The sequence below is a fragment of the Hoplias malabaricus genome, chromosome 1, assembly GCF_029633855.1.
Source record: "Hoplias malabaricus isolate fHopMal1 chromosome 1, fHopMal1.hap1, whole genome shotgun sequence".
NCBI lineage: Eukaryota > Metazoa > Chordata > Actinopteri > Characiformes > Erythrinidae > Hoplias > Hoplias malabaricus.
In genome coordinates this window covers 6,163,735-6,294,308 of record NC_089800.1, presented here as the reverse complement: position 1 = coordinate 6,294,308, position 130,574 = coordinate 6,163,735, and the positions used below count along the sequence as shown (strand labels likewise).

The 130,574-nt window shown below is 42.8% G+C and overlaps 3 protein-coding genes and 1 long non-coding RNA gene across 7 annotated transcripts; all 4 read left to right on the top strand.

The window, feature by feature from the left end:
* The first annotated feature begins 5,524 nt into the window (after positions 1-5,524).
* mtmr11 (myotubularin related protein 11) lies at positions 5,525-40,206 on the top strand. 2 transcript variants are annotated; one of them, XM_066645015.1, is made up of 18 exons: positions 5,525-6,308; positions 14,729-14,814; positions 19,277-19,346; positions 26,755-26,891; positions 28,502-28,571; positions 28,924-29,063; positions 29,423-29,507; positions 31,019-31,166; positions 31,892-31,979; positions 32,107-32,195; positions 32,367-32,491; positions 33,494-33,572; positions 34,822-34,892; positions 37,106-37,278; positions 37,443-37,613; positions 38,278-38,499; positions 39,029-39,319; positions 39,594-40,206. In XM_066645015.1, the coding sequence occupies exons 3-18, from the start codon at positions 19,286-19,288 to the stop codon at positions 40,038-40,040; spliced, it is 2,397 nt and encodes a 798-aa protein (XP_066501112.1). In that variant the 5' UTR covers positions 5,525-6,308; positions 14,729-14,814; positions 19,277-19,285; the 3' UTR covers positions 40,041-40,206. The 2 variants fall into 2 exon arrangements, with proteins under 2 accessions (XP_066501112.1, XP_066501111.1); XM_066645014.1 differs by lacking the exon at positions 14,729-14,814 and having other exon boundaries at positions 5,526-6,308.
* A 14,047-nt stretch (positions 40,207-54,253) lies between these two features.
* sv2a (synaptic vesicle glycoprotein 2A) lies at positions 54,254-106,594 on the top strand. 2 transcript variants are annotated; one of them, XM_066645007.1, is made up of 13 exons: positions 54,254-54,417; positions 73,836-74,566; positions 87,520-87,700; positions 87,951-88,102; positions 88,448-88,581; positions 89,354-89,443; positions 91,411-91,521; positions 92,310-92,398; positions 93,130-93,294; positions 94,978-95,111; positions 96,424-96,627; positions 98,734-98,893; positions 101,759-106,594. In XM_066645007.1, the coding sequence occupies exons 2-13, from the start codon at positions 73,969-73,971 to the stop codon at positions 101,940-101,942; spliced, it is 2,202 nt and encodes a 733-aa protein (XP_066501104.1). In that variant the 5' UTR covers positions 54,254-54,417; positions 73,836-73,968; the 3' UTR covers positions 101,943-106,594. The 2 variants fall into 2 exon arrangements, with proteins under 2 accessions (XP_066501104.1, XP_066501105.1); XM_066645008.1 differs by lacking the exon at positions 54,254-54,417 and adding an exon at positions 72,397-72,420.
* Positions 106,595-107,336: 742 nt separating this feature from the next.
* bola1 (bolA family member 1) lies at positions 107,337-109,640 on the top strand. Of its 2 annotated transcripts, none has more exons than XM_066683545.1 (2): positions 107,337-107,423; positions 108,628-109,639. In XM_066683545.1, exon 2 carries the CDS (start codon positions 108,646-108,648, stop codon positions 109,081-109,083), a length of 438 nt encoding a protein of 145 aa, XP_066539642.1. In that variant the 5' UTR covers positions 107,337-107,423; positions 108,628-108,645; the 3' UTR covers positions 109,084-109,639. The 2 variants fall into 2 exon arrangements, with proteins under 2 accessions (XP_066539642.1, XP_066539645.1); XM_066683548.1 differs by having other exon boundaries at positions 107,362-107,418; positions 108,628-109,640.
* A 4,993-nt stretch (positions 109,641-114,633) lies between these two features.
* On the top strand, positions 114,634-117,423 carry LOC136708771 (uncharacterized). Its single transcript, XR_010804381.1, has 3 exons — positions 114,634-114,768; positions 115,678-115,741; positions 116,425-117,423. It is a non-coding gene; the product is annotated as an uncharacterized lncRNA (long non-coding RNA).
* Positions 117,424-130,574: the final 13,151 nt, after the last annotated feature.

The window sequence follows — 130,574 nt, the reverse complement described above, 5'->3', positions numbered from 1 at the left end:
GGCTAAGCTGTGTAGATTACATTTAGCGCTTCTAAATTTGTAAACAGTGCAGCCGACATGTACATGCTAGCACCAAGGCTAATACCTGAAATGGTTAGCTCACAAAATGGCAATAAATCAAGTGAAGGCGTATTTCTGTTCATTAAAACATTTTTACAACTTTATCTTTCTGTCTGAAATCAGAGAAAACGTTCCAAAATGTACACTTCTTGCACAATTAGAGTCCAAATACTGACACAAATATCTGTACCTATTTATACACCACATACAATTAGCCTTTTAGCATTTGTTACAGTTGGGTTACTGTTATTTTTCTCTCTAGCACTATATTGTCAGTTTTGGAACCAAACTGCACAGTGTGTCCAAATGGGTCACCAAAAATGTAAAATAACCTGGAATCAAATCTGATTATCTTAACTTAACTCCTTTTATATTTAGGAACATGTTTTATGGTTTTTCATGCCTGTTTTGCTAGATACTAGGGTTGTTGTGGTTTTTTTTTTTTTTTTTTTTTTCCCTGAAAGTTAGGCACGCCAGGGGAAAAAAATATTCTATAAGAGCAATCACATCCTCTACAGGGAAGACACTTAAATATGGCTTATTTCTATTCACTGTAAATGTTTTAGTTTATATATTAGCGCAAAGTTAGTGTCACTGTCACACAACTTCATGGTCCTGGGGTTTATAGATACAAACCCTTTACAAAAATACACATTGGTAGGTGGAATGGCTGTGCAAAAATGTCCATGGGGGGGGTGTGTGTGTGTGTTTGGTGCCTCGTCCCATGTATGCTCCCGCCCAGTGCCACCCATCACCACCCTGAACTGGATAAACGGTTACAGAAAATTAATATCATTCATTCATTGTCTGTAACCCTTATCCAGTTCAGGGTCGCGGTGGGTCCGGTGCCTACTCGGAATCACCGGGCACAAGGCAGGAACACACCAGTCCTTCGCAGGGAGACACACACTCATACATTCACTTACACACACACACACACCCCCTACGGACACTTTTGAGTCGTCAATCCACCTACCAACATGTGTTTTTAGACTGTGTGAGGAAACCGGAGCACCCGGAGGAAACCCACGCGAACACAGGGAGAACACACTAACAATTCCCTGGAGCTGTGTGACTTCCACACTAACTGCTGCACCACTGTTCCGCCATATCTTTTACACCATAATTTTACATTTTGCAAATCAACAGAAATTGTTCATTAAAGGAGATCCCTGCAGAGGAAGACTTCGTGTGTGATTGGCCCAAATTTTTCTATAAGCATAGGTCCCCCTGAAATATGCAAGATTTGTTCGAGTACTCTGCAAAAACGTAGAGGCAGAATGTACCTTTCCTGATAAAGTTGATCTTCATGTAATTTACAGATGTGTCCAGTGGATGGCGCCATTGTATAATTTGTCTTTAGATTCTCACTGCATGCATTAATCCCGTTCAGATCATCAAACCCCATGGCTTTAACCCCCAAAAACCGGAAAAGAGGATTTGCATTTTGCATTTTATTTCTATTTTTTGACTGGAGACTTTTCTATAGCTTAGACATATTAAAGTGTAACACACATTGATGGGTCCTTTTTTTTTGAGCTTGCATAGGCCTTAACATCTCCTGAGATGTCGGGTTTTTACCGTTACCGTTACGTACGTAGTGTGAAGGGCGTACTGTTCTCCTGCAAAAGTGTTGCAGCTTAAAGCCACAAGCAAGAAATCGTCAGAGAACTGACAGCTAACTTCCGAACAAGGTTTTTCTTTTCTCAAAATGGAACTGTAACTTACATTCAGCTCATTCGTCTAGGTAAAGAATTAAGGCTTTCTGAGACACATCGGACTTAAACAAGACTGCAAGCATTTTTTTGTATTAAAGATTATGGTTGTACAAATATGTTCGAGTTATTTTTGTAAAACGAAACCAGTTTTACATTGTTTTTAAAAGGATGAGAATGTATCATTTGGGGGACATTAAAGCGAGTGGTTGTATTCGTAGTAGTCAGTATTCTTTAAGGTGGACACACTTGTGAACACACTACTTTCTTCCTTAACGGCCTGACGAAGTGCTATGATTTGTGGATCTATATAAAAATTCAGAGGTTTCCATTTGGAAGGTTTAGTTCTAAATCGAGGATGTTCTTTCGTAGTTGTTGAGCAGACTGGCCTCTCCCTGATTTCCATTTCATTATTTTTTTGGCTTCTATTTTTTGACCTTAAAAGGCTTCTCCTGAAAGAGAAATATTTTGAGTACACTTTTTAAAGATTTAAAAGTCGGCGGTGACGACGCCACCTATCTGAGGCGGTGGGCTTCATTTTGTTATTACGTGATGAAGTTACTATTTTTATATTGTACGTTTTCATGGGTGTGACAGGACTGCAGTCATCAGCATTGCCCAGTTTGCATGAGACTGACACAGTTGCATGTACAGTACACAGCAGATGCAACACATTCAAACCAAATTTGTGCGATACTTCTGGTTAATTGGGCAAGTTTGTGTTTGTTTTTAATTTTTTATTTAATTTGTTTTTTTTTTCCTTTCAAGAAGCAAGCCCAGGCTGTGTGTGCAATCTAGACAGAAAGAACGTCTGTATGTTAGGGGTTTTTGTTTTGTTTTTCTTCCCCTTTTCTTTTTTGCACCGTTTGAATAAAATTCTCATTGTATTTAAACACAACCAGGCTGTCTTTCTTGTTTTTTTTGACACATCTGGTTATAATTTGAACATGACATTTTTAAACTATTTCTCTAACTCGCATCAACATCACTGAACTTCACTGAAGCACTCTTCTTCCAAATTCTAGACCCTCGTTCACTCTTATCTACAACGCTCAGGACCCCCAGAGAGCAGGTGGGATTTGGGTGTTGGATCACTCTCAGCGCTGCAGTGACACTGACGTGGTGGTGGTGTGTTAGTGTGTGTTGTGCTGGTGTAGAGTGGATCAGACACGGCAGTGCTGCTGGAGTTTTTAAAACCCCTCAGTGTCTGGACTGAGAACAGTCCACCGACCAAAAACATCCAACCGACAGCGCCCTGCGTTCACTGATGAAGGACTAGAGGACGAGCGACACACACTGTGTAGCGACAGATGAGCTACTGTCTCTGACTTTACATCTACAAGGTGGACCAACGAGGGAGGAGTGTCTCACAGAGTGGACACAGGGTTTAAAAACTCCAGCAGCACTGCTGTGTCTGATCCACTCGACAGTTTCATTTGAGTCTTGCAAATTATCCACCACCTAAATAATAACACCTTTCACCCTGTTCCTCAAAGTATGCAGAGCAATAGGTGGATTAGAGTCTGTACTTGTAGAACCCGACTCTGGTCAGTGGAAGTCAGCTAGAACACGTTGTGTGTCTGATGCCCACCCACAAGTTTGCCTAAGTTTAAAAACAAAATAAAACATGTTATTCTGGATTAGGGCAAAAGTTTTGTAAACTACAGGTACTTTAGAATCGCCCGCCTCCTCGTTTGAGTCTCTCAAACCTGTGTTTAAATGAGGGTGCAAAATCTGGTTAAAACGAGCAGAACAGACACAACGAGCGAGGAGAAAAAAGAAAAAACAAAAAGAACCAAGTGAAAATGGCTAAAAACCAGGGCTTCTGTTGTGTGCTCGGGTCGGAGTGAGAAGTGACTTATTATTATTTTAAGGAACAGGCGCTGAAACCAACCGTTCTGAACAGAGCTGTTTAGACGGTGGTGTTCGGTCCTTGTGGTATTTTGACGAAAACTGGTTTCATTAAGGTCTTGGGTTTCATTATTATCAAGAGTTGTTCATAGTGTATGACTGATAAGACAAACCCTGCTGAGTGTGAAATCACCCACAAAATCAGTAATGAAGAACATTTTCAGATTCGCTGCCGTTCATATTTTAATAAGGCTCTGTGAATATTCAGTTTGAAATATATTTCTCTGGGTCACCACACTCTGCTATAATAAATTCACAGTGAGAGTCTGATGAATTAGTCATACAGGCTCTGCTTGGCTTTAGGATCAGTTTTCATGTCTTTTTATTTATTTATTTATTTTTTGGCTAAGCAGGTATCCGTTTCAGCTCCGTGCGGTCACAGACCAGTCAGATCAGCTCATATCGGGACAGAGCTCTGAAAGATGCAGCACTGATAAAGTCATTATGTTAGTGGCTACTTCGTGAAAAGGCTTGAATTGTAATCGGAGGTTTTTTTTCTTTTAAACCTGAAGCAGAGGTAAGTATGAACTATTTAGATTTACTCAGCTACTTGTACGTAAAGGGGAATTGCTCACATTTTTTGTTTGTTTGTTTTTATTTTCTGAATAATTAAATTATTGTGGTGTAAACCAAAATAATATAGAATTGCTTCTAGCTGTTTTCTAGTTGTTTTATTGCTGGGAGTCCTGAGAACACACTTGGCCTCACTCTATGGTTGGGTCGGATGGCCACCTCTTCTTCCCCATCACACAAGCACACTGCTAGTATCTGGGCAGTCAATGTTCTCCTTTGATGTGTTGAGCTTTCCATTTGTGTTGCTTTTGAGGCAGTTCGAAAAGAAGTGGTGGCTGACTCCATACGTTTCAAAGTAAGTTTGTGCTTGCCTTCACTCTCCATGTGTAACATTGGTGGTATTATGTTATTGCCGAGTCCTAGCTACCAGTTTGTAACTGGCGTGTAACTGGTGATTCACTGTGGTTTTGGAAGATAACTGTTTTTTTGTTTTTTTTTTGAGGGGGGGGGGTCGCTGCCGTTGTATGCTTAGCTGAACCTACGTGTGATTTTAGATCCTTTACACCTTTATTTGCTACACAAAACATGGTAATTTCTTTTTTAATTCATCCGAGAACTTACATTTCCGTTTCGGCATAGCTGCTCGAGATGAGGGTGGGTACATGAGCTTTGCCTGAGGTAAACAAGGACTACTGACGTGCAGACTGACCAATTAAATGTTTACAGAGAAGGTTATCGACCAATAACGGTAGCTCTACAGTCAGACCGTCCAATCAGAAGATTTTAGGCTAATTCACCACGCCCCCTTTTCACTCAAGCGAACCAATCGGAGTAGGGGAGGGCGGGACTAGTTTGTGAACGAAACTTCTCGAAGTTCTATGTAAGCTCCAGAAAAACAAAAACCCGTTTGTGAAATTCCGCCCGGACATTTTTTTAAGTCTAAAAAAGAGGCCATGTCCGGGTAAAAGAGAACGTCTGGTCACCCTATCACAGTGAACCATTTCTCTATAAAACATCCTGAATGATTTTGTTAATGTCTCAGCCACTGAATTATATGGAAATTATGCCTTTATTAAATATTGGGGGAAACCCTATTAGATGTATAATATAAACTGAAGAAAACTAGTTCTAACTAATCATCAGTTGGAATGTTCAGTTGTTACTGAATAAAGGAAACAGAGTAAAAAAAGAACAACATAAATGATTGTGGTGCTTTCAGGATATTTACTTAAATTGAGTAAAGCAGAAAAAATAACCAACTTCTAAGACTAAACTTTGAGCTCTCGTTTGTTTGAAAGCTGAAGGCTGAGCATTCTGGCGGGAACCTGTAATAAAATAACGGTTATGGCGCGTGATGTGATGATATTCCTTGTTGTGGAAGCTCAGAGAAGCTTTCAAATTTCAGGTAAAGTGTTTTTTTCTGCTTCGTCTGCCCACTTGTGTTGAGTGTGGGCGTTCAGGGGTTGATTGTAAGATACGGGTTCAGTCAGTAGCATGGAACAAAATAGACTTTGAACTGCGTGGGGCTCATAAAGTGCGGGCGGGAAAGCATTTTTGTGCCGTTCCTCTCACATTCACAATGTTACTGTGCCTTTAAGAAACGGTCACCCAGTCTCTCTCTCTCTCTGTCTCCCTTTTTGTTGCCGTGTAACACTCCAGTGTCATTTTCACTATGGCGAAGGCGTAAACAAATAGAAACGCCTCGAATATTTAATTCCACACTCACACACCGACTCCGTGTGGCTCACACGAGGCGAGTTTACCTCAGTATTTTCTGCGGAGAGTGAGAACCTCCGGTTTAAAAGGTGTTTTTCTCCAGCGACATGCCCGTGCTTCTCTACGGCGCTGAGGAGCTCCACATTGGGCTGAAAAAGAAGTGGAGCCTGGGCTTGTCCTCGACCAACCCTTAAAACGACAGCCTTTTCCCTCAGAAAACAGACAGATATGGGACTGAAAGTGCTTTGGAGCTCGCGACCGTGACACACTTCTCACCTCCGTACGTTTTAACCCGGGTTTTTGTAGCTGAATTACCCCCGAAATACCCCCACTTTCAAGATGCTGACAGGGTCGAAGACGACCTTTAAAGTGAGGCAGATGCCAGATATAAAGGTAAGGTACCGTTATGTTGAGACTAGATTTTAGCCTTTATTTGTAAAAACAGAAGAGCTTGTTTAATTTTGTAAGTTATAGGCAAAATGTAGCAGAAAAACTAACAACTGGTGGAAAAATGAGGGGTTTTAGAGCTCCCCGTAGTGTTTTATTGGCTTTTAATTTGGTGAGTCAGTTGTTTATGGGAAGTCCTGGAACATTAAATAATGCTCAAGGTTTTTTTACTCATTTTTCTCATAGTCGTTTTATCTAGGTTTTATTACAATGGCAGGTTGTTTATTCGTGCACTAACCTAAAGCCCAAAGTAAAAGTTAACTGTGTGTGTTGTGCTGGTGTGAGTGGATCAGACACAGCAGTGCTGCTGGAGTTTTTTAAAACACTGTGTGTAGTATCTGTCCACTCTATAAAACACATCTAACTTTGGGGAAACCCTTATTTAGATGTAAAATCAGAGACAGTAAGTATTCTTCTTGTTCTTCATCAGTGGATTTATCAGTTATTCATATTCCAGCACTGACAGAGTGGTTGATCCACTCCACTGCAGCACTGAGAAAGATCCACCACCCAAATCATACCAGCCTTTTGAAGGTTCAGACCACTGAATAACAGGGTGAAAGTGCTCTAATAACATATGCAGAGCATGAGATGAACCATAGGCTAAATATAGAACTTCAGATTGCACCTGTATGGTCAGAGGAGCTCAGAAAATGGACAGTGAGTTTAAAAACAAGGAGGTTTTCAGCAGGTACTTTGTCTCTAGGAGACATTCATCAGGTCATCGCTTTATCACTTTATGTACCCCAGATTTGGAAAGTCCTATTTATTTTCTTTGAATTTCCCATGCTTGGTTTAAGTCAATTACCTTCTGTTCTGTATGAAATGACCTCAGAAATATCAGTGCAGGCCTTACCTTGTATCACAGTAGAATAGTGTGGTGGTGATGATGATGCTGAGTAGGGGGTGGCCGATATGGCCCTAAAATAATATCATGATATTTCAGGGTATTTTGGCGATAATGATATTCTTGACGATGTGAACAAAACACTAAAAAATACTTTTATTTATTTCCAGAATACAAAAAATAACAGGTAGTGTCGCAGTCTCACAGCTTCAGGGACCTGAAAGTTTTGGGTTCCATTCCCGCTCTGGGTGCCTGTCTGTGAGGAGTGTGGTGTGTTCTCCCCGTGTCTGCGTGGGTTTCCTCCGGGTGACTGTCTGTGAGGAGTGTGGTGTGTTCTCCCTGTGTCTGCGTGGGTTTCCTCCGGGTGACTGTCTGTGAGGAGTGTGGTGTGTTCTCCCCGTGTCTGCGTGGGTTTCCTCCGGGTGACTGTGAGGAGTGTGGTGTGTTCTCCCTGTGTCTGCGTGGGTTTCCTCCGGGTGACTGTCTGTGAGGAGTGTGGTGTGTTCTTCCCGTGTCTACGTGGGTTTCCTCCGGGTGACTGTCTGTGAGGAGTGTGGTGTGTTCTCCCTGTGTCTACGTGGGTTTCCTCCGGGTGACTGTCTGTGAGGAGTGTGGTGTGTTCTCCCTGTGTCTGCGTGGGTTTCCTCTGGGTGACTGTCTGTGAGGAATTGGTGTGTTCTCCCTGTGTCTACGTGGGTTTCCTCCGGGTGACTGTCTGTGAGGAGTGTGGTGTGTTCTCCCTGTGTCTGCGTGGGTTTCCTCTGGGTGACTGTCTGTGAGGAATTGGTGTGTTCTCCCTGTGTCTACGTGGGTTTCCTCTGGGTGACTGTCTGTGAGGAGTGTGGTGTGTTCTCCCTGTGTCTGCGTGGGTTTCCTCCGGGTGACTGTCTGTGAGGAGTGTGGTGTGTTCTCCCTGTGTCTGTGTGGGTTTCCTCTGGGTGCTCCGGTTTCCTCCCACAGTCCAAAAACACACGTTGGTAGGTGGATTGGCGACTCAAAAGTGTCCGTAGGGGTGTGTGTGTGTGTTGCCCTGTGAAGGACTGGCGCCCCCTCCAGTGTGTATTCCTGCCTTGCGCCCAATGATTCCAGGTAGGCTCTGATAATGAATGAATGAATGAATGAAAAAAAATATATATATACACACACCATATTAAGTTTAACTGTATGACGTAAACAAGTCAGATTATCACGATATTGATTTTTTTTTTATCATTTGAAAACATTTAGCGATATTATTCTGCACGATACGATATGGCACAATATGATGATGATGATGAGGAGGTCAGTGTGTTAGGACAGTTAACTTTACCAACAACTGTGCTCTCAAACCACACTTACGTTATTCTGTACGTAATGTTTACCGACACCTTTCTAACCTAGACGTCAGGCCTAGTGGAGAATTCTTCCTATTGTCAGTTCATTTAAAATGTATTTTTCACTTCTCCTTTTTTGACTGTCAGGTGATTTATTCAGCGCAGCCCTTTTTTTTTCCATTTCTCACAATAGTAATTAGGCGTCTCCACCCCATGTTTAGGTCGCTGCTGCTAAAAGTGCACTTTACGGAGAAGCCGTAGGCCTGTAATTTGTGTTGTGAATGTCTCAACAGGTCACGTAGAGCAGGAATCACCAGCAGCTGAGTTCTTGCTCACAGCTCATTCACGTATTCATTCACCATGTGTCAAAAAGTCTGTGGACATTCCTTCTAAAAGCTTAATAAAGCTACGTCAGCCCAGATGTTCAAACCTGTATTATTTCTGTAGAAAGCATGACGTGAAATGGGTTGCTGTGGAGCAGCTGCACATGAGCTGAAATTGAATATGCCTCTGCCAAGCATCGATTAAAGTGGGGAAAAATGGGCTTAGATGTGTACATCTGATCACTATTAGTCTGCTTTTTGTCCCTATGGGTTTTATTATAAACATCGGACCAGAATTTTAACAGCGGTTGCAATATTTCCTTCTGTTGCTGGAGCCTTTGTTTGCTCCTGAACTTTTCTCTGTGTCTGGTTATTTTAAGCTGCCGCGGGGGCTAAGCACACCCTCCCGCCCTGCTCACGTGCACACCAGCAATGATGGCCTCAACATCTGGCTGTTGCCATGGTAACTGCAGAGGAGGAGCACACAGTAAAGTGTTGACTTTACCACTGCTATGAATATATATAAAAGCTGGAATCCGCAGAAACATAACCTCTGTTTGTACGCAGCCTTGAACAAGAGAGTACCATCACCCAGGCACATGTTTGGGTTGAGGTACGTTCTGTTTTTTCATATGTTTCATGGTTTGGACCGAAGTTATACATAAAGAAAAGGCGACATTAGCGAGATTGTGATCTGCCCATTTTAACCACTTGTCCATTTTTAGAACGAGGTTTCATTTCAGTCTTAAAGGGCACATATCCTACCACTTTTCCACAAGTGCACACAGGTCTGTGGTTTTAAAGGAACACTAGGTAGTGTTGTTACCTAAAAGCATAGTCATTCGCCACAGAGCCTATTGTCATTGCTACTTCTGGCTCAGCGCTGGAGACAATGCACTATGTAAGTTTTGAAGGAGGGTGGGAAACCACCCCCTCGCCTCTTTCCCCCTCGTTTCAGGACAGTGCTTTAAAAATGAACTGCACTGTGCAACAGTAGAGTGATCCCAGGAGCAAAAGTACTAAATGTTCCTTTAATGCTAAATCTGTGACATGCTTTGATCAAAATACCACAAGGATCAAACCCCACAGAACGACCAGTTTCAGTGCCTGTTCCTTTAAATGATAATGAGCCGCTTGCTGTTCACCCCGATCCCAAGCACACAGCAGTGAGGTGCAAGTAGCAGAAGCTCTGGGTTCTAGCCCTTTTTCGCTCAGTTCTCTTACTTCCTCGTTCTTGTTTTGCCTGTGTTTACTCAGTGCTCTAGTTTCTCCGTGTTCATTGTGTCTGTTTTGCTCTGTTTAAACTTGTCTTGGTGCTCTGACATAAGCACTTGTCCAGTGCTGTGATTGGACAGACTCAGAGAAGGGGTCGGGGCAATTCTCAAAATAAGAACGACTTGTTTTATCCCATGTTTTCTGACATAGGCAGCCCACCATAAAACTGACTGGGCTGCTTTATTTCAGTCTGTGTATTGGTGGGCTCCAAGTCCCCAAATGAATGTGCTAATACGCTGAATGATTGAGCTTTTCCTAATAATCGAACATTAATATTGGCTGATAAATATATCAGGTGGCTATCCTATATATTGATCGTGCTCTACTTATTACTCAAACTGTGCCACTTCTTCTTTCATTCCAGTTTAAGGCTTCTTTCATTCTCCAGCCCTGCAATGTGCAAATAGTCCCTGGCGGTGTGTAGGCTCTTATCCAGAGATGCCCTTCAGCACAATGCTTTCTCTTGGGGCAGAAATGTCAGACTTGTGGTGCAGCTTGTTTCCATGTGTCTGGAGATCAAGACTGATTAAAAAATAAATAAATAAAATAAAGACTGGGCTGGTGTAAATAAGAGACAGACGCCCTCCCGCTCCATCTGGCGCCAAACCTCAGAGCCCAGTCCCTGAGAACCTTCCTCTGGTGACACATCAACACAAATCTGGTCTTCACCAACAGTTTGCTTTCTTCACCGGCTTTGGGCAGAGCTTAAAGAGACATTTTTGTGATTCTTCCTCACATTTGTTCTTCTTAGGTCACATCTGTGATGATATATCTCATAGAAACCGATTTAATGTCCTGATTTGTTATGTATGTTCAGAGTAAACACAAGGATATTTTCCAGACTTAGAGCAACATTGGGTACTATTTTTTTTAACCTTAAAAGTACAGCTTTAAATCACTGTGATGCCTCACTGACTTGTCATTTGTAGAATGGTGCTGTTGTTGTGTTGATGCCACTCTGGGCTCAGCACTGCAGAAACTGCACCTTGTAACTTTTGGCGATTTTCCACCACATGGGTCCGGCTCTACACGACTCAACTCGACATGGCTCGGCCACGGTTAAAGCTTGTCGCTCTTCCACTGGCAGGGCTCCTCCATGAAATGGAGCCAATGATGTTGCAGAACCTCGTCTCTAACAGGAATTGCTGGCTTTGAAAACCACTGGCTTTGTTTTTTGGACTTAACCCCAGCTCCGCACTTGATTTGAATGAGCTCTGCATTTCCTGGTGATTGACATGGCTCTGGCCAGTCAGCGCTCTGCAGGGTTTATATGTCACTATTTAGTACCTACTTGGCACGGTTGGAACCTGGAGTGAGCTGGGACTGAAAACACACCCGGTTCCAGGGACCAGGTGCAAGATTTGGCCAGTGGAAAACTTAAAGAGTCGAGTAAAGTCGTGTAGGTTCCATGCAGTGGAAAAGTGCCATTTGAGGTGAGTTGGAAACCACCCCCCTGATATCAGGACGGTGCTGTAAAAATGAATTACACTCTGCAGCTCTAGGGGGAGCCCAGGAGCAAAATACCCAATTTTACCTAGTGTTGCTTTAAGCATTGAGCATCTATTGAACTTTCCCTTATGTTTCCAGTTAGTACAGATTTGCATGAGTTTCAGAGAGGAACTTTAAATTGAGTGAACAAAGTAAGAAAGTAAGAGTTCTGGAGGAAGATCTGAAACAGAAGCGTCACACTGAAGACCTAAAGTATGATGCAATTTGACACACCTCTCCAACCGCTTGTTAAAGGCTTATGTTACTGTTTATGGGTTTTATGGGCTTTGACTTCTCCCTCGTATCTCACAGAGCACAGCAGGTAAGAGTAAGACAAACAACAGAGTTAGCGCACTAAGCTTTATTTGTTTGTTCATTTTAACGCAGTTCAATTCAGGGGAGATGTCTTAGCTAGTGCCAAGCCAGAGTATGAGGACGTGTTCAGCTACGTTCACATCGCAAGCCTCATTCATTAATCCCGTTTTATTTATCTTTGCCCAGATCAAATCTGGTTGTCGTGACGGTTCACATTTATAAATGCAAGTGACCTGAATCTGTCTTAAATGTGAACAACAAATCGGTCTCTGAAACAGCACGCATGCGCATATTGAGATATGTTTATACACATCGCCTCCGTCAACAACAACAAAAACATCATATTTTTGAGATCACAAAATCAGAAGATGTTTCCTCACCATGTGCTGCTTTTCATCTTGTTTGGTTGCACACTCGAAAGTGGCCTAATGTGTTTACGATGCCTAAGTGTCTCCAAACATTGAAAACCATGAACCAAAATGAGGATATTGCTATATTCCTGCTCCATTTGTGGGTAATATTGCCATATTTTTGCTGTTTGGGATCATTTAAGGTGGGATGTCTCCAAACTCCAAACTCAGGAGATGGCTAACTGTGTTCCCGACAGTGCTACAAAACTAAATTGTAACTCGAGTTGCAAATGAGTTGCGGTCGGAATTCAAACAGTGATTAAAAACTTAGTTAAATGTAAAAACATAAAAAACAACAGTTGTTATACTCTTCAAACACACAGTTCCCCCTTAAAAGACTTAGAACCACATTTCCCCACAATCCTAGAAGTTCCCTTTAAGGAGAGAATGTGAAAAAAATGGGGTCCGCGGAATCTCAAATTACACCAGAGACCCTTTGTAGTGCACATTGTAGGTCATAAAAGGTTGTGTTGTATGCCCACAAATCTGACATGCATCTGATCTACAACCGCATATGAATTTGACTCAAATTTGAGTTGGCAAAACTGGATAGGATATGTCCATACAGCCCTGAAAAGTGAGATTGCGTCACGTTATGGTAAAACAAATCAGATTTGAGTCCGTTTGACTGCAGCCTTAGTTTGTTGTTTCCAAACCATGACAAACCTTATCACCGCATAACAGACACCTGACATGGTCCGAAAAATGGACTCCACAGCCTTGATATTGGTGTGACTATTTCAGGCTTTACAGGGTGACTCGCAGCAGCAGGAGGACACTACATTTTAACAGACATTTCAATAATACAATAGGGGTGGGCGGTATGGCTCTAAAATAATATCACGATATTTCAGGGTTGTTTGACCGATATATTCTTGGCGATATGAACAAAACATTGAAAAATACTTCTATTAATTTTAAGAACACACTACTGCAACAAAATTAATGCTATATTAATGTGAATCATATTAAATTATTCATTCATTCATTCATTATCTGTAACCCTTATCCAGTTCAGGGTCGCGGTGGGTCCAGAGCCTACCTGGAATCATTGGGTGCAAGGCGGGAACACACCCTGGAGGGGGCGCCAGTCTTTCAAAGGGCAACACACACACTCACCCATTTACTCACACACTCACACCTACGGACACGTTTGAGTTGCCAATCCACCTACCAATGTGTGGTTTTGGACTGTGGGAGGAAACCGGAGCACCCGGAGGAAACCCACGCAGACACAGGGAGAACACACCACACTCCTCACTGGAGCGGGAATCGAACCCACAACCTCCAGGACCCCGGAGCTGTGTGACTGCGACACTACCTGCTGCGCCACCGTATTTAATGTATATAAATAGAATTAAATGATTTTATTCATTAAAATATTTATTTTACTAAAAATGTACATTTTTAAATATAAAGAAGTGACAAAAGAAATCTGTAAACATTCGCTTATTTTATAAACAACAGTAATTTAAAGATTCTGATTTTGTATAAAATAATGTAGCATAAAAATCTAGCATGCAGCCAAAGTGCAGGAAATATAATGTGTGTGTGTGTGTGTGTATAAACAGCAAAAGGAAACAATTATACAAAAAGTAACCTTAAAGTTTCACAATAAAGAACAAACACAGAATAGTTTCTGTGCTGAGTTGTTATGCAAACAAGTCAGAATATCACAATCATCACGATATCGCGAACGATACGATATGGTACAGCCCTATACCACATCATTTAATTTTAACAAACCAGTCTTTTATTGTGCAGCTTTAATGACCTGGTTCTTGTCTAACCCTCTCAGATTAAGGATTACACACGGATGGATATGACTTATGTTGCTTTTAATCAATGGCAAATGAAATGGCAGGTTCGCTATGCCTCTGTAAAATCACAGAACATGCCTTTTGGGCTGTGTTGGAGACAAAGGAGGGGCATAATCAAAGGCTTCACCGCATTGGCTTTTCCCTCCAGGTTTCTGAGAATCAAACACAATGGAGCGTTGTGCCGTGATCAAAGCCTTATGTATTCTTTGTTGTGGAGTCTGTATGAAAGTCTCTTTGCATTCTCTTGACTCTTGAGCCTGGTCCCAGGGAGATTTTGGCTAATAATTAAATTTAATATTCCTCTTAAACTCTGGTTAACACCAAATGTCTTTGTCAGTCAATCAGGACATGGTGAGTGACTGAAGTTACTTCTTTAATTCCGGATTGGAGATACAACGCTAATGTGAAACTGTGCCCACGTCATCTCACACTTAGAGGTGATTTTGTTTTGACATTGTACCCTCTCAGAAAAAGTCACTGTGCTGGTGCCCTCAAGGATATATTTAATTTATAGTTGTACCACAGTCTGTATTAATGATTTCAGAACTTAAATTATGTCCTTTTATTTTACACAGAGATCCCCTCTCTTTCTGGAGAAGAGAATGTAATGAAGCTTTAGGGAACACAACTGGACTCTAACACCACTGCTGTACCTTGAAAGGTACATTTACACTGTTTGTGCCTTTGGTGACAGTAATGTACCTCGACTGTACCTTATTTCTGAGAGTTTAGGACAAAGGGGCTATCTATAAACACGTCATAACCAGTATTTGTTCAATATTTATTCAATACAGTGTTTATCTAATCACCACTGCCAGGCTTTTTAGAGAATACTATAGGCATTGCTCTCCTTGAGTGGGGTAGGACGGTCCTTTATTTCCCATCATAAATCATTCATTCATTGTCTGTAACCCTTATCCAGTTCAGGGTCGCGGTGGGTCCAGAGCCCACCTGGAATCATTGGGCGCAAGGCGGGAATACACCCTGGAGGGGGCGCCAGTCCTTCACAGGGCAACACACACTCACACCTACGGACACTTTTGAGTCGCCAATCCACCTACCAACGTGGGTTTTTGGACTGTGGGAGGAAACTGGAGCACCCGGAGGAAACCCACGCAGACACGGGGAGAACACACCAGACTTCTCACAGACAGTCACCCGGAGGAAACCCACGCAGACACAGGGAGAACACACCACACTCCTCACAGACAGTCACCCGGAGGAAACCCACGCAGACACAGGGAGAACACGTCACACTCCTCACAGACAGTCACCCGGAGGAAACCAACGCAGACACAGGGAGAACACACCACACTCCTCACAGACAGTCACCCGGAGCGGGAATCAATCCCACAACCTCCAGGAGCTGTATGACTGCGACAGTACCTGCTGCCCCACCATGCCGCATGATCATCATCGTGCCAATGCTGATCATAAATCAGTTTGATGCAAATAACGGGGCATCTGTTGTTTGATTTAACATAATTGGGAATGAGTAGGGTTGTCAGTGAATAATAATAAAATATAATAATTAAATGCACAGTGTGCTGCCATTAATCGTGAGTATTCAAGTTCTCCATATTTAAGGCTCAAGCGTTCAATAGAGTATTTAAATGAATAAAGTATCACTGTTAGGTAAACACCACATCTCTTGTACTTCATTATCATACCTCAGTGTGGTTTTGATGATTTTTGAATTCGAATCTCTTAATTTGCCGAAAATAACTTTCAGGGCGAGCTTTAGCTCCAGTTTCAAAAACGTTTTCAGAGATAAATAGAGGGATTAAGCAAGGTACAGAACAAAACAAGAACTCAACAGTAGCAACACCGCGTTTACATCGCTCAATAAAGCTGCTGATATGGATCTGTAAAACTGTGCATTAAGGGAAGGAAGTTGTCAGCACCTGCAGTCAGTGTGTTGAGATTTTCAGTGACGTTGCCATTAGAGACGGCTGGAAAATATGCTTTAAAATGTAATTGATGTTGTTTATTTTTTTTAAAACCCTTCTAAGCTTCCTAAAGTAAATCATTTTCAGACTCTTTAAAGAGACGCACAAAACAAGTGCCGTTTCTTTGGCAGGAAGCTTTTCAGACAGTCCATTTTTAGCTACACCTCGCTGCCCTGCTCATTTTCCTAAATCACCGCACGCTCACTGAGGAAATTGTACGAGCGAGTGACAGAGCACCTTTCACTTGGAATCGACTCCTTAAAACAATAGACTCTACATGCTCTGCTGGGTCCTTATTTACCTCACTTAGCTGGAGATTGATGCCTAACACAGAAGTGCATTGTGCCTTTTGGCAACAGTCAATAAAGTTAACGGCGTGAGCTTTATGTGCTGCCGGCCTGCTGTGTTCCCACCGCTCCTCCTGCTGCTGCCCTGAGCCTCTCTTGTTTTGGTCGGGGTGGGGGTGGGGGTTGGTGAGGGCGGAGGGGCGTGTGGGGGTTTGGTGGTATGTGCCTTGAGGTAAACTGACTGCATTCTCTGGCCACAGAAGCAGGGAAGCCATGAGCAATGGAAACAGAAATGATTGTTGGCTGTCTCTTAGCTAAGAAGCTAGGAGAGAGTGAGGGATAAAGGGGAAGGGGGAGGGAGGCGAAAGGAGATGCCCCCACTCTGACCATGTGACTGAACTGGTGAAGAAATGAAACCTCAGCAGAAACTGTGACCTCAAATTATTGCTTGGTTCCTGGGGAAGTGTAATCAACTTTCTATTTTTTGGAGAAGCATCGAACAGTGCTTTCTTAATAAAAAGGCATTCTAAAAGGCTCTTGTTTGGTTTTAGACCGTCTTTGTTGGTAGAGAATGCAAACTGGAAGATTCGTCATGCAGTCAGTGCAGTCATCATTGTATAACGTTGTCATTACAGACAGTTATTGATTATAACATAGTACCAAATCTAAAGGAAACAAATCAGAACAGTGCAGTCGAAACATTTGCATATTTGCATAAAGCATTTGCATTTGCAAAGATTGCTATAAATTTTATTTATTTATTTTTTTTTTTACTGTTAGCTGACAATAATAAGCGACAATAGACATTCAACTGCGACCGGACTGTAGCCAGACAACACATCAGCATCTTCCTGCGCTCTAGTGTGCTACTTTTTATAGGTCAGTGTTACCAGTAAGGTTGGGTACTGAAGTAAGGGTTCAGACTGAATTATGTCAGTACTATGGAGTATTCATTCATGTCAAATCAATCACTGCCAAATTTCGGTTCGATTCAATGACGAGTCAAACGGGGAGAACACACCAAACTAGAGAGGTTTAGAAGCAATGTTATTACAGTAGGAGTAAAGTCTTGAAAGTAACGTGATTGGGAACTGGAATAAAAATCAAGATAATGTTACCACAGGCCAGCTACACTGTATCATATTAATTGATTCGTATAAAGTTTTAACCCCACCCAAAATCCAAGATGGCTACCTCCTTTATACTCTATAGCAGCACTCATGGAATAAGGCCTACTTGGTTAAACTGACAAACGTTACTCAGCCCTTGGATATCATGCAGCTCTATTCAGCCGTTAGTGTACCATTGCTCTTTTTATAACCATATGGCTTTCAGTTTTATTGAGTGAGCTTCAAAGATAGCATTATTTGCAGCCTTCCCCTTTTTTGGGAACAATGCGTGTTGGAAGAAGATGGAAGTTTCGTTAAAGGCTTTTGCAAATAAAGCAATAAAGAAGTCCTCTGAAGAACAAAACCGTGTGATTTCGTGCCGGTCCTGGGTGCTGCCTGCCCTGCCAGGGTGTTGTTAAATCCAATCCAAGGGTCAAGAACAGTCCTTGTCAACACCCACCCCATCCTCTGTGGCTGCTTATATGTTGTAAAAATGTTTATTGTTTTTCAGTTAATGATGATGTTGTTTACTGTTGTTCTTATGTAGGAGATTATCGCAGTCAAACTAACAAAACTCAAATGTGAATTAATTCATTCATTTTCTGTAAATCCCTTATTTTGTTCAGTGCCGCTGTGAGAATGGAGCCTACCCAGAGTCATGGGGCGGAGTGCGGGAATACACCCTGGAGGGGGAGCCAGTCCTTCGCAGGGCGACCCACACTCACACCTATGGACACTTTGAGTCGCCAATCCACTGACCAACGTGTGTTTTTGGATCGGTGGAGGAAACCCACACAGACACGGGAAGAACACGAAACACTCCTCACAGACAGTCACCTGGAGGAAACCCACGCAGACACAGGGAGAACACACCACACTCCTCACTGACAGTCATCCGGAGGAAACCCATGCAAACACAGGGAGAACACACCACACTCCTCACAGACAGTCACCCGGAGGAAACCCACGCAGACACAGGGAGAACATACCACAGTGCTCACAGACAGTCACCCGGAGGAAACCCACGCAAACACAGGGAGAACACACACATGGGTTTTCTCCGCTTGCTCTGGTTTCCTCCCACACTCCAAAACCACACGTTGGTCGGTGGATTGGCAACTGGAAAGTGTCCATAGATGTGACTATGTGAGTGTGTGTGTGTGTGCGCTAAGGACTTGTGCCCCCTCCAGGGTGTGTTCCTGCCTTGCGCCCGGTCTGTTCTGCATAGGCAGACAGAGGTGCTGCAAGAAAAGCTGCTCGCATTGAAGGTACTGGGTCTGTGGGTTTAAAAGCTTTAAAAATACAGTGCTTCTGCGTGAGCCTCGCGGTTTCTCAGCTCGGAGATCATAAACGTGGATTGTGTGAAGACGAAGAAGAAGAAAAATGAGCTGCTCTGTTTATGCAGAACTTCAGCTTCTTGTTTTTTTTTTTTTGCTTCATCAAAAGCCATTGAGGAAGAGGGCAGTGAGATTCACGGATAAGTGGAGCCACATGTACACGGTCAGCTCAGCTTCTGCAGAGCCGTAACGTTGGGTCACTCTGCCAAGAACACAGCGCTCGAGTCTGTCTGGAACACACAAGCAAAAAGGCCATGGAAACATGAAGTAATGGAAGCGGTTTGATTCTGCTTTTTTTTGGTAGACATCTGTCCACAGTGAGTGGAGGTCCATGGGGGTCTGTGAACGATGTAATGATTAACTACGTCTTTCTGAAGTGTTTGTGTTAGATGCTCTGTAAGTCTGCTCACCTAACTGTTGTCTTGTTTTTTATCTGTACAGGAGAGGATAATGAACCAGAGTGGTCTCAATGCCCGGGGGAGGGAGATGTTTGGTCTGTGCTGTTTGCCAGGTAAGACCCTACTGTTCACTGCTGCTAACGTCTGCTGCTAGTAACGGCATTAACACAGTAATCACTTTTATTCACAGTGGTGCACTTTTGGAGCATTTAAAGCAACACTAGGTAGTATTTGGGCTCCCCCTTCTGTAATTCCCTTTTACAGCACTGTCCTGAAATCAAGGATGGGGTTGTTTTCTACCCATCTCTAGAAGTTACATAGTGTAGTTTCTGCAGTGCTGAGCCTGGAGTAGCAACGACAGAGTCTCTGTTATCAATATTAAAGGTCACCGAAGGATCGCTAGGAGTTTGACGCTATATATTAAAGTACAAACGCTACCTGGTGTTGCTTTAATCGCTCTTAAATCATCACAAATGGAAAGTTAAGCTGTTAAAATCACTTGATGAAAAAGTAAACATGATTATAATACATAATTTGGCTTTTACATTTAACCTATTTGTGACAGTGAACACACACACACACTCCAGGAGCAGCAGGTAGCCATCCCATCTCCTGGGGATCACTAGGGTTTAAAGTGCCTTGCTTATTGGATCCTCAATGGTGGATGTTGAGGGAGGAGACAGTGCTGTTCCAGCCCCATTTTTCCTGCTGGTGCAGTGTATTAAACCAGCAACCTTCTGTTCCGAAAGGACCCTGTTTCTCTCTCAAAAACTAGGCCACAGCTGCCCTTTTCTAACCCTTGTTTTTGAAAGTGGAGAGCTTTGTATTCTACAGTTTGTTTGTTTTTTTTAGTTGTGATTTCAGTTCATGTTTGATTTTGATCACACCTTCTGTTTTCAAGTGTGAGAGAGTTTGGCCAAATGAAAGAGTGCCCTCCTCTAGTTTACTTTCCCACAAAACCACCATGTGCCACAATGGACCCGAGCAGCCAAAACCGCTGATTCAACCCTTGTGTGAAAATGGTGCTGTCGTAGCGTTAAGTTTCACTCCAGTGCTGAACTCGGCCGTGTGGGAAGTGGAGGCAGAGCCCTGTCAGCACGTCCCCATCTAGTCGCTGCAGATAGTCGCAGTGCAGAGCTTTGAATGCGAAAGGCAGCAGAACAATCACTCAGTGTGCTTCCATTCGGCACAGACCCTCCCCCTCCCTCATCCCGCCGCCCATAATCTCAGTGTCAGCACCTCGCCAGAGCGGGAGCTTTACTGAGGAATGTTGGCCGGACGCGGACGCGACCCTGCCAAGCTAATCTTTAACGTTTCGTATCAACAGCTATTCTCAGCACCTCTGCAGGAGGCAGTGTGTGTTTCCAACTGCTTTTCACTTCCAGGTGTGAGCGCCTCCTTCTCACCTCAGACTGCCCTCACCCCATTCGCTGTCTGTGTTTACCGTAGATTTCCTTTATTAGTTGTGATCGTGAAGGATTTGTCGAAAGCTACTGTTTGTTTTATCCTCCCGTGTTGGTCTTAGTGGACAGATGTGAACAGCAGCTCGACACAGAGTCCCAACATTTCACACACACCGGGTCGGCAGAGTCCTAGTTTATCTGATAACAGTTAGTTAGAAACATATGAGTCCTTTTCATTTTTGTTGACAGACCTTCATCCAGTATTTTTGGGATTTTACTGAGACCCCGTCCACACAGATCTGTTTATATTTTAAAATGGAGATTTCCAAACGGAGCTCACTGAAAATGGAGGTTTTCTAGAACACTCTCCAAGGTGGAGGTTTTTGAAAATGTCCTTGTCTCTGTTCTTGTGTCGACAAAAGGAAATCACCGTTTTCTGAAACTCTGACATCACACAGCGTTGTCGGTCTCTGTCTGAAATGCAAATAGCTGTAGTGAAGTACATCACTGTACACACACACAGCACTACGTTTCAGATTCGCACCTATGAATAAATCTAAATAATGCTGTATTAGAGATATATAATGCAGTGTTAAGATCTAGATTCATTTCACGACTTGCGTAGTGCACTCCATGGGGAATATGGAGTCATTTGGGATTCCACTCTGTTTCTCTGATGTGAAGTGGTGTTTTGATGCCTCTCTTTGAGGAACTATGGCCCCCTACTGGACTGACTTGATAATACTGCCGTTTTCACGTTCGATTGGACTGGGATTTTTTTTTATAATAAAACTAACACGACCTGAAGTGATGACAATGCAGCGCTGAAAGAGTGAAATGCCAGCGATGTTGCTGCATGTCGAGAGCATGTCTGTGTACTATGCTCTGTTTATGTCAGGGAGCTTTACTGATTAGCACGGCTAGTGAAGATGTGGCTGGTGTCTGTGGAATTAAGTGTGTCGCTAGTTTAAGAATAAGAATAAGTGGACAGTCCAGTTCCTGCGCTGTTTGGATGTTTTATGGCTCAGATGAGTTTGATTCAGCTTGGCAGAAAACTGCTGGACATTACCCAGCATTCTTCACCCTTGATCTACTGACGTCCTCCCAAGGGAGCAGAGGCCGCCTTCGCAGCAAACCCTTTTATACAGACCCTCGATTTCAGAAGAAACATAGTGTGAGCAGATGTTGATACATTTTTAGAATAACACTGAGTATCATTGTTTTGGCCAGATGTTCCCCAGCCTGATTTATCCTTGGATTTCTCAAACTCTGTATCCACAAACACTTGTGGTGGCCTGGAGTTTTTAGAATAATTAAACGATGACGGAGGAATATGGCCCAATCTGGATTAAGACAGAGACGTGATGTGAAATCTGAGGCCGAAGCAGAGGTGCCTGGAATAGGCCTGGCACACTGGCTTGAATTTTAAAAATCCTACGATGAACATATCATGTGCCGTAGTGATGATCCATTCAGACACACACACACACAGTAGCTACCTACAGTGAAAGTACTGAGTGATAGGGCTCATGTTGCCCTGGCCTGGGCTCATTCTGCAGCAGCTCTATAGTCGGCAGTATGGCAGGTAAAAGTCCACCGGAGTACGGGCCGATCTCAGATAACACAGAACAGTGGAAACCAAATCGTCCGCTGGAGGTCAACCGATCACACTGACTCGGACGGCGGTGGACAGGTGAATTTAATGTTACTGAATACTCTTATTGGAGATGAAACCAAATGAAAGATCCTCCTCAGATCCTGCCTGCTGCACGTTCCTCAGCTTTTGGCTGTCTGTTGCCACAACTCAGACAAAACCAAAAATGCATCTGGCTTTTTTTTAGCTGAAATCCAGTCCATGAAAACAGTGGTAAACAGCCCAGGCCCTGGAGTAGCTTGTGTCCTGCACGTTTCTGTATTCTTTCTTCTTCTCCCAAACGTAGCTTATTGGCGACCTGTTTTTCACAACAAATAGAATAAAATTAATCATTTTAAGAATAGGAAATCTCTACTGTTGGATGCATGTGTGATGATTTAGGAACGGCGTCTATTTGATGCTAATTGGTGAGCGCATTGGTGTGCAAGTTTGGTTCCTAAGTGAGCTTTGGCTGTAACGTTTGCCCTGGTTGATACAGCTGCGTTTTGATGACCATATTCATGGGTTCATTTTTAGGTATTCTGTGGTTTCACCTCATATGCTATAATTTCCTTCCTGTGCTGAAACCCAAAGGTGTCAATGGACTCACACACAGTTTGCTAGCCCTCGATGTTGAGAGCTACACTCAGAAAATGTCAGACTTGTGTCTTCCTTTTCCCTCTTCCTCCTTATGATATTCAGAGAATATTCAGCAGATGAGAAGCTCCTGCTGTAAAAGCTAAGTAAACAGTTCCTCCTCAGAAGAGCCGAGTCTGGCTTCCTCTGCCACAGAGCTCAACGACAGCACGCTACACACACTCAAACATGGACGAAAACAAACATAAATGTATGTCCAGCATGTGATTTACATCAACAAAGCTTGAATAACTCACAGGCTGCTCCGATAAAACAGTAACAGCGCTGCAGGACACGCTGCCAGACCAGGGAGCTGTTTCACAATAAATAAAGTCCAAATTCCAAATCTGACCAATAGGGGAAGAGGGAAGGGACATTTTTATGAGCCTCATTCTGGCTTTTTTTGTTTGTTTTTCATTTTTATGATATGCTTTGTTTGTAATTACAACACTGTGATACACTTTACTTAACCTTCTGAAGTCACCTCAGACACGCGTGTGGTTTCCAACATAGGGTTTTCTAAGTGGTTTGTTTTTGCAAAGTCAAAAAATAGCTTATTTATATATATATATAATTATATATATATTGGTTTACCCTGTTGAATATCGCTGTCCAATCATCCCCACTTCATATATCTGACCATTCATCGCTGATTGACTCTGTTGACTGGATAACTCTGTAATTGAGAGACTGACCCAGGCTTCTATAAACATAACTAAAATAAACCAAGCTCATTTAGGATGGAATATTTCAGCAAGACTTTCCTTAGTGGGTTGGAAACTGTGAGACAGCAAAACACAGTCGTGATCCTGAACATTCCTGCTGAGAGGAACTGGACCCAGTAAAAGCTTTAGTGGTCAGTTTCTCCTTGGCCTTCCTCATTTCCTCCGCCTGACCTCACATCTGTGTCCCGGGACGCCTGAGGAATGTCTGAGCTCCTCTACACCCTCGAGAGGCAAGAGCTTCAAGGGAACATTCACCAAGCAAGCCATTGTTGCGCATGTTAGTGATGTACTGATATGAGTTTTTTTTACTCTGTGCTCCACTTTAGAAATGAAACTACATGTAGAAGCTTTTTTTTTTTTTAGGTGATGCATGTGTTGTGTTGAAAACAGGAAGCATTATCTGTTTCATCTGACTTCAGCGGGTGGGAGCTAAAAATGATTATAAAGCTGGTCCCATATTATTTGAATGGCCCCCGAGTAGATCATGTACAAATACTCAAAGATTAAACTCTGAGGTGAAGCTTGGTTCTCAACTGTGCTAATGCTAATGTATTAGCATTTGAAGATTACTTTTCTTTTGCTAAATTGAATTTAGATTTAATGTACATGTTAGGATTAGTGTGAGACATTCATGGTAGCTAAATATTATTCAGTTTCCTGTCAGAACAACCACAAAGTTACAAATAAATTAGTGAAAAATTGTTCCCTTTACCACAGATTTAGTGACTGAGACAAGAATGTCTGAGGAATGTTAGAGACTCCAATGTTAGCTATGGAGCTAATTTTGCTATTGCTTGTGCACGCTAATTAGCATCTTGCAAACTGCTAAATATTAAGCCACATAGATTTGTTGAGTAAGCTTTTCTAGACATGGTTTGTGGTTTCTGATACTGTATGAGGTGCTGTTATCTGTCAGACTTTGGTGGAATTTAGCATTTAACTCGGCTTCCAGAATTGTTTTATTATAATATACTTACAAACTCCTCAAAACTAGAAATGTAAAAGAACAAAGATATTTTAACTAAAAAGTAATGCTTGATTTTTTTTTAAATAACAATTATACTATTATTATTATTATACTTTTTCCAGAAAAAGGCCACAAAAATCCCCAAAAACAGTCAACCAGACAGTAGGTAGCGCTGTCCACAAAGACACTGTACAGCACTTCTTAATGTATCATACACTGTGGTAGAGTACGCTAAAACGACAAGGCTAAACAACTATGGTAATTATCCCAACAGCCTCCATTTTGTTTACTGTCTGGTTTTTGCAGAACTTATTATGAATGTTAAACAGCACATACCTGTACAACCGTACTAGTGGTGAGATTTCCCAGTAAGGATCGTATTTTGGAGGCACTGCACTGACCGCAAGCGTAATTAAGCTAACCAAACCCATTCTGTGTAGATGACTGACTGGAGACTGATGCCCAGTTTTATTGGCAGATGATTATAGCCCTGTTTGTCCAGATTAAATTCTTACTCCCAACTCGTTCTCATTACTGTTTTATTCAGCGCTGTATGGTTTCACACAAACAGCATTACAGTCTTTCTGTCTGTCACATCTAACCGCCGTGTATAACCAGCGAATGCTTTGAAGCATTTGTTTGTTCTTTGGGCCAGATTTGGGGCACCAATCTTTCCATCCACACAGTGCTTATTTTCTTGTTTTGGCCGTGAAGTCTTTGATTGAGCCCAGATTTCCAGCTTTTAGAGGTAATTTAGTTTTGAAAACGTAATGAAAATGGTTTGTGTTTTCCCACTGGTGTGTTTCTGTCAGTCTGAAGAACCTACTGCTTCACCACTGGACTAGACTTGTGTTTAGTCACTGTCTGAGCTCATATTTGTTTATGCACATCCTTTCTTTTGTACTCACTTGCACAAACACACCTGCAAATAACAAGGATCAAACCCCACTGCCGCATTCGCCCCCTGGTCTAAACAGCCCTGTTTAGGACGGTCAGTTTGAGTACCTGTTCATTGAAATGATAATGAGTCACTCGCTGTTCACCACAACCCAAGCTCACAGCAATGAGGAGCAGAAGCTCTGGATTTTAGCTGTTTTTGCTTAGTTTTCTTTCTTTTGCGTTCTCATTTTTATTGAATTTTCCTCAGTATTTTTTTGTTTCTGTTTGTTCATTGCTTATGTTTTGCTACTTTTAACCTTGCCTTTGTGCTCTCACGTAACTTGTGTCCAGCCTCGTGATTGGAGGTAATCAGTAGAGGGGGCGGGATAGCTCCTAAGCCTCTGCACAATACGGAAAATGCAGCTGTTGCCATGTTTCATATTATGTTTCATAAAGTGTTTTTTGCTATTCATCTCAGCACAACTGACTGTGCACACAGGTTTAAGGTGTGTGTGTGTGTGCTGATGCTGTTTACATGCAGAGCAGTGCACTGTAATCTCACACAGCTGTGTGCGAGCGGTGTATCCTCAGCTATTTGTCTGAGCTGCAGATGAAAGCCTCCAAGATGAAAATGTGTGGCCCCCGTGTCGAACTCCCACAGGAAGCACAAAGCAGCACAGGAACCCTCAGAATAAACACTCTGTTTTTGCATTTAGTGCCTTGGCTGCTGAGTTAACCCCAACTTTGAGCTTAATCCCGCACTTAAACATTTAAAATAAAGCTGTAAAGTTGTTTATCTGGGTAAAGTTAAACATTTCAGCGTATTAGGCTTCTTTAGTTACTATGGTTGTATAATTCTAAAAGGTATGGACATTTAGATTTTAGATCCTTCAGTCACTACGCCCAATGCCAAGCATCAGCTAGAGGGGTCATAAGCTCCTCAGCATTAGGATGTGAATCAGAAGAACTGCTTTCTCTGAAGTGACAATGCAATTTCCAATACAAAACTAGTTATTCAACATCAGCACCTGATCTCACACATGTTTTCGTAGTAGAATGGCATCAAATTCTCTCAACGTAGTACAGATCTGACTACTACATCCAGCTCCTATAGTACAGGCCTGACACTATATTGACTACACTCATCTACTTCTCTGTTTTCATTGGACATTTCTGAATTGTAGTGCACTACATTTGTAAACTCATGTAAAGTATATTTAAGATATTTTATTCATTTAATTTGGTTTTTGAGTGATGTTTTTCTTTGTGTGTTTTCAGGGGAGTGTGTCCTACAGAGAGCCATCCTGGTGAGGAAGAAGCTGTCTCCAAAGGAAGGAGGAGGCTGGCTGTCTGGCACTTTGTTCTGCACCCATTTCAGAGTAGCCTTTGTACCACAGGACAGTCCGAGGTCAGATGTAAGTAGGGTACACACACAGTGGACAATGTAAAGATAGGGGTATGAATCTTTGAGCTAACCAGATAGTCAGATACTTCATTCACACCTGTGGACAGTTTCACACACTCACCCTGTCACTCACACACTCACACCTGTGAACAGTTTCACACACTCACCCTGTCACTCACACACACACACACACACCTGTGGACAGTTTCACACACTCACCCTGTCACTCACACGTTCACACCTGTGGACAGTTTCACACACTCACCCTGTCACTCACACATTCACACCTGTGGACAGTTTCACACTCACCCTGTCACTCACACACATTCACCTGTGGACAGTTTCACACACTCACCCTGTCACTCACACACACACACCTGTGGACAGTCTCACACACTCACACCTGTGGACAGTTTCACACACTCACCCTGTCACTCACACACTCACACCTGTGGACAGTTTCACACACTCACCCTGTCACTAACACACTCTCACCTGTGGACAGTTTCACACACTCACCCTGCCCCACTCACACACTCTCACCTGTGGACAGTTTCACACACTCACCCTGTCACTCACACACACTCACCCTGTCACTCACACACTCTCACATGTGGACAGTTTCACACACTCACCCTGTCACTCACACACTCACACCTGTGGACAGTTTCACACACTCACCCTGTCACTCACACACTCACACCTGTGGACAGTTTCACACACTCACCCTGTCACTCACACACTCTCACCTGTGGACAGTTTCACACACTCACCCTGCCCCACTCACACACTCTCACCTGTGGACAGTTTCACACACTCACCCTGTCACTCACACACACTCACCCTGTCACTCACACACTCTCACATGTGGACAGTTTCACACACTCACCCTGTCACTCACACACACTCACCCTGTCACTCACACACTCTCACCTGTGGACAGTTTCAAACACTCACCCTGTCACTCACACACACTCACCCTGTCACTCACACACTCACCTGTGGACAGTTTCACACACTCACCCTGTCACTCACACACACTCACCTGTGGATAGTTTCACACACTCACCCAGTCACTCACACACTCACCCTGTTTTGAGACAATATGATAAATTAAAATATTCCTATATTTCTCAGGCAAAAATTTAATCAGTAAAATTAATTTTGTAATGCATTATTTATTAGAAGAAAGGTGATAAATAAAAATATATTTTTTGTTTGTTTATTTTGCACTGGATATACATGATCAAAATACCTGCTACAGGAGCCATAGTAATTAGTGCATAGTAATTGTGTAAATTAGGTTCTTTGCTGCAGCTTTGCTTCATTTTAGAGTTTATTATTCTTCTCAAAGCCAACAGGCGCTCAGTAGGTTCCTGAGCAAAGTAGGTCGAGCCCTGTGCACTGTCATTTATTAACCAGGTGGAGGAGAATCATCTGTCTCTCTAATAGCTCACAGTGTTCCCAGTATCCATATTTCTCACTGCCAAGCCTCTCTCATGTGTCTGGTTTATTATCCGGCTCAGACAGTAGCTCTGAAGATGAATTATCAACTGACTTCTACTTTGCATAGCTGTTGCCGCCAGAAACTGAACTCTTTCCTTTTTCCTCTTGATTTAGGACAATGCTGATCCACTGCTTCTCGGAGACCATGACGTGGCACTTGCCTCCATCGAGAAGGTGGTGGCGGGTAAGATGGAGGCCTACGTCTGTTGTACCTATATGATATATTTTTACGGATTTGAAATGATCAGACATTGAGGTTCAGGTTTGATAACTAAGGCTCGAATAATAAATATGTTGCTTGATAGTATCAGCAACAATGAGTTTACACAATCCATTATCTACTGTAACTTTAGCATATAATAATTCTAACAATAATTTCATCGCTGTCCTTAGTGAACAACTGAAAAGTCAAAGCATTGCTAAATAAGAAGTTAATTGAAAAGTTAAAACTAATTCTACTGAATCTTCTGTGGCATGGCTCCAAAAAACCCTTTACAGACTTTGATTTTTAAGAACGTGTGTGTTCTCTGTTTCAGTGGGACCATCCCGGACCAAACAGGTGACCCCTAACTCCTCTCTAAAGTTCACCCCCGAGGAGCTGGTGCTGTACTGCAGAGACCTTAGGGTGCTGTGCTTTCTGTTTGACCGTCTGACTCCTGATACACAGGCCGTGGAGGTTTGTGCTTGTGAACACAGTGAAGTTTTGCTGTTTTTATAGAGAAGAGCAGGGCTCTTAACCTGGGGGTCTTGACCCACTTAATGGATAAAATCATCACAAGCTGCTACACATGCTTTGTATTAGATTAACACAGAGGTTGTGTGTATCACTCTGTATGGGTTGCATTTTTGAAACTTTGTTAAAGAGTTAAGAACCACTGGTGTAGAGAAATTCATACTACGTCCTTAACTACATTGACACATTAAGACTGCGTGACCTTAACAAATTTATGATTTTATTGGAGCTGAGGGGGTATTGTGTCAGATTTTCATTGTCACAGTGAAGACTGCTTCAGACTCAACTTCATTCCTTTGCAGATTACATACACCATTGCCAAGACATACCAGCCACTGAAGCCTGAAACTATCCTGTCCTTCCAGAACGCAGCGTTGGGGAGTATTGGTGAGTGAATATTGCAGAAGTCCTTATTGGATTTTCCACTCAGCAGAGAGAAGAAAATATATATATAATAATAATAATAGTAACTAGTGTCGCAGTCACACAGCTCCAGGGGCCTGGAGGTTGTGGGTTCGATTCCAGCTCCAGGTGACTGTCTGTGAGGAGTTGGTGTGTTCTCCCAGTGTCCGCGTGGATTTCCTCCGGGTGCTCCGGTTTCCTCCCACAGTCCAAAAAAAAAAACCACACGTTGGTAGGTGGATTGGCAACTCGTCCGTAGGTGTGAGTGTGTGAGTGAATGTGTGTGTGTTGCCCTGTAAAGGACTGGCGCCCCCTCCAGGGTGTATTCCCGCCTTGCGCCCAATGATTCCAGGTAGGCTCTGGACCCACCGCGACCCTGAACTGGATAAGCGCTTACAGATAATGAATGAATGATAATAGTAACTGAAAAGGTGTAGGCTGAAGCTCTGGCTTATTTCTCCTACCCTTTTTAACTATCTATCAACGTCCAAAATATTCTCAAATTGTATTATTCTTTTGTAAGGCCTCATACAAAGTCCACTTCTCATCATCATCTCTGAGGCATTAGTCACGTTGGTAGGCTGCTGTTTACACAGAGTCATTTTTAATTGGAGAGGCAGGGGGTGGTGAATTCCTCTGTTGTTATAACACTTTGAGCCCTGTGAGTCTTCAGCTTCCTTCAGAGCAGTCAGAATAGAACAGTGCTGTGTGTAGATGAGAGATAAAAGCTGGTACACTTTGAACTCTGTGTTGTGTGAACGCTCAGATTTGGTATTCAAATTAAATCATATGAAGAAACGTGAACCAAGCCGTGCAGCTCAAAGGGAAAAAGTGCCCGACAGCCAGATGAATAATGGAAAGAAACCTGACCTGAGCCACCTCCTGGCTCTGGCTCAAAGCTGTCAAGCTCTTTTCATGTTCATGGCCTTCATATCAGCGCTACAGCAAACAAATTGATTTCACGGCTCTGTTGATTGTGCCAGTGGAGCAGGTCCAAGCTTTCTGAGCTGAGTTAAAGCTGAAACAAATTATTTTTAAATAGATTAGTTTTCAAACTGTTATTCGATTAAGAGACTAATGAAATGTTGATGCCTTTCACTTTTCCTTAGTCTGTGTAGAGGTGAGATAGTGTCTGGCTTCTGAATCAAATAAAAATATCAATTGATTTAAAAAATAAATAAATACTGAATGCTTGATGAGCAATTTCTCATTTTATGGGGCAACAGTTACCCAAATATAGAAGCTATATTGCCCCCTATGCTTCCTGTTGGGTACTGCAATCTGTCAGAATGATTTTTAGAATGGCTCTTGTATCCAGGCTTTAACTATCAAAGATTCCAAAATACAGTTCAAGTATCTGGATTCAAATCCAGATTCAAATCTACTGCTGAAGGGCACTATAAAGTGTTGAGTTTAAGTCGTAAGTAAACATTTCCCCTAATCTCCATCACGGATTGGTCTGCTGCATCCTGAATCTCTGCTGATGTTTTGCACAGAAATGAAGCAGTTCTTGAGTAACCGACGGCGGGACCCTGGCATGAACTGGTTTGAGAGCTCGGCCGACTGGGAGCAGGAGCTGGAAAGGACTGGGGCGACTGGCTGGAGGGCCAGCTCCGTCAACGATCGCTTTGAAATGTCCACCAGGTATCTGCACTTTTCCCCGTCAGCCAGGTCAGAGGTGCTCTGGGTTCTGTTTACGCAGCCAAAGCACCTCGACATGACATACGTAAAACAGAATGATGAGGCAGTCGGCCGTTGAGGTCTCTTCTGTGACCGGGTCATGAAACAATTGAAATCACATTTTGTTTTCAATACATTTAGTGCGTTTTTGAGATATTTCCTATAAAATGATGGTAAATATGAGATAAACTGTTATATCTGTCTGGCCCTAGTTCATCCTTAGTTCAACAACTTGGACCAGAGGTATTCACACTGTGGGCTACATCCAATGCAGCTGGCCATGGCCTGTGTGAAGAATGTGTTTTTATAACCTGTCATTTTTCAAAATCTAATATATTAACATGTGTTTTGTATTTTTATAATAAATCAATATGAGGCAGCATTAGTGTCAGGTGAGAAATGTAGCATAAGGAAGTCTAGATGCTTATGGAGCCTGTGTGAAGGGGAAGCTATTATCATCAGTTGCTGCTGCTTTTATTTTGTATCCAGTTAAAAATACACAATAAAAGTCCTGGCATATTGATTTAACCTCATATCTGCGGAAGTTGCACATTGACACGATTGTTTTAGTTGAAGTGGGATATTACAGCCCTCGTATTGAAGTCCCAGTTTAATCCTCCTAAAATCCTCTATCCTTTCTTGCTAATTTTCACAGTAGATTTGATTTTTCTTCGTCGTCTTCTCTCTAGCCTTTCGAGGTTTAACGTGGTTCCTCAGAAAGTCCTGGACACAGAGCTGAAGAAAACATTCGCCCATTTCAACGAGGGACGCATCCCTGTGAGTCCAAATAATTTGGCGTTTGTTAGTGCCAGCTGTTTCCATCATTCCAACACATCTGGCTTCTCATCTGCACCAGTTGTGTGTAGGGTTTTCCTGTGATTCATCTGAGCTTCTCCTCCTGTAGCGTTGGTGTTGGCGTCATCCCTGCGGCAGTGACCTGCTGCGAATGGCCAGCTTCCAGAACAACATTTACCACGAGAAGGACGATATCAGGTGAGCAGACTTTTTAAACGTGCCTTCTGAGTATTGACCAGACAATAATACAATATATAATTCCAAAAAAGTGAAGTCAGTTATAAATTGCCCTAAAAACGGCTGTTAAAATCTAATGAAATAGTGAGGTACCTGCCGATTCTTACTGCTACTGTCGTTGTTGTTGTGCAGGAACCTGGAGCTGATTCTGTTCGGTGGACAGGCGCAGTGTGTGGTGGTGGATCTCGGAGAAGAGATGCCATCGGCTGCAGATGTGCAGCTCGCACACACACGACTGCGAGCCCTGTGCCTTGGGGGTCAGTGCTGAGACTATTCTGCTCATGTCTTTCCCCGCTCTAACACACATGATCCAGCTTATTAATGGACATTTACTGAGGAAACGTGTGTGTGTGTGTGTGTGTGTTGGAACAGGAAGATAAATACTCAGGACCCTAAGAACTTGTGTGTTTTCAAAACCTTACTTAACATAGTACTTAAGACCTTAAAATGTTATTTATCAGTGTTCCCAGCTCAACGATGTTTTTTTTTTGGTTTCTTAATTCTCCTCATAGTTTTCTAAGAATTGTATTGAAGTGTTAGAGCTGGATAAACACAGACGTATGATAAAAGACTGTAGAAATGTAGTTCACAATAGTCTATTAGTGTTCTTTAAGCATGTTGAGCTCAAACTTTGTATCACTGTCAGTTTGTAAAGGTGCTGCTTCTTAAGTCTTGTACAAAGCACCTTGGCCAATCCTTAGCTTGGTCACATTTCTCAGTATAGTATTTATAGTTTAGTACTTGGGTGTTATGCACACAGACACCGCTTTCTAAAAGAAATGTGCACGGCTAAATTAACATTAGAGGTCAGTGGGCTTGACGTCAAACACTAGCCATTTTTAGCTGTTTTAAAATACTGTAGACAGACATGACGGAACCCAGATTTGAATATCTATTATATTTTTTCAAATGCTTTATATGTAGAACTAACCATAGCTATGAATATGCCACATGTGGCTTGTTGCTGGGACACAAAAACAAGTCTTTTGTTATTTTCATTGTTTTTAGCCTCGCTAGCGGTTTAGCACACGCTGGCTAAATTTCTCAAAGCTGTGTGAGCTCATTTGCCTCCAGCAGGGGGCGTGTCCTAACATCCCTCTTCACACGCTACTGCTCTGCCTTGCGATTTTAGAAGGCCGGCTCTTATTGTTGTGGTCGTTTAAACAAAACTGTGAATGTGGAGAATTTCCCACATCAGTCGTCCATCAGTGGTTCAGTAGATTGTTTTTTTTCTTCTTCTTTCCCCTGCTGCCCTGCAGACATTTCGTCATCGGTGTCCGTGCCAGATGACAAGTGGCTTTCCACTCTGGAGGGAACACACTGGCTGGACTACATCAGGTAGAAACACAGAAGATTCTCGGCCTTTGTTTACTAAACTGAAAAACAATTGTATATCTTGTATATCATTTCCACATGGATAATACCACAAGGGTAATTGATATTGAGAGTCGGGACCTTGGGTTCTGGTGCTGCAGTTCCACCACATCCCTTTCTATAGAGATTAAACAACCAGGGTGTTCCTCTGTTCATTGTTCCTCTGTGTCTTATTTCAATGGTATGGTAAAAGTGCCTGTTAAATGCTTTAAAAGGGCATATTATGAAAAAAAAATAGAAATAATTATAATAAATAATTGGGGATGTGAAATTAGACCACCCAGTCTGTTTCCTGTGGGCTGCCCAAGTCAGTAAACATAGAATAAAATGAGACATTCTGATTTTGTGCTGCATTTTATGTAAAGGGCAGGCACCATTGAGATGTCCAGCCTCCTCATCTGCATTTCTCCAATCACAGCGCTGGACACGCAAAGTGCAGGGAAATAAGAGCACTGAGTAAAAACTGAGGAAGTAAGAATGGAGAATAAAGAGAACAGAGCGAAAGCGGCTAAAAAAATCACAGCTTCTACACTTTGCTACCACTCCTGCGCGCTCAGGGTCGTGGGGTAAATAGCGAGCAGCTCAGTATCATTTCAAGAAACAGGTGCTCAAACCTGAAGTGTTTGATCCTTGTGGTATTTTGACCAAAGTCTGCAGAAATGTGTTCAATTTTGGAACTGAGTGGTATTCAATTCTAAGATGATATCAACTGTCTGCAGAATCTATATTTAACTAGTTTTATTTGTGAGGAAATGATGCACATTCAGACTGTACAAGCGCCTTTGCAGCAGTCAAACTAATGCGTTTTCCAGGAAACACTATGAAACATAATTTCCCCGAAGTAATGTATTTGTCTTCTGTTTATTAACACAAATCACTAAATGAGTTAAAGAGACCCAGATGACTCATGATATGCACTTCCCATAAACCACTAATCGTGTTACTCAAGGGCAATTTGAATAAACCATTCAGCAGCCCACTCGTTCACTCAGGAGGCTGGGTAAATTTAACAGATATAAAGCTTCTTTCTGATTCATTCCTTGTGGTAAACTTCTAAGCAGGTGTTTGCATGAGGAAAGAGTTGGTGGTTGACCGAGTGGGGTCATTATTAGCTGCCGGCCACTGATGATGTTTAGAGTAAAATAACAAAGAGGAAACGTTGAATGGACTCGTGTGTGTGTGTGTGTGTGTGTGTGTGTGTGTGTGTGATTAGATGCTGTCTGAGAAAAGCTGCAGAAGTTGCATGCTTGCTCCGAAGAGGCCACCTGACTGTTGTGCTGCAAGGTGAGTCCCTGGTGTCTAATGAAATCATTTTAACTCCTAGAGACATCAAAATTCAAGTGAACCATAGAGGGATTAAAGGACAAATTCAAAGGAAGGGATCTTAATGGATGCGCAGCTGGTAAGAAACTAGCGCTCAGAAAAAGAAGTGGAGAAGTGTGCAAATCCTACATAGAAGCAGCATACATTTCATGGTTGTAAATATCCTGGGAGTATTATTCCAGTATTTGTAGTGTTTTATTAATATATTAATATATAATTAATTCATATTCTGCAAGCTGATGAAAAGAGTCAGACCTTAGAAGGAACACACCAGTTTTACACAAAGAGGGAACACAGTGGACAGGGCACCAGTCTAACACAGGGCATCACACACACACACACACAGTTCCTCACATACTCACACCTGTGGACCGTTTCACCCACTCATATTGGTGGACCCACACGGACAAAGGGACAACACACCACACTCCACACAGACAGTGACCCAAGGCGGGGTCTGAACCCACCCCACTCAGGATCCTGGAGATTTGTGATAGTGACCCTGCCTGATGAGCAACTGTTGCTCCCCTGTAGTGATGAAGTACGATCAGTACGACCATCCTGGAGCTTTCCAGATCTGTATTAAATGCAGGGCGGCACAATGGCGCAGCAGGTTAGTGTCACAGTCACACAGCTCCAGGGACCTGGAGGTTGTGGGTTCGAGTTCCGCTCCGGGTGACTGTCTATGAGGAGTGTGGTGTGTTCTCCTTGTGTCCGCGTGGGTTTCCTCCGGGTGACTGTCTGTGAGGAGTGTGGTGTGTTCTCCCTGTGTCTGCATGGGTTTCCTCCGGGTGACTGTCTGTGAGGAGTGTGGTGTGTTCTCCCTGTGTCTGCGTGGGTTTCCTCCGGGTGACTGTCTGTGAGGAGTATGGTGTGTTCTCCCTGTGTCTGCGTGGGTTTCCTCCGGGTGACTGTCTGTGAGGAGTGTGGTGTGTTCTCCCTGTGTCTGCGTGGGTTTCCTCCGGGTGACTGTCTGTGAGGAGTGTGGTGTGTTCTCCCTGTGTCTGCGTGGGTTTCCTCCAGGTGACTGTCTGTGAGGAGTGTGGTGTGTTCTCCCTGTGTCTGCGTGGGTTTCCTCCGGGTGACTGTCTGTGAGGAGTGTGGTGTGTTCTCCCTGTGTCTGCATGGGTTTCCTCCGGGTGACTGTCTGTGAGGAGTGTGGTGTGTTCTCCCTGTGTCTGCGTGGGTTTCCTCCGGGTGACTGTCTGTGAGGAGTGTGGTGTGTTCTCCCTGTGTCTGCATGGGTTTCCTCCGGGTGACTGTCTGTGAGGAGTGTGGTGTGTTCTCCCTGTGTCTGTGTGGGTTTCCTCCGGGTGACTGTCTGTGAGGAGTGTGGTGTGTTCTCCGTGTCTGCGTGGGTTTCCTCCGGGTGACTGTCTGTGAGGATTTCTCCGGGTGCTCCGGTTTCCTCCCACAGTCCAAAAACACACGTTGGTAGGTGGATTGGCGACTCAAAAGTGTCCGTAGGTGTGAGTGTGTGAATGAATGTGTGAGTGTGTGAACTGGATAAGCGCTTACAGACAATGAATGAATGAATGAACAAATGTATTAAATGTATTATGTCAGTTTACATTACAAGTTCGTTATTGAGGATACGTGACACCTACATAAGCTTTTTCATGACACGGCATTAACCTATACCAACTTCTGTAAAACCGTTACAATGTTGTTACACATTCTCTGGCGTAAGGATCTGTTAAGACTATTGCTTACTGAAAAAGGCCTTTATAAATGTTGACGTCCTTCTTACTCACTTTCTCCAAAGCCTTCCCTCCTCCGTTCTACAGCTTCACATCTCAGTAAGCTCTCTGTATTCATGCTTTGACTAGCAGTAAATAAGTGCTGAAATGACTCAATGACTTTTTAAGATGCTTGTGAGCCAGCTCCCTCATTCCATCAGTGGGAAACCTGTTTTCCAGATGTGCTTCGAGCACAACAGGCCCACTGCTGCCACAAGAGGGCGCTCATTTAATGAGTTTGGTGTTTGGCAGAGATCCACACGTCTTTTAAATGGAGCACTGAGTTCTAAGTTAATGGAACTAAATCAATATAAATATCATATAAGTAACAGATGAATATAACCGATGATTTTATTTTTATTGAATGATTCTAATGGTTTTGGGTGGTATTAAAGCCGCTTTATCCACGTTGTAACCGAAGCTTTAACCCCACAGAGCCAGAGGACCGGGACATGAACTGCGTGGTGTCCAGCCTGGTGCAGGTTATGTGTGACCCTCACAGCCGGACCGTGGGTGGATTTCAGGGCCTGGTGCAGAAGGAGTGGGTCATGGCCGGACACCGCTTTCTCAGTCGCATCAACTACCACAGAGACAGTGACAAAGAAGAGGTGTGTGTGTGTGTGTCTGCCTCTGAGTGTTTTTACAAGGGCAGTTATTTAACCCTGAGACTTGGTGTTTGTTTTACTCTTGGGTTACTCTAGTACTATTTTTAGTCATAACTGACACGTATTTGTTTATAGCTAAATGGTGTATGATGTATTTCCTGTGGTAGGCCCCCATCTTCCTGTTGTTTCTGGACTGTGTGTGGCAGCTGTGGGCTCAGTTCCCCGCTCGCTTCCAGCTGACTGAGGACTATCTGCTGGCTCTGCACGACAGTCTTCACCTGCCTCTCTTCAGCACTTTCCTCGCTAACTGCCAGAGAGAACGCTGCAGACGCTCACAGGTGCACACACACACACACACACTGGATCAGGGACACTAGCTCTCATCGTCGCCTGAACTTCATAATGAAGGATCATTTGCAGGACCCTTTCACCCCCAAAATTGTATTATCCCAAAGGTTAAAGGTTAAATCCCCACGTTGAGTCACTGCGAGGAGTTTGGTGTGTTCTCTCTGTGTCAGTGTGTGTTTCCTCCAACAGTCCAAAACCCCATGAATGAATGAATGAAGATATATTTATTTTTGTAGACACAGATTTAGCCACGATTCTAAAACCAGTGATATTCGTATTTCATTTATTTACTCGATAGTGAGAAGTGCTTCTCCCTCACATCTCTAATTCATCTCTAGAGGCTGGTCTCAAGCCATCTCCTCACGACAAGTAAAAATCAGGTCTGCAGTGGGCACCAGGATGGGTTTATGCTACTTTTAGCTTTGCTTTTTTAGAGCAGAGTCCCAGAAGACCATAAGAAAGATCAAATATGTGAACTCACTTTCAGTCTGACTCCCTCCATCTTACATCAAAAGAACTTTCAAAAATGATATGACAAGAGTTAAGTTGGTAACGTATGTGAATTAGGTTTATCCCAAACATCAGCTGTTTGCTCCTGAATTTGATTGTACGCTTTTGGTAAATGGATTTTCCATTTATTGACCCTCTGCGCAGCACCTGCCCCAGAGCTACACCCCTGTGAACGGTCTGAGGGAGCTGCCCCGGAGCTGTGCCGAGGAGCCGGTGGACCCTCCTTACCCTCCGGTGTGGGACTGGTCTCTGCAGTACAGCGGTCACAGACGAGCGCTCTTCACCCAGCCTGTCTGCCAGCCCCGCTCCCCGGCTCCCGTCCTCAACGGCAACTTCAACACCAACACAAACCTGGAGCCCGCCTGGGTGAGGCTGAGGGTGGGGCACGGGTCTTAGATCCAGGGGGTGGGGTAGAGTAATGTTTACAGAAAAAACTAGCTGTTTAGTAAAAGATGTAGAGGACGTAAAGGTGTATTGCAGAGATTTCCAGTTTTTCAGAGGTGATATAAGGTGTTCTAAGGGTAGGAAGAAGAACAGCTTGGAGAGTTGTTTTGTGGAGAATGAGGTACAGCCTCATGGGAAAAAGCTAAAGCGAGACGGAAAACGAAGGGGTAATTAATCAGCAGCTAACGCAGCTTCGCATGTGTTGAGTCAGTAAATGCTAATTACATTTTTAGGCTATCCGGTCTTTTTAGGCTGTCCTAGTTGAGAGAGGGGACGAGGGTGTTCTTTTAAAACCAGGCCAGCTTTAAAAAAACAACTGTGCCAAATTGAATTCCCTCTTCTAATTAAATTCTCAGCCTGAAAATAACACCTCATTGCCTTGTTCATAGAGCATCAAATCAAGCCGCCTCTCGATCCCTGCAGCCTGTAGCTCATATTCTCTCTCTCTCAGCAAAGTGACGGTGTCCCGGGCTCTGTGTTCCTGCTCTCGCGGAGCTCTTTCTCCTGCCCCTCCAACCTTCTGCCGTGGAGAAGTGGAGGATCAGGTTCGTACAGAAAGAGCCACCGCAGAGCTCCGTCCTCAGAGAGCCTGCCCGCTCTGGAGCGCCTCATTAAAGCCTGCGGTCAGCCAGATCCCCAGCAAGACCTCCAGGACCCCCACCAGCCTCTCGTCCCCCTTCTGCTGGGGCCCTGCGTGCGCGTCTGGAGGAACTGTTACCTGAGAGGAGCACTGCATGCGCAGGTACGGTCAATACGAGAATGATCATAAAGCAATGATTCTTTCTAGGATTATTAATAGTATCGTTTTTAAAATGGTAACAGTACATATTAATAACTATATTCATTGAGTATATGAACATTAATGTGGTTAGGAGACTGAGGAAGTTGTTGAGTTGAGGTCAAGATAAAAATATATATAGATATATGTGTGTGTGTGTGTTTTATTCCATTGAAAATATAAAAATGATACACACACTTAACAGGTTAGTGTTTCTTCTTTCTTTTTGAAACCAAAGGCTTTTACGCATCCAATGTCTTCCAACTCGCGGCACCCTGTGGAGCGTCTGGCCTCAGAGGTGGAGCACCTGCGAGAGCGTCTGGCCCAGGCCTCGACGGGACGCCCCGCAAACCGCAAGCGACACGAACACCGCCGCCTCGACTCCAACCTCAACCAGAACGCCAACAACGGCACCTTCCTCTTCTCCTCCTCGTCCTCTTCCTCCTCCTCGTCCTCTTCCTCCTCTTCCTCTTCTTCGTCTTCCTCATCCAGGACATCCCAGCAGGAGAGTCCTGGACGGGTTTCTGGGCGTCCCCCAACAGCCTCTCGTCACAGAGACGGTGGCAGCAAGCACACGTTTCTCTTCGGCCACCAGGGGGAGCCCCAGGGCAACCAACGCTACACCCCCAGCCCCAGTGCCAAACTGCCTAAGAACAGTGGGCCTGCAGGGGCCAAGACCCACTGAGCTGTAGGTAGGGAAGAAAAACCGAAAAAAAATAGTGAACAAATATTTCGGACCAACGTGGACCAACCGTTAGCAATATTTCATGTTCTACTTACCGTCCTAGTCCAGGGGCGTCCGGTGTGATTGATTTGTTGGACTGGAATAAGTCGTGCACCGCATCCACACTGGCCCTTTACAGATAGCACCGGGCACCCCTGTCCTAGATTATAGCACTTTTCACATTCGCCAGCCATTTCAGTGCTTTGTTCTTAAGGTGGTTTCCTTAAATGAATTCCTCAGCCTTATCTCTGTCTGTTGAACCTGGAACATAGGGATTTCTACGACCGGTGCAACCACTAACCAGGTTTCCAAATGACCACGTGTATCCCAACATTCCCTCTTAGACTGAGTAAGATTTAGGGCGACTTAACAGAATTTGTAGTTAGTGTTCTCCTCCAAGCGTTCTGAGCTGTAATGTCACATGTCTTGGAGGAAGCTAGACATGTCACCCCCCCCCCCCCCCCTCCATATTATATCTCCATTAAAGGTGGAGATATAGCCGGGGGGTTATAAATCTGGAATAAAATAAAATTAATTAATTAATTAACTAATGAATATATATATATAGACCGTCTTTATTGGTCAGAAATACAGGATTTGTCGTGACTGCAGTGATGTGCTACAGATTCAGTAGACAGAGATTAATGGCGTATTCCTTATTTACACCATTGGTTCACAGAGATGCAAACGAAGATCATTCGGAAAAAAAAAAACACAGCATTTCTTCAGTGTTTTCCAAATGGTTTCTTAAAGCTTAATTATACTTGTATATAGTAGCCCTTTACTTTAGGTCATTCTAGACATATATGCAACATATCAAGCTTAGTTTCAGAAGGTTCCGTTGATTTTGTTGGTGATCACGGAGCACAAACAGAAGAAATAAAAGACTAAAAAGAAGTAGATTAGTAGAAGGTTTTGAATTGTCTGGTGGTAAATAGTAAAATGGGCACATACAGAGAGGACGAGACGGATCTTGCAGTGGATTATGCAGTGGATTCATTGTGCTTTATAATAGCGTAAGCCTCCCTTCTGATTAATGCCAAATGTTCATTTGCTTATTCCTCGTCTGAAAGGCTGTAGATCTGTTCTGAATCGTGTAAATGCTGTCTTTTAGCTGGGAGCTGCTGACAACGCTGTAGGGAACTTTTACTTCCAGTTCACAAAGACAGGAAAATGGCTGCTGAATTAGGAGGTAAGAGATTTCCCCTCATCTCCACTAGAGGGAGATATAACATCTATCTATGGGACCACAACGTCTAATGGGGAATATCCTGGATATTTTTAGCTGTACCTGTTGCCTGAGGGGGGCACAATGCTAGCTGTATATATTGCGTTTATTATTAATGTTTAAATCCAGTATTAATTCAATGAACGTAGAAAGGCATTTAAAAGATTAAACAAGCATCGTTTTACGTAGTAAGTTATTTCTAACTTTCTTCATTTGCATTTCCAATTAATATTTAAGTATTATTTCTTACTGTAACCTTTATGGATAGCTCTGTAGTGTGTTCGGTCTTGATGAGAGTGACTCGTGTGTGAATCAGATGACGGCAGACTGTTCTTTGTTGCAATGTGTGTGGATATTTGATGAACTGTTTTTATTATGATTTTTATATTTGTTCTTCCATGTTCTGATACAGGAATGTGTTCACTGGTACTCTAATGTCAGAAATAATGCAGTTTCAGTGCGTATTTACGTGTTTATTGTGCATTTCCACCATCTTAAGGACACCTCCCAACTGTGTTTAGTAGGATACAGTTTCAGAATTTCTAAAGGATGAGCATTAATTACACTTTTACAGGAGGTTTTCTTAAGGAACGGTGGTGATACCTGGGTTTCGTTAAAAGGAATTTCACTGATTTTTCAGTGTCGGAATTGTTAGGAATGTAAATGAGGAAATTTATATTTGTTCAGTGGTGGTGATAGGAACCAGACGTCCACAGTTTTAAACCTTTAAAACGTATTTTACAATAACTCTCGGTGTGGATTCTGATAATGCTGCCTGTGTCCGATACCTTGTTTTTAAGATTGGAATTTAGACTAGAGTGGCACGGTGGAGCAGCAGGTAGGTGTCGCAGTCACACAGCACCAGGGACCTGCAGGTTGGGGGTTCCAGTCCCACTCCGGGTGACTGTCTGTGAGGAGTGTGGTGTGTTCTCCCTGTGTCTGCGTGGGTTTCCTCCGGGTGACTGTCTGTGAGGAGTGTGGTGTTTTCTCCCTGTGTCTGCATGGGTTTCCTCCGGGTGACTGTCTGTGAGGAGTGTGGTGTGTTCTCCCTGTGTCTGCATGGGTTTCCTCCGGGTGACTGTCTGTGAGGAGTGTGGTGTGTTCTCCCTGTGTCTGCGTGGGTTTCCTCCGGGTGACTGTCTGTGAGGGGTGTGGTGTGTTCTCCCTGTGTCTGCGTGGGTTTCCTCCGGGTGCTCCGGTTTCCTCCCACAGTCCAAATAAAACACACGTTGGTAGGTGGATTGGCGATTCAAAAGTGTCTGTGTGTGTGAGTGAAGGTGTGTGTGTGTCTGTGTTGCCCTGTGAAGGACTGGCGCCCCCTCCAGGGTGTGTTCCCACCTTGCACCCAATGATTCCAGGTAGGCTCTGGACGCACCGTGACCCTGAACTGGATAAGGGTTACAGATAATGAATGAATGTATGAATTTGGACTAAAATCAACATTTAAAATGCATTAAGAACATGCATTTTTTTCAAATTTAATATGAAAACTTACTGCCTGTATTACATTATTACATTACATTAAACCCAGACTACACTGAAGATTCACTCATGGGTTGGGATAATAAATAACATGGATATAGAAGTGCTGTAGACGTTGTGACCCTGGTTCCTATTGTGTTGCGTTTGTCCACAGTGAACCATTTTACATCAAACCACCCTGAATGACCATTTACATCCTAATGATTGAATTATGCAAAAGTAATTACAGTACAATAACATTTTGAAAAATGAGTGGAGTTCCACTTCAAATATATGCAGAGAAAAGTCGTCGGTGGAAGATACCGTTGTCGTTCGATGTAGAGATCAGGATGCAAGTGCTTGGGTGTGTTTTACATTTGAAAAAAATGTAATGTTTTTAAAAGCATGAACCTTTAAATCGTGTCTAAACTTTGTCAGTATGCATTGCACTTAAGAAAAAAAAAGGTACTAATAAGATAAAAGGTACAACACGTCTCCTTTGTGCTCACACCAAGCCTGGTTTTCAAAGTAGAGCCTGTTGAATTCCAATGTATTACATAAAGTGCACTTGAAATAGGTGACTGCTGGAAAAAATGTGCCTACATCCGTTTTCTGCCATGACTACACAGCGGTTCTAAAAGCTCCTGACTCCTACGGATTGAACAGCGTTTCAGTGTTTATCAGACGCCCGAGCGTCAGCTTGCGTAAGAGCTGCTTCCGTTCAGGGAAATGACCCAGCGCTTGTTCTCGCTAATTGATCCGCCGCAGCCATTCTTCCTCAGCTGAAAGGAGCGAGTGAGTTATTGCCGCCGTTTTGTGCGGTTCTCACACCCGAGAGCTGGATGGCTGTTTCACAGGGGTGCTGCACGGACTCATTTCCTCTCTCTCTTTTTTTTTTTTGTTGCTCCCACACCCTCTACTTGGATTTGTATCAATGTACAATGGCTTGTTATAGATCAATAAATTTAGAGTTCATTTAATAGACTTGATCTGAATGTGTCGGTACTCTATCTGTCCATTAAAAATTCAACACAGGGGTCAGGCTTTGACATTTTATATCTTATCAAAATAAATATGTACAATGTTGTCACTTTACAAGAAGCATCACATAAATATTTCCATAGAAACAAAAGAAAATAAAAAATAATAATAACAGTAATACCTTAAAAATCCACAGCACTGGATACAAAACACCAAATCAATGACTAATGAAAATGTTCAGGCAACTGAATAAAACAATAAAAAACCCCATAAGCTCTGTTTAAACCCAGTCAGTGTTTAAAGACTAGTCTTAGACTTTGTTGTACTTTCAATAGATAGTTCAATGTAGTCCAGGACAAGGCCTAATCTCCATCGAGGAAACAGCCCAACAGAGTTCAGATAATATTCCCCCATGTAACTAGGCATCAAACAGTAGAAAATAGTCATGGTTTTAAGTTAAATGATCCATTTTAAACCACCCTGTCATTTCTTTATTTACAAAAACAAACAAAAGTGGTGACAATGTGTATCCATGTCACACAGGAAATGCAATACTGCTGAACGTTGTTTATGTTCCTAAGGCTATGATCACATTTGCCTTCCAAGAGTGCAACAACACAATGATAAGCAATAACATTCAATCCTAAATAATTAACTCTTGATGATACGACTTAAATGAGTTTGCCATCTTCCAGTTTTCTTTATGGATGACGGATTCAGGACCCTGATTAGAGATACGATCAGTTCAGAGTTCACCCCCCCCAGCCTTCCCTCCGTCCATCATTCCCACTGGCCCCCTTTCTCCTCGACCAGTCGCTGTTTCTGGCTTCCGAACGGCGAGCAGTATGGAGTGAAAGGGACTGAGTAGCTGTGCATACCACCGAGCTGGCGGAAGGACTTACACATGGGGCAGGGGTACTCCGCCAGCCCCTCGATGTCCTCGAAAGCCAGGTTGACGATCTGATCAGTGCATGGGTCACAGTAGAGGTGGCCGCAGGAGAGCCGCTTGAGTCTAGCCTCGTACGAGATGCAGCACTGACAGTGGGGCACGTCGGAGGCCAGGGACAAGCTGCCGGTCAGAGAGCTGCTATCCATGCTCGCGGCCTGGCTGGAGCCTAGCTTCTTGGAGGATCTGAAGAAGGGAAGATAGGAGAAAAATGATGCTGGGTGGAGTCAGTCCTTTTATTAACCATTTTTTTACAAACAAAACTGCAGTTACATGGCAGCACAGTGGCACACAGCTCTAGGGTCCTGGGGTTGTAGGTTCAAACCTTGCCTCTGGTAACTGTGCGTTGTGTTGTGTTCTCCTTATGTCTGTGTGGGTTTCCTCCCATGGTCCAAACACACATGCTGGTAGGTGGATTAGATATTCAAAATTGTCCACAGGTGTGTTTGTGTGTGAGATGCCCCCCTTGCTCCCAATTATTCTGGGTAGGCTCTGATTGTATTTCTGAGGTCCACCAAAGCGAGTGCAAAGGACACGGTGGCTACAAAACTTGACAAGAGGCAGCAGGTTCCAGTGGAAATTTAATTGTACTTTTATCTTGTAAAAGAAAATCACATCACAAGGATAAAAGAAGGTAATCAAATATAAGGTGCCTGCAGCTGATTTATGGAGCTTTAATGTTTGCAGTTGTCTCTGCCTACATGTGATTTAGGGTAAAGCCATTAAATTTGAAAAAAAAAAAAAAACATATTCCGTAACCTAAGGCTGGTCTGAAATCTTGGTTCATATTTCGCTGCTTCATCCTGTACCCGGTCGCGGTGAGTCCAGAGCCCACTGGGAATCACCAAGTGAAAGGCAGGAATACACCCTGCAAATCAAACCTGCCAACGTGTGTTTGTAATGTGGGAGGAAACCGTAGCACCCTGAGGAAACCCATGCAAACACAGAGAGAACACACTAACTGCTGACAGACCAAGGTCCCTGGGCCTATGGTGCAGCAACATTAACTGTAGCGCCACTCTGCCACCCCACCTGAAATTCACTGAACACAGTTACGTAGCAGTCCATTTCATTCTTACTGACCGCCAGAGGGAGAAAGCGCAGTGGACATTGAATATCAGCAAAATCAGGAGGAATGAGATTCACTGATGATGACAGAACTCTGAGAATGTGCAGGAGGTTGACCTATTTGTGGTCATTTACCCAGTTGAGCCTCTGGGAACCCAGTTTCCTGTGGAGCTAGCTGTACGACACAGTGGCTACGATCCTATATACTGTCTAACATGCTCTTCCACTGCATGGTACCTACTCTACTATACTTGACGCTACTCAGCTTTTAGCTTTTCCGTTAGAGACTAAACCGTGACTAAACTCTCCATCTGTAAAATCTCAATCTACAGCAGAGATCATTCATCAGAGGTATTCATCTGGTTCACAACAACAGCTCGTAAAATTACGCTGCGGTCTTTTGAAGAGGTTCAAACGCTCCTTGGATCGGTGGCAGATGAAAGAATCTGGCGAGAGCTGGGTACTGTAGCAAGGAAGGAACAAACTCTACTGATCTGTCGGAACTGATTACGGAGCTGTGTTCATTCCCAAATAACAACAACAACATGCCAATACACGATAAGTAAACAACTCTTAACATTACCACCATCGATATTGTGGTTTCCAAAGCCTGTGGTTCCCATCAGTGAGCTACGTTTTGGTGGAAACCATGGTAATGAAAAATGAACCACTTACAAGGTACCAGAGAAGAGCCAAGTAGAGTCGAGTAGTGTAGGTACCAGTGTTAAAGTACCATAAAAAAATATGGAGGACTACTCTGATGTGAGTTAGATCCCCAGGGACGCCACATCCATAGCTTGCTTAGAGTCCTAGGTCTCTCCAGGTGAGAAAGATGGGCAGCCTCCTGCCCAACGCTCAGCACAATGCTAGCCACGTGAGTGTCCATTAGCTCCATAATCACAACACACCTGGCAGCTAGTCTTCTCCAAGTGTGTTGAGCTGCTCAGTATGTTTGAGTAACGTGATGGGACTCCATGCTGGTGCCAAAATAAATACATCATGAATTCTCGGACAAACCTAGGAGCCAATTGGCCTGATCCCTATGCTAAATTCAGACTCCACGTCCGAACACTGAGGGAGATACAGCCACTGATTTAAAAGGGAGTTCCTGATGTGTTCCCAAGGATGTTACCCAGGCAATGGGATTACCAGGGGAGGTAAATCCCAACTGCTAATATTGGCCTATTTGGACAACTAGCTAAAGACATCTGAAGTAGTGTGTAATGCTGCATTTGAGTGGTGTCGGAAACTGAGAAATGCCAGTTTTCCCATTTGTAACCTCCGTTCGAATGTCTGACAAATTCATATTTACAACTGGTAATTGTTAGGTTTTTATGTGGTGTATCGCAAATTTTATCTCTTCTCCCAAAGAAAATGACGAACTCCTTGGTATATATTATACTACAGATGAAAATAAATTTTTTACGGTCAGATTTGTTATTACCCAAAAAGTGGTATTTGTTCATTAATGATACATAACCTTTTATGATATTTTACCGTGCTGTCTGTGTGTAGTGTGTGGATCTTCAGACAAGCACCCATCGTTTTTAATAGTCAACTACCTGGTATAATACAATCTTCCAATGAGCTCCCAAAGGCAGCATTAGGGCAATGTGCCTAATACCAACAAAAGTGGGATCCCGCCCTTCATTTGTGTAATTTTGTCTAAATGGCAATTAATTTTACATTAGATTTTTAATATGTTAAGGAAAATAATGAAAACGGAACTATAAACAACCACATAAGCACAAAAATCGTTCATATTTGTAAGACAATACCATCTCTACTGTTAGGGTCTGAAAGGATATGGAGCTGTCAAGAAATTATTACTTAGAAAATGTTACAAGGAAAAAAAGTAGCTGTTGTTCTCAGAATAGGGAACTGGTCGCACAAGGACCCAGACCTCCACATCACCAAATATGTTTGCGATTACTTGAATCGAGAGGAACAAAACGCAGCCAACTTCTATGACTGAACTTTGGAAGTGTGGAAAACGATGCCTGTACCCTGCTTTGACAAAGCAAAAATAACTCTTCAGAATATAAATATTATAACGGCAAATCCACATTCAGTTGTTGATAAGTGTTTTCTGCTTTAAATTCTGGCGTTGGAAAATTTGATATTTTTTACTTAATGGCCATTTTCAGTGGAAAGTAATGTAAGTCTTTGTGCGTTTTTTTTTGATAAAGATGTCCATGTATATTGTGTACATCATTATACAAAGACGAGTCCACTATGTTTAGCACCCCCTTCTAGAATGAACCAGAAAAGCCTGCGCAGTTCATAGAAAAATTAGTCATTTTGGCTTGACACAATGTAAATGATTGATTTATATGTTAAATACTGATTGTTTACCACATTAAATACATAAAATATATGTTCAGTTTATTTGTAGTAGTTCCATGATCAACCTATCGTGTTTAAAACTGAATAATACACATAAATAACATAAATGTCCTGTATTTAAGGGAAAATTCAGATTTTCACAGAGCTATTGCCATTAATAACTGCGGTGATTAAAAAATGGAAAATGATGTGAGGCATCAAAGTAACCCACTTTCCTGAAATGTGACCCAATATGAAAATTCGAGGCTGTGGTTATGCGCCACAGAATGAAACCCTGCGACATATTCAGCCTCGGTAAAGCAACGCTGTTTGACTGGTCTGGTCACTCACCTCTGAGACGACGACGGAGTGCTTTTACAACAGCCAAAGCTCAGCGCTGCAATGATTCTCCAAAACATGTCCATGCCGTTGCCTCTCATGGCAAAGTCCCCGCCGATTCCCCCGCTCCTAACCCTGCCTCATTCCGCCTCATAGCGCCTCGGCATTCGAGCATCGCTCAGTCTCTCTCACGCACGCACAACGCCACCTTAAACAACAAACGTGCTGTGAGAACCGCTCATCTGGACCCCCCTCACGTACCGAAACCAAGAAGCGGTGTGTCGTTTCAAGGTGGGAAGCAGACGATGAGAAGCCCCCACCTTCCCACTCTCTCCCTCCCACCTCCTGCTGAAACCATGCTTCCCATTTGTATTTCCCCTTCCACCTTAAATGGAGAGGCAGAAACATTCTGAGACGTTTACGGAAAGCGTCTTATTCTTCCGAAATGGTGTAGCGTTCACCATTTAAAATTTCCCTTCTTTATTAGATGTTACTGAAATTCTAAAGTAGGCTCCTGTTCCAGTTTTCCCTTCCACCTTAAATGGAACCTCGATTAGACTACATTCTGGTGATTGACGTAGGGTTCTAATTCGAATTGTAGGCTACGTTCCACCTTAACAGGTGCCGCAGTTGCATTCTGGCACCACCCTAAAATTATTAATTCATTCTGACTCCTGAAATAGGCTTATCTTATCCAAATTTCCTTTTACATCATACGTTGCGCGTCAACGTTTGCTCTATTTAAGGTGGAACGGAACATTCAGATAAAGCAACCCGATTTAACCTAATGGTTGTGAGACATATAGTTTCACTGTACACTCTACATACTGAAATATAGAGATGACAGACAATGGGTACATCAGTTCCTTAACCATTGTTTTGCTCTAAACCCATTTGAACAGGACTAATTTTAATCTCTTTTAGTTTCTTACTGATAACATCCACAATGTGCTCCTATTCATATGCCGTATCCCCCTCATTGTGTAGTCAAAAGAAATTTAGAGTACTCTGAGGCCACCTTCGCTGAAACCTGTTTATCAAGAGCGTTTTAGCAGGTTTTGGCAATTTCACAACACCTGGTTTTGTAACCCTCTGCTTTTGTACTTTTTGCTGCTTGTGGTTGTGGTTTGTTGTGGTGAAACCATTGCGATACTAAAAAATAAGAGAACGAAACTTTCAAGTGGCTACTAACACTTTTTAAAAGTGTGAAATAGTTTAAATCACCAAAGGTTAAATGGCTAATGGTCTTTAGCAGGTGTTTTTGAGGTGAATGTTTTGCTAATACATTGATCTATACTAATATTTTAGCATTTAGTCACCAAACTGCTTTTCATTGTTTAACGCAACAAATATCACCCTTGCCCTGTGAAGGACTGGCGCCCCCTCCAGGGTGTATTCCCGCCTTGCGCCCAATGATTCCAGGTAGGCTCTGGACACACCACGACCCTGAACTGGATAAGAATTACAGATAATGAATGAATGAATATCACCCTTAAACCCAGAGGCAAAAAAATAAAAAAAAGCCCAAGCTCTTTGCTGTGGAGCAGTGGAAGCATGTTCTCTAGAGAGATGAAGCGCTATCTAATTCTAATATTTTAGGGATGATTCGGACTGATATTTTAAATCCAGAGCTCATCCATCACCACTCCCTGACCTCATTAAAACTCTTGTGGCTGGATGCTATCAAATCCTCACATACTTGTTTCGAAGAGTCACAGCTGTTACCTTGATACTGAAGCACAAATAATATATTAATGAACGGGTGTCCAAAAACTTTTGGCCCTATTTTGTATGTAAAGGGCATCTGCTGATTTGCAGCCTCTTTTCAAAAGCAGCCTTGGCTCAAATACTAATTATAGACTTCGGAAATTGTGTCATGTTTTAATCAGCATCAGGTTTTCATAAAGAAAAATGAGCTCAGACTTTGAATATTTTATTCACTGTGAGGGGTGTCACTACCACACAACTGCAGAGTCTCTGGGTCATGTGTTCAATCCTCACCTCAGGTCCTATAATGAGTGAGGAGTGTCCTCCCTGTGTCTGAAAGGGTTTCCTCCTGGTGCTCCAATATGGTAGGTCGATTAGCGATGCAGAATCAGTGTGAATGAGTGAGGGACTGGGTGAGTGTGTGATCATACCCTGTGCCCTGTCCAGGGTTTTTCCCCTTCAGTGATTCCAGGTCAACCCCTGGCCATGATCATACACCTTCAATTCGATCTCATGAGCAGGGACTAATAATATGTTTAGAACTTGTGACATCATGTGAAAATAACATGACAATGTGACTAATACGTGGAACTTCCTTAAAAATCTCTCTCAACCCACTCATGCTGCATCCAGGTTTCACTAAGGTCATGCGTCCTTGTCAGTTTTGCGTAGGGAAGTGTGACTTATTGTGGAAATTAAAACTAAACAAACCTTCACCATGTACACAAGGTGGCCGTTGTAAATCATAGTACAGAACTCAGACAGTAGGCCTTATTTACTTATTAGTAACTGAATTATATTTGCCAGCAAGGAATCTAGCTCCTTTATTTTCATCGGGCTTTTGTTACATCACAGAGTACAGAGAGAAACAGTTCTCTGAAGGAAAACAGTAACAAGTTAGATTGGCTTTTGTGATCAGAACCCATCATTCAAATTCAGTACCTAATCACGCTAATGTCCTTGCAACTGAATGCTAACAGGTCCTAGCAGAAATGTTCTGTTTTTCAAGGCATTCCCAGAAATGTAGAGTACATTCTTGAAGCAAATATAGACAAACTACTTATGAATTGAACTACTTTTCATTTCTGAAGACATTTTAGGTGGTACTGTGTCAAATATTGTGAGCATATACTAAGATTGGATACTCCTAGCTTAGAACTGGACCTGTGCCAGCTGGTAAAGAGCGGGAAAAAAGTAAGAGGAAGAAGAAAAAACGGTATGGCTAACTTTTAATCCGAAATTGTACTGGAACGGAACAGCAAAGCATATTATTGGCTCTTAGAGGAAATTAATAGTGCAGTCATTTCACTGAGGGCATTAGTCTCTTTATTAATGTTGTACTTCCACCTACTGTTTGTTTCAGGAACTGCAACTAATTGCTGCCCCCGATTTCGTCAGAATTAAATTTAGACAAATGAACTAAAACATTGTGATCCACTTTTCAAATGTAGAGCACACGTCTATAAGGGATATTAATTACGTGTAAAATAAAAAAATAAAATATATTTTAAAAAATCATGCTATTTGTAGAGTCTTCAGTGATTTTCCCAAATCCTGTCAGATCTTGGCTAACTTTGAGTGCCTTAATGTTTTCTTTTAATTAATTGTAACATGAAAATTAATAGTGTTTTCATTTTGTTTTTTGTTATTTATTAATTAATAAATACAATATTGATATTCCAAATATCATAATTAAAAAAAAAAAAACTGAAATGCTTTATTATTAAAAACATATGTCATAATTCAACCCTGGGAGGTGGAAGTAACTGATATTAACAGTCGAAAATGAGCCTTTAAATTAACCCTAATATCAATCTGAACCAAAAATGCATGTAAATTGAAAAGCTGAGTGCTAAATATTTCATCTGAATGCTGATGTATTTGTGTTATGATGGCGTACTGATTAATATTAATTGTAGATTTTTAAGTAATTTTCCAGGACTTCTATTTTGTTGTTTTATTTTACAGATTTATGTAAAGAAAGAGGCGGCACGGTGGTACAGCAGGTAGGTGTCACAGTCACACAGCTCCAGGGACCTGGAGGTTGTGGGTTCGATTCCCGCTCCGGGTGACTGTCTGTGAGGAGTGTGGTGTGTTCTCCCTGTGTCTGCGTGGGTTTCCTCCGGGTGCTCCGGTTTCCTCCCACAGTCCAAAAACACACGTTGGTAGGTGGATTGGTGACTCAAAAGTGCCCGTAGGTGTGAGTGAATGTGTGTGTTTGTCTGTGTTGCCCTGTGAAGGACTGGCGCCCCCTCCAGGGTGTATTCCCACCTTGCGCCCAATGATTCCAGGTAGGCTCTGGACCCACCGCGACCCTGAACTGGATAAGGGTTACAGATAATGGATGGATGTAAAGAAAGATTACAGATATTCACCTCTCCTTCTGGTAAAGACAATGTAATGTACCTTTAGGAAACACAACTGCACTTTAACACCTGTTGTATCTTTAAATGTACGTTTACACTGTACAATAATGTACTTGTACCTTTTTTTTCTCTTACAGTGTACATTAATATCATATTTTTCATAATTCCAGTATTCAGTATTTAAACTGACTCCTGTAAAGTTTAAAGTGCCATTAGACTGACTCCTAGTACCCTAACTGTTTCAGAAACTCTGCACTAAACGTGTAAAACTGTAGTAGAAAATGTAAAATGGCTGCCCTATGTACAGGACCCAGTCTGTGGAGCATAAATGGGATCCCTCAGGTACTACAAAGCAGTTAGATTCTTCACCTTGTGTGAGTGTAAATAATAAATAATCACATCTGTCTGATGCAGATTAGTTGATTAAGAAGTGATTCTGAAGCAGTGTTTGTGAACTGACAGATATCAGTAGATGTCTCTTTTCCAGTGGCACAGCACTAACAGGCATGAAAACCTTATTTGGGAATCCAGTCACATCATCACTCTGCCTGTTGCTAAGCGCTGCATTAGCCTTGCAGGCTGGATCAGAGCGGCTATGACTGAAATCTCCAGCTCCAGAGCCATGCCTCACCTGCGGAGGCTCTCTTACACTGCTCCTAAGGAACAGCTGTTGATTTTGACAGTGCTCACCTCTCTGTAACTGTAGCAGTGTCAGGAAAAATGCTCATAGCTCCTTTGTTTGATCTGTGTCTTACAATGCAGGAAAAAAAAATCAGTGAGAATGTAAAAGGACTAAGCCACATGTGGAGAAAAACAAGGAATTATCTCTTTTTCAGAATCATAACCAGAGCTTAAATATCCTGATGTGTTTCTTTCACAGTTGTCCGCCAAGACCATTTATTTATAAGGCAGATAGACTGTGTTTTTTAAAGCATACCCAAACCATTATGATATATGATGTTCAGAGTAAAATGGTTCACAGTAGTAATAGTAACCAGACCTCCAGGGTGTTTAAAGGGGAATTAAAAATATGTTTTAAAATTGCTGTAAAATTAAATGTTGGGTGTACAAAACAGTTCAACAGAGTTTCGGAAAATGGTCGTGTTCATTTTGTTAAATGATTGTTTTATGCTATATGCAGATTATATAATTATATATAAATAATCATACAAATGTCATAATGAGAAACTAAATAAATATTACATTATAAAACCCTTTTCTGTATGACCCCATGCCCCAAACCTCCTGACCCCACCCCGCAGACTCTCAATCCAAAACATTAGGTCCATCGCCTTCAAAACATTGATTTATCACGATGCATGATTTTTTGAGTCTCGCGTGGTCACCACGGCAGAATTATGAGCACGAGCGCGCGCACGTGCACGAGCACCCCCCCCCCCCTTTTTTTTTCTTTACGTCCTTACATGATACATATGTGCAGAATACGACCTTCATTTATATGAAATGGCTCGCTGTTGGTTTTGTCCCTTCGGGTACGACGCTGAAAATACAAATCAGTGATATAAAATTTGGATATGTTTTAAGTACCGAGATTTTACAGGTATCATACAAGACTACGGACTAATACGGTTGCTCCACAAACCTTTCTTCTTTTTAATCATATTATAAATAAACTGCAAACAAGATTTATGACACCCCCGTGTTCAGGGCAGTGGTACAGTCCTACGGGAGAGAGGAGGGGGGATCTACTCGAAGAAGTGCGCGGTGTAGTAAGGCAGCGCCTCCATCCAAACACGCACACACACACACATATACACACACACACTGCTCCTATAACAGGGATTCACTGAAGATATCATCACCAAAATAATATTAATGGTATCATTTTCTACTTCATAAATTACCCCGAACGGACAGAACAACGTTGGAAGCTGCCGAGAGGCAAGTTAATCAAAGGTAAGGGGTAATTCTAATTATTAGCTGGTTTCAGTCGCCTTTAATCTGATGTTTATTAATATTTTTAAGATCAGCCGACGTTTCTGTGAGTAACACATTCACCGTGACGTCTAAGTGACGTTTCTAATTATATTTTCCTAATTAGCTTTTTTTTAAATTCACCTTTCAGGAAGTAAAATTACATATAAATTAATTAATCGTGATTATACAAACGTATGGAGACTTTTATCCGCACTCAGAAAAAATAATAAAAAATAAATAAATAATGATTTAAGAAAAACCCAGTGCAGTCACGCGTCTCGTGCATCTCTGCAATTCATTTTTTTTTCCTGGGAATGACGGTTGGTCACAGCATCAATTCGGTTAATTTCTGAGGGGTAGATATGAAAAATACGACATAATTAAGCCTTCAAAACCATCTTTATACCAGGTTTTATGCGGACACTTCCACAACACAATATTCTGAGGCAAACTGACGAAAAATATCAAATCTCTTTCTAATTAATCGTTTTTTTTCTTCGACAGTTGGTGAGGAGAACCGTTAGCCTTAGCCTCGCCCCTTCACCTTCGCTTCTGACGATCCTAGAGTGGGTTGCCATGTTTGATAATGTGAAATAGCATATATGTGATTATTTTCGGTTATAACAACGTTATGTACTCACTTTTTTCTTTAATAGGTAGTATAAATTGGGTTTTAAGACACCCTTTAGGTCGCTCGGCATTAAAATGACCTTGCAGCAATTGAAGGCTAAAGGATGACAACCTGTGGTCGGAATGGTTTTCTCAGGCAAAAGCAAGAGTAGCTGGTTTTTGTTTTTTATATGATATTCTTATAACCTTTGTTGAATTAGCTAGCTACATGTCTTTCTGTCAGCCATATAATTGAAAGACATTACACACTGTGGTTTCTTTGGATACAGTCACGATCCATGGACAGACTGGGCTAACAATTGCATGATTTTTTTGCTAAAATATTTATAGACATGAGTAATTGTAGTTGTGATAATTAGACTCTCATGATGAAATACTGTATAATAATGAACGTTTTGCGATAATGTCACCTCACCCTGTAAAATGGACTTTGCCACAATAGCACATGAGATGTAACGTATTTTTTATTCATATATTTCAATTTGGTTACATTGTGCTGAAACATTGTTGAATACTTGTTTCAAATTACCAGCATGCTTTTCTGCTTCAGCTTCTGTTGTGATTCTTGCATTTAATGTGATGAAAAATCCCCAAAAAAAGAATCAATCTGTGGACTAATGTTTTGTCTGTGTTCATCAGCCATCCAGAACATCTCACACAGATTTTCCCAGAAATGGAATTAAATTACAGATGCTCCTACTAAACACTGGTTCCAAACATTGATCTAATAGGCTCTAAGTGAACAGAGCTTGTCCTGTTAGCTGTTCTCCGTGGGTTCATCAGAAGTTCATCTACCTGTCTGTATTATTCTGGCCCACCAGGCCTCTTTTACAGAGGTTTTATTAACTGAGGCCATTATATCCTGTGCACTTATTTCATGCTGCTGTTAGCTTTGCGGTGTAACCTTGAGAGGGATCCTCTGAGGAGCAGTAATGGGGCAGGGAGTGATGCTAGAAAACAGGTAGAAATTGCTTTTCTGGATGCATTGCTCTTCTCAGTTGGGGGCCACATGTCACATGATCAGTTTCTAGCAGACCATTGGGTAGAGCTATTTCTGGACTGGCCGAGTCATGGCTTGCCACTGAGTTGGGTCCGGGGAGGTGAGAATGAATGGCAGATGCGAAGAATATAATCTATTGAAAAGGCAGTGTGGGCAATCACATGTCACCACTACATTATCAGAGACAGGCAGCTGTCTCTGATTCATCTGGAACTAAATGAAAATGGGATATTTATGCATTCATTTCGCCATAATATTTGTGTAATACCATGCTACAAATTGAGACTTATTTTGTGAGAGACGACTAACAATATATTTAGATCCAAACTTATTTGAAAACTCTGAGTTTAGAAGTACAGAAAAATACTTGAAAAATCAGAACATCAATTGTATTTACTTTTTTTCATTATTTGCATTCGCTGCCCTTTGCACTGACACTTGGAGCAGTAGTGGGCCACATTAATGATGTATAATTATATTGTGTTAACATATATTAACATTAGAAACTCTTTTCCAGCACCTGTAAGTTATCCTTTTAAAGAAGTTCTGTTACAACAGCAGTGCTATGTAAGGTCTGGTCCAGATAGCTCCAATATGATGGTGGTGAGGAGAGAGATGATTTAACGCCCTGAAACTGCAGTATTTGCTGTCAAGGGAGACTGGGTGCAGCAGCATCATAATCTCTCCTTCTTGGTAATCCCTGCAGTGGATTCATGAGCTCTTCTGCAGGGGAAAGTCTTCTGCTCTTATGGGCAATAAACCTCCCTTCGCTATAATCTGCAGGAAAATCTCATTCCAACCTGTTGAATGAATTAGCCATTGTTGTATTCTTTGCAGTTGGTTTGCCTTAGAGTCATGATACAAATGACAAAATGAGCCATGTAGTTGTCAGCAATAAAAGATCATGTCAGTAGTGGTGTTTAGTCAGAAAAAAAAGATAGCTTTTCCTTTTAAAATAAGTGTTTCACTTACAAAAGTTGAAATCATTTAATTTTTGGATACTTTTCCGGTAACTTTAAAAATAATATGCCTTATTCTGATTGGTTGTGAACAGCAGTACAGGCTGAAACACCCCTTATAACTTCAGCATCCAGTACTGAAAGCGATGACATGCACAACTTGTGTATTCTCTTTTGTAAAGCATTACCAATAGGATGGGATGCTCAGGGGCAGCTGCACGTGAGCCAAAGGCAACCATTCTTAGTACTGTGTGTTGATTAGCTGAGTGTGCTGTGGACCGATGTGTTCTTTTGAAGTGATGGAGCTCCTGCATCATATCCTGCATCATTATCCTGCATCATATTCAACCACGATGCATAAATGTCTCACGTTATCACAAACTGTACAGTACCTCTGGACACTGTTTAGCATGTTGACGAGGGCCATTAGACCATGGTGAGTGTGCTGGGCTGGTCTGTGGAGTGCTCATCTTGGGAGTGCTATGCTGCGGAGTGATCAACTGTGGAGCGCTTGTTTATGGAGTGCTCAGTCGTGGTGGCGGGCGTAAAATGGATGCAGTGTGGATCATGGGTGAATGCTGCTGATGGAGTGCAGTGTGTCCATGGTGACAGTGCACACGAGCAGATCTGTTACAATGGCTAACGTGACTCACAGAGGCTTTGTCTTCTCCACAGACATGAATGTCTACTTAGAAAGTGGAGACAGCTACTCTGCTACTCATTTCACTCCGACTGGACTCAGGTGATGCTCATTGTAATGGTAACATCTAAGTATTGCCCAATGCATACAGGTCATTTTGGTCTAGTGTGCAAGTAACCTGAGAGTTTATCAGATTGTTGATCAGAGAATTCAATCAAATCCTGTCATTCGTTTATCTCTGTCTCAAATGACCTCCAAAATCAGATCTTTACTTCTCCCTATCTTTTCCTCTACGTTTCTTCCCTCCAACATCTCTTCAACATCTTCTCTTATCACTTCTTATTTCTGTCCTTTTCTCTCCCATGTCTTTCTCTTCTCTTTTCTTTACAACACTCCTTCACCCCTCACCCTTTCCATTTCCTTTCATATTTCAATATCTTATCACCTTCTCAGTACTTTCTTCTCCAGGTTCGTCTCGTTTAGTCTCTTCTCTTCTCTTTACAAACACATCTTTGCCCCCTCCCTCTTGCCATGTCTTTTCATCTTTCCATTTCCTCTCCTTCAATATCTTCTCTTATCACCTTTTCATCTCAATCCTTTCTGCTCTAGTCTCTTCTTTTCTCTTCTCTCCATCTTTCAACACTCCTTTTCCTCCCCTCCCTATTGCCATTTCCTTTCTGTCAAGGTCTCCCTGAGCTATGGTGGCTGAAATTAATTCCTCTATGGCTTCCTGAGCTGTACTTTACGTCTCCTGTCCTTTGCGTCAGAAGTGTAAGGTGTGCTTTATGTCCCCAAGTAAGGACACTGCAAAACAAAACAAAACAAAAAAACCTTAGTTATGCGTCAGCTCAGATTCAGAAAGAACTGGTGATTTCAAGTAGGTCAGCAGATGCAGATGTGTCAGCTGAAGCAGTTCAATTACATTAAGAGAAAACAGCTAGGGAGGCAGGTTCAGTTGTGTTTAGCGTTTCCTGCTAACAAGATGGCGCCTCCTTTCCTCTGAGGCTGTTGGTGTGATTTGGTCTAGGCTGGTTGCTAAATGAAAGTCTTTGGAGAAAGCCCAGTGCATGAGCCTCCAGGCTGTGTTAATCCACCAGTCTTTAACACGAGCACTGAACACAAACGTTCTGTCTGCTGGGAGGGCTTTAGAAATAAATACGCTAAGAGCATCCATTTGTATTTTGTCCTCTGAAAGGACACAAATGCTTTGTATGGATGTGATGTGTACAATACACAAATATATTTGGACCCGTTTTATAAAGTGGCTGATGCCATAAAGTACTGAAATGGATAGTAAAACAATTCTGTTTCCGAATTAGTAACCAGAAGCTAAAGAAGCTTAGATAACTGACATTTAATTTGCCATTGAAAGCTAAAGCTGTTTTTTGCAGTTAAGCTATTGTTAGATAAATTAAGAACAGCCACGAATAATTAGAAACACATATACATTAGATAAATGTGATCAAATACCCACATCATTTGGAATATATTTAACCTTCAACAGGGTCTCAGTTACATATTGCTTTAAATTAGGAAGATTTGCTACTTGATTTTGAAGAAAAGAATCTGTTTTTGATTGTGCTGTTGGACCTTCTCTGCCTTGAAGGACACTTAAGTCCTGCTGAGACAAAGCTGCATTTTTTCACAAGAGCAGAAAAGCAGCCATAGACGGATTTGAGACCCACACAAAAACACTGCATTTTCTCAGTGGCTTTTTGCAGTGACTCTCCTCATCACTGTTGAGTCATAGCGTAGATTAGTTCTGCTGACAGCCCAGCAGCAGAGAGTGCAGACCCTTTGCTCTTTCTCTGCATGAGGCCAGTGCTGCTGCTGAGCACCAACACTCCCTTTCTCCTAAGGATGTGCAAAAAAAAATTCCAAATCAGAGTTCAGTGAAAAGAAATGATGTGAATATTTGAAAAGATGTTTTGTTGGACTACAATTAATGGTAATGTTGCTGTTATTGTCAATATCAATTATTTCATTTCTTAATTTATTATCTGTAACTGCTTCAGGGTCCTGGCGGGTCCTGATCTGATCCAGGATCATTGGGTGCTGGTCAGGAACACACCCTGAACAGGGCACTTGTCTGTCGCAGGGTGTCACACTCACCCTGTCACTCAAGACAGAATCACAGTTTTATTTATGGTTTTGTGGAATGTTGAAAACTTTCAGTGCAAAAACACTTTAGACTCACCTCGGTGCTTTTGTTCTAACATTGCACCTTGATAGGTTTATCTAGACTGAGCATGTGATTTGCTCGAAGGCAAAGGAGCAGGAGGGGCAGGGCTGTCGGATGGAAGGTGGGCATCAGATGTTGTGTGTGTGTGTGTGTCTGCATGTGTGTGTTGACACGGGGGCGATGGTGGGTGGTGATAGCATTTGGAGGGGGATAATGTGACTCATCAGGGCTGCTAATGAGATGCTGCTTTATGGGAGCACAACTCTAGATGAGCCTTGACATGATCATTCATTTTCTACTTTCTTCTAAAAAAATCTCTCTCTCTCTCTCTCTCTCTCTCTCTCTCTCTCTCTCTCTAAGCCTATGGCTCTCGGCGATTCTTTCTGGCAGTCACTTGATGCGAATCATCCACCCACACCTGAAAATATGGTGCAGGAAATATTCATTCCAGTGAATGGCCGTCTGCTACCTTTTGAATAAACCCAGCAAAGGACAGTCTCTCTAAATCTCTAAATCCCAAATCTCTGCCAAATGGATTATCGTCACGATTAGCCACTTCATAGCAAACACAATATCAAGCAGCTGAAAAAACAACAAAGGCCATATGATTTTATTTACAGGCTTAACCTCACTGATCTCTCTGGATTACCGGACTTGACAGCTGGACTAGCCTTGATGGAAACTGCTCTATGGTTTACCCTGTATGACCAAAGAATTGGACAAGTGGACATCTTTTCATTCGATGTTTATGAGGAGAGTTTGTTTTCTCTTTGCTGCAGTAACAGCTCTTGCTCTTCTGAGAATGCCTTAGGCTAGATTTACACATTAGAGTGATGTTCTCAACCTGTTCCATCTCACTGCCCACCTTTATAACTAGAAAGCCTAACAGCTCAACTCAACTTACGCAAAATGCTTTTTGTCTTTTATTTCTCAAGTGCTGACACTGAAAACATGAGAATTAGGGCCTGAACAATGAAAAAAAAACTAGGAGCAACTAGTGCCTGTCATTTCATCGCTATGATGTCCTACTTCTATTCCGCTTCTACCCATAAGCGCCAACCTCCCTTGATTCTCTTTTTCTGCCAGCAGGTGTCAAAAGAATTTTACCAGAGGTCCTGAGGATGGACCAGCGGACACCTAGAGGGTGCTTCACGGCACGTAGGTTGAGGTTACCCAATTGGGCAAGTGCAGGACAAATGTAATAACTTGTCCCCTATTGGGCAGTCCTGACCTTGAATTAACGTGATCAAATGTCCTTTTCTGGAACACCCCTTCCATCTGGAGACCAGAGAAACGTTTTTTTAATTTATTGATTTTTTATTAATTCCACTGTTAAAGCAAGTAGCGAAATCTTCCTGCGTCTGCATTGGGAAAATGTACATTCCATTATGCTTCGATACATTTCCTAAAAATAAAACAAAAACAAACTGAATAACTACGAAAGAGATTTACATTCGTAATGCTTTCGTCTCCGAGGGCTTGGGTGGGCTCTGCTAGGATTTGTCAGCAGTGGCAGTAGCTGACTGATGCAGTCAGACTTTGGCGCAGTGACGACTGATTGCTGTCCCCCTTTTCGTCCTGGTGTGGCTGAGCTGCTCTGCTGTAGTCTCTGAATGAGGGAAGAGCCACACTCCCTCTGGCACCATCTACGCGGATTCAAAAAATTCAATTACATAATTAGGTCTTTCATTATCTGCTAAACAAGAGATGAGGCACTTGCACGATAGCGGATTCACAATCAAGTCACTTCTGATGAGGTGTGGAGGAGATGTTGTCTGTCGCCGGCACTTGGACCCTCATCTGCATCTGTTTTCACTTATGTCTGCGTGTCAATTCAATGGTTCACGCAGCTCATTGGCTTCTCATTCCTAGACAAAGGCTGGATGGTTGTGCAGTTCTTAGTTCTTGAAAACTGGAAGTTGGGTGTGATTTTGTTAAAGGTTCCAGAGATCCTGCTGCTAGCACCTTGTGCCATGGAGTTCCAGAATTATCGTCCGTAAGCATGAAATTAAAACCTGAACCTTAACCATACGTGCAACTTTGAGGCATGTCTCAGATGTGTGCTGCTCTATTTGAAACCCAGATCTGCAGCTGCATGTTGTGTGTAGCCAAAGATGAAATTTATATCACAAGCTCAGCACTATGTACATGTTCCCATTGCACCAGAGTGTTGTGATAATTTTGAAAAATAACAGATGGGATTTAACCCTTAGGAGCCTTGGCTTATTTTGGCTATTTATTTATTTATACTTCTGATTTTGCCTTTATAATGCCTCAGTAAACAATGTTTACCATTATATTTTTCTGTTGTTGTTTTTTTCTGCTCTCTCTCTTCCAGGAAGTTTGCCTCTCCCCCACCACATAGTTGAAATAGCTTGTAGATTCCAACCATTTTTATTCTATTTCTTTATAAGACAAAAAATGACAAAGATATTAAATAAATGCAACGCCTGTCACATCTGATTTTGCACACTTTTTACTCACGTGGGAGCATGATGTTGCAAATTATATTTGAATTATCGTATCCCCGGCTATACTCATAAAACAGAAACAAACATAGAGCTCAAAGCCTGTACTTTCAGGTTTGATCACACCGAAGTGATCAGCAACTCCTGGAGGATTGAACATCCAGTAGCACGTCAGAAGGAGCGGAGACTGACGTCTTTTGTTTTAATGTTTTGAATTTTTTGGTTAATTTAATATAAACCCTCCTAGAGAAGAGACGCATGGGTGATGATGATGGGCAGCTGGAGTAAGAATTTAAATGACCACGGGACCAGGGCTTCCTCAGTTTAAGGGTTCCTGGCTCATGAAATGGAGCCTGTGCTGGAAAGGTGGCTCAGTCCTGCAGTGGTTCTAAAGAGATCAGACTGTACACAATGGTATTTTTAACAAGATTACCGCATTTGTACCAGATAAACATCTCTCTCCAGGCTCTATCTGTTTCCGACAGGTCGTGAACGCAAGGCCCTTTTCGAGGAAGTAATGGCAGAGCAGTGCAGAGACACTGAAGAGTGTATGTGCCTACTGGTTTTTTTGGTTTTACCTGCACTGGTGTATGTGTTGGAGCAAGTCTAATTGAAATGTAAGCGTTTCACCCGGAGGAAGGGTACTACTCCCTGCTGAGTCGTTAGCAAGGAGAGCCTCTGCAAATTCAAAGCTGTTTACCACTAATATACACTCCTCTGCCTCCGCACAGTCATCTCGCGCTAATCTAAGGAGGAACAGACCTGAAGATAAAGATCTAAGTGCCTGAGGATATGTTAGAGAGGGCTTTTCAGAGCAAAATATGTTTAAGGTTTTGTCTTAATAGACCTCTAACATGTCCAAAGCCTCATTAAAGCTAGCCATAGCTTGGTCAATAAAGCTCAGGGTTTATTGATCAGCTGAATGGCTTGACATTGCGTGTCATTGAGGGCGGTCGATTGGAGGGCCCTCCTACAAACAAAAAATCTCCATTTTGCAAATGGGCCATAAATTTAAACTCCTGTTGACATTTTAGTGTTGTAATGGATGTTAATGAAGGACGTAAACACAAATCGAATGCTGTTAACATTAGCAGATAATAAAATGGCTAAGAAATGAAGAGACCCCTGGAAAAGGTCAGTTGGCATCCTTTCTTTAAACAATGAAATGTAACTCTCAAGGCTTTGGTGCCACTGTGGGAGGCTAGTAAATGATTTTTTTTCAACATATTTTTGCATTGATTATCCATCCATCCATCCATTATCTGTAAGCGCTTATCCAGTTCAGGGTCACGATGGGTCCAGAGCTTACCTGGAATCATTGGGCGCAAGGCAGGAATACACCCTGGAGGGGGCGCCAGTCCTTCACAGGGCAACACACACCTACGGTCACTTTTGAGTCGCCAATCCACCTGCCAACGTGTGTTTTTGGACTGTGGGAAGAAACCCACACGGACACAGGGAGAACACACCACACTCCTCACAGACAGTCACCCGGAGGAAACCCACGCAGACACAGGGAGAACACACCACACTCCTCACAGACAGTCACCTGGAGGAAACCCACGCAGACACAGGGAGAACACACCACACTCCTCATAGACAGTCACCCGGAGGAAACCCACGCAGACACAAGGAGAACACACCACACTGTTCACAGAAAGTCACCCAGAGCGGGAATGGAACCCACAACCTCCAGGTCCCTGGAGCTGAGTGACTGTGACACTTTCTGCTGCGCTACCGTGCCACCCTATATATATATAATTATTATTATTATTTTTTTTTTGAACAGATTTCTTTATTATTTTGATGCAGGAATAAATGTACACTCTTGCACCACAAAGCAAAGAAGAGTGTCTTCAGAATCAGAAATTAGGTAAGATAAGCCCAGAATAAGAAATGGTGAGGGTCTTTTTTTTTTTTTAGACCCTATAAAGAGCTTGGAAAATACAGAAAGGATTTGCCAAGGTGAAGTGGAGTCTGTCCATTGTCTCTGTTTTCTTTCTCGCTGATTGAAGGATGTTGGATGTAATGGGCTGTGGTTTTAATGCAGTAGCCTGGGGAGTTTTCAGCTAAAGAACCGATGTAGTATTAAAACCAGTCTCTTCCTGCTGGGAACATCTTAAATAACTGCCTTTTGAAAGACTATGTTATCAGACCCTGAGGCTCCTTTCAGTTCTTCTTACGTAGATCTATTTAAATATATGAGGTTTGTTGAGGTTGTTGTGATTTTGTATTTTTTTTATTAGTATTACTTTTTTTTCTCTTTCATTTTTGGTTTAACTTCAAATGAACGATAAAGATAAAGATGTTCCATTTTGATTTTAGCTTGACTTTTAGGAATACTCCAATTACTTGATAAACCCAACACAAAAAAAGAACATAATGCAAAAACAGAAATACGTTGTTCAGTGATTAAACCCCTACGAATCACCCCAGCTCCTCAGAATGACAGTTATATCCAAGCAAATATCCTCATATACTTCTTGTTTTAAAAGTGGGTCATCTGTAACTCTACAAGTTCACCTTCATTTAGTTGATGGGGATTTATAAATGCAGCTAGTCACCGCCACTGTCTCCTTCCATCCTTTCACCACTCGCTTGCAGTTCCAGCTTACCTCCAAAAGCCCCAACCTAGAAATGCACAGTCATGATGCTGCCTTCTTATTTCACTCATGATGTCATTAATGAATACACAACAATACAAAGACACAAGGTTAAACACTGGATTTTTCGGTATCATGTCTCTTGTTTTCAGTTGCTTCCCTTTTCTGCTTTTCATCCTCCAAGACATTCAAACACATTCAGTGATGTTGAGGTCGGGGCTCTGTGGGGGCCAATGTTCCGAAAACACCGGCTCGCCTCTTTATTTGATTTAGTTTTTCTTCTTTCTTGTCTAATCACAGCTGAGAAAGTGAAGATTATATAGTGATTTTTACAGGTAGGTGATTATTCTGTTATGATTGAAGATGGTAACGAGGTTACTGATTGACCAGTCTCTCCTGACCAGCAGGTAATCACAGGGTGGAAAATAAACAGAAACCTGATTGGTTTGAGTGTGTAGAGAGCAGGGCATTACGTCCGTACTCTGGTGTGTGTTGGAGTTATGTAACGGAAAAAAAAAGCGAGTGGACTGATGAATAAATTATTCCATCAACAAGATTCTCTCCCTGAATGCCCTCTGCCCGAGCACAGAGCGTAAATATCCAGACTAAGACCGGCTACACTGAGCTATTGATTTCACATATTCATTATTAAAAGCTTTAACTGGCTCATTATTTGTCCCGCGGCTGTTGGCTACGGAGGAAGAGATTTGTTTTTCGGTTTGTGATTTGCTAAGTGCTGCGAATACAGTTTTGCTTTAACATATTATGCTAAGATTTATGTCCATATGGTTAAGGATACCATTCAGCGTTTAGCATCCAACTGAAGTAAGGAGCATTCATTTCTCTTTGCTGCAGTAACAGCTTCTACTCTTTAGGGAAGGCTTTACATTTCTGTGAGGTTTTTGATGGCCTTTAACCACAAACACCTTAGCGAGATCACACACCTTTCCAACTCAAACCAGAGGTACTGAAAAGTGCTATGACTCCAGAGAATGCGGTTCTGCTGACTTCTGTTACTTTGCTCATGCCCAGCTGCTTTGGAGCACCTTAATGCATTTCATACTTTACATTGGAGATAATACAGACTGAGCATTTGTGTTTACAGAGTAGGGTGACTAGACGTCCTCTTTTACCCGGACATGTCCTCTTTTTTAGACTTAACAAATGTCCAGGCGGAATTTCACAAACGTCTTTGTTTTTCTAGAGTTTACATAGAACTTCGAGAAGTTTCGTTCACAAACTAGTCCCGCCCTCCCCTACTCCGATTGGTTCGCTTGAGTGAGAAGGGGGCGTGGTGAAGTAGCCTAAAATCTTCTGATTGGACGGTCTGACTGTAGAGCTACCGTTATTGGTCGATAACCTTCTTTGTAAACGTTTAATAGGTCAGTCTGCACGTCAGTAGTCGTCCATCCCCGTCCGTCCCCCGGAGACGTGTCTACAAGATCTAGAAGAGTGTTGACCCTAGCTATGTTGTTTTGTTTTACTTTATTTGACCCGTGTATGAATGATAAAGTCACGCTTGTATGTCCAGAGTCCAGGCCACTAACCAAATAGTAAATCATCTCAGTGTGCAAGGGGCTAATGTGCTAATCACTTGGCCTGAATATTAATGATGTGCTACTTCACCCTGAAGCACTGCAGAGTTTAAAGCTCCTCAGGATGCTCTCCAGCAGGCTCGTCCCAGTAGATGAACCCCGGCAGCCATTAATAAAAATGCTCACAGCAAGTTAAGAATCACCAAGGTTAGAACAGACTACCGAACTGAAGATTTATTGAAAGATTCATTTATTCATTTGATATTGCAAAGCACATTTTTCAAAAAGTCATACTTGCCAAAGCCTCACGCTGTTTTGTGGAGTAATAATTCCTATTATATTTTTTAGGGCTGTCCCAAATACCATTTTTAGGGCTTCTGAGCTTCGGCCGGGACATTCGGTGAATTTTTCAATATTCTGAGGTGGTGTATCCTCTTGTTAAGTCGTGATGTATTGACGTTGTGAAACATCATTTCTGGGTCCAAACCACTGCTCATTATGACCAACTTAGTGATTTTGCTGCTAGAATTAGTGACATTTCAGACGTTTTAGTGAACTATTATGAAGGAAAAAAAGACAGGCACCAAATCTAGCCAATGTCTTAGGTATGTTTTAGTAGATAATCGATAGTACAACTTGTTAGAGCACCGGGGTTGACTGTGAGCAGGAGACGCCTCTCTTCGCAGCTCTCTGTACTTCCAGAGACGGAGCTACGGGAGACACAGCTCTCGCGCCGTGGTTCCTTGGCTCCCAGAGACAGAGATGCAGCAGCTCTTTTTCCCAGAGGAGGAGTACACAGTCAATCGACACGGCAGATCTGCCAAAGACACGTTGGCTTCATTTTATTCCTATTAATGAACGCCTGAACCAAGATAACGTAATTGATTGAGATATTCATCTTTATTCAAACCATAAACACATGCCATATGAATGTATGAGATGGGACCAAAGGCACAAATGGACCCGGAAATGGCAAAACGTCACATGTCATCACACTTAACAAGCGGATATTGTTGTCATTAACAAAATCCGCTTCCTACCCCTGCTTTAATATCCCTCTCTCCAGGCTGTGCTTTGGCTCACATCGTGGCTTCGCTTGCTACCTATGCTCGCTAACCTGCTAACTAGCTCGCTAACTAAGGGCAAAGAGTATACACAGTTTAACCAGTTTGAGCAGAGGTGCTCTAATTTCAGGGACAAAGCTCACAAAATGAACTGTGGCGTCACCTCACTTTGTGGTGTGTTGTTTTAGCGTGTTAGGCTGTTTAATATGAGCTTTAGGCTTTATTTGCACAAAGACTCTTATGTTGATGAGCCTGAATATGGCTGGAGTGGGGAGAGCAAATGGTAGCCCAAGCTGACATTGTTGACCTGGACATTGGGAACAGCGAATAGAGACTAACGTAACGTTGCCCAATGTAATGTGTGATAAAAAGAAACTATGCTACAGGGGTTGGACAATGAAAGTGAAACACCTGGTTTTAGACCACAATAATTTATTAGTCTGGTGTAGGGCCTCCTTTTGCGGCCAATACAGCGTCAATTCGTCTTGGGAATGACATACAAGTCCTGCACAGTGGTCAGAGGGATCTGAAGCCATTCTTCTTGCAGGATAGTGGCCAGGTCTCTACGTGATGCTGGTGGAGGAAAACGTTTCCTGACTCGCTCCTCCAAAACACCCCAAAGTGTCTCAATAATATTTAGATCTGGTGACTCTGCAGGCCATGGGAGATGTTCAACTTCACTTTCATGTTCATCAAACCAGTCTTTCACCAGTCTTGCTGTGTGTATTGGTGCATTGTCGTCCTGATACACGGCACCGCCTTCAGGACACAATGTTTGAACCATTGGATGCACATGGTCTTACTGGTGCAGTGTACAGTTAATGAAGATTGGCCACCAGGCTGCTCCAATTTAGCCATGAAACCTCCCACACTACAATGACAGGTGTTTCAGTTTCATTGTCTAACCCCTGTATTTCAGGCTACATTTGTTGTTAAAGAATAAGGTGGGATTTCTTCTTCTCTTCAAGTATTCAATCTAGAACTATTTTCTAGTATCACCTTGGACACAACTGGGTATCAGATCGGTGTATCTCCTTTGAGATGGATTCATTTTTCTGTCGTCCTGTCTAATTTCCTATAACATTTCTCTGGGCTTTTATTGAAATGTCTGACGAACTGTGGTCAAAATACCACAATGATCAGACACCACAGCATCATTTTCCCTATGTCTAAACAACCCTGTTCTTTCAAATGAGAATGAGCCACAAAGAGCTCACCATCAAACTTATTTCTCATCATTTTTTTTCTTTCTTTTTTTTTTTTTTTACGAAAACGTTTTCTTCTGTTACCCGCTTTCATTTTTGCGTTTTTTTTTCCTGGTTCTCTCGTTCCTCCACTTGCATTCTGCTTGCACTCAATCATAAACACGTTGGCCACAGTGGCTGGAGTAGGGCTGGACAATAATTAAATTTCAATATATATCACAATATAAAATGTTTCAATAACAATATGATTTTAAAACTCATTTTCAGTATTTCAATATACATTATTTACAGCATCTGTCACTGACTGACGGTCATTACAGGGTGCTGCCCAGTTCACTGCCCTCAATTTTAAAGTTACTTTAAAAATATTAACATTGACAAAGCCAAGATGGTGATGTTTCTTGTTTATTTTTGGCAGTTTTTCTGTGGCTTTTATGTTGTTTATATCGATATCAGAATGAGATCATATCAACCGCAATTTAGAAATATATTGTGATATACATTTTGTGTGTGTATCGTCCAGCCCTGGGCTGGAAAGTCAGACAATGGGAGAGTTCAATACTGAAGTCCCTCCACTTGATGTCGGAAGCAAAGCAAAAGCTCAGTCTGTTGTTTCACCCCATGCTTTTTGAATTGAAGCAGCCCATAAAAATGTCTGGGTGGTCTTGTTATACAGATTGTGGGTTGGTTGGCTCCACATTCATATGCACAGAACAAATGATACTTTGCTTACGATGTTCCCTCAGCTTGATTAATGGATTAGTGTTTGAAGTGTAGGTTGGCGTAAGATGCTGAAGCACTATGTCGGATGACACCATAAGGGCTGGCCTTACGTGGCTGCTGCCAACTGGGACATTTCTCCACAGGGTCAATTACATACACAGATGATGTCACGCTGTGCCACACACACACACACTGATATAACAGTTCCACCTTATAGGGAGTTCAGGCCCTGGGCAGCTGCCTTCTCCCGTTCTGGAAAAACCTGCCGCAGTAAAACTCTGGATCAGGCCATAAAACACTTGACAGTGCTTTGATCATTGAACACTGTTTGCTCAGTTATCAGTAAAATAACAGAAGCAGAGAAACAGTGAAAGCTATCTCAACGTTTGCTGCTCAAACTGATGCTGAAATGAGCAGCGTTCTGGCAGAGAGCGTGTGTGTGTTTTTTCCTCAGAGACGAGCTGATGCTCTGACCGCCTCGTTATCTCCAGGGACACAGAATGGTCAGAGAGGTGAGAGGAGACCACCCAGGCTGCTTAGCTCAGCTGATGAGGCCTATTTGAGGCAAGAAACACAACGAGGGCATCCAGCAAAGCAATTACCCCCAGATCAGAAGAGAGAGAGAGGAGGACAACAACAGTAGACAGACAGAAAAAAGATTGCCTTGCTTAGAAATAATTTGCAGCTAAATAGTGTGGGGCTGTCATGAATAATAACTAATTTATATTTATTGTGTCTTATCCAGAAGCTTGGTAAAATGACTAATCAATTTAATAGTGTTTAATAGGAGTGGGCGATATAAACAAAAATATTCATCGTAAAAGATCACAATATTTTTCAGACTCTGGTGATGCACAGTATATCAGCGGCCGATATGTGGGTTTGTTTAGTTGTTATCGGTCTGATATTGGAATTTTAGCCGATATTACACCAATAACTGATGCCTGTAAATACACAACTATACAACTATGTCTTCTGTGTGGACGTTTTTTAGTTTCTGCAGAAAACAATTTCTCCGTGGTGAAAACTAATTTAAAATATGAGCGATGCTCAGTACACGCACACACACACACACACACACAGCAGGTTAAATGGGGTGACCAGACGTCCTCTTTTACCCGGACATGTCCTCTTTTTTAGACTTTAAAAAAATGTCCGGGCGGAATTTCACAAACGTCCGGGAGTTTGTTTTTCTAGAGCTTACATAGAACTTCGAGAAGTTTCGTTCACAAACTAGTCCCGCCCTCCCCTACTCCGATTGGTTCGCTTGAGTGAGAAGGGGGCGTGGTGAAGTAGCCTAAAATCTTCTGATTGGACGGTCTAACTGTAGAGCTACCGTTATTGGTCGATAACCTTCTCTGTAAACATCTAATGGGTCAGTCTGCACGTCAGTAGTCCTTTTTTTTTTTTTTTTTTTTACCTCAGGCAAAGCTCATGTACCCACCCTCATCTCGAGCAGCTATGCCGAAACGTAAATGTAAGTTCTCGGATGAATTAAAAAAGAAATTCCCATGTTTTGTGTAGCAAAAACGGTGTAAAGGACCTAAAAGCACACACAGGTTCAGCTAAGCATACAACGGCAGCGAGGGGCTGCCCCCCGGAGACGTGTCCTCTTTTTCACCATCTCAGATCGGGTCACCCTAGGTTAAACAACAAAAAGATACTCTTAACCACCACAGTGCAGGAGCCCTTCGTATATAAATCACATGAAAATAGATACAGAGTCATTCAGTGTCTGAATTTATTGAAACACGACGATAAGCGATTACAAACGCTCGCTCAGAGCCGCTTTATATCTCTTTCTCCCTCGCGCTCCAAAACAAACCCAGTGCTGCACTAATTAGCGCCCCTCTAGAAACAGTTCATGCGGAACCAGCAGTAAATCTTTAATAAAAGTATAAATAAACTACATCTAATAAATGTTTAATAAGAAGTTTTAATAAAATTGAAAATGACAAACTATTCCTACCACAACCCACGATAAAAAATCATTTGTTTTGGTTTAAATACAAAAAAAAAATCTTCACTGGAATTTATTTATGCATTCATACAAAACTGCAACGACTTATTGGAAATAACAGAAATAAAGTAATTGTGCTTAATAGTCATCGTTAAACATATTTGCTCCTAATTGCTTTCCTTTCACAAAAAATAAATTATAAAACAGCTTCCTGAGAGAAAAAGCCTAAAACCTGCACAATTGCTCTGTAAAAATGACATATTTAATCCCCACATCTCTTCAGTGACTGGTATGAGGTTGCGTTCAGTTATGCCTCGTCATATTTCCTTGTTTTCCCTTTGGAACTTGTGTCTTGAGAAAACTCATCATCTGCTGCATGTTTAGCTTCCGCAAGCTTGTCCAACTTTTGCTAGCAGTGCTCAAACATGCGTAGCTCATTTGTCGTCCCACACACCTCCTGCAATAGCTCCCCCACTTTGGGAACCACTGGGCTACTCCAAGGTGTTAATAATCGGTTATCGTATCGGCCCAAATCATTAAATATCTGTGCGTCCCTAATATAATATTTGGATTTGGCCTCAGCAGGTCTATGCCCAACCGATATGACTGGTATTCTACAATTCAAATGTCATCTAAAATTTAACTCAACAGTTTGGATATATACAGAATTCTGTTTTTGAAATCGAGCCGAATTTAATCAGAAATCAGACATAGGGCCACAAAATGGACTGGAAACCCCAAAGAAACCAAGCTGACCTCATAAAATTACTATAAATGCAATAACTGCAAAGTGATCCAATTCTGAATGTGTCACATTAAATATAAAGGCATTTTTGTGACAGAACAGACTTCAGAATAGAATCCAAAAAACTACCAGCATGTGACAGTGGACATTTTACGGAAAAAAATCACTTATTCAGAGCATGTGCACATTAATTTGGGGATGTGAAGCTCCTACCAACCTACAAACTGTGAAACAAGCCCCACCAACCAGGTTAACGTCTGGAAAAAGGGTAAAATGTATCCTCTTTACTGTTATGTTATATTCATTTCTTTGTACAAAGTGGCTCTAGATCACTTTCCTAAAATGACATTTATTATAGGTTCTTTACTATAGAGTTTATGACCTCTGTTCTGAAGTTGACACAAAGCAGACGCCTCATAATTCTAATTTGTTGAAGCCGGGGGAAGTTTTAGTTTCTTCCCCAATTGCAAATACGCTTAGCCCTTGCTTCTACATTAAGCATAATCATTTTTTTTTTAAATATATAACGTGATAATAGAGCGCGCTTCGGATGTGATGTCGTCTCAAGCTCTGAAAGGTCTCTGCTGTACAGCTCTATTTCAAAGCTCCTAAGTGCCTCGGAGACAGTGGTGTTTCTTAATTATCTATGTCACATTATTAATACCGGCCCTGGATCCCTACTAATTTCAGCAGGTTGTACAAGGAGTCGGGAAAAGATGGTTTTATCATTCCCCCTCCGGGAACATTTTTAATTTGTAGTGTTTGTTCAGATGGAGCTGTCAGATTCACCGCATGTTCCTCTAAAATCTCCTCCGTGCTTTTAGACAGTGGGACCGAGATCACCTGCTGAGTCTCGGGAGCCCGAGCGTCCTGAAACACTCTCCAGGGCTCTCATGCCACTTATCTTTAGGACATGGTTGCGTATCCATTCATCATAAAGTGTTTGGACACGGGTGAAGTGACAACTGTGCTTGTACGTTTATTTCAGGGTATATCAGAATAAGAGTTGTCTGATATGGACAAAATTAGAAGTACTCTACTTATATGCCTATATATTATGATTTTAATAACCACACTGATTAGCTTTCATTTTTACAACCTTTTACTTATAAACTATAAAATATAAACATTAATTGGGACATATTACACCCTTTTTCCACAAGCCGAACACAGTTCTGGGTCTTATTGCAAAATTTATGACATGTTTTGTTCAAAATACCACAAGAATCAAACACCACAGTAGCCTTCACCTCCTCTCTAAACTGCAATGGTCAAATTGACCAGTTTCAGCGCCTGTTCCTTTAAATGATATTGAGCCGCTCGCTGTTCACTCAGCAATGAATGCACAGCAATGAGGAGCAAGGAGCAGAAGCTTTGCTTTTTTAGCAGTTTTTGCTTGGTTTTCTTTCTTCTCTTTCTTATGACTTAGGACTTAGGAAGCCCACAACAAACTGAGTGAGTGGTCTTAGTCTACATTTTGTATGATGGTGGGCTGCAGATGCACAAAAATGGAAAGACTGAGGTTTTTATAATATATCCTCTTTAAATATGTATAAAAATATATAACATATACATAGGCTATTATTTATGTTTTATTCTTTTCCAAAAAGGTAAGTTCAGTGAAACAAAGAATCCAACGGCACCCATATTTTTGCTCATGAAAGTTTTATTCTCTATTCACAGACTGCTGCTGAGCTTGGCATCCTAACCCACCCCTATCTCCACCACTGTTGCAGCTCTGGTACCTTGCAGCTGACCTTTGCTGACCTTCATCCAGCACCCACAGTCCCAACACCGACCACACACCTTTGCAGCGATGGATGAGGGATACCGAGACCGGACGGCCTTCATCAAAGGCGCCAAGGACATAGCGAAAGAGGTGAAGCGGCAAGCGGGCAAGAAGGTGGGCCGCCACGTGGACAAGATGGCCGACGAGTACACCAAACGATCCTACACACGCTTTGAGGAGGATGATGATGATGACGATTACCCCGTCCAGGCTCAGGACGGCAGCTACTACCGCAGTAACAGCCGCGCCAACGATGACGAAGGGGCCCACAGCGACTCCACAGAGGGCCACGACGAGGACGACGAGATCTACGAGGGCGAGTACCAGGGCATCCCGCGAAACGACTCGGCAGGCAAGGCTGACGGTCAGCCTGGGGGCACGGCCCACTCGCAGTTCCGGGACTTGGCGCAGTACGAGGGCGAGAGGCGTAAGGACCAGGAGGAGCTGGCCCAGCAGTACGAGACCATCCTGCAGGAGTGCGGCCACGGACGCTTCCAGTGGACTCTGTACTTTGTCCTGGGGCTGGCGCTCATGGCAGACGGCGTGGAGATCTTTGTGGTGGGCTTTGTGCTGCCCAGTGCAGAGAAGGACATGTGCCTGTCCGAGCCCAACAAAGGCATGCTGGGTAAGTCATCTGTCATCCATTTTCTGGCCGTAGGCTTATTTGTATGGTACGATTCAGTGGAGTACAATATTATTCAAAGGGCTTTGGTTGTGCTATAATAAGCTACCATTAATCTGACAACTAGCAAAGTTATATAGTATTAGTCATTTTCTTTGGCTCTGTAGCACTATCCACCTGGCGTCCTTATAGGAACACAAGGTAAGATTTGGTATTTTTACTTCTGTGATCCTCTTACAGATGTAGAGTGTAATTCACTTTTACAGCACTGTCCTGAAATCAAGTGGCAGGTGGAGGAAAGGAGGGGCGGTTCCCTACCCTCCTACAAAAGTTACATAGTGACTTCTCTGGCGTCGTCATAGTAACACAGCATTCCTATTACACACCGTGCCACTAGATGTCGCATGAAACTACAGCATGCCTCAGAACAGATGCCTGGAACTCGTTAACGCGGGCTGACATATGGTCAGAATGCTTTTTAAAATAAAATCTTGATGTTTTCGATTGTATTCTCCCCGTGTCCGTGTGGGTTTCCTCTGGGTGCTCCGGTTTCCTCCCAAGGTCCAAAAACACACGTTGGTAGGTGGATTGGCGACTCAAAAAGTGTCCGTGAGGTGTGAGTGTGTGTTGCCCTGTGAAGGACTGGCGCCCCCTCCAGGGTGTGTTCTCGCCTTGCGCCCAATGATTCCAGGTAGACTCTGGACCCACCGCGACCCTGAACTGGATAAGCACTTACAGATAATGAATGAATGAATGATTCATAGCTCGTATTGTATCGAAACCACCGTGTCTGGAAAAAAAAAAGAATATTACTATGTGTATTGTAACACCCCTAGTGCGATGTGGATCAAACCGGGCCCAAATCAAAATCAATAATGGCCCAACTCTAGCCCAAACAACACGTGCCATAACCTGGGTCAAGCCCGACCCATGACTGTTGGCCCACGTTCGACTCAAACAACACTTGCCTGCACCAACAGCGAGACAGATTTGACCCAAATTTGTCTGTTATCTGGGTAGTGTTATGCCAGTTAAATTAGTTAACGTTAATAAACTGTTGTTTGTTCCATAAACGGTGGTTTCTTTCCCCAAGACCCTGAAAACCACTGAGAGACCCCTGGGGAATCTGTGACCGAGCCTAAATTCAAGACGACCTATAATGACTGCATGTTTAGCATAAGGCTAATGAGTGTGATGGCTAATATTGACGCTCCCTCCTCCACCTCCCTGCACTCTTTTCACCACCCTGCCCCCAGACTTGGGCTCCATACCCTGATGTGCATTGTTCAAACACTCAGAGAGGGAGTGGCCCTGCTCAGATCAAGGGTTTACATACATTTTAAATTAGAAAACAGTCCTGTTTTTGTATTGCATCCTGACGCCCAGTGGCCTGGATGTATCTGTGATTCTGCATTAACCCTGTTATAAACGTGGCCACCCCCTACAGTGAGGTGACCCACTCTGAGAAGCATAAACTGATCTATACATGGACTACAAAGCAATGTTAACTTTTGATTCTCAGGAGTTGCAGTTTATAGGCTGTGCTAATCATTTGTGACGGTTGGAATCCTAAGTGATTCGTTCATATTTAAATCAGGAAGGGTGTATTATTTGAGTTTGCTGGTGTGGTGTGTTGCCTGCACTGTAAATGAAATACAGTATAAATGAAATCCAACGTTTGTGAGCAGATGCCTCAAACAGCAATCAACAGTCCACTCCTGCAGGCCAATGTCCGTTCACATTTCATGCCCAATACCCCATCTGTCAGATCATTGAGCGAAGGACACGCAGTGAGGGCCTGCTCTCCGCTGTCTGAGCTCCACAGGGCCGTGACGCATCTACAGCTATAATTAATGAACAGAAAAGTCGACCCATCTCAATGCAGTGAGAGAGCTACTGTCGTCCATTCATCAACATACAGCTCACAGGACACAGACCGGAATGAATGTCTGAATGGTGAATATATCACATTACGAGATTTATTGATCCCCACGAGAAATAAGGTTGCTATAGCAGCAGAAAAGCTCTGGACGTCTTCCTACGACTGTTTCAGTTGTAGCCGAAACGTATTCACAGTCAGAAACCTATTCACATTTGAGGATACGTTTAGGGCTAAAATAAGATGCAGCTGTGGTCGTAAGATCAGGGAAGAGGGCTTGGCACCGAAAGGTTAGCACTTTGATCCCAAGGGTCAGCAGGAAAAATTAGTGTGGGGGTGGATGAGATGGCTGTGTTTGTGTGTGTGTGTTTGTGTGTGTGTGTGTGTGTGTGTGTTTTAACTGCCACATTGAGGTTGAATTCTGAGTCTGATTCTTGTGCCTCTGTGCGATGACAATAAAATCTCCACATCATTTTTTCCCCCTAATAATTCACAAAATTCCTCATAATTTATGTGAAAAAAATACAGAGTTGTCTCAAATTGATATTTCTGGAATTTCAATAATTACCACAGATATTTTAGCACATTCTCAAAAGAAAAACACCCTACAACAGCACACATTTGTAACAGGACTAATGCTGGGAGTATGAATAGAAGTCTGGTCTGTTCATTCAGTGTGTATAATACAGTGTTGGTGTGTTGGGGGTGTTCCTTCAGCCATGGCTATGCTTCATTGTGTGTGTGTGTGTGATTGTGCACGTGCATGCATACCTATAGCTGCATGACTGCATTCACGTGCTCACATTTCCTCCTGTGAATAAGGCCTTATAGAGTTAGACAATGTAATGTTATTATTGAACCTCACAAAGAATCAAAACATTAGTGCTATAGATCTCAAACCTTAGAATCATCAGGGTTCCCGCAGGAAATCGGATTGTCAAGGTGGTACCTTTGTTGGCCGGTGGGGGTGGGGGAGAGTTGTGATTCACTGGTTCTTGTTTGTGACCAGGGGGAGGTGGACAACCGCCCCTGCTGGGAATCAAAGCTCAAGAAACGAACCGAGCCATTGTTCAGTGTTTTCAAAATCCACAGATATTTTGTGAATTGTGCTGTGTGTGGTGTTTGGATGCTTTGAGGAACTTTGAGGAACGATGGGTTGAATGTAGAGTCGACTCATTGAGTGAGTCGGTTCATGAATCGAGTACAAATTCAAATCAATGATTCAAAACATTTTAGGAGCATGGGCTGCACATGCTCTGGTACACACAGCCCGGGGAAACTCAGAGAGGACACACAGCTCGCATTAAACACTGGAGTATACTTCAGAATGTGTGTTTGTGACTGAAAACTGAGGAATAACGCATTAAACCAGTCACAGAATGTACTTTAGAAGGATCTCTTATTATTGAGTGTTTTCTACAGATCACTGGACACAGAAGAAAGACTCAAGCGAACACATCGAAAGCCTTGATAAGAAACTGAATGAATTGCACGAAACGAATTGTGGGGGAGGGGTGTGGACGACGTTGTTAAGGCGGCCGCTCTAACCGCAAAGCACTGTGGGAAACCCTGATGATTCTGTTCTGGCACGCGGAAGGAAACTCTGGAATATCGAATCTATTAAATTCAATTATATTTAAATCATATGAATGGAATATATTTAAAATAAAAGTGAATACAAATATGTGACAATGTAGAATTTTCACTGGAACTGTGTGTGTGTGTGTGTGTGTGTGTGTGTGTGTGTGTGGAGCCCTTGGTCCCTGCCTGTTACACAACCGTCCTGACTCATGCTGAATTGCCTTGGTTTCTTTACTGGTCGCTCCTCCACTCTTTCCCTGGGTCCTAGTGTCCCAACACACATGTTCTTCCTCCCTCTCTCTCACACACACACACATGCGCCCATACTGCCGCTCTGCAGTGCCAGCGCTCACATGACACACTCCAATCAGAATTGTCAGCGTGTGTGTGTGTCTCTGTGTGTGTGTGTACTGGAATTGGCTGCAAAGTCTCCTCGCTCCCTGCACACACAGTACCCTCGCTGCATGTCCTTCCACTCTTCATTTCACACAATATCTGCTGCAGGAATACATTACCATAGAGGCCGTTTATTAGCAGCTTCTATCAAACACTCTTTAATTCACGGTGAATACAATACACTGTTAATTAGGCCATATGCAGAGTGTCTAGATAGAGCTACAAAAACCCTTCCCTTTCAATGTCCCGCTGCCACTGTAGCGCGGTATCTCATGTGTCACAGCTGTCAGAGGATGGGAGTCCAGGGGGAGCATAATGAGCCTCACTGTCTCTGTTTGGGTTGGACAGAACTCCCCCTTTACCCATCAGTAACATGACATCACAGACGTGGCCTTTAATGTTCTCCTCCAATCGTTCTCCAATCGGAGATATCCGACGATGAAATGACACTTATCACTGGGATTTGGATGAAGCTTGTTCCAGTGGAAAGCCTTCGCAGAAGACTAGAGGCTAAATGTGGACCAACACCCGTAAGAGTGCTCTTGATTTTAAAAACAACTCTGAAGCAGGTGTCTACCAACCTACCACCTCAGACGTCATCACGGCACAGAAAGTAATCGTTAAGACGGGAGAGAGCGTGTTGGAGCCTTGGCAGCTCCATAAAGGGACACAACAATATGAAAACACTGGCACGGTGCCCATAGTCAATATTTCCATGTGTCTGTCAGCTGCCAGCATGTTATACGAGAATGTTAAAGAGCTATTTCCAGGGAATCTCTTCCTGTGCTCTAGTGAACAGCCCGGGGTTATTATTCACATATGGATATGGCCTCCCTGGTGCTATGGTATACCACCACATCATATCATCACTGTATCCGAAGCACAGATGTGATAACAGTACGTGGTGTAAAAACATAAAAACAGCGGCATAAACGAGAACTGGTTACATTTCAGTTAAAGGGTAAATACACAAGACTTTATTCATTAAAGAGCAACACCAGTGGCCATTTTTAATACATTTTGAAACACCACAAAGCAGGATTTCTATGTTCAGCCCAAACCCAAGACTGCACAATAGAGTAGAGCTGAGGGACAGTCTTCAGTTTGGGCTCATGTTATCTGGCTAACTAGGAAATCCTGCTTTGTGGAATACATCTCTGATCCATTTTTTTCCCCACAGCTCTGTTATTTGATCACGACACTGTTTATTCGTAAAGAGATTGTTATTAATGGATGTGTATGTGTGGAATGTGCCTGTGTAGAGCTGTTAGGGAGCAATGAGGGCTGAAAAGGAAGGGCAGGCACTTGTTATTATTAAATAAATATTTCACAAGAACTGGTTTGATCCTGAAGGGGGTGGGTGTTGGTGGGGGGGTGGGGAGGTGCTAGAGGGGGGCTCTCCGGTGCCTTCGGAGCGGTGTGTTCTCTGTTTCCTTTGTTACGGAGAGCCAGGTGCTGAAGAGTGCCTTAGTGTTTCTGGAGGCGGGAGAGGGTCGAATGGAGGGACACTTCAGTCTCTCGTTCTGCCTCTGTTTCTTTCTTCCTTTCTCTTCCTCTCTATCTCCAGTTAATTCTCTGTCTGTGTCTCTTCCCTTGTCTTTCCCTGTCATCTTTGTGGGGTTTCTTTTTCTTCCTCCTTTTCTCTCTCTGCCTCTCATTTGGCTTTTTTCTCTTTGTCTCTTTGCTTCTCTTTCTCTGGGCATGTTTCCCTTTCTGTGTTTTTGTCCCAACCTCTCTCTCAGATTCAGCACCTCTCTCTCTCTCTCTCTCTCTCTCTCTCTTTCTCTCTCTCTCTTTCTCGCTCTCTCTCTCTGTCTCCCTCTCTTCAGCTGTAGAGGAGCCCCTGCCTCCGGCACAGCTGGCTATGACGCAGAGAGAGAGAGAGAGAGAGAGAGAGAGGGAGAGAGAGGCAAGCCAACAGAGCTCGCACAGAAAGGAGAGAAAAACACACTATTAATAGCGCCACACCCCTCCCCTCTCTATCCGTGTATCTCTCTTTTAGCCTCTGTCTATTCTCTCTCGCTCTGTCTCTGTCTCTTACATCCTTAGGCCGAAGCTGTGTTCTTCTGTCAGTATGCAGGAGACTCACACAGCCTCCACTGCTTTCTCTCTCTCTTTCTCTCTCTCTCTCTCTCTCTCTCACCCACCATTCCCCCTCCCCCATCTCTCTCTCTTCACACTTTCTCCCACTCTCGCTCTCTCCCTCCCCCTCTTTTTCTCTCTCTGTCTCTGATGGTAGCTCGGCTGTCTCCAGGCCCCTCTGCCCCCTCCTCTGAGACTCCCACGGCCATGACGCGGTTGACCCCTCCTACTCCGCAGTCGCCGAGCGACAGCCTTGCTGCGATTGGCTGCTGGGAACGGCGTCACTGTGGCGATGGGTAGTGTGAGGCTGAGGCCTTTCTGTTAGAGCGAAGCATGGTGCTGAAAATGGGGTTAGCCACAGTGTACTGCAAGAAGATCAGTCCAATCAACAGCGTCCAGCGTCAAGCTGCTGAGCCGCGCCTGTACTGCCCTTTTTAAGGGTCGGGTTAATCAAACTCATCTGTCCTGTGTTTTTAAGGTGGACGTCTAGAAACACGTCAAGCTCCATACAGAGCTGCACAGAGCTGAGAGCTGATGTTTTGGATTCAGAAGCCCTTTTAACACTGGCATGCTAGTAGCATGGTACTGTGTGTGTGTTCAGTGCTGGGCTTTACAAACATCAAGGTCATTTCTAGGTCAATAATATCCAGCAAAGTGCAGCTCAGTGGTCAGGAACATGCTTTTTCCACCTGAGGGCTCATCTGTGTATCACTAGAATGCTGAAAGCCCCACAGGCAAACTATTTTGGGAATTTGGAGAGCTGCTTTGTGTGCTGTTGCTGGGCGTATGTTAGTAAAAGCATTTTATTTCTCTTGTCTTTGCACTGTCAGGACAAACACGGGTCAAGAGCTGTGATTGGAGAGACTCAAACGAGGGGGCGGGACTATGCTAAAGTACTTACACTCTATGTAAGGTGCACAAAATCAGTGTGACTAATTTTATCCCATGTTTACTGACTCAGACCCAAAAAAAAGACTGTTATTGTGTTTCAAAAGGAGTGGATTGGTAGGCTCCAGAAAAAAAAAATATATATATATATGTCTCTTTAATCAGTGGATGAGGGTGAGTTTAGATGATTAGGGAGGTGTTATAGTGCACTGCTGTAACGTAAAGAAATGTGCTCGATTTATAATGCAAGACACATCAAGAGCAACGCTGTGAAACGGAATGAGCCACTCTCCTCCCATCTCGACTACCTTGTCAGGATCCTAGCAGGCTCAGGTCTCTACTGCAGCCATCAGAATAAAGTGCTGAGGGCCTGCAGATTCAGCACCACTGTCGGCTCCAGCATTAGCCGCCTATAAGTCTGGAGAACTGAGGCAGATAACGTTAGCCACCACTGCACTGCGGTGATGGCTATCTCCACTTGTCATCACCGGCTCTCTCCGGCGTGGAGGCACATTGTGTGGCCAAGGTGAGAGAGTGTGAATGTGGTCAGCTGCTGCACAAATTCCCAACTCCACATGCCCTGAGTCACCTTCTCCATTCTGCCTATATCGCTCCCTGCTGGAGGTAGGCGTTACAATCTGTCTTTCTGTGTTTGGCAGGTAGAAACAACAGCCTTAAAGCAACGAGCGCTTTTAAAGATGCCTCTAAATCTTAGTCAACATAGGAACCTATTTTTCTTCAGGCTCAGGTTAATTGAGCAGACTTCCAATCAGAATTTACTTGACCCACAACCCCACAGATTCATGCAGCTGGCACTTGCAACGTGTACAGGTCATGACCTCTATTAGCTGAGCTTGGCTATAAAATCATTCTTCGCATCTTAATCTACATACAGTTAATATGCATCTTTGCCAAGATTAGTAAAGTGTCCCTTATTGTTAATGTCATTGTAGCTGTCGTTTTACAAAGTGACACTAAAATATACACCACAGGGCCTTCTTTTGCCAGAATTCCCAAAGCTGCCGATGATGACTGTATCTTTGACAGGTCTTAACTAAGGCAAAGTCTCTGTGTGGAAGCTACTGCTCTAGAGAGGGCACTAGATTCTAATCTGACCCAAAACCTCCACAACGAAAGTAATGCTGAGCCAATTCTGCAGCTCCAGATCTTGAAAAATGGCAGAGGGAACGTAAAACACAATAACTATCCATGCCCACTCGGACAGTGGTGAAGGCTGAAGGCAAATCTGCATCCGTTCAAGTCTCCCCAGGGTCTACCCATTCATAAGGTTGGCTTTTTAGGTTCACAATTACTGCTGCCTTTCTGTTGCATAATTTACTGCCCATCCATCAATGGAAAGAATCCACCACTGGACCACTGCTGAGAAGATAGGACTTGTGTGCGGGACCGTTCCCTGCACTGCGGTGACTCTGACGTCGTAGTGGTTAGTTGTCATGGAGCCTAATCCTCATACTCTCAAAGGCTGCAGGTAGTAGTCACTGGTTTGCATTGGTCTATCGTTATATTCGTGTTCTATACACATAACTGTACACTCATTGGAAATCCATAGTTCTGAGTTATAGTTTTGCTTATGTGATGACCAGAGGAGGATGGGCTGCTCTTCTAAGGCCATATCTTGGATTCTGTCTTCAATATCTTGGCACTATCGTCGTGATTTTAAATTTAGTTTAAAAATATGAATATTGGGCGGCACGGTGGCGCAGCAGGTAGTGTCGCAGTCACACATCTCCAGGGGTCTGGAGATTGTGGGTTCGATTCCCGCTCCGGGTGACTGTCTGTGAGGAGTTGGTGTGTTCTCTCTGTGTCTGCGTGGGTTTCCTCCGGGTGCTCCGGTTTCCTCCCACAGTCCAAAAACACACGTTGCAGGTGGATTGGCGACTCGAAAGTGTCCAAAGGTGTGAGTGTGTGTGTCTGTGTTGCCCTGTGAAAGACTGGCGCCCCCTCCAGGGTGTATTCCCGCCTTGCGCCCAATGATTCCAGGTAGGCTCTGGCCCCACCCCGACCCTGAATTGGATAAGGGTTACAGATAATGAATGAATGAATATGAATATTGACAAAGCCGAGAGATTTATGTTTGATGGTGATGTCATGTTTCTTGTTTGTTCTTGGCAGATTCTCAGTGGCTTTTATGTTGTTTATATCGATATCGGAATTATATCACATTGACTGAAATTTAGAAATATATCGTGATATAAATTTTGGCCGTATCGTCCAGCCTTATCTTGGATTTCAGTGAAGCTTGAGCCACAGAAATAGGACTGAATATAACTGAATATAGCAGTCTACAACTGAACAACTGAAACAGACGTGGATTAGACACGTAAATGTGCCCTTAGAGACATTTTGTAATCAATTATTCATGGTGACTTTTAGCTGTTTTCGCTCTGCTCTCTTTCTTCTCCATTCTCGTTTATTCAGTGTTTACTCAGTGCTCTTACTTCTCTACACTCATTGTGTCTGTTTTGCTGAGTTTAACCTCGGCTTCATGTTCTTAAACACTCTACAACCGTGATTGGAGAGAATCTGACGTGTCAACCCACAACAAACTGACTGGATTGTTTTGTTTCACAGTGTGTGGATTGGTGGGCTCCAGATCCAGATGTATTCTCCTTAAGTCATGCCGGATTGACCCAATGGTAAAGATCTCTGGTCCGTCTGTGCTGTCAGGGTTAGCATTTGGATGATGGGCTTTTTAAAATACAGAGCAACACATTTATCCGAGTCATACATTTGTGTCAGAGTCTCTCAGCACTAAATATTAATTATCTTCAACTCGGGCTTAAAGGTATTTCACCATGAAAGCTACGTCTGTATTACGATCATCCCGCTGTCTCCAGACCGCTGCGATGAAGTGAAATGTCCCGACGGCTCTCTCAGGCTGACGAATGTAGGCGATTCCGAAGCAGTGAGATTATCAATAAAGCTCTGGGTTGGCGACGTAGACTCTGTTAAAGATGGTGACAGGACGTCAATGGCAGCGCCGGTGTCCAGCTGAATGCTCGCCTGCTGCCGGTGACTCATCACTGGGCTCACATCCCAAACCACATCATCAGTTCCGCAATCACACACACACATTTCCATCAAGGCCAGTAAACAGGCCACACTCGGAGACATTTGCTTGTAAGCACAGTAAGCAGTTAGAACGTAAGAATCGATATAGATCAGAAACGGACGATTGTAAGGCTACTGGCCAATGCTCCATCCATCTGGACGAAGAATCTGTCACGTACGATATGAGACAGATTTTGCAGCAGGGAAAGAGAACATGTCGTATGATTGCTCTGTTGCAATTGAAGCTATTTTAAAAATGATTCAAAGCTTATATTGATCATCACTTCAGGGAAAAGAAGCAGGCAATTCTTTAACGCAGTGCTTCCCAGATGTTTCTGTTGTAGATAAGAGTATTTGAGGCCCTCCTCGCTCTGAAGTCTTGGAAGTCTTTTGCTTCCAATCGCTGGAATTTATTGTAAATATTGCTATTGATACAAAACTGCAACTTTTTATTGAACAAAACAACATAAAGTGACAAAACCACTTGAAACCAAGAAACCACTTATCCAGTTCAAGGTCCAGTTCAAAGTGGGTCCGGAGCCTACCCGGAATCACTGGGCGCAAGGCAGGAACACACCCTGGAGGGGGTGCCAGTCCTTAGCAGGGTGACACACACTCACCTATGGACAGCTTTGAGTCGCCAATCCACCTACCAACGTGTGTTTGGACCATGGGAGAAAATGGACTGGAACCCACAGTCTCCAGGTCCCTGGAGCGGTGTGACTGCGACACTACCTGCTGCGCCACCGTGCTGCCACTTATAGAATCACATTTGCCAATAAGCTTGAAGCACATTTTTTGGGGGGAATGACATGTTTTCCTCACATGATGCTGCCAGGCAGGGAGGTTAAACCTGATCACAGAGCCATAGTCAAGAAACAGGGGCTCAACTGAGAGCGAATGAAATGCAGAACAAGAGAAACGCAATTTGAATCATATCAACCTTACTCAGTAACTCTGTGTCAAAATGAATATAACACTCTTACTATTGATTTTTTTATGAAGTGGCCCTGGGGTTTAGTCAAAATGGAATCCTGATACACACTGCTGTGTTATTATGTAATTGTACATTACAACTTCCTCCATGTTACAGTTTTCCCTTTACCTTCTGTACACAGTCAGCCAAGAAATTATTGAAGGCTTTTTATGAGTTCTGCACTGTGGCTATGGGCTAAGGAAGCTAGTGTGTCATTGAACTTAAGGCGTTTTCACACCTGTAGTTTGCTTGGTCTGGTTTGAATCATAAGAAACTCATAATCTTGGAGCGTTTTCCCTTTAATTTGGTTTGTTTTCACACCCTGAAAAATCCAAGTGCACCAAAACACGTCACCGCAAACCACCTGAGAATGTATTCACCACTGACCTGACTGAGACAGGAGCAAGAATGTAAAAACAGGAAGAAGGTCCTGTGTTCTGGACTAGTCCGTTTCTGATCCATTACTCCGATTAGTGGCTAAACTGTAGTCAGTTCTCGGTTTACCGGCCTACTGCGCCCAATATGCAAAGCACACCCTGGCTACGAATGCCATTTAGCACCGACCTGCGGCGTACACCTTATTGTTGGGTTGGATTGAGGTCGGATCACGTTCTCACCACGTTCTCTTTGGGGCCGAACTTAGACCGCCTCCTCTCAAAAGTCTCGGTGCGTTTGTTTTGGTCCCCATCCGAGTGTGATAACTTCTTTCACACCTGCCCAAGCGAACTGCACCAAGGGTGAAAACGAACCAGAGTTCGATCTAACCTGAATAAAAGGGGAAGTGTGAAGACACCCTAAATCTCACCAGTTAGACATCTTGAATTTTATGTCCTTCAGTCTATTATTTTTATATGAAATTTCATTTTAATGTTGATACACACTGCTGGACAAAGGCTCTATCCCATTTCATACTTTACCCCTACCTACCACTTGATTTCGAGGGTCACCTTATCGCTTCAAGTTACGTGACAAGGTGTGGTGATTAAAATCTTCCCCTACGAAATGGGGTGACCATTCCTGATCCTGATACGTCGTCCAAACACAAATAAAACAGAGCAGAGCTTCATTCCCAGGTGACTAGCGGTGCTCTGTAGGCAGCTCTGCACCAGTCTGCAGTGATATCAGAGGAGCTGCTGGGTTTAACTGAAATTTAGGGCATTGTATGTTTTCATAAACGTTCAAGAGTTACATATTATCACCCACTCCTCGATTGTCAGTGATTATAAAGCTGAATCCAGCTCCTTCTTTGAACATTCCAGTTCCACCTTAAATGTTGTAGTAGCTTTAGGCACTAGAATGTATTTTCTTCACCATTAAAGTGGAACTGGAAATGAATGAACTCTGTATACTACTAGTAGTGTTTTATTTTTTTGAAGTAAAGGATCATAATACATTGAAAATACATTAAACCAAGAAAAAAAATACAGATTTCAAAATGCTATACACATTTCTCCATTTTGTGAATACTGACATACTCACTCAGTCGTGTTTAGCAGGCTAAAGATTCTCCACAAGGGGGCCCTATTAGCACTCCACTTGATCCTGAGTGCTGTTTCACATCAGTGATGTTGTATGACCTTTTTTTAGAAAACAATGGCTCATACAAAAATCACAAACCACAAAAAGCAAATTGCGCCGGTGTGTGGATTGAGTGTTCTGAGCGTTCTGAGCAGTGTGGATTATAAAGCGTCCTTGGGTATCTAGAAAGGCGCTATATAAGTGTAACGATAGATGATACATTAGTTATCATAATTTTAAGGAGAGAATAGTGACATTTGTGTGTTTCTTTGGTTGCTGTGCAGCGCATTGACAGTGATCCACAAGGTGTTTATAAGCCTTCATTTGAAGTGTACCTCTGAGTAATCTCCATTTTAAGGTCCATGTCGCCCTAACACTTCACCCTACCCCTTTTTCCCAACAAGAACTGAGACCCCCTACCCCTAGGCAAATGCAGGGGTAGGTCTAAGTTGTAGGGGCAAGGGTCGAAACGGGATTGGGCAAAAGACTTATTTTGTTTGTGTTACATTCGAATTGGTTTAATTTCTCTCACTCTTCTCTCTGTTTTTCCTCTCTCTCTCTCAGGTCTCATTGTTTACTTGGGGATGATGGTGGGCGCGTTTGTGTGGGGGGGTCTCGCTGATCGAATCGGTCGCCGACAGACTCTGCTCATCTCTCTGTCCATCAACAGTGTCTTTGCTTTCTTCTCTTCCTTCGTCCAAGGATACAGCTCCTTCCTGTTCTGCCGTCTGCTCTCCGGTGTCGGGTAAAAATGTGTTCCATCGTTTTATCTGTCTGTTTTACATCAGGGCGAAGTACACCATACTGTATGGCATTTGGTTATTTTTGTCAGATGTAATACGACAGGCAAGAATGGACGAGACTTCAAGTGTCAAGGACCACATAATAAAATTTTGCGTTGTCTTTTGAGCTGGTTCTATTTTATACGAGATATTATTTTACAAAGTTAGGTGCAGTCTACAATCTCGCTCTTCTTCTGTTCCTCCTGGCTGCAGGATTGGAGGTTCCATCCCCATAGTCTTCTCCTATTACTCTGAGTTCTTGGCTCAGGAGAAGCGTGGTGAGCACCTGAGCTGGCTCTGTATGTTCTGGATGATCGGAGGAATCTACGCTTCAGCCATGGCCTGGGCCATCATCCCCCACTACGGTAATAAACCCACACTCAAAACTAGTGCTGTCAACCTATAAAAACCTCTGTATCGTGTCTGATATTTGTCATAATGCTAGCAATCCTGCTTTTATCATTTCCATCATCCTCCACTGCAGTAATATTCCCAGTGAGTACAGTTCCCCGCAGAGTTCCCTGTTATGTAATTCAGAATCCCCAAGAAATGTTCAAGCATCAATTACTTGCCGGTGCTTTCAGATATTTCCTGGGCTCAGTTTATCAATGTTGTGTTGGAAGGTAGCACTATGAAGAGAGGAACACTTCCAAACAATAAAGCGTCATATTAATAGATGCTTTGAACCCTATTTTTGTATCTTCGACTAGGCTGGAGCTTCCAGATGGGTTCAGCCTACCAGTTCCACAGCTGGAGGGTGTTCGTGCTGGTGTGTGCCTTCCCCGCGGTGGCGGCCATCGCTGCGCTCAACACTATGCCAGAGAGCCCACGCTTCTTCCTGGAGGTCAGTGACTCAGCGGCACTCGGCTGCAGATGACAGATCACATTCATCTTAAAGCAATGATTCAGTCAAAAAAAGAAATCTTAATTTATACAGTTCACTTTTTCCCAAATGTAGCCAGTCATTCAGGACATGTTTAGTGTCTCAAGTTTGCTTCTTTATTCTGGAACTGCAAGGGTGCTCTACCTAAAAGCAATGGAAGCCTAAACCGCATTCATAGGCACTGTGTAAACTGCACGTCTAAATCATCGTGCACTTACCTCAAAATCGATTTGCTTTTGTGGTTTGTGATTTTTGTGTGAGCCGTTGTTTTCTAAAAAAAGGTCATACAACATCACTGATGTGAAACAGCACTCAGGATCAAGTTGAGTGCTAATAGGGCCCCCTTGTGGAGAATCTTTAGCCTGCTAAACACGACTGAGTATGTGAGTATTCACAAAATGGGGAAATGTGTATAGCATTTTGAAATCAATTTTTTTCCCCAAATTCCCTGTCTATCTTATATCAGCTTATTATATGATTTGATGTGGTTTGAGCTGATTGAATTTTACACATCCTGCACATCGCTAAACTACAGCCTTGTTGCTTCAGTTCAGAACCAAAGAAACATCAAAACCTAAACATTCCTTGGGTGACTGAAAATAATTTAACTAAAGGGTAAAACTGTGAATTGGAAAAATCAAATTTGAGAATTGTTAATCCAGAAATTCCATTGTTTTCTACCTGGGCTGAGCGACTGTAAACAAACTACTGTAAACGTGTCTGCTTTCACCAGAACGGAAAACACGACGAAGCCTGGATGATCCTGAAACAAGTCCATGACACCAACATGAGGGCCAAGGGCTACCCTGAGAGGGTCTTCTCTGTGAGTACAGTGACTCCTAAATGCGTTCTGAAAAATGGCAGGGACTGGGGAATCTGAATCACTCCATTTATTATTAAAATGAATTATTCAGTCATGCAAATGAGCTTCCATTTATCTGTAACAGCAGTGGTGGAGATCAAAGTGTCCCAGACTTGTGTGATACTTTCGAGTTGCAGAATTAGTTATGTGAAGTATGCCGACTTGTGTTTGATCTCAGAATTGCTGTGTGTCCGTGGGTGCTGTAACTTTGTGGTTGACGCTGATGTGGAATGGACTGCAAGGTTGTTGCTAAGCACTGAATAGATTACAACAGTGAGCCTCAGGCAAAAACCTTTGACGTACACAAATTTGTGTTTTAACTTTCTTTTATTTTGCATGAGATGTGTCATGTCTGATTCAGGAAATAATTCATAATGGATGTGTAAGCATGATGTACAACACCAGTTAAAGTCGATTTATTTTTGTATAGAGTGCTTTTTACAAATGGTGCTGTCACACAGCAGCTTTACGGAATTCAGGGTGCCAGCCACCAGTGAGGGTCGCTGATGCCACAGTTGCAAACTCCCAGGAAGTATCCTCGAGAGGAATCAAGACTCAGAAGGGGATTAAACAAACAAAGAGGAGGGAATAAAAAGAGAGGAGTATGAATTATGGATGGACAGTTATTTAATAACAATATATATCACAATATAAATAACAATGATATGATTTTGGCGGTACGGTGGTGCAACAGGTAGTGTCACGGTCACATAGCTCCAGGAACCTGAAGGTTGTGGGTTCAAGACCCGCTCAGGGTGACTGTCTGTGAGGAGTGTGGTGTGTTCTCCCTGTGTCTGCGTGGGTTTCCTCCGGGTGACTGTCTGTGAGGATTGTGGTGTGTTCTCCGTGTCTGAGTGGGTTTCCTCCGGGTGACTGTCTGTGAGGAGTGTGGTGTGTTCTCCCTGTGTCTGAGTGGGTTTCCTCCGGGTGACTGTCTGTGAGGAGTGTGGTGTGTTCTCCCTGTGTCTGAGTGGGTTTCCTCCGGGTGACTGTCTGTGAGGAGTGTGGTGTGTTCTTCCTGTGTCTGTGTGGGTTTCCTCCAGGTGACTGTCTGTGAGGAGTGTGGTGTGTTCTCCCTGTGTCTGAGTGAGGTTCCTCCGGTTGCTCCGGTTTCTTCCCACAGTCCAAAAACACACTTTGGTTGGTGGATTGGCGACTCAAAAGCATCCATAGGTGTGTGTGTCACCCTGTGAAAGACTGGCGCCCCCTCCAGGGTGTGTTCCCATTTTCACCCAGTGATTCCGGGTAGGCTCCGGACCCACCACGACCCTGAACTGGATAAGAGTTTACAGAATATGAATGAATTATATGATTTTTAAACACATTTTCAGTATTTCAGTATATATTATTTACAGCGTCTGTCACTGACTGACATTTATTACATGGACTTGCATACAATGCCCATTCATTACACTCAGCTTTAAAGTTATTTTAATAATATTAATGTTGACAAATCTAAGAGGTTTATGTTTGATGGTGATGTCATTTTCCTTCTTTATACTCTTCATATCGATATCTGAATTATGTTGTGATCGAAATTTTGATATCTTCCGGCCCTTGTATGAATATACAATAAGCATGTATATAATGAGCATACAGTTGTCTGTAGGGCTGTATTAATAAAGTAAACATATTTACAGACTGTTTAACATAGGACTATTAAAGGGAAACTGAAGCCAAAAGTAAAAGGAGTGCTCCAGTAGACTATACATTGGGTTTTCCAGTTTAAAGTATTTGTTGACTACATCGGTTGCTAAACTATTGGTCAGGATTGGTCGATACCACAGGGATTCCCAACCTTTATATGGTGTATTTTTCTAAAATTCTAGTTGTATAATGTGGATTAAAGTTAATTCCTGAGCAAGTTTGAGAATATGGCTATAGTGGTTTCTGCTGATAAATGATGCTACATACGGTTGAATCCCTAGGTGACCACTATTAAAACAGTGAAGCAGATGGATGAGCTGGTGGACATGGGAGGTGATGCCACAGCTTGGCACCAGCGCTGGAGGATCAAACTCACCAACCTCTTTCATCAGGTACTTATCTCATTTTTAAATATCTACACTCGTTCTAAGCTTATAAGCCACTGGTGAGACACATGCCTTTGCTAGTAAACTTACCACTTTCCCAAATCACTGATTAATACACTCATGGGAAATGTCACTGCCCCCAAAATACCCAAAATATAGTAGTTAACAACTAATGGAAACATACCACCACCACCACCCCCAAACACCAATGATGCAAACCTAAATCATCATAAACACTACGTGGACAAAAGGTTTGAACATTACATTTAGCGTATCTTTTCAAATAAGTGTAATAAAGTAACAATATGTAGTATTTTTATCTTAAAATTACAGCTTCAAAATTAACGTGTTGCTTCATTGACCTGTGATTGAGCGACTAGGGTTTTTGTTGTTGCTGTTCTGGGCTCAGCACAGCAGAAACTGCGCTTTGTACCTTTTGAAAGAGGGTAGGAAACCCACCCCCCACCCACTATTTCAGGACAGTGCTGTACATGTGAATTACGCTCTGCAACTGAGTCCCAAAAGCAAAAATACCAAATTTTACCTAGCGTTCCTTTAATTTGTCTTCATTTGCGAATATAGACAAAAATACTGACAAATGTAGGATCAATGACAGCGGCTAATGTGGCTAGACAATTTTCTGATCAAAACGTCTTGATTGATCGTCTTAAATCTGATCCTGGTATTTTAAAATAAATGAAAGCAGGTCAAGTTAATCAAACCCGTGGTAAAAGCCGTGGAGCCCTTCTAAGAGAACCCTGCTTTGCTAACTTGTTGTGCCTAAACCCTCGCAGGTGTGGAGCAACTTCCTGACCGTTTTCAACCCTGAGTACCGCCGGGTCACCTACATGATGATGGCCGTGTGGTTCTCCATGTCATTCAGGTAGAGGACCTATCTCAATGTAGCAAATCGGCATGACTTTTTTTGGGTAATGCATGCTTGGTATCGTAGTGAGAGGACAGTAATTAGCAGTAACGTGAAAATGATATAAAACAACGACCTCTATTAAATAATGCAGTACTGTGACACCGCAGAGCACTGCAAAAAAACAACAACAACATACGCATCATTAATAATGAGATGCCAAAAAGCACCAACTATTAGGAGCCTTTCACATTATGCAAATGTGATCAGGCTATTAGGTGTTTACTATGCACTGAGGCTAACTTTGATTGCTGTTAGCCTCATTAGAGTCTCCTTGAATACACGTCTGCTCGGCACAGCTTACATTTCAGGTGGAAAGACAGAATTTGTACATCATTAAGAAGCATCCATGTAATAGATTAATAGAATAATAATATCTATAATGATCCAAATAGACGCTCTCATGGTTTAAAGCTAAAAATTTTGCTAACAGTGCATGAGATGTACCGGGATCCGTTTGTATTCTACGAAGGAGCTCATGCTAATTTGGTGTTTTTCATGCACTGCTAGCTTTTAGCCTTGTTAGCTTTTTATGTGATTCTTTGGTTTAAGCTCAGAGGATTAGCGCCGGCTGTGCTGGCTTCAGTAAATCTGTGTATCTCTTTATAAAAAATGATACTGGTCTAATTACTGGAATCATTAGTGCTTAATGAGCTGTCTCATGGCAACCCCATCCCTCTCCTTTAAAGCTACTACGGCCTGACCGTGTGGTTCCCCGACATGATCAAGTACCTTCAGAAGCAGGAGTACTCCTCACGCACAAAAGTCTTCATCAAAGAGAAAGTGGAGCACGTGACTTTCAACTTCACCCTGGAGAACCAGATCCATCGCCAAGGAGAGTACTTCAACAACAAGTAGGCACTTCTCAAATGTCCCGCCTCAGTGACAAGATATTTATATAAAAGTCATGTGGAGAAATGTAAACAGTAAGTCATCTGCAGAGAACAAACCTAAGATGTAGATGTACCATCTGCCTGTCCGGCCTACGACAGTTTAGCCCCGCCCACGTACAGCGAAGTTATAAGGAATGTTTCACCAAGGACTGCTTGTAGAGGAAAATCAGAACAGATATTTACCAAAAGCGTAAAGAGAGGTTGTGGCCTCAGCCTTCAGAGACCGGATGAAGGGGTCTCACTAAAAAGTCACAGCCAGCAGCAAGGCTTTAGCGAGCCTCCTCCATCCGGCCTCTGGAGGCTAGGTCTACGAAGGTTATAAATGATCTTATTGTGATTGTTTTTGCTTCATTAAACCACACAGATAGGGTGACATTATAATATAATAGAAAGTGTGCTGTAACCATGGCACAAACATGTTTGGTGAACAAGGGCCAAGCAGACCTATGGCCTTGATGTTTAATTTTCCCCAGTATGTTAATACAAAGGGCGGCACGGTGGTGCAGCAGGTAGTGTCGCAGTCACACAGCTCCAGGGACCTGGAGGTTGTGGGTTCGATTCCCGCTCCGGGTGACTGACTGTGAGGAGTGTGGTGTGTTCTCTCTGTGTCTGCGTGGGTTTCCTCTGGGTGACTGTCTGTGAGGAGTGTGGTGTGTTCTCCCTGTGTCTGCATGGGTTTTCTCCGGGTGACTGTCTGTGAGCAGTATGGTGTGTTCTCCCTGTGTCTGCGTGGGTTTCCTCCGGGTGGCTGTCTGTGAGGAGTTTAATGTGTTCTCCCTGTGTCTGCGTGGGTTTCCTCCGGGTGACTGTCTGTGAGGAGTGTAGTGTGTTCTCCCTGTGTCTGTGTGGGTTTCCTCCGGGTGACTGTCTGTGAGGAGTGTGGTGTGTTCTCCCTGTGCCTGCGTGGGTTTCCTCCGGGTGACTGTCTGTGAGGAGTGTGGTGTGTTCTCCCTGTGCCTGCGTGGGTTTCCTCCAGGTGCTCCGGTTTCCTCCCACAGTCCAAAAACACACATTGGTAGGTGGATTGGCGACTCAAAAGTGTCCGTAGGTGTGAGTGAGTGTGTGTGTTGCCTTGTGAAGGACTGGCGCCCCCCTCCAGGGTGTATTCCCGCCTTGCGCCCAATGATTCCAGGTAGGTTCTGGACCCACCACGACCCTGAACTGGATAAGCGCTTACAGACAATGAATGAATGAAATGTTAATACAAGATTAAAATGTAAAAACGTATAGAGAATGCATATTTATTTTCATTTGACCACGAGCACCTAAACACTTGCTCACGACTGTGGCCTGTTGTTCTGAGCATGCTATTTTTTCAAGCCTATGTAGCTGAAGTAAATGAAAGCTTTAATGTGAAACACTGCTGCATCACGACCTTAAAGTGCCCACTCAGAGGGCGTTTTGTAATGGTAATGGTCTCCAGTGACCACTGTGTTGTTGCACTGTTCTCTAATGAACACAGCAGGTGTTAACCCTTATTTCTGTATAAAGACTACCTCCAGATAACTTGGCTGAGCCAAGCCACACATATTGATGTGCTCATTAGCTGGTATTTCAGACAGTGCATGGACTGGTTACAAACACCCTTACCCTGCTGAGCACTAGACTATTCACTAACCCTACTTTCTCCTGACTTTCCTGTAGGTTTTTGAACCTGAAAATGAAGTCTATGGTTTTCGAGGACTCTCTGTTTGAAGAGTGCTACTTTGAGGATATCACCTCCACCAACACCTTCTTCAAAAACTGCACCTTCATCGCCACTCTCTTCTACAACACAGGTGAGAACGGGGCGGCCATCTTCGTCAGGGATCCTTTGTGATCCGTTTGTGCACAGCTGCTTCTTCTGAAATCAAGTTACGTTTGATGCAGTAACTGTTGTAGTTCTGGGAAGGCTTTAGAAGAGATGTAGGAACGTTGCTGTGATGGAACTGTTTGAGTTAAGCCCTGAGAACATTTGTAAGTGAGGTACTGATGTTGAATTATTACTTTAGGACCAGGAATGCAACACCGGTTCATTCCAGACGGATTGGAAGGTGCTCCATCTTGCTGTTTTACAGCCCAATGCCTATGGACCTAGTGGACCCCTTCAGCCAATACAGCAGTGGAACTTAACAAGGCCTTCAACAAGTTTAATGAGGGTGTTAGAGCAAGCGACCGAGGTCCAGTTCAAGTACCCACACTGTATCCTATGTCTTGTAGCTTTTCATTAATTGTCTGGAGAAGCGTAGTAAAGTGTATGAGGCAGACGGGAGCAGAGCCCAGTCTTTCCCATCTATAATCCTTAAATAGAGAACTGTCAGCTGATGCATTCTCCATCCGTCAAAATGACCTCATTCAGTGCAACTATGTAATGCACTGAGACAGTTTCATGTTACCTAGCAACACAGGCTGCAGTGCAGTCTCCCAAGGAATGAACGGACTCTGTTGCCACTGCGTCGGTCTAAACGGATGCTTTTAAAAGTCTATTTAGATGAATACCAAAGGCCAGATTCCTCTCATATGTCTCTCTGTGCTCTTGGCTTCTTGCTGTTGAACTCTGTTTTCATCTGTGGTATCTGGTAAACTTCCTCATCTTTCAAAAGCAGTGAATGAGACTGCAGCAGTGAGATGGCTTACACAGACAAACAAGGACACAGATTCATTCTGTACATCACAGATGAATCTGTTGTGAGCCACAACTGTAAGTTGCAGCAGCTGCATACAACCAGGCCAAGTGTCTGGCCTTGGACTCAAAACCGACATCTGCTTGCCCTCAAAGATCTTCTTGACCTCTACGCATCTTTTCAGACGCATAGCATTCTTAAGTAATCATCAGGAAGTGTCTAAAGCAAAAGTAAACTGTATTTCCTGTCTCTCAGAGCTTTGGTGGTCTACTAAGTCTTGCATGTTTTCATGTTGTTGTTTTTTTATTATTATCCATCTTTGACTCTCAAACGGTGGGATTTGACTTTCGTACAGTAATGTTTACGCAGATGAATATACTGGAGTATATCGATATGTCGTATTCCATATGTAAACAGAACATTTTGGATTTGATTATGGACATGTGACGGTTTAATAAGCTGCCCCTCTTCTTCTTTTTTTTTTTAGACCTGTTCAAGTACAGACTGATCAACAGTCGTCTCATCAACAGCACCTTCCTGCATAACAAAGAGGGCTGCTTGCTGGACTTCAGCGACGAGAACAACGCCTACATGATTTATTTTGTCAGTTTCCTGGGCACGCTGGCGGTCCTGCCTGGGAACATCGTGTCTGCTCTGCTCATGGACAAGATCGGACGCCTGAGGATGCTGGGTAAAAGAGCTTGAAGACCTTTAGGGCCAGTCTGTCAGTCCAACAGATCAGTGATAGACATTCTCAGCAGCGAAGGGATTCAATCTAACTGTAGTCCAATGGCAGGTTGTCCTTTCTCTTTTTATCTAGAACAGGGGCGGCCAACCCGCGGCTCTTTTCCTGTCCTACTGCGGCTCTTCTTTACATAATGAAGCATATAGCTGTCTGTTCGATGTATTCGGTACACAAACGGTTAAGATCTCGTTCTCTTCTACGAGTCCCGCCTCCCGAACCCACATCGCTAACAGGATTGGCTTTGCATGTTTCTCGGTAACGTGTGAGAGGCTGTGGCTGTAAGGAGCGGTGGGATTCCTTAAGTTGTTATATGGACCCCTATGCGTTTGTGTATGCTCCTGTTAATAATGTGTTTTTCTGGCTCTTTGTGTCTGATAGGTTGGCCACCCCTGATCTAGAATGAAACAAGACTGGATTTGGATAAAGTTCCAGTACCAGTGACATATTACAGTATCCAGATCTTGATGTGTTTTTTACTCAGCTCCAGGGACCTGGAGGTTGTGGGTTCGAGTCCCGCTCCGGGTGACTGTCTGTGAGGAGTGTGGTGTGTTCTCTCTGTGTCTGTGTGGGTTTCCTCCGGGTGACTGTCTGTGAGGCGTGTGGTGTGTTCTCCCTGTGTCTGCGTGGGTTTCCTCCGGGTGACTGTCTGTGAGGAGTGTGGTGTGTTCTCTCTGTGTCTGTGTGGGTTTCCTCCGGGTGACTGTCTGTGAGGCGTGTGGTGTGTTCTCCCTGTGTCTGCGTGGGTTTCCTCCGGGTGACTGTCTGTGAGGAGTGTGGTGTGTTCTCCCTGTGTCTGTGTGGGTTTCCTCCAGGTGACTGTCTGTGAGGAGTGTGGTGTGTTCTCCCTGTGTCTGCGTGGGTTTCCTCCGGGTGACTGTCTGTGAGGAGTGTGGTGTGTTCTCCCTGTGTCTGCGTGGGTTTCCTCCGGGTGACTGTCTGTGAGGAGTGTGGTGTGTTCTCCCTATGTCTGCGTGGGTTTCCTCCGGGTGACTGTCTGTGAGGAGTGTGGTGTGTTCTCCCTGTGTCTGCGTGGGTTTCCTCCGGGTGACTGTCTGTGAGGAGTGTGGTGTGTTCTCCCTGTGTCTGCGTGGGTTTCCTCCGGGTGACTGTCTGTGAGGAGTTGGTGTGTTCTCCCTGTGTCAGCGTGGGTTTCCTCCGGGTGACTGTCTGTGAGGAGTTGGTGTGTTCTCCCTGTGTCTGCGTGGGTTTCCTCCGGGTGACTGTCTGTGAGGAGTGTGGTGTGTTCTCCCTGTGTCTGCGTGGGTTTCCTCCGGGTGACTGTCTGTGAGGAGTGTGGTGTGTTCTCCCTGTGTCTGTGTGGGTTTCCTCCGGGTGACTGTCTGTGAGGAGTGTGGTGTGTTCTCCCTGTGTCTGCGTGGGTTTCCTCCGGGTGACTGTCTGTGAGGAGTGTGGTGTGTTCTCCCTGTGTCTGCGTGGGTTTCCTCCGGGTGACTGTCTGTGAGGAGTTGGTGTGTTCTCCCTGTGTCAGCGTGGGTTTCCTCCGGGTGACTGTCTGTGAGGAGTTGGTGTGTTCTCCCTGTGTCTGCGTGGGTTTCCTCCGGGTGACTGTCTGTGAGGAGTGTGGTGTGTTCTCCCTGTGTCTGCGTGGGTTTCCTCCGGGTGACTGTCTGTGAGGAGTGTGGTGTGTTCTCCCTGTGTCTGCGTGGGTTTCCTCCGGGTGCTCCGGTTTCCTCCCACAGTCCAAAAACACATGTTGTTAGGTTGATTGGCGACTGAAAAGTGTCGGTAGGTGTGAGTGTGTGAGTGAATGTGTGTGTGTCTGTGTTGCCCTGTGAAGGACTGGCGCCCCCTCCAGTGTGTATTCCTGCCTTGCCCCCTAATGATTCCAGGTAGGCTCTGGACCCACCGCGACCCTGAACTGGATAAGCGGTTACAGATAATGAATGAATGAATTACCAAACTCAGGAAGGACTTACTGATTTCTCCAGTAAAGACAGCATCATGGAGGAAGGAGGAGGGTGCAGCTTGTACCTGTGTCACAACTGTGTTTTTTATAGCCTCAGAATAAAAGCACTGATCTCTTCTCTGCAGCTGGCTCCAGTGTGATCTCCTGTGTCAGCTGTTTCTTCCTGTGGTTTGGGAACAGCGAGTCGGCCATGATTGCCCTCCTCTGTCTCTTCGGAGGAATCAGCATCGCGTCGTGGAACTCCCTGGACGTTCTCACAGTGGAGCTCTACCCGTCTGATAAGAGGTAGGTCAGGGTCGTCCCTTCTCAGTTAGGTACAAGTGGAAATGTTTGTGTTAGAATATGTACCTACATTAAAACAGAAATTACTCCATCTACACTAACACAACCGTGCCTTAAACGTATTATAGATCATTTTAAATGTGGTTAGTGATACCACTGTTTGCTAAGCGTTGCCATGTTGCACTGCAATATAATGGGAATTGGAACACTTTACTACATGACATCTACATAAGCCTGTTATTGGAATAAGCCTTTGTAGACGTTAATGTAGATTTGTGTCTGCTGTAATAGCTAATGTAGGTTTCATGAAGTCTTGAGAAAGATGACCTACAGTAAAGTTATCATTGCTGCACTGACTGTGTACGACAAGGTTGTGTCAGTCTCTAACAGCGTTCAGCTACAATGTGAACTACAAATCAGTAACTGAGTAGTTCAAACTTTTCTTCTTTTAAAATAAATAATAATAAAAAGACTCTCTGTAGTAATTACAGTAGTGTGTTGATTTTTGCTGCATGGCCACTGCAAAGCCACCTCCTCTCTGCAGCTCACGTGCATCCTCCTGCTTCAGGGTTATTTCTGAAAATTCCCTTTCAAAATGTCTGAAATCCCAGCCGCCTTGGCGTTGAGTATTACGCATTATTTGTGGGAGGATGTGCTGTAACCATGGTGCCTGGGTTGTGCGCCAGACAGCGCCCCCGTGTGGTCAGTACCGCGTAATGTTGGATTCAGGCTGTAATATTCAGGACATTCCATATATATTGTATAATTATATATTAAGCAAATGTGATGTTTTTGATCTTTCTCCAGGAGAAGACAGGGTTTTGATTCCCATTGAATCCTAAATGAAAGGGTCTCAAATTGATTTGATTATGTGTGGGGTATTCAGCTTAAATTAAATGCAGTTCCTGTCCATTGTTTAAAACCCATCCATCCATCCATCCATTATCTGTAACCGCTTATCCAATTTAGGGTCGCGGGGTGTCCAGAGCCTACCTGGAATCATCGGGCGCAAGGCGGGAATACACCCTGGAGGGGACGCCAGTCCTTCACAGGGCAACACAGACACACTCACACATTCACTCACACACCTATGGACACTTTCGAGTCGCCAATTCACCTGCAACGTGTGTTTTTGGACTGTGGGAGGAAACCGGAGCACCCGGAGGAAACCCACGCGGACACGGGGAGAACACACCAACTCCTCACAGACAGTCACCCGGAGCGGGAATCGAACCCACTGTTTAAAACCCAGCAACATTTTATATAGTTTCAACAGCATTTATCTGCAATTTTTAAGGCTTGGCACTTGCAGAGTGTACAGATAGCTCTATTAACCAATAAAGTCCGTCATAACCTGATTACATTTATGCCGACATTAAAAGTAAAACCAATCAGTGCTGAATAATATAAAAAATTAACTAATGCCCTGTGAACATATATGAGTTATCGTTATCAAAGATTGTTTATTTATCTTAACAGAACTGCCACCATTTGGTGACGGTTTGCCATTGGCTCTGCCTTTTGGTGAGGCCTGACTTTACAAATGGACAAATATTCAGCTAAAATTCTAAAAAAAAATTTCTAAACACGCAGTGCCCTTTTGTCTGATTCTCACAGTTAAAGGCTAAGCACCACTTAATGGACCTCCATGAATATTTCACATTATTGTAGTTACTGACAGATATAAGTATGAATTAAAATGAAAATAGCTGCTTAATTTGCTTTAAAACTGACAATTTTATTAAATTGACGGAAAAACCCGAGCTCTCTACGGAAATTCTTGAACGCAACCGTGACGTCACTGGTGGACAACAGCTGAACAACGCCGCGGTAAAACACCGTTATGACTGACTGTTATGACAGTATCTAGCTAAATAACCAACATTATTCATGACAATAGCCTAGCAATAAGCTAAACTCAAATGTAGAGGTACCGTTATTCTTGTAAATGTGATCGAAGTCGAACTCGAATTCCTCCGACACTATAAACCTCCGTAATGCAGCTACGTAGCCGAGTATAATCTGAGCCACCGAGTTTAGCGAGTCAAGCTAACGTTAACTAACACCAACTAAAACAGGCGAAGTGAGTGTCCTTACCCTGTTTACCTCCATGTTACAGAGGCTCTTGAACACCTTTCGTTGGTGTCCTTACATGCCCATATTGTTGGAAAAGCGCCAGTGAAATGAGCTACAGATAACAGAGTGAGCGGATGGTCCTTTCCAAAGTGCGCATTTAAAGTTGACAAATTTAGTCCATTTTCTGGATATTTTGGGATCTTTGGGCCATTTGTGCACAGATGTCCCACTGTACACTGAATGATTGCAGCCAAAAACAACACACCTTTTCGTCATTTTGCATTAAATTAAGTGCAGCTTCTAGAGTTGTTGTCCACCATCTACGTCACAGGCAAGACGCCTATTAGAGTTTCCGAACACCGTTGGGGGGGGGGACCAACGGTCTTTTAAACCTTATTCCTTGAATTAGTAAGAAATAACATGTTTTCTGACTATCAATAAACACAAGTTAGGAACTCAAATTCCACTGTATTTATTTGTTTGACACTTTCATATCGCTGGTGCTTAGCCTTTAACAGTACAGTCGGTTATCTGCTATGACTTGTTTGATGAGGTATCACTCAAACGTGAAAATGTAGCCATGTAGTTAGCAACATCCTAATTGTTAATGTAGAAACATCTATTACTTTCCACATTAGCCGTCTAGCTTTAGCCCAAAACATTACAAAAACAAAATTGAGGCACCAGCCGTGTTTTGGTTCATCGACTACATTAAGGTCAAATTAAATTTGGTCAAACATGTCCTGTATAGTTTGGATACCCATTGCTGATTTGTTTTTCTGTTTTCCACAGAACTACAGCGTTTGGTTTTCTGAATGCCCTTTGTAAGCTCGCTGCCGTGCTGGGCATCAGTATCTTCCAGTCCTTTGTGGGCATCACCAAAGCAGTGCCCATCCTCTTCGCCTCAGGGGCGCTTGCAGCGGGCAGTTTCCTCGCACTGAAGCTACCGGAGACACGGGGGCAGGTGCTTCAATAGTGCGGCCTCCCTGCCAGCAGGTGGCGAGGATGAATAGGAAGTGTTCCCCAAACCCCACTAAGCGAGCCACGCTGCAAGCAGCAGAGAAAAACACAATGTCATTTTTCTTTGTCCTCTCATTACAGGAGATATAGATGTTATACATTTAACCCCTCGTTTTCTGTGTTGGATGATTTCCGTCATTTCAGCAAAGAGCGATAGTTACACAGGTCAGATTGTTGTACTGGAGTCAAGGAGTCGGTTGATGTCAAAACGTGCCATCCACCTTTCAAACCGGTCTTGTGCTAGTTCCACACTTTCTTGTGTCTGTCTCTACTTTTTCAAAGTGTACGTGTGCGTGCGTCAACGACTGCCATTTTAGACACATTCCAGGTTTGTTTCTAGTTTGAATTTGAGAACCGGTCTGTAATGAGTTTGACTTTTCCCTTTAATCTTAGTCCAAGCCATTCTGTTCGCTGGGAGTCATGGGTGAGAATGATGGGTGTTGTCAGTGGGGTTGAATTTGTTCTGCACGGACAGTGTTTTGGGTGTTTTTTGCTCTAGTGTGGTGCTGGTGCTGGTTGTTGTTGTTATTTTCCGCTCACGATATCCTGAGAACTCTTTGTGACAAAATGTCTCTCTCTCTCCAGCGCTCTTCACTTTTAGATCCCAGCCACGTGTGGTGGGGGAGTAATGATACAGTCACACATCTGATCTCATCAGTGCACTCTAGTGTAAGAGAAACGTTTTATCAAAGTGATGCAGAAGGATTTTCAGTCGTACGCCATGGAGAGAATGCTGGTGTTCCTTCAGAAATGGCTTTATTGAAAGTGTTGTGTGTGTTGGCCTAATGAAGTGTGAGAATACATAAGAATATGTTTATGACAGTATACGTGACAGGAGAAGTGCTGCCCGTCCCCGTCCTGTGCCCACGATGGTTTCTGAGGCTCTGTTCATAGCTGGTATTGACCTCTGTCCTGGGTCCATTTTGAATGTATCCCCAGTGACCACCTAAGATCAGATTTAGCGACTGGAGGGAGGTACACGCTTGTGTTGCCAGAAATGTTTGGTTTGGACACGTGTCTCTGAACGTTCGTATTGAAAGATGCATCTCTACAGTGCATTGGACCCTGTTTGATCCGTTCAATGTAATGCCAGGTGTGAACAGAGCCTTAGACGAGGTTAAATGCGTCAAATAACACACTGGTTGCTCCTATGAAAATGAAATATATTGTTACTTGTTGCCAATATATTCAGAATTATAAATAGGACGTACTGCATTATTTTGTATGGGCATGCTGTGTCCCATTCCAAACCATCCATGTTATCAGCCTTTTCCTCACCGTCATCACCCACTGTATATTGACGTACGTCCATTCAGACCCATCTTTCCATCCTCGTGTTTTCCTAGAGCTTGCGTTTTCTGAGGAGAATGCAGAAACGTTCTAGTGCTGAAAATATAAAGATTAAAAAAGTCTTTCTTTCCGTCAACACAAGTTCCTTGGGAAAAAAAAAAGACCAAAAAAATCACAAGGAAAAAAAAAAAAGAAACAAATCAAGCACAAAGATGGTTTGAGGAGAATCAAAAAACCAATAGGTTTATTTTGACAAATGATGTAAATTATGTACCGAATATAAATATACAGTTCAGTCTGTCTGTTTGAAAACTCTAGCTAATATGAAATATATAAATATATAGGGAAATCTGAATAGATGAAATCTTTTTTTCTGTTCCAGATGTTGAAATCTTACCATAATGTCTTAGATAGCTTCTACTCGATGTCTGTATATAAATATATAAATATATATTGGTTTGTTGAGGTACGTTTTTTTTATTATTATTATTTCGTTTTTCAAAGACCTGACAGAACGAGTAAATACAAATGCAATCCATGCGTAACATGTTCGTTCATGCTTTCTCTTTCTGTTCTTTTGGTGACGAAGGGGTGTCCGTAGGTGTGTGTGTGTGTACATGTGTGTGTGTGTGCTTGCATGTGAAACGTTGAGGTGTTCCACAGAATATTTGTATTAATTATTCATTTATACGAATGCGAGGGTTTGATTTTATAGTCTTAATTTTTTATTTAGGATGTCTGTAGAAACAGGTCGTGCCACATTGCAGGGTGAATTTATTGCTGTATCGTTGCTGACGTGACGTTCACATCACTACATTTGAAAATTGTAGATGTTTTAAAAGAGACGTCTGGTGGAACAAAAAATGCTTGACCTTAAAATGACCATAAATGTTGCTGATATAAATATAAATCGAATGTTAAAAAAAAAAAGAGAGAGATGTTGGGGGCGTCATAAAAAAGCAAGCTGAGTGAATAGCACTGAAATGTGCCCAAATGACTTTTGTTGATTTTTGTAGTTTGGGTGAATTATGTTTACTTCACTGTAGACTGAATCAGATCATTGGTTCTATACAGTTCTTCTTACATTAATGTACCTATGACTTTTAATGGCTGCCTTCCACTGACTCTACAGATCCTTTCAGCAAAAAAAAAATAGAAAAAGAAAAAAAAAAAAGAAAGAAACTAAAGCAAACCAGATTTCCAGTCTCAGATGCTTGTGATTGTGGATAGAGCTAATCACAGCAACAACGCAGAGGTGTCACTCTCCTATACTGCCATTACGTAGGATAGCAGCCATATTCTAGACGTGCACAGACTAAAATCTCATTGCAGTAAACTGGTCCTCTCGGTTTTAGCGTTAAATTAAATTAGCTAATAACATATGATGAGTTACCAAAGTAGTTGTGGAGTCACTGCGATCGATTTGAAGCACAATCTGACTTTTCAATCAACTGCAATATAGTCTACTCTACAAGCTTAATCTCACTGTCATACATTTAAGGCTAAATGGGTTTGAATGAACCTTTTAGAGGATCCAGTACAAAATAAATAAATAAAACATCGCCCTAAAACTGCCTCCATGTCTTTGCCACGAGGTCAGGAAAACAAAAACAATACGAAACAGGCCACAGACTGCATTAGTGACAATCCGTACGGGTGCCATGTGATTGCCAAATATGGTTGACTTCTGAAGCGCAAACTAAAAACGATGCAGCCGGTATGTTCTGAAAAGAAAGCAGTGACTGGATTCAGGCGCTAATGGGAGTGAACAACGAGTAGGACCCAAAGCGTAGGCACACGATATTCTACTCAGATACAATTGAAAAGAGCAACAAAGCAAGTGTAGAATCTACTGAGCCCATAAATGGACCATTGCAAAAAATTTCAGAAAAATTCAGAGCGAATGTGAAATTATAGTTAATTTTTTTCCAAACCATGGCATAAACATGACCTTATGGAAAGCTTCTGAGCTATTTATAGCTAGTTGATATTTATGTTAATGCTATTTTTCCCCCCACCCACTGGTGTACAGTGATGTAATGAAAAATTTGGATGAAAACAAGAATTTTTATGTATAAAATGATATAAAATGATGAATCATGCCAAACGTAGTATAACCAGGTATAAAAAGTCCACTTTCAATTCATGTTGGATGAAAATTTCAGGACACCGTTTTGCCAAGTTCTCTTTAGGGGCTCAGTAAAAGCCTTTTTTTCGGTTATTTTTTCTTTTATTCATCAGGGAATCAGATCAAGACAATTCTGAACTCATATGAAAAGCACATTTGAGTCATTTCCGAAAGTTCCCATACTTCAGTAGGCTATCACTGCCAAGTTGGCCGAGCAGAATTTTTGCCAAGATCCGTTTTCATCCGCAGTTGTACAGCATTTCTCTCTTAAGCGTCACGTCTTTTTCGTGTTGTCCTTGGTCCGCCCATTGAACTACAGACGAGGATGTCAATATTGCTATCGTATGCTGTGAAAATGCTGAACTACAGTAAACGATCTCAGTGAAGACTTTGTACGTTAAAAGCAGTCCTAGAATTTGTGAACTTCACCTGTTTGGATTGTTACTGGTTGTTTAATTATTGTTATTGTTTTGGGTTTATTTTTTTTTTAATGTTTTTTGTTACAGGGTCTTTTTGTATTACTGAACGTGCTCACTGAACAGCAGCAGTCCATCATGTGTGCAAAAAGAAATCAAAGCAATAAGTGACTGACAGGTTTCTTTGCTCTGCCCCCAAACTATTGGGAAAAGAAAGCACACTACAAACAAAAAGGCCACATGCAATGAGATATGTAGTAAATAAAATAAAAGTATATATATATATATAAATATATAAATATAAAAATCTAAAAGGCCAATGTCTATCATTCTACAAATATCCCATAGGTCTTTTGATGCTTTTGTCAATTAAAATGTATTGCCATAATTTAAATGTGACAAAGAGTTTATCACCTTATCATTGTACTGTGCTGTAGAGATTGTAGTTGTTTGTATGTAAAAGTATAAATATGTGGAACAATAAAAAATGAAAAAGACAAAAACCGTTGAACACAAGAAATAGAGTACTACTGTATGTTGTTCTTTTTTGTGATTTGTTTCTTTTTGTACACGAGAATGGCGTAAAGGCATCGACATGACCATTGAACATGGAAACTATTTCAATGTTACACCAAAATTGTTCTGTATTAAGGTTTCGTGAGAGACTTCTCATTTTCAGAGTCATGTTGGGAATTACGCTGCCCTTGTGCAGTCAACTAATCCTGTTCTTCAATGAAATGAAAACCTACATATGGATAATAAACAAATGTCATGAAGATCATTGGCTTTGTAGTTATTGATATATTTCATTCAGAGCTTTCGAAAATAAATCTGTAGAATCCTGATGAAAACTGCAAAGTGTTGTCTCTGACGTTTAAGCAGAGTAATCCACCTAAATATATTTTCCCCCCTTGAAATATGGTATTCATTTTTTTTATATCATTAAAAATAACTGCTGTCTTTGCCTGGATGAAATATACATTCAGTACCTTTCTGGACCTTGCATTTTAATTATCCCCTTGCACAAAAATGATTTTCATTTAAAATATATTCATAAAACTTTTACATCAAATGTTTATAAATAAATAAATACTGGTGAATACACTGAAGTAAAATGCTTTAGTTAGCTAGCATGCTAATCAGTACCCTGGGTCCAGTCATTAGTTATAGCACCAACAGACATATGCAGAGACTTAAACAAGTATTGAGATACGTTGGTTTTTATATTGAGTTTTATAAACTTAATTTCTTTGTGACAGTTATGAAAATACCGATTGGCTGTTAATACTTATAGGAAAAATTATTGTTGTGTTTAAAGCGATTTAGTCTTTGTTTAGGCTGTAATTCATGGAGTAAATGGCGTCTGAGATTGTAAATGTAATATACGAATATTATTTTCTGCGTAAATTTATTGAACTAGCTTTTACTAATAGTAATTTACGCTGAAAGTGAAATTTCTCTCTCAGTAAAAACGGTTGACCCTGAGGAAAACCTAAGTTGTAATCCCTTTGGTCGCCGTTAGGTGGCGGTTTGACATTTACCCAGAGAAATTACTACGAAGAAGAAGAAGAGCCCGAGCAGGAGAACACAGGCTGAAAGTAAGGTGAGATAAACACAAACAACACAGAAATCAGAACTGCCATTAAATGGACTTTACAGAGGACTTAAGGAATTAAAAATGTGATTTATCTCGACAGTATTTCGCAGTTAAAAAAAAGAACGCTGTTTTTTTTGTCAGTTCGGTAGAAAATTCGCTGAGGAAACACTCATAGCCGCGACCAAACAGAGCATCTATAGTTTTATGTATTTATTCTGTTTTTCCCTGGAAATAAATCCATAGTGGAGCTTTCACTTAAGGCTTCAATTCTTTTTCTCTCTCTCTCTGTATATTTTACTCAAAATATTTTCTTATATTTTGAATTGTGATATATTCACTATAATATTCAACTTAATATCTCATTGTTATTAATTATGTACTCAATATTCACTCAGTATATAAATGAAGTAAACAATTAGAATTCGGCATAGATTCTGGAAATAGTTTTAAAAAATTATAAATAATTTAATTTGTTGAAATTTAATGACAGATTATTTTTTTTATTTAGAGAAAATAATTGATTGAAAAATACTGGAAAAGACACTAGACAAAGCTAATATCTGTGCTATTTCATTATAGTCAATATGTAGCCATTAACCATCCATCCATTATCTGTAAGCCCTTATCCAATTCAGGGTCGCGGTGGGTCCAGAGCCTACCTGGAATCATTGGGCGCAAGGCGGGAATACACCCTGGAGGGGGCACCAGTCCTTCACAGGGCAACACAGACACACACACATTCACTCACACCTACGGACACTTTTGAGTCGCCAATCCACCTGCAACGTGTGTTTTTGGACTGTGGGAGGAAACCGGAGCACCCGGAGGAAACCCACGCGGACACGGGGAGAACACACCAACTCCTCACAGACAGTCACCCGGAGGAAACCCACGCGGACACGGGGAGAACACACCAACTCCTCACAGACAGTCACCCGGAGGAAACCCACGCGGACACGGGGAGAACAACTCCTCACAGACACTCACCCGGAGCGGGAATCGAACCCACAACCTCCAGGCCCCTGGAGCTGTGTGACTGCAACACTACCTGCTGCACCACCGTGCCGCCCCGCCATTAACCAATATATGAAAAAATAAATAAATAATGAATTCTTTGAGGTAATGTGTCATTATTTCAAGAACTTGTCTGTTGTCTCAGTTTTCTCTGACATCAAAAGCCTTCATAGAGAACTTGTCTTCATCCTCCCAGGTCTTCCTTTACCTCCTGATGCTGTCCAGCTTCAAATCCTCCTCCTCTCTCACACTTGCCTTATTTAGACGTTTTTCTCGTTTCCGGCCGAGCATGGATCCCGGCGCTAACCGTCCAGTGGAGACATCCATCCGGACAAAACTGACACAGGCTCTGGAGCCAGAGCATCTGGAGGTCCTGAACGAGAGCCACATGCACGCCGTCCCTCCTGGCTCAGAGTCACACTTCAAGGTCCTGGTGGTCAGTCCTAAGTTTGAGGGCATCTCTCTCCTACAGCGCCACCGTCTGGTCAACGAAGCTCTGCGCGAGGAACTGAGTTCCAGCGTCCATGCCCTCGCCATTCAGGCCAAAACACCCCAGCAGTGGAGTAATGACCCAACTCTGGCAAAGAGCCCACCCTGCCTCGGAGGCTCCAAACATGACAACACCGTGGCAGAGAAACTGAAGTCGAACTGATTCCAGCTACGTTTCCTCTAAAGACTGGGGGACTAGACTGTTCTCAACACACAGCCCACTATAACCGCGGTTCTCAAAGCGCAGAAGGGGCCTCCCAAATATTTCGGAAGCTATATCTCCACTTAATTTTCTTGTATTGATTAAATCTGCTTTAGCCGTTCCAAAAAAAGGCAAAAGTACATGTTTAAAAATGGAAGATGGTGTTATTAAAGTCAGGAAAGTGAAAAAGCACAATGACAAGCCAAACAATGAGAGTAAAATGGACGAGGTTCTCATAAGAAAAGCTTAGAAGGGGGATAAAGAAGGGAGCAAGTTGGGCCTGTGAGGGCATAAAACAAGAGCCCACTTTCCCAAAGATATCTCTGTGTTAAGATCATCTTTCAGGGGACAGAGAGTGTTCAGTGTGATGCTCAATTATGGGAAATGCCATGTTTGAGAACTGCTGCTCATATTTGGTCCAGGGATCTTTTCAATGAGATTGTTATTTTGTGTGATTTAATGTATTGGAATATAAAATAAATAATTACATATAGCAAGATACATATACGTATTTTTTATTTTGTTTCTGTCAGGGTAAACTCATAAATATTTCTCTGTTTATTTCTTCATCCATTATCTGTAACCCTTATCCAGTTCAGGGTCGCGGTGGGTCCAGAGCCTACCTGGAATCATTGGGCGCAAGGTGAGAATACACCCTGGAGGGGGTGCCAGTCCTTCACAGGGCAACACAGACACACATTGAGAAATAATTAGATGATAATAAATAGTTTTAAAAACTAAAATCAACAGATTTGGTGTTTTTGCTCCTGTCCCCTGTGTGCCCCCCCCCCCCCCCAAACAGTTCATTCATTCATTCATTCATTATCTGTAAGCGCTTATCCAGTTCAGGGTCATGGCGGGTCCAGAACCTAACTGGAATCATTGGGCGCAAGGCGGGAATACACCCTGGAGGGGGCGCCAGTCCTTCACAGGGCAACACACACATTCACACCTACGGACACTTTTGAGTCGCCAATCCACCTACCAACGAGTGTTTTTGGACTGTGGGAGGAAACCGGAGGAAACCCACGCAGACACGGGGAGAACACACCACACTCCTCACAGACAGTCACCCGGAGGAAACCCACGCAGACACAGGGAGAACACACCACACTCCTCACAGACAGTCACCCGGAGGAAACCCACGCAGACACAGGGAGAACACACCACACTCCTCACAGACAGTCACCCGGAGGAAACCCACGCAGACACAGGGAGAACACACCACACTCCTCACAGACAGTCACCCGTAGGAAACCCACGCAGACACAGGGAGAACACACCACACTCCTCACAGACAGTCACCCGGAGGAAACCCACGCAGACACAGAGAGAACACACCACACTCCTCACAGACAGTCACCCGGAGTAAACCCACGCAGACACAGGGAGAACACACCAAACTCCTCACAGACAGCACTGTCCAGAAAGAAAGAGGAAAGATTGTCAGTTTCCTACCCTACTCCAAAGTTACATAGTGCAGTTTCTGCAGTGCTGAGCCCAGAGTAGCAGCCACAGAGACTCTGTTCTCCTTGTTACAGCTCAGTGAAGCATCACAGTGATTTTAAAGCTGTCATTTTAAGGTAAAAACACGACCTGGTGTGGCTTTAACTGTGAAAATCCCCAAGTATGTCATTTGACCAGAAGTGAGTTGCTTATTAATAAATCATAAAACGAATGAACTCTGGGTCTCTTGGATGGTGCAGTTGTCTAAAATATGGCCCTATCTTCAGGAGATCACTGGTTCTGGGAGAGAAACATTGATCTGGCTCTTTCTGGGTGAGTACAATGGCTCCACACTCCTTCCATCTTATGTCACTTTTCCACCGTCCGGCTCTAATCGACTCGACTCTACACGGCTCGGCTCGCTTAAACCATGTCGCTTTTCCATTGGCAGGGCTCCCCCACGAAATGGACCAGTTATGCGCTGTTTACTCATCATGTGTTTGTGTTGTTTTTGTTCTTTGGGCTGAACACGGCTCTGTGCTCAGTTCTTACTGATCAGTTTTACTTGTTGCACATTCGGCTTTCACTGGAAATTTTCATCGGCCATCGGACCCAGGAGCATATAAACCTCTTCAAAACACCTCGAGGTGAAGTTATGAGCTGCCGTTGTGAGTCCGATAAAAATAAATGTGAAAGCTGCTGTAATTTAAGAGATTTAACAAGCAGCTGGATTTGAATGAGCTCTGCATTTCCTGGTGATTGACATGGCTCTGGCCAATCAGCGCTCTGCAGGGTTTACACTTAACTATTTAGTACCTACTCGGCACGGTTGGAACCTGGAGTGTACTGGGACTGAAAACACACACGGTTCCAGAGACCAGGTTCCAGATTTGGCCAGTGGAAAACTAAAGAGCCGTGCAGAGTCCAGTAAAGTCGTGTAGGTTCCATGCAGTGGAAAAGGGCCATTACAGGTACCACTGATGGCCAGCATCTTTTGACTGAAAAAGAGAGCCCTCCCAGGTTGGTGGAATAGTGTGTGATTGCCATTGGGTGGAATTAGTGACTAATTACGGGAGAATATTTGGAATAAAGAGATTCATATTTCTGAAAAGGCGCAGCAGGTAGTGTCGCAGTCACACAGCTCCAGGGACCTGGAGGTGGTGTGTTCTCTCTGTGTCTGCGTGGGTTACCTCCAGGTGACTGTCTGTGAGGAGTGTGGTGTGTTCTCCCTGTGTCTGCGTGGGTTTCCTCCGGGTGACTGTCTGTGAGGAGTGTGGTGTGTTCTCCCTGTGTCTGCGTGGGTTTCCTCCGGGTGACTGTCTGTGAGGAGTGTGGTGTGTTCTCCCTGTGTCTGCGTGGGTTTCCTCTGGGTGACTGTCTGTGAGGAGTGTGGTGTGTTCTCTCTGTGTCTGTGTGGGTTTCCTCCGGGTGACTGTCTGTGAGGAGTGTGGTGTGTTCTCTCTGTGTCTGTGTGGGTTTCCTCCGGGTGACTGTCCGTGAGGAGTTTGGTGTGTTTTCCCTGTGTCTGCGTGGGTTTCCTCCGGGTGCTCCGGTTTCCTCTCACAGTCAATAAACACACGTTGGTAGGTGGATTGGCGACTCAAAAGTGTTCATGTGTGTGAGTGAATGTATGAGTGTGTGTGTGTGTTGCCCTGTGAAGGAATGGCGCCCCCTCCAGGGTGTGTTCCCGTCTTGCGCCCAATAATTCCAGGTAGGCTCTGGACCCACCGCGACCCTGAACTGGATAAGGGTTACAGATAATGAATGAATGAATATTTCTGAAGAGTAGACCTCAAGTTTTTGCTGATCAAGGTTTATAAATGTATTACCAAACAAAAAAATTGTGTGTATTAGTTTTGTTCAGTGGAAGTGTGGACCCATCTACTGTCTGTTAAAGGAGCACTTATCTGAGAGTATGGCTGTTTTCAGGCTGGTAATGAGGGATCCCTGAACAGTGGTAACAGTATTTGAGTGAATCCCAGGTGCTGCAGGATCCCCCTGAGAGTCTCCGACAGCTGTCTGTAGCTTTTAGTTTGATTAATTCAGTGTCGCTGGCTCAGCTCATGGCTGACAGCACACATTACTCTGCCCTATAGAGCTCTCAACTCACATCTTCCAGGGCCATGAAACCTAATGCAATTTCTCCATTGCAATCTGGAGAATTTGAGCACTCGGTGCAGATGGCACAGCTGAGCTCTAATCAGCATCTGCGTAACGTTGGGATTTCTCTCATAATTTCATCACACATCCCTCCATTTTAGGGTCTGTTTCACGTTAGAAGATATTTTTTGTAATCACACGAGTCACAGTCTACATCAGTGTGTTTAAATTGTAGTTTAGTTTTATAACAAAAAGGATATCATTCAGTGGTTAAAATCCTTGTTATTCACGCCCTCACGCTGTTTTGATCCCTTTAACCTTGAGCACCAACAAGTCAATAGGTTGGAAAAGCATCCGTGCAAATCAATGCTGTCTGAACAAAACCCATCTCTGTCTCTGACAAGAGGAAAACACCCGCTGCCCTTTACACTGTGTCAGAATTTCTATACGACAGAAATGATCCAGAACGATTTAGAATGAGATCTTGTTCTGTTTGAGGATGTTTCTGTTTAAAAACTTTACACATCCCTTATTAACTTATGTTCCTGTATTTAAAATTATATAAATAGATTTCTTTTTGTTACATATTGTTGCTGGACAATAACAATAATAATGTCAAAAAACATGTTTAACTTTATGGGGAAATTAATAAAACATTCTGTCCCCCCCAATATGTTTAAGCCAAATATATTCATCATTCATTTAACATAAAATTCATTCATTATCTGTAACCGCTTTTTCAGTTCAGGGTCGTGGTGGGTATGGAGCCTATCCGGAATCATTGGGCTCAAGGCAGGAATACGCCCTGGAGGGGACGCCAGTCCTTCACAGGGCAAAACGCACACATTCACACCTACGGACACTTTTGAGCACTACCAATGTGCGTCATTTGGACCATGGAAGGAAACAGGAGCACCTGGAGGAAACCCACGCAGACACAGGGAGAACACACCACACTCCTCACAGACAGTCACCCGGAGGAAACCCACGCAGACACAGGGAGAACACACCACAGTTCTCACAGACAGTCACCCGGTGGAAACCCACACAGACACTGGGAGAACACACCACACTCCTCACAGACAGTCACCCGGAGGAAACCCACGCAGACACAGGGAGAACACACCACACTCCTCACAGACAGTCACCCGGAGGAAACCCACGCAGACACAGGGAGAACACACCACACTCCTCACAGACAGTCACCCGGAGGAAACCCACGCAGACACAGGGAGAACACACCACACTCCTCACAGACAGTCACCCGGAGGAAACCCACGCAGACACAGGGAGAACACACCACACTCCTCACAGACAGTCACCCGGAGGAAACCCACACAGACACAGGGAGAACACACCACACTCCTCACAGACAGTCACCCGGAGCAGGAATCGAACCCACAACCTCCAGGTCCCTGGAGCTGTGACTGCGACGCTACCTGATGCGCCACCGTGCCGCCCTAACATAAAATTTTAATTTTAGAATTCACATTATATTAAAAATTAATGGAAAAATCAGAAAGCAATCATTTGCAGTGTAAGTTAAATGTTAAAAATGACAAAGATATAAATACCACTCTGTCTATGCAGCTACATTTGTAATAATATGTTCTAACATAACAATTATTCTAAATATTGAATATTATTATATGAAGTTTAACTCTTATATCTATACGTAGGACACTTCTTTGCATCACCAGAATTCTTTTAGTAACTGAATTTAGTTATAAGTCCAGAAATCAAGTGTAAATATCTGGGACCTAATCTATGAAACTGCAAGGGAACGGAGTAAATTGAGTGCATCAAAAGACATTGAGTGCACGTAATGGTCATTTGTCCACCAGGGGGCAACATCTATTAATTTAACGCGTTGATAGTAGTCAGTGAGGAGAGCTTTAAGTGAAGCTTTGCCGCTGATAAAACAGCTGTAGTACAGAACTAAACAGGCCCTGCTTGAGCATTAAGGAATTTATGAAGTTACATATAAAAGCAGCACAGAGTGAGCTTTGTTTTTCTTTTCATTCTCCAGAGCCATGAAGCAGAGTTTCAGCGTGAAAGCAGTTCCCTGTTGGAGTGGGTCCTGTGTGGAGTTGTTGTGTGGTAAAAGCTGAATCCTGTTCAGAGAGAGATCATATACATGAATGAATGCTTTATGAACAGTGTTACACTTGTAGCGTAAAGTAAAGTCAGGAAGCAGCTTAGTATTTTCATACGGCCTTTATTTAGATATAAACCTATATTGGCCTTTATCTGACGCTGTGTTTTTTTCTGTGATGAAACAAAAGATTATGTTGCTACAAATTTTCCAGTCACTAAGCAAAAGACCATTTGCTGAGCTGTGCTCAACTTTATTTACAGTGAATTACATCAATTTTTTTAGGATTTAAAAGAAATTAAAAGAAATGCACATCCTAAACAAAGAAGGATTAATGAAAGCAGTCTAAAACATTACATTGGTTTGTATATTTGTTTAAAATTTATATCAGAAAATCTTCAGTTAAAGGGGAGTTTCACCCATTTTTAAAGGTACATTAACATTAACATAAAATGTGGCCTATAGAAAAGTTAAGGTATATTTTATACTTTTTCTTCCATATATTTAAAGATATTTAATTCAATTAATGAAAACAGCCACAAAAACACACAGAATTTCCATAAACTGCCATAATTTCACTATGATATGAACCAACCCAAGTCCTACACAGTGTCCACACGTTTGTAGCTACTGAAAGAGCCCAGTCTGCTGAGAACAACACAGTAAAGATCCCCTTCACTACAGTGTGAAAGGTGCAGTAAACATGTCTCGGTTCATCAATGTAAAGAAGGTGGATCTGTCGTGCTCACCAGCAACTGCTCTCACAACTGGAAAAACAAGGCAGTGACCATTTTACAGCCGTTTCCATTAAAGAGAAAGCCTGAGAGTGACCCCGCCGCAAGTAAAAGTACAGAGCGCTGGACGCTAAGAAATGGCCTCCCTCCTCAAAGCTTGATTTGTGTGTTTGGGTCCAGGTGCTGAGGCCTGAAACATCCATCTGGACGACAGAAGCCAGAGCAGGAAGCAGAGTTCACACAGGTGGGTTACACAGCCCAGGGTTTTTCATTTTTACCCCAGAATCTCACACTGTTTCCAAACTGGAGTGTAACATGGCTCCAACTGCCACAGAGACAACTACAACAGAACGAACGATTATAACTTCGAATGGAGTTAGTTATTTATATATATTAAAACACAAGTACATATATGCTAGCTAACTCACTTTAGGACGGATAATATGTTTAGTTGGCAACAATTAAGTACATTAATCTTAACAACAATAGACTTTTGTTTACTTTGAACATTAGCTAGCTATATTTAGCTAACGTTATGAGCTACCTAGCTAGCATAGCTAATGAGTAGCATATTTTTAGAGCTCTGTAGTGACAGCTGGGGGCACATTTATGGCTAGGAATTCAAGAGAGCGTTATAAACTGAACTGGCCTTTAGTGTTCTTCTCCAAGTGTGTCGATCTGTTTTCTTAACTACGTTTTGAAAAGATAAGCAACATAATAAATATAAAACTTGTCTTTTGTTATTAATGAAGGAAAACTGGTCTAATAATTGCGGTCCCTTTTTCAGCTAATGCAGGTGAGGATACATTGTGTGTGTGTGTGTGTGTGTATAAGATATATATATATATATATATATATAAATAAGATTTACTTTCTTACATACTTACCTCTGAACTCCTGCTCGGCCGTGATGGATCTGCGAGGCAGCAGGGTCGTGATCGTGGTCGTGGTGGGATGTCCCGACTCAGACTGCATCTCGATGGGAACCCGTACGGCTGTGCGTCAGAGCAGGGAGAGAGACGGTGCCACAGAGCCTTCTGGGATCCTGCCCAGATCGGGGTTCCCGTGAGCGCTCTGATTTACAGGCCTGCTGCTGGTCCTGGACTCCTCCAGCACTACTGACCCTTCCAGGATCAGGGGTCAAGAGGTTACAGATGGGGTGAGAGGGTGAGCACCAAATGGTCGTCTGAAAAAAGCCCCTCCAGGGCCTGGCCGTCTCCATGGGACTGACGTTTGCGACTTTCCTCCATCCCGCGTGCTGTTTGTGCACGTTTGGCTTTAACATTTGCTGCAATCATAAACGTCAATTACCGTGATTGCGGCGCTGAGCACAAAAGCAGCCACTGCTCCGATTGACAGAAATGGGCCACAAATGGCTTCCCCACAGGCTTTTTTTTTTCTCAGAGAAGTCATTTGGATCATCTCTGTTGTGTTCAGGTTAAATGTGTGAAAGTTTGTTGGACTGTTAATGAACAATGATTATTTTGTGCCGACTCTAACGAAGAGTTGCCGCGCGGTGGATTCACAGGAGGGGGCGATATTCATTGGCCTGGTTGTTTATCTGTTTTGTCGTTTCGGAAGCCAAGACAACAATTAGATTTAAGGTGATGGTAACAGCTCATTAAGCCCCTTTGATTGGTAGGATTTTGCCCCCCTCTTTGGTCCGGCTGTCCGGCCTAACGAATGAAGCCGGTGAATAAGAGGCTGTGAAGAGGAAGACAAAAGCGAAAGGGAGAAGACAATATCCTTGTGTGGGAGAATTAGTTACACTCAGTAGTCCAAGTATTCAAAGCAGAGAGGGGATCAGAGAGGATTAGAGCAAAGTCCGCACAGGTGGGTGATGGGGGAGTCACATGTCGGGACATTACCTTGTTTGGGATACAGCCGACCGGGCCGAGTGATGTGTGAGAATCTGTAATTGTTGTGGTGAGCGTCTGTGGGCTCTTTCATTAAAGCTCTAATGTACTTGTAAGTACATTAACAAATATAGGGTCCATTTTAAGACTTCATCTTACTCTTTAAAATCCAACTTAATTTCAGAATATTTCTGACATTGTCACAGATACAGTGCTTGTGTCTGAAAGCCGTCAAATCCGTAACGGTTCTAACATCTAGTGCAGAACGTTCCAAAAGAGAAGCTCTTACTTTAGCAAAACCTGACCAACAAACTATTGATAGAAGAAATGCTTGTTTCAAGATACAAAATGCTATCATTTCATGATGGAAATTTGTCTACACATTTTTCACACGCTGCAACAATCACAACAGATCACTGTCATTACACCTAATTAAAAAATAATAAACCATTTAAACGTCCTCAAATAGAAAGTAGGCCGTACATGTGAGTGAGATATTGTTGTCCAAAGGAATACAGGTAAGAGTTTACAATACATTTTTGGATTAAATTTTTTTGAGGCCTTAAGCACCGTGAATTGTAAAGTGTAACTGAAAAACATGGATCTCCATTTTTGTGGATTTTTAGTTTGAACACAGCAGCTGTCCTTCACACTGTGTGAAAATTACATGAAGAATCGACCAGTAGAAACGCTCCAATATTAGCTGGAATACAGTCTTTTTCCATTAACTTCCACTGAAAGTTAAGAAGGTTTCCTTCTACTTTAAATGTACTATTTTAGAGATACAGTGGAACCTCTACAAACAAACTTTCCAAGATACGAACCGGGCATTTGAATATTTTTTGCCTCCACCAACGAACCACGATTCTAGAAACGAACCCGAGCCATCGTCTGGAAATGGCCACTGACCCCAATCGGCGAGTCTCCCGGCGCCCAGACTTGAGTGAGCTTTTAAGATTAGCAAATTGTAGCTTTAGCAATTTAGCATTAGTGTAAATAGCAGACATCGAAATTCGTGCTAAATTAAGCCGTATCTACGCTTCGTCTCCCCACATTCACCGCCTACTCTCCGTTATTCCACCCACCCCCACCTCCCGTCATTCAGCCAGTGCCTGTGTTACTCCTCCAGCCAGTCGTCACGTCTTCAAGGTAGCGATGTGTAACCACTTAAAACTTTATTATTTCTTTTTTATTACTGTTACCACTGTATTTCTCTTTTATTTTTAGTAACGCTACATGTATTTTACTAATTTGAGAGTGTTGTAAACATATATCAGTGCAAAAAGGGTGACTTTCGGGGTGGGGGCTGGAACACATTAATTGTTTTTCCATTATTTTAAATGAGGAAAATTGACTCGAGAAACGAACTTTTCCACTTATGAACCGGGTCACGGAACGGATGAAGTTCGTAGGTAGAGGTTCCACTGTACGTGTTTTTCTTTGGACAGCAACAATATACTAAAATCTATCAATAAAAATTGTAAATTACTAAAATGATTAGTAGCAACTGGGATAAATGTCCTTTTGAAAACAGCTTTTTGTTTTAGCTAATGGACGTAACTGGAAAGAGCATTGAAGGCGACGTGTGGGATCCTGTATTACGGCATTAGCTTTTCTCTTGACTGCCCGTCTGTACAGCTCTGAAAGCGGAGTGTGCCTTGTGCAGATTATTTCGCTTGCCTGGGTATTAACTCGTTCTCCCCTATTCCTGCTTTTAGCAGGAAGAAGGTTATACCAGGATGTTGTTTTACAAATCAGCACCAATTTGACAAGGGATTTATAAACAGAGACCAGTATAACCTTCTCCACCATAAAGCTCCTGCGCTTCCTCAGGTGAGTTAATCTCTGCTCAGACTTCCTGTAGACAGAGTCAACATGCAGAGGGGAGGACAGAGACTTGTCTATCTCCATGCCCAGACACCTATAAATGTCAACCTGCACCACTAAGTTTCCTTTAATCTCTGTGGGCTCAAAATAAATAAAGATTAACTTTTACAGCTTTTAAATGTTTTTTTACAAAGTGTTTCCTGAGACTATTTAAACTCTCTGGACCAGCTTCTTCACCTCTGTCTCCTAATCAGCCAAAATTCATTTGGCCACACGGGTGCAGTTGGCGTGGGTCAGAGGTCAGGCCCAAAAAAAGCTGGTCCCAAAACCAGAGCTTAATTTTGTGTGGGCCATATGCATGTTCTGTGAAAAGGCTCCAAAGCGCCTCACGTTGTCCAGGACAAAGGCGTGACCTATTGTTATCCTGTCAGGCCGTTTGATATATTCTGTCCTACGCACACGGGAACAAAAACGGATTCGTGATTGCACAAGCACTGCGGTCCTCCCACGCTGTGTCCGCTGGAGACGGTGCGGACACCAGGCCGTTTGACCTCAGACTCTTCTGGCTTTTGTTCCTGTTGCCCCCTTGTTTTCTGCCTGGCTCTGAACCCAGCGCCTCTCTGGGCTCTGTCAAAATAAAGAGTCGGGGGCCCTCCAGTTTATTTTCATTAGGCCTTTGAAATGAGGCCTTTGAGAGAAGGAGAGCGAAAGGAAAGAAAGCCTTAATACGGTGATTAAGAGGCAAATAAAACATTTGAGGAGGAGAGAGGAGAGGTCATCCCAGGGTTTACTGCGCCTTTATACTGAGCTCTTCTTAGTGGAATTAATGTTCGGGCGTGCCGCTCCTCTATTTGGATCAGATAGTCCACAACAGGCCGCATTTAGCACAGGGCTCATGAGCTAGAGCAAAAATGATCATTTACTGTTGTTTCCTTCAAAAGCTGTTGGTCTGTTATAAGTTCAAATGCATCATCCGGTGTCTGACGTGTGCTTCTTTGGTTTGCTACAAGGCTAATGTAGCTAACAAGTAATGGAACTTTAGATGACCCTTGTTAGCATGTTTAGCTACACTCAATCTGTGTTGCACTGTAAACGAATCTCAGACTGATTTTCTTCTGCACTGAAGATGTTTGAAATTGTTGTAGCTGTCTTGAAGGCTGAATTAAGTCCATGTTTTTTGCTGCAAACCAGCAGGGTTAGCATAATGCTAAATGGTGGCTAACAACCATTACATCTTACATTAACCTCACAGACCCATTGCAAAACCACAGAGGCCGCATTGAGACACCTTGGTTGTTTGGCTGCATTTGTGTAAAGATACATAACTGTATTTATCAGTTTAAAGCAACACTAGCTAGTATTTTTACCTTAACGTAGCGGCTTCAAAATCGTTGTGATGCTCCAATGATCTGTAAATAGGGAAAATAGAGCCTCTGTTGTTGCTACTTGAGCCTCAGCATTATAGAAGCTGCATGTAACCTTTGGAGGAGGGTAGGAAAAGGGGAGGGGAACCCGTCCTCCTGATAAAAGCAGTATGAATGGAGATGGATTTACAATGAGTGTGCAGTGGTGAAAATAGAACAAATCAGTGTGGACTGGCCGGTGAAGAAACCTATCAGGAGTGGACCGTACAATGCAACACTGCCCTAGACTTCCACCTTTCACCTCCACAGAAGATTCTGAAACATCTTCACCAGCTGAAACACAAGTTAAATGGTTTTGTTCAGTAATACACGTCTTCTGTTTAATTTTTAATGAGGGGAGTCCTCAGCACTTCTCTGAAGCTGAATGAGAGCTGGACAATAACAGTGTCCAGAGGCGAGACTGAGGCAGTGACCCCACTCAAACTCTTGTTTACATGAAACAGCTCAGGTTTTGACGGGATATTATTTTCTTTTTTTTTGTCACTTTATTGTTTATTTATCTCTTTCACCATCATCCACACATCTTTCTTTCTCCTCTTCACTCTCTTGGCCACTCCCATTTTTTCTCTTCCTCCATTTCTCTCTATCTTTTGTTGACTCTCTCTAACCCCCCCATCCCGCCCCCGCCCCTGCGTGTCTTCCTCGTTCTCTCTCGCACACTGCCGTTTCCTCAGTCTCACTCCTCTTCACTCTCTCTCTTCCCCCTCCTTCTTCTTTCCCCCATTTTCTCAGTTTCCTGATTCTTTTTTCCTTTATCTCCATGTCTTCCTCCCGTCACTCTCTTTTTTTTTACGCTCTCCACTCCCCCCCCTCCCCCCCCCCCTCCTCATGTACTAAGGTGTAGACAGTGTCCTGTGTTTTCAGTCCTCAGGTGTTTAATGGTGTCCTCTTGTGTCTGACCAGTGAGGAGCTTCCTGTCCGTTGTTTTCTCTACAGAAACCGTGCCCCTCTCTGTTCCAGTCGCCGCTCAGATTACCGCCCCTTCTCCATTCACGCTCCTGTCCAGACCTGGCCAGGGTCAAACCGCCACTGTTTACTAAACACACCAACAAGCTTTGTCAGGAACTCTCACACTCCACCCGCATGCTCTCTCTCACACACACACACACACACACACACATATATACACACCCCACCTCAACCACTTCCTCACACACTCACGTACACACATACACACACAAACATCTCCCCGCGCTCTCGTCCTCATTGTTTGGGCTCGACTGACCAGAAAATGTCACGCATCCTGAGGATTGGACCTTAGCCAGTGTGTGCTTTTCACTCTGCTCATGTTTCTGAGGCTTTCGTTATTTTATAACAAAGTAAAAACAGTCGTTTCATCCTCAATCAGTAGAAACTTTATATCAGTGACTATAGTAAAATCATTCTTTAATCTGATTGGTTGAGCCTCATTATAAGCGCCTGGAAAACACTATAAATGTCACACTGTATGACACACGCAGGCCCATCCTCTTCATGTCTCTTAAAATCAAGCTATCAACAGGTAGTTTGTCCCCCTTGTCTCTAGGATTTACACTAGATGTTGGAACATTTCTGTGAGGATCTGATGGCATGAGATCACATCACTACACACTGATGTTGGATAATTGTTTCTGGATCACAAAAGCCACTCCAGCTCATCTCCAGAGAACACAGCTCCACTGCTTCTCTGGCCCATGCTTGGCAGTGGGCATTGTGATCTTAAACTTACTGGAACTGCCAAAGAAGGTCCAACGAAACTTTGGGTTGAGTTTTGGAGGGACCTGGGGGTCTGAGAACTAACAGCCTGAAAGAACAGCAACAGATTTGAATAAGTATGGATCCTATCAGAGTTAGGAAGGACGCGTTAGCGGGATTTTAACCCCTTCGTCCCCACTGGACATTACGCTTGCTGATGTGAATGAATGTGGTGAAGGGGCGCTGAGTAACATGAGACCGCTGTGAGTACGACGACATCTTTCTGCTTTAAGTGCTTTGCTCCAGGAGCCAAGTAGGTCAAGAGAATCGACACGAGGTGAAGAGACCCACAAGAGCGTGAGGAGAAGGTCAACCGTAAAATCCCCCCCCCCCAAACATTTCCCCCAGTGCTGGTGCGTCGCTGGGCTCCTCTGCCTCTCGGCCCTTTCCGCTCTGACCAGCGTCACTCCGCTCTGTGAGATCCACTCTGTGACCCCACTGAGCCAAAAGTGTTAACCCCACCGTCACCTTCTCTGCCCCAAGTGCCATCACCAGCATCATCCAGCCTTGTTAACCACTTCCTCTCTGCCTGACCTTCTTACTGTACACTTGGAATTGCTTGTCATGCCATTACACTACATGGCCAGACATTTCTGGACACACAGCTGTCCGATATTTCTGTTGAAATCCAGGGAAGTCATAGGTTTATACTCAGAAAAAAACAGTGCAGGAACGTTGTTGTCACTACAGGTACAAATAGTGTAAATGCACTTTTAAACAATGTACAACAATGGTGTTAAAATCCGGGTCGCAAATTATCTAAAATAGTTACTAAAAAATATAGAGAGAATACAAAGAGCTAGGCCTATTTTATTAGAACATATAAATGTATAGTCAATAAGGGCATTGAAAGAAATAAAAAATGAGAAGAGATCAATTTAATATCAGTTATGTGCTTTAACAGGTCACAGGTGAAAACAGTGTGGCGCTGGGTGCGGGTCACGGCGGCTCTCGGCGCTTGTAGCAGTAGGTGAAGGAGGGGCAGTGCTGTGTTAACCTTGCTTTAGGGCTGGAATGATGCGAAGAACCGCCACGGTTTCCTTCAGCTGAGTGTTTTCCTTCAGCTTTTTGTTTTCAGAATTCTCGCTTAGTTTTTCTCTATTTTTGCCTCTGGATTTAGATTTTTTGGGCTTTGAAGTATTTCTCTTGGCTGTTTTTTCTCGTTTCTGCTTTGCCATTTTTATAATAGCATCCAAATTGCTCACGTCTGTCTCTAGCCTTTGCTTATGTCCAGTAAGCAACTTTCTTCACATGGGTTTCTCAAAAAGCTGGGGGATTGCGTTCCCTCCCTGGGAAAAATAGTGGAGGAACACTGCCCCCCACCCGCCGTTCCCTTACAGACGTAATCAACTACGGTGTATGTGTAGCATGTTGTTTTTTTCTACAACACAAATGAATGTCATTGGGGCCGAATTATAAAAACTGTGAGACTTTATGTAATTTACAGATAAAAACATTAGATTTTTCAGTTATGAATAAATTCCTTAAATAAGTAGTACTTTTTTCAAGGTCATTTGGCGTACCACCTCTTGATGCTTCACAGTTTGAGAACAACTGCTCCAGAGAATGCAGTTCCACTGCTCCACAGCTCACTGCTGGGGGGCTTTATACCACTTTAGCTCACACCTGCCATTGTTCATGGCCTACCTTAGGCTCCCATTAGTGTCCCATTTCGTGTCAGGCTTTTCTAAAGAAATTACACAAACTGGGTGTGTACAACATTTACGAATATCGTAGCTGTCCAATTACAAACATGTATCTCCCAAAATGGCAACTCTACAGGAGAAAGAAAAAACCTTTCAATGGAAGTCAATTTAAAAATTTTAGAATTTTAGAACATTTCTATTGATCCATTGATCATGAAATATTCACAGAGTGTGAAGAACAGATGCTAAACTAAACATCTACAAAAATGAGTAAATATGTTTTTAATTGGACAGTGACAATAGACAATATGCAGGTTAGGAAGGACGTTAGTGTTACAGATCTCAGGACCCCCACAGAGCAGGTATGATTTGGGTGGTGGATTATTCTCAGCGCTGCAGTGACACTGATGTGGTGGTGGTGGTGTGTTGTGCTAGTAGAAGTGGATCAGACACAGCAGTGCTCAGTGTCTGGACTGAGAACAGTCCACCGACCAAAAACATCCAGCCGACAGCGTCCTGTGTCACTGATGAAGGACTAGAGGACGAGCGACACACACTGTGCAGCGACAGACGAGCTACTGTCTCTGACTCTACATCTACAAGGTGGGCCAATGAGGGAGGAGTGTCTCACAGAGTGGACAGAGAGTGGACTTCAGCAGCACTGCTGTGTCTGATCCACTCATACCGAGAATTATGAAAATCATACCTGCTCTGTGGGGGTCCTGAGCACTGAAGAACAGAGTGAAGGGGCAGAGCCACAGATTGATTTGAGTGAACTACAAAGTGAACCTGTGTGGTCAGTGGAGCAGAGAGAATGGTCAGTACATGACTGGGCCTTATATTTGTACACTCCTAAAAAGTAAAGTGCTATAAAGTGTTCTTTGAGCAATGCCATAGAAGAACCACATTTGGTTCTACAAAGTGAGTGTGAAGAACCTTTTAAAGGTTTAAAAATCTATCACTCTACTTTAAGGTTCTTTACCCAAACATGGTTCTTTATGGAACACACTGTAGTTCTTCTGTGTCATTGATCAAAGAAACCTTTGTAGCACCTTTATTTTTACGAGTGTGAGAACATTGCCTGGATGTTGTAAAGTGTGTTATGGCTGAAGAAAGGCTGCTTCTGAACCGTAAGAACATGAAGAATGGTTTTTGGAACTTTGTTCTTGAGAAACCACTTTGCAAGAGCAACTTTGTGACGCAGCAGTGAATGATGGGAATGTCAGGTTGTTCCCGTTGGCAATTTACAAACTAATAATAAAACTAATATGTAAAATAAACTAATGTGTTTGTCCTTTGGAGAAGATCAAGAACAGTTTCTGGGTGTTTTTACCGTTCTTGGTGTTTGTTCTTTGATGAAACGTAACAAAATAACACACAAGGATGCACACTGAAAAACTGCCACAGTCTAAGATGGGGGCTGGGGGTGAGGGTGGTGGTGGTGGTGGAGGGGGTGGTGTCCTGGTACACCCAGTGGGCCGGCTGCAGTCGTCCTAATCAGATGTCAACTGTGTTTGCTTAATTGCTTCAGTGGCTGCAAGTTTCACTCAAATGTGCTGAGTGAGGCTTTTCAGAAGGTAGACGCACACTTTGTACAACACTCCTTTTGTAAAAGTCTTGCTTGAGGAAATCTATTCAAGTGTGTACTCGTAAATGAAAAGTATTTTACAGAATTACCTTGTGGGGAAAAATTTACGTAAATTACATTATATTGGAACCACTAATGTGTATTAAATCACTACTAATACATATTTGAAATGATATTAAGTTATACCTAATATATACTGAGGGTACTATGTTATTTTGGCCACCCTTTATTTCATTTAAATATATTTAAATAGTTAGTAGTATAAGTCCTATGTCTTAGACTTCAAATGTATGTAAGTGTGTAATTTGTAATACAGTATATTGTCATTTTGACACAGTCTGTTCATTTGTATTATTCATTCATTCATTCATCTGTAACCCTTATTCAGTTCAGGATCATGGTGGGTCCGGAGCCCACTCGGAATCACTGGGCGCAAGGCGGGAACACACCCTGGAGGGGGCACCAGTCCTTCACAGGGCGACACACATTCACACCTATGGAAACTTTTTTTTTGAGTCACCAATCCACCTACCAACGTGTTTTTTTGGACCGTGGGAGAAAACCGGAGCACCCGGAGGAAACCCACACAGACACAGAGAGAACACACCAACTCCTCACAGACAGTCACCCGGAGGAAACCCACGCAGACACAGAGAGAACACACCACACTCCTCACAGACAGTCACCCGGAGGAAACCCACGCAGACACAGAGAGAACACACCACACTCCTCACAGACAGTCTAAGCACATTTTTTTCCCAATAAGAGATAATATTTTGATAAACTAGATCTTTTAGGCAGTATGGGATTTTTGAAACACTATATGTAAGGGACATTGCTCTGAGGACTTGATTGCATTCAGCCACTTAAACATTGGTAAGGTCAGGTACAGATGTTGGATGAATAGCTAATTATTTTAATGATTAGGTATTGGATGATGGTTCTGGATCACACACACACACACACCCCAATTCATTCCAGAGGACACAGTTCCACTGCTCCAATGCTGAAGGGATTCATACTCTTCTAGTTCATGCTTAGTGTTGGAAATGATGATGACCTCTCCAGAGTGCCCCATTTCACTTCATGCTTTTTCATGAAGATTATACAAGCTGTGTGTAGCTGAATGTCTTGGAGCGCCATAAAACAGTGGACAACACTCATTCGAAAAGATGTGTACAAATACTTGGACATGTAGTCTCTATGTGGTCATTCTGACAGATTGTAGTTGAGCACAGGAACCATAGGGGGCGACATAGTTTCTATTCTGTTTGCTTTGATGCACTTTAAACACTAAAAATACACGTGGAACCATGGCAACAGCAAAGTAGGAAGAACTTGAGAAGACAGTACAATTACTCAAATTTGAATAATAATAATAATTATAATACATTTAATTGTTGGACCTTCTGGCATGAAGTGCATTGTACAAGCAATGTGAAACGTTTCTTGTTGTTCCAAAACCTTCCTCCTTGGGACAACAACACTGCATTTGCATGACACTGACTCAGCTGGATGGAGAGGATTTGGACAAACTCCACCAACAGGTGGAAAACTTCAGGAAGTGGCGACAAAGTCATTTACTGTAAAAGGAGCTGTCATTTGGGACAGTGGAGCTTGAGCCAGCATTTTTCCACTCTCCCTCTCTCTCTCTCTCTCTCTCTCTCTCTTTTCAAAGAGAGTTGTGGAACGAAGTGAGTGAGAGAGATAGAGAGTGAGAGGAGGCGTGAAAAGTGGGAGTTGGAGAAAGGTGGTGGGTAGAGACTGCTCCTCCTTTAACTGGGGAGAAAGAGGATGAAACCTGTCATTAGGAAGGTTAAATGAAGAAAGCCCTCAATGGGGTGGCCATTGTCCCAGGCCGGCGAGGAGGACCCACTCTTTAGGGCCTTAAATAACGCGCCCTGCTGCATTGTCCTGCTCTGAAAGAGAAGGGCAGCTCGGTGGGGATGGGCCCTCAGCGGGGGTTGGAGGGGTGGCCAGGAACCCCTTTTTTTTCTTTTTTTTTTTTTGGGCTGAGGGGGGGTTATTATTTTTTTTTCTCTTTTTGTTTTAACTCTTGTTGGTCTTTCTTTCTTGACAGCTCATCCAGAACCAGTTTGAGAAAACTCTCGGAGATTCACCATCCTGGAGGGGGCCGAGATCAGGTTTTCTTGTCTTTAAAAAATGCTGAATGCATAGTTCCAATTTTTAAGCCTCTCCTCGAGGCAAGAATCACAGGACTTCAGCCCATCCCTTTGTTTAAGGATAAAGTGACAAATCTGAAGGACAGAAAGGTCAATTTACCACTGGAAAAAAAAAAAGAACAGACTTGAAAATGTTTCCTGAGATCATTTATTCGTAAATGAATATGCAAATATAAATACAAATACAACAATAATAATAAGGACAGTAGTAATAACAGATATAGTTTCCTTAACAGACGTGAGTGACCTTTTGGTGACTGTTTTTCTTGCTTTGATCTTTGAATAATTACTGGACCGACTTTCACTCAGTGACCACTGATAAGACGGTGATGTTCTCCAGTCGAAGGGGAGGGGGAGGGTTTGTGTTCGTAGCTGTCAGATGTTAAGATACACACTCAAACAGCAGTTAAGGAGCAATCTCTACAAAAGCATGTCCTTCTACAACTCAGTGCGAAGTATGACTACTTATCTTTGGCAGCCATCTTAGTTACCATTAGTAATCTACAGCGCACTAAAGTCCCCTGTCCTTCATTTTTTATTTCTCTATGAAAACAAATACAGATCTGTGACTAGCAACTCATTCTTTGATCCAAACTTAAAACTCTTAAAGACCAAAAAAGTGTGACTAACACTAATTCTGTAAATCATGTTTGGAAAGAATTATCAAATCATTGACTACATTAATTCATACAGCTCTGGGTGGGATTTTGGCCCAAATTTATCTGGCGAAATATCAGGTGGAATAAAAAGATCTTTACGAAATCCCCAATGGAGAGCAACCTCCTCCTTATCTGTGGCCTCTGGCCATTTAGAGACAAAGAAAAGTGTGAGCGGGATTCTCTCTGGACTTTGTGAATGTTAAACCACCTGTTAGTGTTTAACGCGACCCATAACTCATCCCCTTTTATTCGTATTCCATGCTCCTCCTAAAGCCTGGCTTCAGGTCTGAAAATTAACTCAATGGATAGTGTTCTGTTGCCATTGGTGTCTTCTGTGACATGAAGTGTTTGTTATTAAAACCTACACAGCTACACGGGATGATTGTTATATATATATATATACATATATACGCACCCACCTATTACATAACATCAGTCAACTGTCAGAATCTGCAATTTTATTTGCATTAAATACCATATACAAGTTTTTCACCAATCAACACATGCTGTAAATGTTGGTCAAAAACTTTAACTTTAAAAGGCTTTTACATTCAAAAAGCTTGTGAACCAGCATGGTCTTAAAGACACTACGACCTCAGAGACCCATTTGTGGAACCTTTTTGCTGCTGAAACTGAAAGTAAAGTGTAGAAGCTCTGCAGAGGAATTTGATTTGAAATGTAAAGCTCCAGCTAACACCTGACTGAATTAATATTGTTCCCCTTTTCACACGGAAACACTGCAGCCAGGCACTGATACGCCAAGGAGATTTAAAACTATGTAACGTCTGTGCTTCTTGAAGTTCTCGCATCTTACAAGAACACGCTCAGCCTGAGTGTAGCATTTCAGTTCTTCAAAAGGAGATGCGAGGTCACGATGAGGTCTCCTAATCTGTCTCTGCTGGGAATCCCACCATCTTGCAGGGGTTTGTGACAACTTAACACTCTCCAGCCCTACCTGAATGCCCCATAAACCTATTTGGCCAATTAGTGACTCCATTAGAAGTCTTTGGCAGAGTGCTGGAGCGCTGATGACTGTAGGAGCACAATAAAAGGCCAGACTGAGTCACTGCCCAACAGCCAGCACCATGTTCTCATGTAAAGGAGAAGCTTAGGTCATCAAAAGCCTCTTTTAGAAAGTCTTGCACATACAGTGACCTCTCTGAATAAAGGCAGTGCTGAGTCTCGTGCTCCTTCAGTGCTTATCGTTAATAAAAAGCTTCGGTTGATGAGTAACCAGATGACAAATTGAGGACTAACTAAGTGTTAGACCTACACGGACCTGGTTAATGAGTACGAGAGCGGGACAAAAATCCCAGAAGAATTCATTTACTAAGGGAAAAAAAAAACGTTCTGCTTGTCGTGCCGTTATAAATTCCTGCTGAAATCCAAATAAACTTAGTTTAAACCTTTGTTAGAAAACTAATTCACATGCGCTTTTATTTTGAAATAAGAATGAATAGCTCGCTAACTTTCAAATGTAAAGTACTGCACAAAACAGATATAAAAAACGAGGGGAGAAAAGCCAAAAAGCCTCAAGGTCTGAGTGTAATATTACATTATTTAATCAACTAGGACATTTTCCCCAAATGCAAAGTTAGGTCTTAGAGAGTATTTGTACTTTTTGCTTCTCAAAATCCACGTAATCCCAAACAAATGCAATCGTGCTGAGATTTAAGCTGTGAGTAGAGTTTTGCAGCTCTCCTAGGTCTTGAATGGTGTTGCATTTTTTATTTTTTTGTCTTTTTTTAAATTCCTTTTTTTATTTTCCTTTGATGTTTTTTTTTACCATCTCAGATTTATTTTAAATGCAACTGCAAAATAATTTCTTATGAATTTCTAGGACGTAACATTCGCTGCGGTCGTGCTGAGAGTGTTAAACAAAAAAAAAACAAAATGGCTGCCTTCTTATATATATTTAAGTTATTGTTAATGTGTTTACAGTGCACCCGAGGGCAACCCACTGGGGTACAAACTGCATGATGTATATTGGCCAGTGAATGTGACGTGTATTGTACGCACTGGATCTAAAGTCTGTAGCAATTTTCTCTCCCCTTCTAAGAGAACAGCAAACAGTAAAGGCTTTAAAGGCTTTTTCTCCTCTGGCTGTGAGAGGAGGGCAGTGGGGAGGGAGTCTAATCACTTTCCCCGCTGCCTCCTCAC

What these genes read in the sequence shown, in the direction of transcription:
- mtmr11 (XM_066645014.1), top strand. Translation starts at nt 6,255, where the DNA reads ATGCTGACAGGGTCGAAGACGACCTTTAAAGTGAGGCAGATGCCAGAT. An exon ending in CGCAGCGTTGGGGAGTATTG is followed by an intron (nt 29,508 to 31,018) that starts GTGAGTGAATAT and finishes TGTTTTGCACAG; the next exon opens with AAATGAAGCAGTTCTTGAGT. An exon ending in GCGAGCCCTGTGCCTTGGGG is followed by an intron (nt 32,492 to 33,493) that starts GTCAGTGCTGAG and finishes GCTGCCCTGCAG; the next exon opens with ACATTTCGTCATCGGTGTCC.
- sv2a (XM_066645007.1), top strand. Translation starts at nt 73,969, where the DNA reads ATGGATGAGGGATACCGAGACCGGACGGCCTTCATCAAAGGCGCCAAG. An exon ending in GCCCAACAAAGGCATGCTGG is followed by an intron (nt 74,567 to 87,519) that starts GTAAGTCATCTG and finishes TCTCTCTCTCAG; the next exon opens with GTCTCATTGTTTACTTGGGG. An exon ending in CTCTACCCGTCTGATAAGAG is followed by an intron (nt 98,894 to 101,758) that starts GTAGGTCAGGGT and finishes TGTTTTCCACAG; the next exon opens with AACTACAGCGTTTGGTTTTC.
- bola1 (XM_066683548.1), top strand. Translation starts at nt 108,646, where the DNA reads ATGCTGTCCAGCTTCAAATCCTCCTCCTCTCTCACACTTGCCTTATTT.